At 50.8% G+C, this 140,380-nt stretch overlaps 4 protein-coding genes across 10 annotated transcripts; 1 reads left to right on the top strand and 3 right to left on the bottom strand.

Moving 5' to 3' along the window:
* Positions 1 to 929: 929 nt before the first annotated feature.
* On the bottom strand, positions 930 to 19,277 carry CACNG7 (calcium voltage-gated channel auxiliary subunit gamma 7). 2 transcript variants are annotated; one of them, XM_043600157.1, is made up of 6 exons: positions 19,205 to 19,277; positions 16,321 to 16,545; positions 15,915 to 16,001; positions 15,407 to 15,526; positions 1,605 to 1,750; positions 930 to 1,306 (listed from the first exon to the last, which is right to left on the bottom strand). In XM_043600157.1, exons 2-6 carry the CDS (start codon positions 16,514 to 16,516, stop codon positions 1,049 to 1,051), a joined length of 807 nt encoding a protein of 268 aa, XP_043456092.1. In that variant the 5' UTR covers positions 16,517 to 16,545; positions 19,205 to 19,277; the 3' UTR covers positions 930 to 1,048. The 2 variants fall into 2 exon arrangements, with proteins under 2 accessions (XP_043456092.1, XP_043456091.1); XM_043600156.1 differs by having other exon boundaries at positions 15,386 to 15,526.
* Positions 19,278 to 21,177: 1,900 nt separating this feature from the next.
* PRKCG (protein kinase C gamma) lies at positions 21,178 to 40,046 on the bottom strand. The gene is made up of 18 exons (XM_043600155.1): positions 39,808 to 40,046; positions 39,124 to 39,155; positions 38,079 to 38,161; positions 34,008 to 34,119; positions 33,699 to 33,830; positions 32,548 to 32,704; positions 31,734 to 31,868; positions 31,347 to 31,434; positions 31,017 to 31,046; positions 29,451 to 29,603; positions 28,945 to 29,133; positions 27,745 to 27,836; positions 27,604 to 27,666; positions 27,009 to 27,147; positions 25,655 to 25,735; positions 23,497 to 23,604; positions 22,400 to 22,540; positions 21,178 to 22,169 (listed from the first exon to the last, which is right to left on the bottom strand). The coding sequence occupies exons 1-18, from the start codon at positions 39,975 to 39,977 to the stop codon at positions 21,981 to 21,983; spliced, it is 2,094 nt and encodes a 697-aa protein (XP_043456090.1). The 5' UTR covers positions 39,978 to 40,046; the 3' UTR covers positions 21,178 to 21,980.
* Positions 40,047 to 43,342: 3,296 nt separating this feature from the next.
* MYADM (myeloid associated differentiation marker) lies at positions 43,343 to 51,564 on the bottom strand. Of its 5 annotated transcripts, XM_043600158.1 has the most exons (5): positions 51,460 to 51,564; positions 50,827 to 50,945; positions 49,516 to 50,388; positions 46,923 to 46,988; positions 43,343 to 45,576 (listed from the first exon to the last, which is right to left on the bottom strand). In XM_043600158.1, the coding sequence occupies exon 5, from the start codon at positions 45,572 to 45,574 to the stop codon at positions 44,606 to 44,608; it is 969 nt and encodes a 322-aa protein (XP_043456093.1). In that variant the 5' UTR covers positions 45,575 to 45,576; positions 46,923 to 46,988; positions 49,516 to 50,388; positions 50,827 to 50,945; positions 51,460 to 51,564; the 3' UTR covers positions 43,343 to 44,605. The 5 variants fall into 5 exon arrangements, with proteins under 5 accessions (XP_043456093.1, XP_043456095.1, XP_043456094.1 ...); XM_043600160.1 differs by lacking the exon at positions 49,516 to 50,388; XM_043600159.1 differs by lacking the exon at positions 49,516 to 50,388 and having other exon boundaries at positions 50,827 to 51,478.
* A 42,059-nt stretch (positions 51,565 to 93,623) lies between these two features.
* On the top strand, positions 93,624 to 124,403 carry NLRP12 (NLR family pyrin domain containing 12). 2 transcript variants are annotated; one of them, XM_043600164.1, is made up of 11 exons: positions 93,624 to 93,923; positions 98,683 to 98,763; positions 102,464 to 104,162; positions 106,612 to 106,617; positions 109,360 to 109,530; positions 110,443 to 110,613; positions 112,741 to 112,911; positions 115,342 to 115,512; positions 120,063 to 120,233; positions 121,929 to 122,099; positions 122,525 to 124,403. In XM_043600164.1, the coding sequence occupies exons 1-11, from the start codon at positions 93,635 to 93,637 to the stop codon at positions 122,610 to 122,612; spliced, it is 3,189 nt and encodes a 1,062-aa protein (XP_043456099.1). In that variant the 5' UTR covers positions 93,624 to 93,634; the 3' UTR covers positions 122,613 to 124,403. The 2 variants fall into 2 exon arrangements, with proteins under 2 accessions (XP_043456099.1, XP_043456100.1); XM_043600165.1 differs by lacking the exons at positions 106,612 to 106,617; positions 122,525 to 124,403 and having other exon boundaries at positions 102,464 to 104,165; positions 121,929 to 122,103.
* Positions 124,404 to 140,380: the final 15,977 nt, after the last annotated feature.

Raw genomic sequence — 140,380 nt, forward strand, 5'->3', positions numbered from 1 at the left:
GACTTCAATGAGGGGGGAGTGCCAGAAAATGGAAGACTTCGAGGTTTGGGGGGTTTCGACCCCCGCTACTGCCTCTCCCTCCCCCGACGGGTCCTCGAGGGGGAAGAGGCGGGCACAGGTGTGGAAGTGGCACAGAGGAATTCCCTCGAACCCTAGGGTCTCCATCCCTGTCCTGTGGTGTGCGGGGCTAGATGCACCTAGGGGCTTTGGATGCGCGGGCAGAAAGGAGGGAGACAGAGTGGAGGAAGAGGAAGAAGAGCAGGAAGAAAAAGAAGCCAAGGGCAGCTGAGAAAGCAAGGAGATCCGTTAGACGGCGCCCCCTAAAAGGCAGGCGACCTTCAAGAGGTCAAGAAGAGCCCAGCCGGTGAGGAAGAACGGGGCCTCCCAGGGGAGCGGAGAACGAGGGGGGGGGGCGGGGGGGGGAGGGAACGCCAGGTTAACCACGCCCCGGCGTCCAGCGCCCCGCTCCACCCCTCAGCCGCCGGCGCAGCAGGAAGGCCGCCCACCGCACCCGAGGACCGGGAAGGTCGGGAGATGAGAGTGGGCGGGCGAAGAGAGAAGTCGGGGGCCCAGGGGAGAAGAGAATGGTTGGCATTCCAGGCGGCTGCCGAACCTACTCTCCAGCCCAGCGCCCCTGCGGCGAGGCGGCGGCGGGTTGCGGGGCTCAGGGTGGGTGGGCGCTGGGCACCGCGGGCCCTGCGCGCTGGGTGCGCGCTGGGTGCGCACAGGAGGGAAACCGGTGGGGAGGAGACTGGAGGGGCGGGGCGGGACCCGAGGAAAGGGGCGGGCCCCAGGGAGAGGAGGCGGGGCCGTCTGCCACTGGACGGGACCGATAGGGGGAGGAGCCCTTGGAAAGTGGGAGGGGCTAGGGCGGCGGGGCGGGGCCACCGGGAAGCGGACGCGGCTGTAGCGTGCACGCAGTCCTCCGGGACGCATCCCGAAGCCCGGAGGGAGGGTGCGGAGCTGTGGGGCTGGAGACCCCTGAGAAGGAGGAGGAGGAAGAGGAGGAGGAGGGAGAGGAGGAGAGGGGGGCTCCGAGGGGCAGGCCTCAGCACGGCGAGGTGGAGATGTGCAGGTGGTCCGGGTACTTGATGGCTGGAGGGTAGTTCTGAGTCATCTGGATGGAGACGTCGCTGGAGATGTCGGAGGGGCTGCGGCCGCGGCGCCACGCCTCGGGCTGCAGAAACTGGCCGGAGTAGTCCGAGCAGTCGCTGAGTCGCGGGCGGTAGAAGGCCGGGTGCGGACGGTACATCTCCTCCTCCGCGTAGCGCTTGGTGAACAAGTACACGGACATCACGCCAGCCCCCTGTGGCCAACGCATGATCAGAGTCCCAGAGGCTGGCCCCCCACCCCGAGCTCCCGATGACCCCAAGACTCCAGACCCCCCCACCCCCATCTCGCTCAGACCCAGGAGTCCAGCCTCCCAGCCCCTCCTCCCCCAGGACCCCAGAAGCTCCCAGACCCCTCCTCCAGGACCCAGAGGTTAGGCCCTCAGCTGCCTCTTCAATCCAAAGTCTACACCCCCAGCTTCCTCTCCCTCCTGGACCCAGGAATGAGGGCCCCCAGAGCCCTCTCCATTCAAGTCTGGGGCCCGCAGACATCACCTCTTTCAGTAGGAAGGAGGAAGCGGCGAAGGCAAAAGACCACCCATAGCGATAGTGGAAATACTGCTCAGAGCTGCTGGGCCGGTTCATGACCTCGTCATTGATGCTGGAAATGTAAAGAACCAAGCCCACCACCAAGGAGAGGCCTGGGGGGGAGCAGAGGGGGCCCTTGGGCCGTTAGCAGTGAATCCCTTGCTCCAGCCCCAGCCCCTCCCCCATATCACTGCCGCCCCTTCCTGCCCCCTCCCCTCTCTTCCCTGCTGGGTCCTGAACTAAATTCTTTTTTTTTTTTTTTTTTTTTTTTTCTGAAGCCCCTTGTGCTGGGCCTTGGCTGGGTGCAGGGATCGCAGAGATGAATGAACTTCCTCTCCTCACTCCTCCCCTAGTCTGCTGTCCAGGAGCTCACAGAGCAATTGGGGAAGGCAGATGTGGGCATTGGTCAGTCGTGGCATACGCGGTGATATGCACAGTAAGGGAAGTAGTAACACAGAGTTCTCTAGGTCCAGAAGAGGCACCAGCCCACATAGGTGAGGGGCAGGGACAGAGGCAGGGGCAGGGGAAGCCAAGAAACGCTTCCTGGAAGAATGGTCTTTGTCTGAGTCCTAAAGGATGAGGCCTGGGTTGAGACTATGAATAATAATAACAACAACAAACAACTATGCGCCGTGGGCTAAACCCCACCCACATCCTGTTTTTGTATGGCCCTTCTAGCTAAGCATGGCTTTCATAGAATTAAATTGTTGGGAAAAAAATCAAAAGAAGAATGATATTTTGTGGCATGTAAAAAGTATGCGAATTTCAGTTGGCAGTTCCTAAAAGTGTTAAAGATAGAATTACCACATGACCCAGCGATTCCTCCACTGGGGATCTCCACCCAAGAGAATAGGAAACATATGTTCACACAAAAACTTTGCATGAATGTTTGTAGCAGCATTCTTAATAGCCGAAAAGCGGAAAGAACCCAAATGTCTATCAACTAAGTGGATAAACAAAATGTGGTATAGCCGTATAAAGGAATATTATTCAGCCAAAAAAAGGAACGGCATACTGATATATATGGCCACGTGGATGAACTTAGAAAATAAGCTCAAGAGAAAGAAGACAGATGCGTGCTGTAGGGTTCCATTTATATGTGATGTTGAAAATAGGCAAATCCGTAGACACAGAGAGTAGATTAGCGGCTGCCAAGGAATGGGGTGGAGGGGAGATTCCGACTGTTGTTAAAGGGTAAGAGGTTTCTTTCTGGAGTAATGAAAATGTTGTGAGATCGGGTGATAGGGATGGTTATACCACCTTGCAAATATACGAAAACCACTGAATCATACCAACTTTGTGTTTTGTGAATTAGAATACCTCAGTTCAAAAAGTATATGCATTTCAGGGGCGGCCTGGGGGGCTCAGCCGGTTAAGCTTCTGACTCTCGGTGTCAGTTCAGGTCATGATGTCGCGGTTCTTGAGTTTAAGCCCCGCGTTGGGCTCTGTGCTGACAGCGTGGAGGCCACTTGGGATTCTCTCTCTCTCTCTCTCTCTCTCTCTGCCCCTCCCCAGCTTGTGCTCTCTCTCTCTCTCTCTCAAAATAAATAAGTGAACTTAAGAAAAAAGTATATGAATTTCTAATGTCAGGGACTATAAATAAAATTTTATTGGTGCACAGCCACGCCCCTTTGCTCCTGTGTGGCCCGCACTCACAGTGGCAAATACAGCCTGTATCGCTGAGGATATTCATATCTGGCCTTTTACAGGAAAACTTTCCTGACCCCTGAATTGCAACGCGTACACGATTTGAGTGTCACCAGCCTCATCCCTGGTCAGTTTCTCTGAGCTCCCTCTACTTAGATCGCATGACTGTCTCACCCTGCCTTGAACTTGTCCAGCTTATTTCTGTCTCAGGGCCTTTGCTCTTGCTGTTCCCTCCAACTGCGAGACTCTTCCTCCAGGCTTCTCCAAGTCTCTCTTTCACTTCATTTACATCTCTCTTCCTATGTCCCTTCTTTGAGCTCCTTGTTAAAAAAAAAAAAATGCTCTTGGGGTGCCTGGGTGGCTCATTCGGTTAAGCATCCAACTCTTGGTTTTGGCTCAGGTCATGATCTCATGGGTTCATGAGATGGACCCCTGCATCGGGCTCTGTGCTGACCGTGCAGAGCCTACCTGGGATTCTTTCTCCCTCTCTCTCTGCCCCTCCCCTGCTCTCTCTCTCTGTCTCTCTCTCTCAAAATAAATAAACATTTTTAAAAATGCTCCTTTACTCAGAATAGAAGAAATGGGAACTGTGAAGAGATACTGTTTCTCAACCATCAGGTCACCAAAAGTTAATAACCTTCACAACATGTCCTTTTGGTGAAGCTGGGGAACCGGCAGCTCTTATGTGTTGCTAGTGGGAGTGTAAAATGGCCCAGGCCCTGTGGAGGGGAATCTGGCCAAATCTAACAAAACCACACATGTATCTGTCCTTTAACTCAGCCATCTCACGCATAAGCATTTACCCTGAAGCTATCTGTCCAACCATACGAAAGCACATATGCACATGTTAATTCACCACGTTACTCATAACTGCAAAACAATGGAAATGACCTAGGTGAACTTACAGAGAGGATGAGTGGGATACATTGTAAAACATCCCAGAGCAGACGACTATGCCGCTGTGAAATGAGAATGAGGATGGTCTCTATGAACTGCTGTGCCATTCAGTGAGACTTCCAGACACTGTCACTCAGCTTAACAACAACAACAACAACAAGAAAGAGTAATGCGCAGAAGAATATACGAGTATACGGAATGCTAGCTTTTAAGGGAAAAAAAAAGTACATAAAATGCATATGTGCATCTGTTTATTTTTGCAAAAAGAGGCATGGTAAGGAAAACAAAACACGAGGCTGATCACCTACAGGAGGTAAGTGAGAAGAGGAAGGAAGGAAGGGATGAGAGAAAAGTGGCGTTGCTGATTTTTGCACGATCGGGACCCTTGGAACAATGCTAATGTTTTATATGTTCGAAAGATAAAACCAACAAGGATTGAGAAGAACCTAAAGTTGAATACAGACAAGAATAAATGAAGCTAAGTTTATATCAAACGAGTAGCACAACCACAGGAAGGAGTAAAAGTATTATTCCAAGTGACTTTTGAATACGGTACTTTGATTATGTATTTCACTCTAAAGACGAAAGATCTGCAGAGAAATCTTGAGCCTTAGTGGATTTGGGGGGCGGTGGTCTAGAGGCAGCAGTTCTTAAGCAGTGTAGGGTTGAGCAAATGTTCAAATACACGGATATTTAGGGAGCTGGAATTTTTCATTTGGAAGAAAGGAAGACACAGATAAGAATGGGGTGAGGTAAGGAAGAACCCTAGGGCGTCAGTAGAAAACTCCTGTTTTACAAGCACATGATTCCCCACTTTGTGCCCTGAAGCATCCTAGCAGCAGTGACACCCCAGCAGCAATGAGCACAGCAAGCGCCCAGAGTTTGGTCTCTAATATCATCCCTCACTAAATAAGAAGCTAGGGCTTCCAGAAGAAGTAGCTAATTTGAAGCCTGGGGGAGAGGCAATAAAAGTGTAATTGTGCCATAAAGGAAGGAAATATGCAAAAAAAAAAAAAAAAAAAGATGGGGACATATCAGAAAAGGATGCAGGGACTAGTCTGAAGAGGGTTCCTGGGGCACCTGGGTGGTTACATGTCTGACTTTGGCTCAGGTCATGATCTCATGGCTTGTAAGTTCGAGCCCCACATTGGGCTCTTTGCTGTCAGTGCCAAGATCACTTTGGATCCTCTGTCCCCCCTCTCTCTGCTTCTCTCCCATTAGTGCTCTCTCTCTCTCTCTCTCGAATAAATAATTATTTTTAAAAATGAAGAGGGTTCTTGGGGCATCTGGGTGGCTCAGTCAGTTGAGCATTTGACTTCAGCTCAGGTCATGATCTCACAGTTTATGGGTTTGAGCCCTGTGTCAGGCTCTGTGTTGACAGCTGCTTTGGATTCTATGTCTCCCTCTCTCTCTGCCCCTCCCCTGCTAGCACTCTGTCTCTCTCTCAAAAATAAATTAACATTAAAAAAGTTAATATTATTTTTTTTGGGGGGGGGAGGGTCAGAGAGAGAGGGAGACACAGAATCCAAAGCAAGCTCAAGGCTCTGAGCTGTCAGCATGGAGCCCCACGCAGGGCTTGAACTCATGGACCATGATCTCATGACTGAGGGATTGTGAGATTGGCTCAGGTCATGATCTCAAGGTTTGTGGTTTCGTGTCCCGCATCGGACAGCTCAGAGCCTGGAGCCTGCTTTGGATTCTGTGTCTCCTTCTCTCTCTGCCCCTCTCCCACTCACTCATCTCTCTCTCTCTCTCTCTCTCTCTCTCTCTCTCTCTCTCAAAAATAAATAAATAAATAAATAAATAAATAAATAAAAATAAAAGCTTCCTTTATCATAAAGGAACTCAACATACCATCTCAAGCAAGTGACCAAAACGAACATCACCAATAGGGGAGTCGACTGACACCATTACCTCCTGATGTGAGTGTGCCACAACTCCATTTACGTGGCCTTCCCGCTGGAAATGTGTAACCTGAATCCACTCCTAAGGAAACTGTGGCCATTCCACTAGACAACTGGCTGAGCTCTTCAAAAAAAGTCAACATGAAAGATATTTCTTCTTTAAAAAGGCACAGGAACTATATAAAAGATGAAAGGCAACGAAAGAGACAGGATGGGGATATACAACGTATGCTCCTAGATTGCAAACTGAATTGGGATGAGAGGGGGCAGAAATGACTACAAAAGACAGCATTGGGACCATTGGTGAAATTTGAATATGGATTGTGTTTTAGCTATAATATTGTATAAATGTTCAACTTCCTGAATTTGATTATTGTACTGTGGTTAGAAAAGGGAATGGAGGGGCGCCTGGGTGGCTCGGTCGGTTAAGCGTCCAATTCAGCTCAGGTCATGATCTCACGGTTCGTGGGTTCGAGCCCCGCGTCAGGGTCTGAGCTGACAGCTCAAAGCCTAGAACCTGCTTTGGATTCTGTGACTCCCTCTCCCTCTGCCCCTCCTCTGCTCATGATCTGTCTCTCTCTCTCTCTCTCTCTCTCTCTCTCTTTCAAAAATAAATAAAAATGTTAAAAAAGAAAGAAAAGGGAATGAATACACTTGTTTTTAGGAGATACTTGCTGAAGTATTTAGGGGTGAGGTGTTTGCTACTTATGTTCAAATGTATACATATATTTAGGTTTATATATATGTATCTCAGATACAATATGGATAGAAAGAGAGAGAGAACATGGCAAAACATTAAAATTTGGTCCACCGGAAGGGTATATGTGAGTTCACTGCATTATTTTTGGCTAATTTTTCCGTAGGTTGAAATTTTTTTCCAGAACAACAAAAAGAAACTCAACAAACTAGGTATTCCAAAACAGGATTTTTTCTCCCCAAGGTACCAAAGTATCACCCTAGAAATTACTTATTCATTAGAAAGAGGAAACTCCCTTTTCAATGAACAGCCCTATTGACCATTACCTTCACCAAAGTTTCAAACTTTGTTCCCGTCACGGGGAACGACCTGACATTATTCACCACCCGAAGTGATGGGATATACGAACGCAGCACTCCTCTGTATCTGCTCGCCAAACATTTTTAACCTGGATCTAATAAAGCCTCTAGTGTAGACATGACTCCCAGGTTACAGAGAAAGCAAGCAACAAGGAACAAATCAAACGACGCCATGGAAAAACAATCAAACAGATCTAAGACGGGGACCTTCTATATTGACACCTTGGTCAGCAGTCTTCCAAAGGCCAGTGATATGGGTCAAGCCAGTAACACTGCATCCAGTGATCATTCTTAACACCCCCCAAAGACAGACAACCAGGCATTGTGTCTCTGGATGCAATGCAGTAGGATATAAACAGCACCACCTATCTTTGAAGTATTTTTTTTGCCAAACACACACACACACACACACACACACACACACACCAGAAACCCATAAACCTGGATGGGATCAACAGTTTTATAGGTAAACACAGGGATGAATGAGCATATTACACAACATGAGAGGGCAACGGGAAAAATCCTGGAGGTGGGAAATCTACAAGACAAATGACCAGATTTGACCAACAAATAAGTGGCAAGGAAAAAATAGGAGAGAGACTATTATAGATTAAAAGATGCTTCAGAGATCTATCAGCTAAATGCACAGGTGGAATTTGAATCCTGATTTGCGACAAACTAACTGTAAAAAGGCACTTATTTATGAGACACGTGGGGAAGGAGAACCCTGACTAGATATTAAATGATATTAAGCAGCTATTCTTAATTGTTTGGGCATGATGGCTATGTTAAATAACAAAGTACTTATTTCTCAGAGATATACTGAAATATTTGTGGGTAAAAACGATTTAATGGCAGAGGCTGGCCTTAAAATAACGTAGCGAAGTGCAGAAGGGAGATACGGCCGTGGGACTAAAAAAAGATTCGCCATATGTTGGTAACTTTTTGAGGCTGAGGGAAGGATACACGGGATTTCACTTATTTATACTATTCTTTCTGTATTTTTATAATGAAGTACATTTTAGAAGTCAGTGTTGTAAAAAAAAAAATAGTGGGGGAACTAGTCTAGAGTAAAAGAGACGTGAACTAAATGCTGTGTGTGAACCAAGCTTGAATCCTGGTTTGGGGAGGGGAGCTATAAAAGGCATTCTTGAAACAATGGGACAGTCTGCGAATGGAATAGATTAGATTATGGCATTACTGGAAGATTTCTTGGTATGATAATGGTGGTGTAGTAGAGTGCCCTTCCTCTTAAGAGATGCATCCTACAGTGTTTAGAGATGAACTATTGTGATGTCCATAACTTAATTTTAAATGGTAACGTCCCAGAAAAGCATGGGGAGAGGGGAGAAAAAGAGGAGGGTGGGAAAAAAGAGAAAGAATGTGGCAAAACATCAGAAAAGTGCAGGGTTTGGGTGGAGGAAGGTATACAACGCTCATTGCACTCTTCTATTGATTTCAAAGTTTTCATTAAAAAATTGGACTGATTGGGGCAACTGGGTGGCTCGGTAAGTTAAGCACTGGACTCTTAATTTTGGCTTAGGTCATGATCTGACGGTTGTGGGATTGAGCCCCACATCAGGCTCTGGGCTGACAGTAGGGAGCCTGCCTGGGATTCTCCCTCTCCTTCTCTCTCTGCCCCCGCCCTCTCAAAATAAATGCATAAACTTAAAAAAAAATTGGAGTGAGGCGCCTAGGTGGCTCAGTTGGTTAAGCGTCCAACTTCAGCTCAGGTCATGATCTCATGGCTGGTGGGTTCAAGCCCCTCATTGGGCTTCATTCTGATAGCTCAGAGCCTGGTGCCTGCTTCCGATTCTATGTCTCCCTCTCTGCCTGCACCTCCCCCTTCATTCTCTCTCTCTCTCTCTCTCTCTCAAAAAATAACATCTAAAAAAGATCGGAGTGATTGAGATAATGCCCCCCATTACTCTCCTTCCCCTGTCCTATTTTTTTGTCACTCTGATTACTACCTAACATGTAATTTGTATCTGTAATTGTTTCCACCATACATCTCCCCCACTGGGATGCTTGGAACTAGACTACCTTGTTCCTGTTTGCATCGCTATCATGTAGCACAATAATAAATACCAGTTGAATGGATGGGTATACTTGCCAAGCAACTCGAGCTTCTAGCAAAGCTCATTAGTTGCTTTCTTTTTTTGAATGCATGCTAAATCCCCCCATTTCTCCATTTCCTCTAGGAATTAACTTTTCCTTGCTCTGAACATCCATAGCACTTTCAATTTCTAGGATTCCATAATTTTGGTATTCAAGAAGAGTGGGCCCACAAAGTGTGGTGGAAAAGCATCCGAGGTAGATCCAGAAAGATGACCAGGCTTAAAGACAAGAAATAGCAAAGGAATCCTACAATCCACACTCACTCAAGTACCCATGCCCCTAGTACCCTAGTCAGGTACCAGGGGAGTCATCCTGATTTCTCTCTCTCTCTCTTTCTCTCATCCACCAAAGATTCTCAGTCATCAAGTCATGTCCATTTTACTTCCTGAATCTCTCATAAATCAAAACGCCTTCTTGTGGGGTAACTGGGTGTCTCAGTTGGTTGAGCATCCAATTTTATTTATTTTTAAAAGAGAGAGAGAGCAGCAGAGGGGCAGAGAGAGAGGGAGACACAGAATCCAAAACTGGCTCCAGGCTCTGAGCTGTCAGCACAGAGCCCAATGTGGGGTCCAAACTCACAAACGTGAGATCATGGCCTGAGCTGAAGTCAGATGCTTGACCGACTGAGCCACCCAGGTGCCCCGTATTCTTGATTTCAGCTCAGGTCATAGCCTCGGGGTCATGGGATAGAGCCCTGTGTTGGGCTGTGTGCTTAGTGTGGAACCTGCTTGAGATTCTCTCTCTCTCCCTCTGCCCCTTTCCCCTGCTCGCTCTCTCTCTCTCTCTCTCTCTCTCTCTCAAAACAACAAACAAACAAACAAACAAACAAAAAACCTTCTTGTAACCACAAATCCTCTGGCCCAGTTAAGGTTTATTGTCAATGCTTCTACCATTGCCCTTAAATCCCTATCTCCCTGCTTTAGGTACTGGTTCTTTCTAAAACCCATACAAACTCTAGCCTTCTCTTGTCAAAATTCTTCCTTGGCTCCCTGTTGTGCACAGAAGTTTTTCATTCCTCAGCCTGACATCCCAGATTCTGCGATCTGACTCCTGCTAACCACCTTGATTCCGTTTTAGATTACAGTTCTAAACAACAGACATTCTGCATAAGGCAAGTCAGGAGCAAAGGTTGATAAGGATACAAATAAACAAATATTTCCAAAGAGAGAGATTTTTTGTGTGGCTTTTTTTGCTTTTTTTGTTTTTAGTAATTAAAAATCATGTAAAAACAATAGCAAAAGTTACTCTCATCATTCTTTCTACTTCCTGGATATTTTGTAGTGGCTCTGGTTCTCCAAAAATAATCTTTCCCCCTTTTTTCTCCTTTCTTCTCTTTCCCCCTCCTTCCCCCCCCCCACTTCCTTTCTCTGTGATCCAACTCCCACTACATCCCCCCCCCCCAACCTCGCCCCACATCTGTTTCAGAATATCACCCTAGGCAAGAATCACCTACATTCCAAGCTGAATAGAAACAACCCGGCCTTAGAACAATACGGTTTCAGGACCATGGAGAGCTGCACGTGAGTCTACCTCTGCCTTAGATGCTTTCTAGGGCATTAACACCTGCTGTGAATTCCACCACCGTACAAGGCACTATTCTTTCTTCATTTGAAAAATTCCCCCTCGCCCTTTCAGCTTCATCTACTCAGATGTCACCTCCTCTTGGAAGCCCTCCCAGGTCACTCCACCACCACCCTCCACCACCCTACAGTACCAAGTTAATACATCTTCCCCTTTCCCAGAATGCCTTAAGCTGTCCTTATCATTCATCCTTCATACAAATATTTCAATGTGTAGTTTGTACCAGCAACTCATCTAGGCTTTGCAGACACAAATGAGAGAATGTTTGTAAGTGTCCATGTATTTTGGAGGGTACATTCTGGTAGGAGGCAGGAAGCAAATAAGATGACAATAGCAATAAGTGTGATGAAACAAATATAAAGTTTGCAATGTGGTACATAGTATGGGGGGGGGGGCGAGGCAATATTACATACTGTTGTCAGGGAGACAAACTCTGAAGGGAGAAAGTTCAAGCCCTTTGAGTACCAGGAGGAAGAGACTTCCAAGCATGAAGGGATAATGAGTGCAAAGTCCTCATATGGGACTGAGATGAGCATTTTCAAGGAATAGAAGGAGGCCAGTGTGGCTGAGGTTGTAAGCAATGAAGAGAGTGTTAGTGGGTTAGGAAATGAGGTCAGAGATCTGAGCAGTAGCCAAATCATGGAAAACCTTGTAGGCTAGCATGGGGAGTTTGGATGTATTCTAAGTGCAATGGGAATCCACTGAGCATTGAAGGGATTTAAGCAAGTGTGTAGTTTTGATTTGCTGGGTAATTGGGGCTGTTTTGTAACTGACTGCATGTGAGCTCTCACTTAGGATTCAGCCACATCTTCAGTGCTCTGTTCAGGACCTGGCATGTAGGATGTCTGGGTAAATGTTTGATGAGCAAATGAATGAGTAGATGCATGTTGCGGGTCAGGGGTTAATATGGGCTTTGCATGGGAAGCATGCTTCTTATGACCTGGAAAAAGAAAATCAATGACATTTCATCCTCCTCCCTGCTTTTCTCGCCAACCATATCGAGTCAGTCATCTGGTTCCATTGATTCTTCTGTCGATCTACTTCTCTGTCAAAGTCATCCTGTTGCCTTTAGCTTTCCATCCCTAGCCCAGCTCAGGCCCCAGCTGCTCTTGCCCAAACCACTGCATAAGCTTCCTCCTTGGTTTGCCAATTTCTTTTCTTTTCCCCCCACTAGTCCATCCCCAACATGCTCCCTGAAAGATGCTTAGCACCCAGGTGTGACCCAATCCCTCCCCTGCCCCAAATCTCCCACCACTTTATCCAGAATTGAATGCCAAAGCCACCATTTACCAGCCCTTGGGCAACTAACTCCTGTCTCTCTCTCCAAGTCTTGGTTTCCTCACTGGGAACATGAGGCAGATAGACTAGATTATTCTGTTCTAGGATCTAAGACGCTGGTACTGTTTCCATCCTTTCCTCTACTTTTAAATCTCTTTAATTTTTATGATTTTTTAAAAAGCTTTTTATTTTTTATTTTCTTATTTTTTTGAGTAATCTCTACACCCAACATGGGGCTCAAACTCACCCCAAGATCAAGACTCCCATGCTCTACTGACTGAGCCAACCAGGTGCCCCATTTTTTGTGTGTGATTTTTCATTGTGGTGGGGCAATACAGTGCCATAGTGAAAGCTTGGGTGGGGGATCCTGCTTCCACTATGGAGCAAGGTCACCTGTGAGTGCTTCTGTTTCCTCACCTGGAGAATGAGAATCACAGTGGCATCTGCCTTACAAGGTAAAGAAATGAAATAACCTGCATAAAGCACTTAAGACTTCCCCAAACCATGGCGCTCCATGAAGTGCTTATTATTTTGGCTGTTGCTCTGATTAGTACCATGTATGTATATATGTATGGTTGCCCTTCACATCTATGATCTAGACCAGGGCTCAGCAAACTACCATTTGCTCCAGCACTTGTCTTTGTATGGTTTGTGAGCTAAGCATGGTTTCTCCATTGTTAAATGGTGAGAAAAGCAAAACAAAACAAAACAAGAAGAGTATTTCATGGCTCGTGAAAATTACATGGAACTCAAATGTCAAGATCTATAAATAGTATCGCTGGGACACAGCCATGCCCACCGCTGCACCTCTGGTTGTTGTGACACTACAACCCTATGGCTCACAAAGCCTGAAATAGGTACCATTTGGCCCTACATGGGTTTGCTATCCCGTAAGATTTGTCTTCTCCAGACACCTGGGTGGCTCAGTCGGTTAAGCGTCTGACTCTTGGTTTTAGCTCAGGTCATGATCTCATGGTTTCATGAGTTCGAGCCCCATGGGCTGACAGTGTGGAGCCTGTTTGGGATTCTTTCTCTCTGCCCTTCCCCCACTTGCGTGCTCTCTCTCTCTCAAAATAAATCAACTTAAAAACATTTTTTTAAGGGGTGCCTGGGTGGCTCAGTCAGTTAAGTGTTTGACCTCAGCTCAGGTCATGATCTCACAGCTTGTGGGTTCCAGCCCCATGTCAGGCTCTGTGCTGACAGCTCAGAACCTGGAGCCTGCTTTGGATTCTGTGTCTCCCACTCTCTCTGCCCCTCCCCTGCTCACACTCTGTCTCTTTCTCCTTCAAAAATAAAAATAAAAACATTAAAAAAAAAAAGATATTTCCTCTCAGCAATTCCATGCTGTAGCCCATGAAGTTAAGGGGAAGAATTTGAATGCAGGGTTTTCTAGGTTCACAGCAGTATGAACTGTCGGTCACTACACCCCAAAACCTTGAAAGCACATGACCATAGGCCCTATTTTGTGAAATGAACTCAAGGAAGGGCTTTAGGAAGCAGGCTTCAATCTCCCCAAATTGCTCTGTTGTTACATCAGAGGCCTGACCTCCAGCCATGACAGCACCATCGATCCTCAGCCTGATCTTGGGAAGTCAGGTCCTGGGGCACCACAGGAGCATAAGCCTGGGTTTTGGGAGGAGAATACCCTCTATGCTAACTGACTACTCTGTCACTGGGCTACGCTACCCCTTCTGTGAACAGCAAACAATGGGATTTTCCTTCTAGTGTTTTGGGTAGATTGAATAAAAGCGACTACCCTCGCCCCACTTCCTCTCTCTCTCTAGGACACTATTTTTCCATATGAAAAACGATGAGCCCTTTCGGCTCTGACGCTCTGGGATGGTGATATTCTATGTGCCTTATTTTAGCTCAGTGTCTGGCTCTGCATGCTGCGATTCAAGTTTACAGGCAGGTTGCACCCTGGTTTCTCTGGAAAACGTCTCTTCAGGTTAGGTTGGAGGCAGGGGGGAGGTTTGGCCTGGAGAAAGCTGACTGAGGAGCACGGAGGAGATTGGGGGCACCCAAACATCCATCTTCAACTGTCTGTGGAGCCAACACTAAAGAGGGATCCAAGTGCAGGCCCCAGGGGACAGAATGGAAATGAGACGTATGCAGGCTTTGTTCATAAAATATCAACTGAATTAGAAGGACCCGAATGGAGCGTAACTAAATTATGTTGAATGAATTTGAGCCAAGTTGAAGAACTGAGTCAAAATGCACTGGGGTTAGTTGGACCAGACTGATGAGTTAAATGTGTTAGGGCTGAGTTCACCTGGGCTGAACTGAGCTGAGATGGACTGAAATGGACCATGCAGTGCTGACATTGGAGGAGGGTAACACCTAAGACAGAACTCTGCAGGGGAGCTCAGGACACTCGGTCCCCCAGCACCAGTTTATGCGTCTTGGGCAACTCCCTGCACAACTGTGGGCCTCAGTGCCCCCATTTTATCAAGTGAGTGCTAATAATAACACTCCCTGGCAAAGATGTTATGGAAAAGGTGTGAGATCACTCGTGCAAAAGATCCTCATGTCTCAAAAGAAGAAACAAACAAATATTGAAATGTAGCTAATGATGTGCATGGTGAAATACTTTGGGTGAAATTTATGGACACTTTTCTTTGAACTGCATAAAGAAATAAAGGTGGATTGATGGATGGATAGAAATATAGATAGATGGACAGATACGGGGCAAAGCAAGTCTAGTAATAGGGTAACAGTTGACTCTAAGTGGTGGGTCCGTCCGTGGGTGTTCATTCCAAAATCCTTTCCACTTTTCTATTTGAAAAATTTTCAAATACAATGTTGCACAGAAAATAAAGAGCCTTATGATATGTTAACTGCTAAAATATCAGGAGTGGTTAAAAAACACAGCCTCTGGAGGCGAAAGGTGTGAGGCTGAGTCCCAGCTCTGTGTCACTGGTTGTATGGGCCTGAGCAAATGACTTCATCTCTCTGAGCGTTTGTTTCTGCATCCATAAAATGGGGCTGTTGATAGCATTTACCTCGCAGGGTTGTGGAGAGCATCAGAACAGAGCCCCATACCTAATTAGCACCCCATAAACATTCGCTCTGATTTGGTCCTCCCAACAAGCTGTGAAATGGGTGCTGTGATTTCCATTTCACAGAGAAGGAAAGTGGGGCTCAGAGAGGTTCTGCAACCCCTCCAGATCACACAGCAAGGAAGCGCCTTTCTTGGTGGAAGAGAGACCACAGGTTCCTGGAACCAGCAACAGTCCCCCAGCCCCTAAGTCCTTTCCTTGGGCTCACCCGAGAGGATGAAGAAGATACCAGAAACGAAGGCCAGAATGGTCCTCTGTGGGCGGATGTGGCCGATGTTACTGATGACGAAGGCCGTGAACACTAGGAAGAGACTGACCATGGGGAAGGGGGTGGCTGTGCGCACCGTCTCTGAGAGAGGGGTAAAGGGAGAGACAGGGGGTGAGGGGAGACTCTGAGGGGGGGGGTGACACCTAACCATTCCCCCTAACTCTCCACTCCCACCATCCCCACCCCCTTTGTGGCTCCTCCCCTTTCCCATACCTCCACTGCTGGCCCCATTCCTTAGCCCAGGCCCCACCCCTTTTGGTTTGGCCCCACCCCATTCCTGTTGACTCCACCCACTGCTCAGGCCCCGCCCCATCAACCTGGCCGGGTCTCCTCATCCAGCCTCTGCCTTCTTTCAAGCCTCCACTCCTTCCCTTCCACCCCACCCCTTCCCTGGTGCTGCCCTTTCTCCCAGGACTCTCCCTGTGATCCTGCCCCCCTTTGCCTGCCCCCCGCCCCCGCTTCCCCTCACTCAGAATATTCTCCGTGTTTTCCGTCACCAAGTTGATCTCCGGTTCAAGGAAATACTCCGAGGCCACGCAGCGACCCTTCTCCCGGCCTGGGGGGGAAGACAAGAAGGTAAAGCTGGACGAGAGGCTCCTGAGTTCCGGAGAGGCAGGGTTTTTATTCTGCCCATTCAACACTGGAACTGTCTAGGAGACAAGGACTGATGAACTCTCCAGGGATTAGGGACCCTGGAATTGTGTGAGCATGGGGCTCTCAGATCCAGGACATCAAGGGCTAGAGGTCGGGTCTCCAGGAGAAAAACAGGACCAGTTTCTGGACTTCTGGAACCCAAGGGATAGAAGTACAGGTAAGGGCTCTCGGGTCCCAGGCAAGGCAGGGGCAGTTGAATGGACGGCAGGTGAGGTCCGTACCTGCAAAGAAGCAGACTCGCCAGAGGCCTGCGTGCAGGGCCATCTTGACCTCCGTGGTCTGGTTCTGTGGCAGCACCGTTCCCTCCTCCATGTACAGCCAGTAATCAGTGCTGACCGCGATGCCCACGAGCAGCAGGCCACACGCACCGAACACGCTGCTCAGCAGGGTCAGGGCGCGGCTGCTGCAATGACTCATCGTCAGCGGCGGGGGGCGCCCTGCGGGGCCTGAGTGAGAGACAGAAAGCTGTTGTCCTGGAGAGCCCTGGTGGGGCTAACTGGATTCCCCATCCCCAAGCAAACACCTGGACACTGGACCCAGGCTCTGACCTCTGTGCCCTAACCCATGACCCCATTTCTGGATAGGAACCAGTGACATCAACTGTTGACCTTCAACCCCAGGCCTGGCCTTCCCACACCTGACACCTGTGTTCTGGATCCTGATGAGAGGCCCCACACCAGATCGCCAGCCCCAGAATAAGATTTTCAACTGTAACCCTTCAGCCCAGATCCAGAGATTGGACCTTAGCTCCAACCATGTGTCTGGACCTGGGTCCCAAATATCATGACTCTGACTAGAAACTCAACTCCCATATTCTCAATGCCAGAACCAGGCCCTCCATCCCTAAACTTAGGCCCTTTCCCAAGCCCCCCACCAGAATCCTTAACCTTGAGCCTGGTCCCATGACTCAAACTTACACTGACCAGGCATTTCAACACAAGAACCAGGCGTATCTCCCCAATCCTGACTCGTGATACCTTAACCCTTTTCTCTTGGAGTCTGTTTCTAAACAGTTACCAGAAATCCCCCAAGTGGGTCACTAACAAGAAGAACCCTAAGTAAGGGTCCCTCAAGGGACCTTGAGCAGAGGCTCCTGCCCAAGTTAAAACACTTGGACTCTTCTCTTGACATTTAATACCCAATTCTGACACCAGGACCTTGACCCCATGACCTTCTGACTCTGCTCCTGTGCCTTGACCTCAATTTGATAACTCAATCTGATACCTCAATCTGAGATCGTGGCCCATGACTCAGATGTAAGATTCCAGAACCCTAAACCCCCCATCCCAGATCCAGGCAGGTTCACCTGGGATGCTGGGGCTCCATCTCAAGCTGCTGGATCCCAGAACACTGGGACTCAGAGACCTGGAGCCTGGATTTTGGCTAGAGATTCCAGAATGTCAAAACCATGAGCTGGGACCCGCCCACCCCCTCAATTCAGCACCCTAGCCAGAGTACCCTAGACCATCTTTCAAACTAGGGATCAGTGCTCTGAACCCTAAACCCCCTAATCAGGAAGTCCATGATTCCCCCTTCATGTGCCATCACAAGGTCCCCAAATTCCCTACTAGAGATTCCAGATTCTAACTTCCAATGTTAGGACTTCCAATTACCATCCAACCTGAAATTCTGATCCCTCTAACGCTGGAGCCTCAAAACACGAGAGATCTCCAGTTCATAGCCATGGCCTTCCAAATTCCCGTCGGGGAGCTGGAGTTTCGAGCTAGGGAGCTCATAATCCCATATTCCCACTCCTGTCCCCCATCCCCCAGCCAAGAACTTTCCCCTGCACCACACAATCCCATGATTTGGGGGGACTCAACTTGGGATTCCCTTCCTATTTCATCCAGGGATCTCTACATCCCTGAATACCCGGGATCCCCACCATCTTTTTAAACTAGGAAGGTGAAGGGACGCCTGGGTGGCTCAGTCAGTTAAGCGTCCGACTTCAACTCAGGTCATGATCTCGCGGTCCATGAGTTCGAGCCCTGCGTCGGGCTCTGGGCTGATGGCTCAGAGCTTGGAGCCTGCTTCGGATTCTGTGTCTCCCTCTCTCTCTGCCCACCCCCCCCCCCCCCAGTTCAATGCAGCCAAGACTTGAGACCCCGCTTTCTTTAATCAGAATTCTTGGAGCTTTGAAACTCTGCCCCATGCCAATAAGGATCTTGGAGTCAGACAACTTTCATCACGGCCCACCCCCCATCTCAGCACCCAGAGCCCTCACCCCCCACCAGACCCCACCCCCAGCCTCCTGGGGGAGTCAGGGAAGCAAGTCTGGCAGAGCTGTGTCCAGCTTTTCCTCCCATCCCCCCATCCCAACGCTCCGGGGCTTAACCGCCAGCTACTTGCTCCCCTTCCAGTCCACTCAGCTCAGAAACAAGCATCAAAACCCCAGTCACCCTGACTGCCTGAGTCCCAGGTAGCTGACCTCAGCTCCCCCCACCAGCCATGACTCCTTGGACTCTCAGCTGGGACCTTGCCCACTGACACCCTTCTCACTTCCCCTCAGAAACCCCCTCCTGCTGTGCTCTGATTCCTCCTGACTCCAAGTGGCCTGCCCGGATCTCATTCTCCTCTAGCCCTTTTTCCTTTGGGACCCTCCCCCAGGCCTGGGGCCACCTTCTTATCCTTCTGTATCGCAGCCTCTCCTGGATTCAGGATCCTTCGGATCCCAGGGGTCCCATTCTCCAAGCCCCAAGTCCAAACCCCGTCTCCCTCCAATCTCTTGAGGAACGCATTCTCCGTTCCTGGGGACCCCTTCTCAGACTCACATCCTGCTCTCACCGGGCCCGGGCCCTCCCCGCTCATCCAGGACGGCCTCCCTCAAGGACCTGGCCTGCACCCTCCTCAGGGCCCACGGTCTCTAAGACTCGGACATTAAGAGTACAGTTGCCCCACTCCAGGACCCTCGGACCCTGTCCTCCCGGATTCCCTAGGCCCGATGTCCCCCCACCCCCCATTGCCTCCCGAACTCGGGCGTCCGGACCGCCAGAATCCCACACCCCAGGGCCCTTCAGGGCCCTTTTAGCCCCAACCCCTAGCTTCCAGCCACCTCAAGGGGACCCCCCCCCCCCACTCCTTCCAGGACCCTCCCCTCGCTCTCACCTCGCTCAGGGCTGGGCGGACGCTCCGGGCCGCGGGCCCCGCAGCCGCATGACCGGCCCCGCGGCTTCCCCCGGCCGCCGCCGCCGCCGCCACCGGGGTCGCCGGTGCCCGCGCCCCCCGCCCCCGCCCCGGAGCCCGGCGTCCCGGCCCCCTCCCGGCCTCCCACCCCCCACCCCCCGCGCCCGCGGCCTCACTCGGCGGACGGCGCCGGGAGCTGGGACCGGCGGCCGCTCATTGGCTACTGCGGAGGAGGGGAGGGGCGGGAAGGGAGGGGGAGGCTGCAGGGAGGGAGGGAGCTGGGCCTTGAGAATGGGGGAGGCAGGGAGGGAGAGAGAATAGAAACAGAGGCAGAGAGCCCGAGAGGGGCAGGGGCGCACAGAGAGGCAGAGAGACGGGGCCGAGGGTCCGGGACACACGGAGACCTCGAGGCTGAGAGATGCTGAGACTCGCAGGTCTGGGGACCAGGGGAGACACAGAGACGGCCTAGAAGAGACAGAGAGAGAGAGAGAGAGGAAAGGAGAGACAGAGATCAGCTCTAAGACCCCCTCTGCCCTCAGGCTCAGAGATTCCGGGCCTCTGGAAGTGGAGAGGCCAGAGACACAGACACAGAAAGAGACAGGAAGACGCTCAGAGGCCCTGGGCTGAGAGATGCTGAGACCCAGAGACCTTGAGCTAGGGAAAGAGGCAGAGAGAGAGAGAGAGAGAGACAGGGGGGAGAGAGAGAGAGACCCTGAGAAGGAGAGAGCGCGGGGGCAATCCTGGGGCTCCCCTGAGGAGGACTGGGGCTCTGGCCAGGCCTGGGGCGGAGCCTGGGGTCTGGGCGGCTGCAGGAGGCGGGAGGGGGCGTCCCGGGCCGGGGTCCCCAGAGCAGCAGGCGGGCGCAGAGCGGAGCCGGGTCCTGCAGCCGCCGCGGAGCCGGGAGCCGGGCCAGCCCACCCCCCCCCCCCCCGCCGTGATGTCAGCGGGGCCACTCTTAAAGGGGCAGGCCGCCCGCCGAGGGTCGGAGCGGGGCTGGGGGCCGCGGGCAGAGCATGGGGGTACCCCCACGGTGCTGGGGGAGCCAAGGGGGTCCCCAGCATCCAACTGAACCGAGTCCCCGGAACCCAAGAGCCTGCAGAGACGAGGAGACGCCGGGGCTCCCCGAGGGAGCCTGCGAAGCTCTGGGGCTCAGTCCCCTCCAAACACACAGACACAGGCACACCATTCAACCGGCCTGCCCCGGGTCTGGGACTACATTTTCCATCAGCCCCGGCGGAGAGGGGCCGCACTTGGGGGAAGGGGCCGCCGCGGTGTCTGCTGGGAACTGTAGTCCGCTGGGACTTCTTTCCACCGCCCCCCACCCCCACCCCCCTTCTCCGCAAGTGGGTCAAGGCAAAGAGGCCCGGAGGGCGCGTCCGCCTGTCTTCGGCCTCCGTGGCTGAGTCTTAAGCTCACGGGTTCTGGGTGTCTGCCTGCTCTGTCGTGGGGTCTCCCAGTGATCAAGTCTCCAGACCCCTCAACGGGAGGCTGGCCTGTCATCTCCCCGCTCAGGACTGCTTCCCCCCACCCCCCCACCCCCGTCCCCCGCCCCGCGCCAGACTCTGGGTTTCAGTGTGTCTGTGAGCCTGTGAGCGTATGTGTTGCTCTGGGTGAGTATGTGAATGTTTGTGTCTGTGCTGGGGCGGGGGGCGGGCTCCACCGGGCATCCCCAGTGGTCTGCGTGTCCATTCCTACCTCCTTGTGCATGTGCCCACTTTGGGCCCTCGCGCCCCCAAACCCTCACCCCCGGTCTCTGCTCTTTCCCTCTCCCGCTGTGGGTCTGTTCTGCCCACTTTATGGGTCTCTCTGCTTTCCCTCTGTCTCTCTGCCGCCCCACCCCCAGCCTGTATGTGTGTGTGAGCGCGCGCGCGCGTTTCCGTGTACGTTGTCCCACCTCCACACCCCGCCCCCCTTCCTTCTTCAAGCTTTAGAAGAAAACATCCCAACACCCAGCATCAGCATCCCAAATTTATTCTCCAGCAGCTGTGGCCGGGCGAGAGAGCCAAAGAAGAGGGCAGTGGGCAGGGGGAGGAGGACAGAGCCCCCCCACCCAGAGTGGCAGGCACGGGAAGGGGGGGGAGGGGAAGAGGGAGGGGAGGTGGAGGAGGTTCCGAGCAGGACTGGAGCCATGCACCTGGCAGGCGAGCAGTGACGGGTTCGGGGTAGGGGCGTCTAGAACAAAAGCTGATTGAGAACAGCTGGGGGTAGGGATCCTTCATCCATCCCAGGAATCCCTAGAGTGTGGACGAGGCGCACGGGAGCGTGGGGGCACAGCCTCCCACTCACTCCAGAATGGGGAGGACGTCGTTGGTGGGGGGAGTGGGGGGCAGGTCAGAGGTGAAGGGTTGTTCTAGAATCCAAGTCTAGAACAGCCCACCCCATGAGACTATTTCCCAGAAAGAAAGAAGAAAAAAAAAAAAAAGGAGAGACAGAGATTCTACCAACACGGAGTCTAGAACCCCACGGAGTTGGGACCGTGGTGAAGGTTCTGGTAGCGCAGAGTCCAGAACACCAAGGTGGGTGAGAATCCCGGGCTCAGCACAGCAGAGTCTAGAACACAGTGAGGCTCCAGAGACTGTATGGAGCTTAGAATGCCAGGAACGCTTGGGAGGGGCATCTAGCACCCACGGGGCAGAGGCCAGAATGCTGGGGAGCAAGATCTAAATCGGAAAGGGGGGGGAGGTGGGGGTTGGGGGGGGGAGGTGTAAGACTGGTGCGGGGAGGGAGCAATGGGGACACCTAGTGGTGGCAGGTGAGATTACATGACTGGCACCGGCGGCGGGCTGACGGGGCTGCGGGCGTCGGGGTGCACGAAATCCGGGTTCACGTAGGTGAAGCCTTGGAAATCGGCCTGGTCGATGCTGGCCAGAACCAGGCGGTCTGGGGGGGTCAGCGCTGGCGCCGCCCGCGTAAAGAACTTGTCGAAGTTCTCGCCGCTGCGTCCACACTGTGGGGAGCACGGAGAGGGAAAGATGAAATTCCGTCTGCTCCTTGGTGTCCCTCTGTGTCCCCTGTGACCATGTGCTGTCTCCTCTGGAATCAGCGCATCCTCCGTGGGCTCTGCATCTCCCGTTGGGGCGTCTCCACAGAGGGAGCCCCACCCCACCTCTACATATGGGAATGGGAGCTCCTGGGTCCCCCATCCCCAGGGACCAGGGTTCCCGCAAGGTGGCTAACCGGACGGGGTCTGAACGGAGGCGCGATCTCCAGTCGTTCCAGCCGCTCCCAGTCCATCCAGCGGAAAAAGCCATGAGCACGGATGGCGGGCTCCCCGTCCGGCCCTGAGCCCAGGCGTTTCGCTGGGTGCTTAGTTAGGAACTGTGGAAAACACAGAGACAGACAGACAGACAGGGTCCCGGACAGGGAGGCACAGGGAACGAGAAAGGCAGAAAAGCAAAAACAGCAGAACAGAGACACAGCATAGAGAGAGGGGGGAGAGATAGAGACCCAGGGGGAGTGCAGAGACCCAGAGAAGGTGGGAGATAAAGCAGATGGGGGGGGGGGAGGGGGGGGCAGAGATGCGGAAAGAGAGAAGGGTGGAGATCCACGAGACAAAACCCCAGAGAGGATAAAGACACAATATGAAGGCAGAGACTCAGAGAGGAGGAGAGTTCCAGAGAGAGAAGGACCCAGTGTGTGTGTGTGTGTGTGTGTGTGTGTGTGTGTGTGTGTGGCAGTCGGGGGTAAGTGGGTAACAGATGCCCAGAGAGAGGGGGACACAGATGCAAGGGGTTGACAGAGAGCCCAAGGGACACAGAGAAATGGTAGTGACACAGGAGGCCCCATCAAATGTAGATGGAGGCAGAGATAGGAGACAGAACCCAGAGAGTGAGAGTCAGAGAGAATGGAGACAGGAGCCAGAAACACAAGTGTGCTAATGTTCTTGGAAAAGCTGCCATAGGCTAGGCTCCTTATCCTGCATTAGCTCCATAACCCCAAGAGAGGAGACAGGCTCCCAGAGTGTCGGTGGCTTGCCCAAGATCCCCGGAGGGAAAGTGGCAGGAGTTAGGTTGACCTGATCCACCCCCTTGCAGAGGCAGGCCCTGGCCTTCCAGTACTCCCTGCAGTGAGCTGAGGGGTGGGTGCAGCAGAGAAGGAGACAGAGGCCAGCATGGGACAGGAGGTGACAGCACGGCAGTCAGTAATTAATGTTCTAACAAAGTCTCTGTATTATACTTTTCTAATGTGCACAGGGACACTGCCCGGGCAACCCTGGATGGTGGCGGTGGGGTGAATGGGTTGTGTGGAGAATCTGGGGGTCAGGGGGTTCTTACCCCCTTGCAGATGGCCACAGCTTCCCGGGAAAGCGACTTGGGGTAAGTGACGGTTTGTTCCATGATAGCCTGAAACAGCTCTTCCTCATCCTCCCCATCGAAAGGGGGCTGAGGAAAGAGAGGAGAATGTTTCAGGACTTGACAGACTGCCTTTCCCCACCTTGCAAACCCTCAGCACCCACCGTGAACATGAACATCCCCCTCCAACATCCTGGGGAAAATTTCGACCAAACCACCAAAGCATTCTCTCCCTTCCTCTCAGACTCTTGTTTCTTATCTCAAATGGACCTTGTTTCCTATCTCAGCTCTCTGCACCTCTTTGCTGTTCTGTCTTTCTCTGCTATGCAAAATCAGCAGGGTGTTAATTAGACAATATGTCATTTAAATAGAAGAGAGGAAAAAGTGCAGGAAAACTGTAAAAACATTCTCCTGGTTGGATGAGTGGCCTCCAGTCTTCTGGAATTAGGAGACACAAAAGCAAGGCAAGGAGTCTTAATGTGGGGTCTAGGAAGTCTGTTTGTGCAACTGAAGGGGCCCGTGAGCTTGAGTAGGAAAACAAGCTTATCTTTATTTTTAAAAATCACTAACTGCAATTTCTCATTCCCTTCAGTTATGAATGGTGGGCAAAAACCACCAACAGTTATGAAGTACTTATGACTTCATCACCAACAGGAATCACAGATAATTTCTTATCACATTAGAGTTGCAGTTATCTCAAAATATTAGTCATCTCAACTTCAAGATTACTGGTAGACTTGCCTATTTACTTCCCATCACCATGAGATATCACTATTTAATTCATGAATAGGAAATCACATATACATCCACATCCCTATGTGTAATATTTAGGCAACTGTATACATTTAAATGAAATGTATTTAATTGGCTGAACTAAGTTAAATCAAAATTTTAAAGTTTTGGGGCGCCTGGGTGGCGCAGTCGGTTAAGCGTCCAACTTCAGCCAGGTCACGATCTCGCGGTCCGGGAGTTCGAGCCCCGCGTCAGGCTCTGGGCTGATGGCTCAGAGCCTGGAGCCTGTTTCCGATTCTGTGTCTCCCTCTCTCTCTGCCCCTCCCCGGTTCATACTCTGTCTCTCTCTGTCCCAAAAATAAATAAATGTTGAAAAAAAAATTAAAAAAAAATAAAATAAAAAAAAATAAAGTTTTGATAACCATATTTCAATATGATTGATTTCCTTTGTAATCCTATTATTTTATTTCATAGATTTAAACACATTATTCTGGGGTGCCTGGGTGGCTCAGTCAATTGAGCATCCAACTTTGGCTCAGGTCATAATCTCACGGTTCGTGAGTTCAAAGCCCCTGCTTCAGATTTTATGTCTCCCTTGCTCTCTGCCCCTCCCCCACTCGTGCTCTGTTTCTCTCTCTCAAAAATAAATAAACATTAAAAAAAAAATTAAACACGTTGTTCTGAGATGGGGTCCTTGTCACCAAAAAAACCACAAAAAACAAAAAACGTTTAAAGAACCCCAGGCCTGGGGTGCCTGGGTGGCTTAGTCGGTTAAGCATCCGACTTTGGCTTAGGTCATAATCTCACAGTTTGTGGGTTCGAGCCCCCTGTTGGGCTCTATACTGACAACTCACAGCCTGGAGCCTGCTTTGGATTCTGTGTCTTTCTCTCTGTTCCTCCCCTGCTTGCACTCTGTCTCTCTCTCCCTCAAAAATAAAGATTAAAGGGGCGCCTGGGTGGCGCAGTCGGTTAAGCGTCCGACTTCAGCCAGGTCACGATCTCGCGGTCCGTGAGTTCGAGCCCCGCGTCGGGCTCTGGGCTAATGGCTCGGAGCCTGGAGCCTGTTTCCGATTCTGTGTCTCCCTCTCTCTCTGCCCCTCACCCGTTCATGCTCTGTCTCTCTCTGTCCCAAAAATAAATAAACGTTGAAAAAAAAAATTAAAAAAAAAAAAAGATTAAAAAAAAAACAACAACAACGAATTTAAAGAACCCCAGGCCTATGGGAAAATAATGCTTCAGGACCAAGGACAGCGCTATCCAGGCGTGATATTCCCAACTGCTTAGCACCCCTCCTTAGATGACAGACATCACTTCCTACCCTGCTCCTTTAAGATAAAGGCCTTGTAACAGGTGGCATCCCCCGCTGTGTTGCCTTTAGGCAGGCCAGCCTGTCCCCAGCTTCCCTTACCTGTCCTGCCAACATCTCATACAACAGAACCCCAAAGGACCACCAATCAACAGACTTTCCATAGGGTTGGTAGGCAATGATCTGGTGAGAGAGGATGGAAGGCAAGGTATCATGGTTTGTGCTTTAAGAAGCCTAAGACCCCCTCTAGCCTCACCCCCAGAGAACCCTACCCACACTAAGTGTTGTCAACACAAACTCTTCCCACTCAGAACACTTCAGTTCCATCTTTTTGGAAAATTCAGAAACAAAATTTTCCTACTTAGAATGTTCCTTTGGTCCCAAATATGAAGATTATCTAAGGACCAAGTCAAAAGTTCCACCCAGCCAAAATATTCTGGTAACTAGACCCTCTCCTTACAATAACAGGTGCATGAGGGCTAATTTTCAGACACCAGAGATTCTTAAATCTGGATGCATTTAAGATTCACCTAGGGGGCTGTTCCCTAGCCCTAAAGAATTCCAGCCTCAATAGACCAGAGTGAGAGTCAGTAATATGTGTGTATATTTCAAAATCTCCACGGGTGATTCTGATTCCCAGCCATGTTTTGAAACCATTGACATTATTTGGGCATTAGCATTGAATCACCCAGAAAGATTAAGGATGACACTTCCTCCTTCCACTGAGAAAACTCAGGACACTCTATCTACTTACATACAGTCAGATCATTAGCTCCACCCCTTTAACAAAAAGTTAGAGTATATTCCACCCACCTGAAATATTCAGGAAATGCTTAGGGCTGGGGGTGGTGGTGGTGGTGGAGAGACACAGGCCCCACCCACTCAAGAGTACACCTTCTTAGAATAGTCCTGTAACAGGTGCTATTGTCTGAGAATTGTTACCAGTAGAGAGGGTTCCACTCTTTTAGAACACTCACCCAACTCTCTGCCCACTTAGCCTGTTTAGACACTCAGCTCTGCCCACTTGGAATGCTGACACACAGGCCTTTCTGCTCTGTTTGCTGTTAGATCACCCATGACTCATGCAAAGACCCCAGGGTCAGGGGGCACCTGGGTGGCTCAGTTGGTTAAGCAGCTGATTTCGGCTCAGGTCATGATCTCATGGTTTGTAAGTTAGAGCCCTGAGTCAGGCTCTATGCTGACAGTTCAGAGCCTGGAGCCTACTTCCGATTCTGTGTCTCCCTCTTTCTATGCCCATCCTCCACTCGCCCTCTCTCTCTCTTCTCTCTCTCTCTCTCTCTCTCTCTCTCTCTCTCTCTCTCTCTCTGTCTCTCAAAAATAAACATTAAAAAAAAAAGACCCCAGGGTCAGCCCCCCGACATTCTGAATGTTAGACAACTGGCCATACCCACTCGGCGAACTTGTGCAGCACCAAGGACAGCTAAGGGAGGGTTACCTCAGGGGCTATGTAGTCTGGGGTCCCACAGAAGGTGCGGGTGGTGGTCCCAGGGAAGACGTTCTCCTTACACATGCCAAAGTCAGTGATTTTGATGTGTCCTTCAGCATCCAGCATCACGTTGTCTAATTTCAGGTCCCTGGGGGTAGGGGGTTGGATGGATAGGCATTGAAGGAAGGGTAGAGTTCAATGGGCTGGAGTTACAAGGTTTTGATCTTTGTTTTGTTTTTGTTTATTTTAGAGAGAGAGCACGCACATGCGTGAGCACAGAAGAGAGGCAGAGAGAAAGAAAGAATCCCAAGCAGGCTCCACGATCAACGCAGAGCCCAATTCAGGGCTCAGTCCCACAACCCTGGGATCATGACCTGAGTCGAAATCAAGAGTCAGATGTTCAACAGAGTGAGCCACCCAGGCACCCCTTTGTTTTGTTTTTCAAGTAAGCTCTAGGCCCAATGTGGGACTTGAACTCAGGATGCCGAGATCAAGAGTCGCATGCTCTATGCACTGAGCCAGCCAGGCGCCCCTAGAGCTGTAAGTTTGATCCCTTTCCCTCTAGGGGCCTGACTGCCTCCACTGAAAGGCCCAGACTGCTCACCGGTAGATGATGCCCTGATTGTGAAGGAAGAAGAGGCCGATGGCGATTTCTGCTGCATAGAACCTAGAGAAGGAGGTGGGAGTTAGAAGCTCAAAGGCTGGGGTCCCCCTTGCCCCACCCCTCCTCTCTCAGCTGACTCACGCTGCATGGGGCTCCTTAAACTTGCCCAATTGCTGGATGTGGTACATCAGGTCGCCCCCGGTGACATACTCCATCACAAAATACAGACGGTCCTGCCGGAGAGGCGGGGTACTGGTGCTTAGAGGGGGTAGGACACATCCATTCCTGCCCACTCGAGACAAACTTGGAAGGCTCCAGATCCACCCAATTAGAACTGGGAGGCCCCAATGATTCTAACCCAGCCAGCTCAGAATCTCAACCTGCCATATCCCCTATTACTCCGAACTGGTCCCGCCCTCTTAGAATTGAAGGCTGAGGCCCACCATTCCCTGGAAATCCTAAGGATACCAAAACCTCTTTCCATAGCTACTCACACACAAAAGCAATCCTGATCCCTGACCACCTGCTAGGAACCAAAGATTTTTTTTTCAGGCCTCACTTGCAATGGATACTAATTCCTTCCTTCCTTCCTTCCTTCCTTCCTTCCTCCCTTCCTCCCTTCCTCCCTCCCTCCCTCCCTCCCTTCCTTTCTTTCTTTCTTTCTTCTTCTTTTTTTTTTTATCCAGGAATCTAACTGTGCCCATCCAGAGCTTTTTTGAAGCAGTCATGCCTTCTCAAACCTCTGAAGGTTTCTGGGATGCCTGGGTGACTCAGTCGGTTGGGTGTCTGACTTTGGCTCAGGTCATGATCTCATGGTTTGTGAGTTCGAGCCCTGCATCCGGCTCTGTGCTGACAGCTCAGAGCCTGGAGCTTGCTTTGGATTCTGTGTCTCCCTCTCTCTCTCTGCCCCTCTCCCACTCATGCTCTGTCTCTGTCTCAGAAATAAATAAGCATAAAAAATTAAAAACAAACAAACAAACAAAAACCTCTGAAGGTTCTGACTTGTCCCATTCCTCAATCTTCAGGACGCGCACCATTTCTGATGAGACATTTGCTCAGAATCCAAGAATGACGACCACATTACTTAGCGCGCAGCTATAGGCACACCACTCACGCACTCCTTTACTCAAAAATCCTTCACTCAAAAAAAAAAAAAAGAAAGAAAAAAAAAACCCACCCACTCAAGACCAAGCTGGCTCAGGTCCCGCCTAGTCAGGATCCCACCTTTCTGGCCACGCCCAATCAGAGTGGGCGGGGCGGGGAAGGTTCTTTTTGCCTGTAAACTCAGAATCCCAGAGCAGACGCTCGACCTGAGCCGGACTCTGCCCCCTCCTTCCTCACCGGGGTCTGGAAGGTGGAGTGCAGCTGGGTGAGAAAGTGGGGCCGGCCTCCCGGGCCTCGGCCCCCCAGGGCCAGCACGCGCTTCTCCACCAGGGTGCAGTCCACATCATCATCCTGGACAATCACGTCTTTCTTCAGGATCTTGATGGCGTAGAGCTCATCAGAGCCCCTGCGCTCAGCCAGCATCACCTAGCGACAGAGGCCCCAAAAGGCCCAGTCCATCATGGGGTCGCTGCCCTCCCCCTTCAGAGACACAAAGAAATGAAATCCCAGGTCCTCCCCCTCTCTCTCAGGGACTGGGCACCCTGGTTTTGCTGACCACTCCCTCAGGGAAAGCATCAGAATCTTTATGCCTGTCCTCTCAGAGGCACTCAGGTGTCCCACTGACCCCCCTCTGGGGGGCTCAGTAGTCTAGTGTCCCTCCCCATGTACCTCCTTCCTAAGGACCAGAAATCTGATCTTTCCCCAGACATCTTCCCCTTCCCCCAGAGCCCCAGGAATCCAACCTTCCCAAAGCTGCCTTTTCCTAGAACCATGAGGAAGCTGAAGTCGGAGATGTGCAGACGTCCAGGGCTTGTCCCAAAGAAACAGCGTTTGGAGTCCGTGGGACTAGGGGACGGGGAGGGGATGGGAGAGGAAGAGGGACCCATCCGCACCCGCTGTGAGAAAGGAGAGAGATCCGAAGGTAGTCAGACCCCAGATGGGGACAAGGAGATGTCTCTAAGAGAGACAGCCGCCAAGAACGAAAGGGATGAGAAGAGAGGGAGAGAAAAGGGAAAACTGTCTCTGCTCCCCCCCTCCTTGGCTTTAGAACTTGTGCTGATTTTCCATAACCTGGAGGGTTTATCATTTAACTGACAGACAGATCACTCTATGCTGTTAGATAACCCTGTTATCACCACCATGCGCCATTTTAGAGAAGAGAAAGTTGGCACAGAGACACTAAATAACTTGCCCAAAGTCACACAGCAAATAAGCAGCAGAGCCAGACATCAAAATCCATTAAAGCCGGAGACTGTGTCTCCCCCCTTTTTGCATCTTCAGCATCACCCAGCACCTGAACACCTTTACCGCTCCTCCCACCTGAGTCTCCACAGAGCCTCCTCCCTCTTCCCCCCTTTGCCTCCACCATCTATTCTCTACAAACAGCATTTGTCTTGTTCCGACCTAAACCATCCTAGGCCACCTTCGATGCTCCCACGGCCCACCGCTTTAAGATAAAATCCTTCCAGGGAAGGACAAGGCACACTCCTTCCCTCTCTGCCTTAATGTCCTACTTGTTCCCACTCTCTCCCCCCTTCAGCCCCACTGTCCTCGCGGTGCTACAGACACGCCTCACCCGCTCCCACCACAGGCCTGCTCTTCCTGCTGCCTGGAAGGATTTCTAGCCTTCAGCCTGGAAATATGGTCTCCCTCTCCGTGCACTTCCTCTGGGGCTCCCCTCCCTAGGAAGCTTTCTCTGGCGCTCCCAGGCTGAGCCAGGTGCTTCCAATTCTCCCTACTGCCTGAGGCTACTACCTCTATTACCAAACATCTTCCTTCCAGGAGAATGTCTCCATCTGTCACTTTCTCCTACTTTGAAATCGGAGCTCCCCAGGGAATGGACTGAGTCTATGCCCAGAACAGGGTTTGGCTAACAGGGAATAGGTGTTGAGAGAGTGAGAAAATGAATGGAGGAGAGAAAGGCCACAGTGAGAAATAGATAAACTCAAAGTTCAGTTCAGCAGTCACCTCCTCAGGGATTCACCCTCCCCCAGCACCTTCCCCCCAGGCTGGGTGAGTGTCTCCTCCAGGCTCCTGGGGGAGGGGGGGTGCTCTACCTCTAATGCACTACATCATCCTGGAATTTAAGTATCTGTGACTGTGTCTCCACCTTGGGGACTTGGTTAAGGGTCAGATTCACCTCTGGAATGCTAGGTTTACTCAACAAGCACAAGACCACCTCCAAACCTGTGCTCATCCCCCGTGTGTGGGCGTGAAAACTGATACCAGGGGAGGGAGAAGACATGGGGAGACAGACGTAGACCACAAGGGATGAAAATGTCTCCATTCCAGGCCTGAGCTCCACGCACCTCGTACAGTTCCAGGGGGTAGTTACAGGCCTGCGGGGAGAGGGGGTGGAGGAGAAAGCCAGAGTCAGAGCCCCGAGAGAGGTAGGAGGATGCCCTAGAGCAGGGGGTGGGGACTCCAACCCCCCAAGCCAAGGGGATGGATAGGAACTCTAATTCCCATCATACCCTGGGGCAGGAGTCCCCTAGAAAAGCAGGGGGAAGGGAGCGCCAGGGTCTTCTGGGAATTGTAGTCCCAGGACCAGTGGGCAACCAGTGGGTGCAGGGAGGGGGCAGCTCTGAACTGTGGGCGGCAGGGCTGGGCTCCCCCTGGGAGAAGTGGGGCCTGAGTACCTCAAACTTCTGGAGGAGGCTGCAGTTGTCAGCATCGGCCACTGGCACATTGTAATATTCGCCCTCCTCCTGGTTCAGTAACTTGTACCTGACATACAGAAGGAGACCAGAGTGGGGCAGGAGTCGGGCAGAAGGGGGGCACCCGCGGGAGAGGCAGAGGTATCAGAGGGGGGAAAGAGACACAGAGAGAAAGACACGGAGATGGACAGAGTGGGACAGGCGAGAGAGACACGGAGTGGGGGGCACAGGAAGGGAGGAGGAGGGGAGAGGGACGGGGACAAGGGAGGGAGAAGTGCAGGGAGGCAGAATGAGGGTGGCCCGAGGAGACAGACTGTACACAGAGATGGACAGGCCAAGGCACAGCCTCCGCCCCCGCCCTGCCCTCACCAGCCGTCCACCGGCGCCTTGAGCAGCTCCGAGACCCCGAAGGACATGGCGCCCATGAAATCGTTGCGGGAAGTCCGGTCCCAGTCCCACACCTCCACGCTAAGCCTGCGCTCCACGTCTCCTGGCTTCAGGTTGCTGCGGGAAGGGGGCGGCGGAGTGAGGGTCCAGCTCCCCGCTGCCTCTGCTCCCCATCCCTGGTGCTGGTGGAGCAGGCAAGCCCTTCTGGGGCGAGCTGGGGTCTGTTCCTGCTCTCTAAAGTGTCCTGTCGTCTCTGATCCTCCACGAAGGGGGTCTCCCCCAATATCAGGACCTCGAGTACATGTAGACAGCTCTCAGTCTCTCTCCGGTCCTCCCACATTCTTGGCTCCTTCCCATCCCTGTGTCCTGCCTTTTCTCTCCAGATCTCTCTCCTGAGTCTCTGTGCCCCCCTCCTTCCTCTAGGTCTCTGTCCTTCTGTCTTTCTGTTGATTGGCTTCCCTTTCTATTCCTGCCACCCTCCCCTGCTCACACCCACTCCCCATTCTGTCTCTTTGGGTTTGTGCCTTCTTCTGAGCATCCCCCCCGCCCCTCCGATCTCTGTTTCACTCTAAAGTAGTGGGCTTTGATGGAGATTAAATGCACAGATATCTGTCTCTCTGCTTCTCTAACTCCAGCCCTCTCCCTCAGCCACTCTCTTCCCTCTCCCACCGCCTTTTTTTGGGATCCCCCTATCCTAACACCTCCCACACTTTGCTCTCTGGGGTCTTGTGGGCCACCAGGACCCTCCGATCATTCTCTGTCAGTCATCACAGCATCCCCTGCACCCGAAGCTCACAACACAAAGGTCTCGTTCCACACAGGGTTTAGCGTGGCTTTCACGGTCCGGGTCTTTTGCTTCGTCAAGTTCCGAGGGTCTGGGATGAGCTTCAGCTTCACGTAGGGGTCAGACAGACCATTGGGGTCCATTGGGATAAGGTTACGGGCCTCGCCAACTGAGAGAGGAAGTGAAGGGGTGTAGGCTGGGTTAGAGATCCAGGAAGAGGCCCCAGAGTTTTCCCCAGTGGCAATCCCAAATCCAAGCGCTCAGCCTTTCTCCTGACCCAGGTATCCAGAAGATGAGGCATAAAGCCCTTTCCCCAGCCAGGGACCCAGAAATCGGACCCAAAGCCCCCTCCTCCCTTAGGACCCCAGAGTGAGGACCCTGGCCACATCACCCATAGTAATCCCAAGCCTCCCTCGGAACCAGGTTTTCTCTCATCCCCCACTCCCAAGGACCTTGATCTAAAATGGCCATTAAGAGGCCCTGAAAGGGGCACCTGGGTGGCTCAGTTGGTTAAGCATCCAACTTCCGCTCAGGTCATGATCATGGGGTTTGTGGGTTCGAGCCTCACATCAGGATCTGTGCTGACGGCTCAGAGCCTGGAGCCTGCTTCGGATTCTGTGTCTCCCTCTCTCTGTCTCTCCCCCGCTTGCCCTTTCTCTCTCTCTCTCTCTGTCTCTCAAAAATAAACATTTAAAAATTTTTTAAAAAGGGGCACCTGGGTGGCTCAGTCCGTTGGACATCCGATTTTGGGTCAGGTCATGATCTCACAGTTGGTGAATTTGAGCCCCGTGTAGGGCCCTGTGCTGACAGCTCAGAGCCTGGAGCCTGCTTCAGGTTCTGTGTCTCCCTCTCTCTCTTCCCCTCCCCCTCCGCTCATGCTCTGTCTCTCTCTCTCTCAAAAATAAATAAACATTAAAAAAATTTAAAAATAAAATAAAATTAATTAATTAATTTTAAAAAGTGGCCCTGAAAGTCACAAGTCAAGGCTAGAGTCCAGGCTACAGGTTGGAAGGGGCGTGGCTGGGTGGCGCTCAGCCTTTGCAGACGGGGGGTCAGGATTGCGGGCGGGACCTTCCGGTTCGGCTGGGTGGGCCGCTCAGGTGCACCCTGCCCTTCCGGCGGGGGTAGAAGGGGAGGGACCGGACAGAGGGGCGGGGCCTCACCTGTGACGTGGATCTCATCCGCCGTGGGTGCTCGGATCTCCAGCTGCAGGCGCCCTCGGCGCTCCGTGTGGTCCACCCCGCACAGAGAGGGCACGCTGCGCACACAGCGGCGGTGCACGTTCATTTCGCAGCCTGGGGGAGGGGAGGGGGGGACAAAACGGGAGGTGGCACTTCTGGCCGCCCCCCAACTCCAGACTGCGTCCCCCGGCCCTACCCGGAACCCAGACACTGTGCTTTGACCCCCCCCCCCCCCCCCCCCCGCCCCGGAGCGCTAGGTTCGGCCAGGAGCAGCGAGCGTGGACTACTCACAGGAGCATTTCATGCCCTGGTGCACCAGCCCATAAAGAAGGGAGCCACAGTGGTCGCAGAAGGTGGGGCTGCTGTAGCTGTGCAGACGGAACTTGTGCTTGTTCCGGGGGTCCTGGGGGCCGAGGGGAGACATCAGAGGGGGTAAGGACAGAGAGAGAGAGAGAGAGAAGCCCTTTGAACGCTTCCTCCTTCCGCCTTGCTCTCCCAGTCCCGCTCCTCCTCACTCATTCACGCTACAGTATTTATTGAGTGCCTGCTGTGTGCCAGGCACTGTTCTTGGTGCCAGGACCAGCCGTGAACAAAGAAAAACTGCTGTCCACATGGAGTTTACTTTCTAGGGAAGGGAGACAGAAAATAAACACTGTGAATAAATGAAAGAGTATGATGCATGGTAACAGGTGCTCTGGAGAAAAACGAAGCAGGCGAGGGTCAGCCAGGGGTGGGGGCGTTTAAATTTGCATAGAGTGATCAGGGTGGGCTTCGCTAACCAGGTGGGATTTGAACAGAACCTGAAGGTGGTGGCGGCTCCTATCTTCCCATAGTCCCTATGCTCCACCCCCCCCCCCCCAAAGCTATTTTCGAGCACTTGTGGGCCACAATGAACGCCAGATCCCTCACTGTCAGCCTCTGTCAATGTCTGCCCACTCTTGATCTGCCTTCTCTGAGCCCCTTGTGAAATGGGAAATAGAACCTCTCCATTAAAAGGACCCCTCAGTTAATGAAAGACCAAGTGTCGGGGCGCCTGCCTGGCTCGGTAGACATGTGACTCTTGATCTCAGGAGTTGTGAGTCTGGGTCCCACATTGGGTGTAGAGATTACTTTAAAAAATAATAAATTTGGGGGCTCCTGGGTGGTTCAGTCAGTGAAGCATCTGACCTTGTCTCAGGTTGTGATCTCACAGTTTGTGTGTTCGAGCACCTCGTTAGGCTCTCTGCTGTTAGCATGGGACCCTTTTGGGATCCTCTGTCTCCCTCTCTCCTCTGCTCCTCCCCCACTCATTCTCTCTCCCTCTTTGATAAATAGAACTTTAAAAATTAAAATAATAATAATGATTAAAAAAGAAGAAAGATTAAATGTAAACTGCATAGCAGGGCCTGGCATGTTAAATGTGCTAAGTACGGTTATTACTGCTGTGGTTACTATTAGTGATTTTATTGTGGTCCTCACATAGCCCTGGGTTTAAATAAGGGCGAGGCCATTTACCAGCTGTGTGATTTGGGGCAAGTTAGTGCCCAATTTTGAGCCTCAGTGTCCTCCTCTACCCAGCGGAAATAATCTAAATCTTGAAGCAATGCTAAATGTCCGGAGTGCAATTAAGCATGAATTTAGGACACCAGTAAGTCATTCCTTCCCCACCCCTGGCCATGTCTGAATGTTAAATAAGTTGGTATTTGTCTTTTTCTAGGAATGCATTGCAAAAGTTATCATAGGTGATGGGGCACCTCGGTGGCTAGGTCGGTTAAGCATCTGATTTCGGCTCAGGACATGATCTCATGGCTCATGGGTTTGAGCTCCGCGTCGGGCTCTGTACTGACAGCTCAGAGCCTGGAGTCTGCTTCAGATTCTGTGTCTCCCTCTCTCTCTGCCCCTCCCCTGCTCACCTCTCTCTCTCTCTCTCTCTCTCTCTCTCTCTTAAAAATAAATAAAAAAAGAAGAGTTATCCGAGGTGAAAATTCAGGATATTCTTGGGCTTTTATTTTACAGGTTTTTTTTAAGTTTATTTAAGAGAAAGTGTGCAAGCAGGGGAGGGGCAGAGGAGAGGGTGGAGAGAGAATCCCAAGCAGGCACCACACTGTCAGTACAGAGGCTAACGTGGGGCTCGAACTTGCAAACTGTGAGATCATGACCTGAGCCGAGATCAGGAGTCAGATGCTCAACTGACTGAGCCACTCAGGTGTCCCCTACTTTGCAGCTTAGTGGGGACTCTAATTTGAATGACACTCAGGTGCGGTGATCTCTTTCAATGCTCCCGGCCTCTAAAGATCTTCAGCTGACCCTAACTCAGCTGCACTAAGTGATGGTCAACATAACAGCCCTCAGCAGGACACCGGACAGGGACACACAGGCTCCACCACTCCACAGAGAGAAGCCCTTATTATTCTCAAGGTGAAATCACTACTAAAAAGGAGACAGGACCACAGCTCCAATTAGATAGATTAGCGTCCACATTTTGACTCTGCCCACCATCCAGCTCTGTGGCTCCCCCCCCCCCCGCCCCCTGCCACCGCCGCTTTGCAGAGACCCAGCCATCCTCCCTATAAGATGGGTCCATGAGGCCTCCCTGAAAGGGGTCTAAAGGAAATCATGCTTGCCAAGCCTTCACCATTTCCTTAGCCCTTGATCCACGTTACTTACAACAAGATCAAAAGCATTAAGAAGAAGAAGAAGGGAAAAAAAGCTGGAGTGATATAGAGGAAGACCCCTCCTCAGTTTTTGCCTCTATTTCTTCATGGGAAATAGTCTTAATTCTACAAGGATGATAATGGATATATTGTCTCTTGTCATATATCAGGTACCGTCCCAAATACTCGACTCATTTAGTCCTCAAAGCAATCCTGTAAGGCAGGCACGATCATCAGCCCCTTCTATAGATGAGGAACTGAAGGGGTGCTCAATATATGTTCTGTAAAATCACATTCTCTATGCAAACTTCAATTTTCTTCACCTAACCAGCTGGCAAAATGTCCCATGGACTTCCATAGATCTCTCTCTCCCTTTCTCTATCTCCATTTTTCATTCCATCTCTTTCTCCATCTGCTAATCATAAAACTATCTCCACCCCTCTGTCAAAAGCTGGGCTAGACTCTGAAGTCACTCGGCTTCGTTGAACTATCAAAACAAGCCTGGGGAGGTGGGGGACGGTGCCTGGGTGGCTCAGTCAGGTGAGTACCTGACTTCTGTTCAGGTCATGATCTTGGTCATGATCTCCAGGTTTGTGGGTTTGAGCCCCATGTTGGGCTCTATGCTGACAGCTCAGAATCTGGAGGCTGCTTTGGATTCTCTCTCTCCCTCTCTCTGTCCCTCCCCCACTCGTTTTCTCTGTCTCTCTCAAAAATAAATGAGCATTAAAAACAAAAAAACTAAAAACCAAAAAACACAAGCTTGGGTATGTCTAGATTAATGCTGTCCCACCCAATAGCCACTAACCACAAGTGGCTATTTAAATTTAAATCAATCCGGGCGCCAGGATGGCTCAGTTGGTTAGGTTAAGGTCTGACTCTTGATTTCCGCTCAGGTTATGGTCTCAGTTCATGGGTTCAGGGCCTCATGTCGGGCTCTGCACTAAGAGTGCAGGCCTGCTTGGGATTCTCTCTCCCCTCCTCTCTCTTCCCCTCCTTTCCTCACATGTGCATGTGTTCTCGCTCTCTTTCAAAATAAATAAACATGAAAAAAAATTTAAAAATAAATGCACATGTGTGCGTGTGTGCGCATGAGGGATCTGTACGTGCACATGTGTGTGAATGTGCATTGCAGGGTCTCCCTGGGCCTCCCTCTTGGCAACTTCTAAGCGATTCTCCATATCTACCATTTTCTATTGTAGCTTCTCTCTCTGGGTATCTGCAGCCCTGTCTCTCTGAGTTTCTTGTCTCTGTCTGTCTCTCTCAGTCCCTGTGGCTCGCCTTTTCCTTCCGCCTGCGTTGCTGTCTCTGTTCCAATCCTCTGTCTGTCTGTCTCAGTCTCTCTGTCTGGGTCTCTATCATTATCTTTTTCTGCATTTCTGTGATTCTGTCTTATCTGTATCTGCATCAATAGTTGTCTGTCCCTCAACTCTCTGTCTTTTTAAATCTCTTGACCCCTGGATGACAGCCCACCCTCTCCAATGTTGGTCTTTGGTCCCCTCACACCTGCCTCCTCTCTGTCCCCCACCTATGTCCCCAGCCTGTCTCAGCCCCTCTCATTTCCCCTTTCCAGGCCAAGGGCAGGGAATCTGGGCCAGACTAGCTCCCCCTATCTCTCCAGCCCCCCTCCCCTCCCAGCCTTAAAAATAGCAGGAGAAATTGGGACGGACGCCGAGGGGGTGAGGGCGGGGGTGCGGCCCAAGGAGGAAGAATCAGGTGTCCGGGCACTCACATCCGTCTGGGGGCCCTTCCCAGCGCCTGGACACTCGAAGGTCACAAATTCGTGGCATCGTCGATGAACCACAAAGCTGCAAACTGAAGGTGAGAATCATAAAGACACAGAGACAGAGAGTGAGCCTAATGGACAGAAAATCAGAGAGAAGGAGACTCCAACAGAAAGAAAACCAGAGAGGGGGGGCCCCAAAATAGAGTTCAATAGAGAGCAAATCAAAGGAGAGACCCCAGCATGGAATGGGGGAGAAAAACCAGGAGACAGAAATTCAAGAGATGGACCCCCAAACAGGCAAGAGAGAATCACAGAGCAGAGAGAACCCAGTGCCTACACAGAGCCAAAGGGAGACACAGAGACGCAGAGACGGAGTGAGGACGACAGAGAGACAGGGACACAGAGAAAATAGGATCCCGTCGACAGAGACAAGAAAGCAAGAAAAGAGGCAGGCCAAGGAGGAGGGAGAAACAGAGAGATGTCCTCTGATAGAACGGAGAGAGCAGCAACTTGGGCAGAAGTGAGTCTGGGGGCGCCATTGCAGGCCTCCCCCTCCCTGACTCACTCTGTTCTCAGCAGTGGCAGCTGGTGCTTTAGGACTCGCCCCCCTCTCCCGCCCCCCAGAACTGCCAGCCCCGCCCGGCCCCCACCCGCCCATTGGTGACCCCGCCCGGGCCTGCCCCTGCCTAGGACTGTTGGTGTTGTCATGGCGACAGCAGCTTGAAGGGGGGGGGGGCTCTGACTTCGCATCTCCAGCCCCCCCTTTCAGCTCCCCTTTTCCAAATCTCTCTGTTCCCATGGCAACAGATTCTCCAAATATCTGTCCCCACCTGGAGCCGGCCGAGGGAGGGGCCCCCGGCACCACCTCCGCGGTGGCCCCGCCGTCAGAGCTCCCTCCCCACCGCAGGCTGTGTCTTTGCCACACCCCCCGCCCCGGGCTCCCCCGCGCCTCTCTAGGGACCAAAGAACACGTGTGTCAAGCCTCCCGGGCCGTGGGTCCCCAGCCTCCACCCTCCTGAGGGTCCCAGGAGTCCGAATCCCCAGCTCTTACCTTGACATTGCAGGCCCTGTTTCCCAATGCCCCTGCAAGATCAAGGATCAGAGGTCAGTGCAGATAAGGGTACCTGGGCCTCCCACCTCTGCCGGCCACACTGCGTCTGACTCCCTCCTGTAGCAAGACCCCGGAGTCGAGCCCCAGCTGCCTCGTTTACTAGAACCCAGAAATTCTGACCCCCAGCCTTTCTTCTCTCAGACCCAGGAGCCCAGGCCTCCAGCTCCTCCTCCCTCAGAACCAGGAATCCGGGGCCCCAGCCCCTCCTCAGTCAGACCCAGGGGTCGGGGTCCCCAGCCCCTCCTCCCTCAGACCCAGGGATCGGGGTCCCCAGCCCCTCCTCCCTCAGACCCAGGGGTCCAGGGCCCCAGCCCCTCCTCCCTCAGACCCAGGGGTCGGGGTCCCCAGCCCCTCCTCCCTCAGACCCAGGGGTCCAGTGCCCCAGCCCCTCCTCCCTCAGACCCAGGGGTCCAGGGCCCCAGCCCCTCCTCCCTCAGACCCAGGGGTCCAGGGCCCCAGCCCCTCCTCCCTCAGACCCAGGGGTCCGGGGCCCCAGCTCCCTCCTCCCCTAGGACCAGGCGCCAGGGTTGCAGCCCTCTCCTTCCCGAGCACTCCGGGTCTGGGGTGACAGGAGTCTCTATCCCTCGTTGCCTCCTCCCTCAGACCCCCAGCCCCTTCCCTCACCAGATGAAGTCGGTGCAGTGGCTGCAGAAGGTTGGCTGCTTGAAGAAGCGGGCGGTGAACTTGTGGCTCTTGACTTCGTGGACCACCTTCTGCCTCAGAGCCCCCTTTCTGCAAAACAGGGGCCGGGGTCCCCCCTCTGAATCGCCTCCGCCGGGGCCCAGGCCTGCCATGGCCCCAGGAACGTAGCAGGGACCAGGATCCCGCCTTGCAGGGGCAGACAGGTAGAAGGGCGAGGAGCCGGAGACTCGGGAGAGCACTGAGCCACGGGGAGACTGCGAGGAGGGAAGGAGAGGGGCGAGGCACCTCCAGGCGCGGAGCGCAGGGCAGGGAGCGGCACCCCGGGGCGCGCCCGCTCCGCCAGGGGGAGCGGGCGGGCAGGGCGGAGAGCCGAGGGCAGGGGCGCCGAGGAGCCCGAGGCAAGGGCGGCGGCGGCGGCGGCGGCGGCGGCGGGAGCTCCAAGCTCAAGCACCTGCTGAAATGTGGGAGCCCCGGCTGGGGGGAGGCGTTGCCATGACGACCGAGGGGCGGGGTTTCAGCTTAAAGGCGTCCCTCCGCCCCCCACCCCCCCCACCCCACTCCCGGAGGCTCGGGACAAATGCCCTCCCCGCTCCCAACACACGTGCGCACACCCGCTCCGGGGGCTGGCTGGAGGGAGGGGGGCATCCTCTGAGAGGCGCCCTCCCCGCCCCCCACCCCCTCCTCCTGTTGCCTGGCCGGGTCCTCCTCCCCACGGGGGGGGGGGGGGCGGTGGGGGGGCCTCGGTGGGCCCGGTTAGCCCGATGAGACGCCACCCGGATCTCGGGGTTTCTGACTGTGTCACTCGGCTTCATGACACGAACTTTGCCGTCAGTGCTGGGGACCCAGTGCTGAACGGGGAGGCCTGGTGTCTCGCTTTCTCGTCTGCTGCTCAGGCCTTGATTTCTGTCTCCCGGCCTGGGTCTACGTCTCCCTCTGGAACGATCTCTTGTTCTTGGTCTCTCTGTCTCTGCTGCGCGTCTCCTTTATGCCTGTCGCTCATCCTGTGACCCTCGCTGGGTCTCGGGGTCTCCCTGTTTCTCAGAGGTGCCCGTCTCACTGTGAATCAGTGTCCCTCGGCCTCTCCCTGCAGGTCTCCTAAATTCCTGCTTCTCTCTCTCCCAGAAGCTCTCCCTCTTCCTGACTCTGTATGTCTTTCTGGCCCTGTGACTCTCTCTCTCTCTCTCAATCGGGGACTCAGTCTGTGATTCTGTGGGCCTCTGTGTCTCCCTCCCTCTGCGTCTTTCTCTTTTGGGAGTCCACCTGTGTCTCCCCCACCCTTCAGTCCTTGCTGTCTCTCCCGCTCTCCCACTGGGTCCCTGTCTCTGTAAGTACTTTTGTCTCTGTCTCTGCAAACCTCTCTGACCCACTCGTGGGCTGTCAGTCCCATCCTCTGTCGCTGGGGGTCTCTCTCTCTGAATGAGTTCATTTGTCTCTCTCCTTCTCCCTCCCCCCCCCCCAAGCGCCCCCCACCTTTCTCACCCTCTCTGGCTATGAACCTCTCTCTTCGTCTCTGGGGGTCTCCCCCTCCCTGCACGTCTCTCCCCCTCCCTCCACGTCTCTCCCCCTCCCTCCACGTCTCTCCCCCTCTCTGGCTCTGGAAAACCCTGTGCCGCTCTGTCCGTCTCCTCCTGTCTCCCGTCCGTCGCTCTGCCCGCGTCTTTGCCTCGCTCAGGTCGCGCTCCGGCCCCGCCACCCCCACCCCTACCCCCAACTCCCGTGCGCGTCCGGGTCCCGGCTCCCGGAGACCCGCTCTGTTGCCAAGGGCAACCACGGCCCTCCTCGGGCTGCGGAGCGCAGTGCATCCTGGGACCTGTAGTCGGAGCCTGCGGACCGCCTGTTGCGGCGACGCGGCCGAGAACTTCGTTTCCCGGCGTGCCCCGCAATAGGGGGCGGGGCGCCACGGGGACCCGGGGAGCCCACCACACCTTCTCTGGGAATTTTGGGGGTTCGGGTCGGGCTTCCCGAAGCCGAAGAGGAGGTGAGGGAATCCGACTCTCCTCCTAACCCCCCCCCCCCCAGATATGGGGCGTTCTGGCCTTGCCAGCCACCTCCAGGCGTGCGCCCTGCCCAAGGGCAAGTGTAGGGGTGGGAGTGGTCCTGGAAGCTGACCTGAGAATTCCCACCTTGGTCTGCTTGGCTGCTTTCCTCCATCACCAGCACACCACCCCCGGGGTCTGGAGCTGCTCTCTCTGGTGCCTTCCAGAGTGGGTTCCAGCATGGGATGGGGTGGGGAGGGGGCGAGACGCCCTTGCAGGAGGCAGGCATCGGTGCAGGTCGGAATTCTGGGGTGCACACTGAACAGATCAAAAGGAGGCTTCTCCTCGCTGGAAATCGGTGCGTCTGTTCCAATTAGCCCTTCCCGCCCTTCCGGGGCGGGGGGACCCCCTCCCTCCCTCCTTTGAGATAGCTCTCCCCAGTTGCTTTTGCTGGGGTCCAAGTGCATAAAATAGGTTGCATGATCCTGGGATTTTTGCAGACTTCTGTTTAGATATTTGCGGTTCTCCTCCGGCTGGAGAATCCGACAACAGGAATTTCTGTGGGACAGAATCATTGTAGGAGTAATTCGTTTGCTCTTTATCGAGGTCTTCTGTGGACCGGTTGTCAGGGAGCTTAGAACTAAGGGAAAGAAGGAGCTGATGATGATGGGAACGCAGGCAGGGTCAGATCCTGAAGGCCCAGACTGGAGCTTTGGTATTACCTGTAGGCAGTGGATAGTAGGATGTGGAAGGACTTGAGCAGGGGAGGGCAGTATCAGACCTGGATGCTAGAAGCATCCCTCTGGGGCCAAGGTGGGCTAGGGGTGGGCTAGTCAAGGGGGAGGCTGAGATGCTAGTTCAGGAGAAACAAAATACCTGAGCTAGGTCAGGAGCCTGGAGAAGGGGACAGTTGAAGGAAGGACAGACAGTGTCTGGTGAGCCACTGACAGAAGTCGGGGAAGAGCCAGTGCCTGGATTCTCAGCCGTGAGAGCCTGTTCCTGAGATTGGAAACCTGAAGAGTTGATTTTGGAAGAAACATTGCACTCAGATGGAGACAGTATTTCTGAGGTGCTCCTGGACTCTGAGGAAGGATAAATCTTGTCCGTTTCGATCCTAACTAGTTCTGGTTGGAGAGGGTAAATTGGGAGATTCAAAGGATAAAGTTGTCCCCTTCTGGGGTGCCTGGGTGGGTCAGTCGGTTAAGCTCGGGTCATGATCTCACGGTTTGTGGGTTTGAGGCCCGCGTCGGGCTCTGTGCTGACAGCTTGGAGCCTGGAGCCCACTTTGGACTCCGTGCCTTCCTCTCTTTCTGCCTTTCTCCTGCTCCCCCCCCCCCCACTCTCTCTCAAAACAAAACAAAACAAAAAGAATAAACATTAAAGTTGTCCCCTTTTCCCACCAGTCCTAAGAATCTAGTCCTTGCCCTCTCTCCTGGAGCCCTCCCCAGTAATAAAGCAAGCACAATTTTTTTCTTTTATCTTTATATTGATGTAAAAAAAAAAATTATGGATGTGGGAATAGGGCAACGGACAAGTCTTCCCTCTGTGGTTGACAGAAGGGACCCATGGGGACCAGAAGCTCCAGGGAATTAAAAAAAAAATAAAATATATATTTATACATTTATATATATGACGTTATGCATGTGAGTCCCAGAGAAGCAAGGAAGCAGCTACAGGAAGCGACTAACACACAGAAACACACCTGTGTGTGTGTGTATGTGTGTGTGCACCACACTCCAAGTAATGCAATCCCTCTAAGGCAACAGCAACCCCGCCCCCCCAAGAAAAAGAAATTGAAAAGCAACTTCCCCTTTTAGAATAGGGCCACTCAATGTAAGTTTTGCCCCCATAACCAGGAAGAGGAAAAGAAAAAAAACAAATCCAGGCTAGCATTGCCGTTAAGGCAGGCAGTGGCCATTTTTTTTCTCCCAGCAAAGGCAGGACGGGCTATTTTTAACACTAAGGCTGGAGGGCCACATCGCTGCCCCTCACAAATACTTCGGACGGGTTTTCGATAATGCAGAGAGCAGTCGGGCTGGAAAACGTTCACCCTTGACTTCCTTTAAGATGGCCTCTAGGCAGTGGATTCTTAGTAAGCCTGGCAAAAATTCTGGAGGCAGTCTCAGGCGAGGCTGGGTGCCGAGCAGGACCCAGGGACCCGGGGTCTGTCTGTGGGTTAAGTGTCATACCCACTGGAAAATCTTTGGCCTCCAGAGATTTTTTTTTTTTTTAACTTAAAGGGGACCTGTACGGTACACCCCCCTCCCCTGGGAGAAAGGGAGCCCAATCCCTAGCTACCCTCCCCCCCCCACCCCAAACACACACGTACACACCAACAAGGCACAGCCAGGGCGGGCAGGCATGCTTTGGCAATGAGGCCCCTCGGGGAGGCCAGGGGTATTAACAGCTGCAGAGAGAGGTGTGGGACAGGTGGAGCTCAGCACCTTTGGAGGTGGGGGTAGAGAAGAAGGAGTCTTGGAGCTCCCAAGGAAATTGGAAGAAAGAAAACGGGAAGGGGTGGCTAAGACACAGGCAGATGAGAAAATGAGAGGACCAGAAAAGAGCCGAGAGAGGCAGAACAGGTCAGAAAAGAAGACCATGAAAACAGAAGGGCAAATGGGCCAAACAGGATACGGGCAACCAAACAAAACAGGAAGGGAAGGAGAGAGGAGCCCAGAAGCGAAAGAAACGGAAAAGAGCAAGGGGAATTGGGAAGGACAGGAGAAAGGTGGAAGAGAGGGAGCCCGGAAGAGGAAATGAGAACCTGGGCACAAGGGGGGAGCCAAGAGCCCCCGGCCGGAGCCTCACACCCGAACAAAAACCAGGCGGGCCGAGTACACGAGGTCAGCCACGTAAGCCAGCAGGTTGATGGCCGTCAGGATGGCCACGGCCAGCCGGCGGTCCCAGTTGCACACGTAGAAGGTGTGCCTGTCGCCGCAGTTCACATCCCTTGAGCGCCGCGGTTGGCCGCCGTACTTCTCGTCGAACTGGTAGAGCGGCCAGAGAACCAGGGCAGTGGCATACAGGAGGACCGACAGCAGGGCCAGCCCGGACAGGAAGCTGGGGAAGGAGATGGGCAGCACGTTGGTGCAGTCACCCAGGTTCAGCAGGATGGCCACGGCCGCCAGGATGAAGCAGATCGAGTACACGGCCACGCACCACTCCAGCGCCGGCTGGTGCTGGTATAGGTACGGGCTGCTGATGAAGGCAAAGATGACACAGGCCACGAAGGTCTCCAGCACCTTGAGCAGGCCTGGCACGGTGGCCATGTATCCGGTGATCTCCCCGGGCCGGGCCCGGGTCCAGGCCACTTCGGTGGCATAAGCCACGCAGGCGATGCAGGAGAAGGCGGTGGCGGCGATGGCGTGGTCCCGGGAGCGGCCGTGAGACAAGAACTGGACGTAGGTGGTGGGGTAGATGATGGAGGCCGACAGGCAGAAGAGGGCGGCGTAGCAGGCGTAGGTGATGGGGAAGTTTCGCCAGGACAGGGGGAAGCGGGCCTGGAGCCCGCCCAACTCGACTATGAGGATGATGAGGGTCACGGAGAAGCAGAAGCACCACGTGAACATGGACCAGTTACCCATGGACCCCGTCCAAGCACCCACACTGGCCACCAGTGAGAAGGCCACGCAGGTGGACACCAGCTGCAGCAGGCGGAGGAGGCCCAGGGGCTGGGTCAGCGCCCTAGGGGACCCAACGATGGTTGGGGAGCCCAGGCCTGAGGAGGACGACATGGTGGTGGTGACGGTCGTGCGGGTCACGGTCACTGGCATGGCTGGGAAGAGGGCAAAGGAAGAGTCCTAAGAAGGTTCCAGATGTGGGAACCCAGGCCCTCAGCCCTTCCACCCCTGGGGACAAAGGACTCAAGCTGGCGGAGGGGGGAGACGCGGCAGGCCTAAGGGGCTGAGTTGGTCACCCAAGTGCCAGCCCCCTCCTCCGTCCTGACTGGGGTTTCCCACGTCCTGTGGCAGAACCCAGGAGTCTGGGCCGCTGTCTCTGCTTCCCTCTCTGCAACCCAGCTACCGTGAAACCACCCCAGACTCTCAAAACTGCCCTCCTTCCCCCAGGGACTCAGCCTCCCAGCCACTCAAAAACCTCCCCGACCGCACGTCAGAACAAGAGGTTCCGACCTCTTCACTGGGCTCCACCTCCTCCCTCTGGGTACCCAGGGCTCCACTCCCCCGGCTCCAGTGCCCACCTTCCTTCTATCACCCTGCAGGCATTTCCAGCCTCCCCGGGTGAGATCGTTCTCTGGGACTCACAGGTGATCACAGGTGATCAGAGCCTCTGCCCTCCCGACCTGTCTCTGGAACTGGACCTGAGCTCTCCACAGCACGCACGCCCTCTCACCTCGGAGATCAAGGGTCTGGGCCCTCAGTCTGAATCCCACCTGGGATTTGGGTGTGGAGTACTTCACCCAGGGACGCCGAGCTTCCGCCTGCCTCGGCCCCTCCCGCACGTGGAGTCCAACCTCCAAATTCCCCAGGGCGCCCAAGAAGCTTGGCTCTCGGCGACCCAGCCCCTTCCACGGAAACCTCCAGGCCTCTCAAGTCCTGTTACACAGCTTCAGACCCCAGGACTCTGGGCCCTCAGCCTTGGGCACACCAGACACCTGTGGTTTGGGAAATCCACTTCCTTCTTCTGTCCCTCCAGAACCTTCTGTCTCCTTGTCCTACAGACCCTCAGGAATAGAGAGGGTCCAGCCTACTGGGGACCAGGTGTCCAAATCCTCCCCCAGGTCCTAAAACCTCTAATCTCTCAGGTTCCACCCTACAATTTCAGAAGGCCTCTCTCAGCCACAGGGAAATAAAACTTCCTCCTTCCAGGGTCAGGCAGTAGAACAGGCTTTAACCTTACCTAACTGTCCCTAGGAGAGGCCCCGAGGGCGCAGGAGCCCAGCTCCTGGGCACACTTCTCGCTTGGGTACACAGGTGTCTGGGTCTCGTTCCTTGGAAACCAAGCTCCCAGGTCCTTCTCTCGGACCCAGGAGTCCAGGCCCCCAGATGCTCCTCCCTCCGACACAAAAGTCTGGGCGGGAAGCCCCCTCTGCCCTCAGACCCAAGGAGGCCGGGCCCCCAGCCCCTCCTCCCTCAGACACGGGGCGTCCCGGCTCCCACTCACCAGCAGTCTTTGCGGAGGACCCAGACGCAGAAATATCCGGCTCTGGAGGTGGATTAGGTCAGACACCTGGAAAAGGCCAGTCAGAGCACTGGAGGGAGGGAGGGAGAGTCCGCGCCCAACCCAGCCCCCGCTCCGCCCCTCCCGGGACCCAGGCGACCAGCTCGCCCAGAACGCGCCGCCAGCCTCCGCAGCCTCGGCGCCCTCCCAGCCAGGGCGGGGATGAGGTCCCGGCGGTGAACCCAGGGAAGCCCCGCCCCTGCCCCGTCCCCAAGTGCCCAAACTGCAGAAGCGGAGTGGAAGGAACCCGGTGAAAGTGCACGCCCCGCGCGCGGGCCGGCGTGGGTGTGAGTGATCTTAACCTCGCCCCAGCCCAAGAAAGCCGCGGGCCCGGCGGGCGGGAGGGCCCTGGGCGGTGGCTGCGGGGGCGGGCGGCCTGGCCAGGCGCAGCGTCTCCGTGCCTTATAAGGGCTTCAAGTCAGCCCAGCCATCTGGAATGTGCCGGGGACCAGGGGGCGGTGCTGGCCCCTCCGCCCCGCGCCGGCCTCCGGGATCGCCGCCCCACTTGTGGATTCCGGGGAGGGGGGTGGGGCGCGAGTCCAAACTCCAGGTCCCAGGAAGGGAGGCCCGAAGCCTGAATTTCTGGGGCCTCCAAAATGTGAGTCCTGGGTCCCTAGAGCATGGACTGGGAGCCTGGACCCCAAGAAGAGACCCCCGGGTTTGCCTAGGGGAACCCCACTCCCCACCCCACCCCACCCTCGAAGCTGGAAACCACACTGTTGGAATCCAGTCCAGAGATTAGTAGCCACACCTCCCACCGACCCTCGGAAGTCAGGTCTCCCTGCGGGGGCTGGGCCTCCGGGGCCACCTGGGAGGTGCTAGAAGGGAGGCGGCCGCCTCCAGCTCCCCGCCACGCCCTCCGAGAACCCGTTAGGAGGAAGTCAGGGCTGGCCTGCGCTGGGGCGCCCTGGAAAGTGGGTACTGCCGGGTCCCGAGCGGGGAAGGAGAAACAGGGCGGGCCACAAATCCAGAAGTGCCCCAAGGAAGGAGGGGGGTGGTGCAGGGACCACCCGGAGGGGAGGGGGGGTCCTTCTCCACCCTCCGCGCCTCCAGCCGCCGCCTGAGGTCAGAACTCAGGAATGCATCTCCGAAGACAGGCGGAGGGAGAGGAAACACCCCTTCGCCTTCACGGCGCAATTTAGAACTCCCCCGGCCACGCCCCACGCTTTCTCCACCTCCACGCCAAACACCACACCCCATCACCCGCACAGAATCGCGTCCCTGAACCCCAGCCTCCACTCTCAGCAACCCAAGGCCTCCGGCCTCAGCCTTGGCTTCTCCCAGCCTAGGACACCAGCTTCCCAGCTTCGTCTTCGCCTTTGCGAGCACGGTGCTGGACCTCAGCCCACCGCCTGTCTGGCCCGAAGTTCGAATTCTGTCTTCGGAATGGAGGGGTGGGGAGCAGGGAAGACCCCTCTCTTTCTCAAACCCAAGCTCCCAGCTCCAAGCGCCTCCTCTCGTGAGGACCTCCTCTTGCTAGATTTTAGCCCCCTTCAACCAGGGCACTTAGGAGTCCCCATCCCTCCTCCTCAGACCCAGGATTTCAGACCCCCAGCCCCTCCTCCCTCAGACCCAGGAGTCCTGCCCCCAGCCCCTCCTCCCTCAGACCCAGGATTTCAGACCCCAGCCCCTCCCCGCTCAGACCCAGGAGTCCAGGCCCCAGGCCCCTCCTCCCTCAGACCCAGGAGTCCAGACCCTCAGCCCCCTCCTCCCTCAGACCCTGGAGTCCTGACCCCCAGCCCCTCCTCCCTCAGACCCAGGAGTCCTTCCCCCAGTCCCTCCTCCCTCAGACCCAGGAGTCCTGCCCCCAGTCCCTCCTCCCTCAGACCCAGGAGTCCTGCCCCAGCCCCCTCCTCCCTCAGACCCAGGAATCTAGGCCCCCAGCCCTTCATCCCTCAGACCCAGGAGTCCAGGCCCTCAGCCCCCTCCTCCCTCAGACCCAGGAGTCTAGGCCCCCAGCCCCCTCCTCCCTCAGACCCAGGAGTCCAGGCCCCCAGCCCCCTCCTCCCTCAGACCCAGGAGTCCTGGCCCCCAGCCCCCTCCTCCCTCAGACCCAGGAGTCCAGGCCCCCAGCCCCCTCCTCCCTCAGACCCAGGAGTCCAGGCCCCCAGCCCCCTCCTCCCTCAGACCCAGGAGTCCAGGCCCCCAGCCCCCTCCTCCCTCAGACCCAGGAGTCCAGGCCCCCAGCCCCCTCCTCCCTCAGACCCAGGAGTCCTGGCCCCCAGCCCCTCCTCCCTCAGACCCAGGAGTCCAGGCCCCCAGCCCCCTCCTCTCTCAGACCCAGGAGTCTAGGCCCCCAGCCCTTCATCCCTCAGACCCGGGAGTCCTGCCCCCAGCCCCTCCTCCCTCAGATAGATGACATGTGAGTGCAGGTCTGAAGCCCTGTCCCCTCCAGAATCTGAGTCCTGATCCATGACCCAGTCTTTCTAGACACTCAGACACTCGGAACCCCAGCCCTTCCCTCCCTCTGCACCCAGGAATCCTGACCGCAGCGTCCGCGCCGGGGGGGGGGGGGGGGGGGTCCCCGCAGCCTCACCTCTCGGGCTGTGGCGGCTGCTGCTGAGACAGAGGCGACAGCTGCAGACTGGAAGCGTTTGCTAACTGGGTGGGGTTGGTGGGCGGGGGCGGGGCCGGGGCGGGGGCGGGGTCCCCGGCGCGAGCGCGGGGCCAGGGCTGAGAAAGGGACTCCCTGAGCCAGGGGTATCCCGGGCCCGCCCTTGAGGCGGAGCCGAGAAAAGACCACGCCCCTCCCCGGGAGAAATGGACCTGGGCTCTCCGGCCCCGCCAGTGCGGAGGGGGTGGGGGGGCGGAGTGGAGGGCTGAGGTCACTGTTGCCGTGGTGACAAAACAGGAAGATACAACAGCTGGCGGTGTGGGGGCTCCTGGGGGCTGCCCTCCCCGACTCGGCCCTAGCGCAGTCTCCAGGGGAGGCCCGGGAAGGCCGTTGCCATGGCAACCCGTCTGTTTGGCGTCTGTTTTGGACGGAGCCCCCAGCCCAGGTCCCCACCCCGGTATCACCTCCCTCAATTCTCCCTCTCCCTTCCGGCCCCCTCCCCTCGTCGCCTGCTGCAGTCTGGCTCTTCCAGGCCGGATGCAATCTTGGACATCTGGGTCGCGGTGGGTGGGGGCACCGGGCCTGTCAGTTTGATGGGGTCTGTGGGCCAGGGTCCCTGAAAGGGCCGATCCCTAGGCTTTAAGAGCTGGGCTGAGGTCCCCGACTCCTGGGTCCCCAAATCCTCATTTACGCTGGGACTCGCCCATTGGTGGACGGGACTCCTGGGTCCCAGCTCACAGTCGATGGGGGCGGGGGGAGGGATGTTGACAGCAAAATGTCTGGATCTCGGGCGGTGGGAGTCGGAGCACGGGACTCCCAGGTTCCAAACGACGCCTAGGCTGGAGGCCCAGATTCCTGACGCAAAAAGCAATCAAAGCTCACACTCCTGGGTTTTCATCCGCTCAGATGTGCTCGCAAGCCGAGCCTCCCAGGTCTGGAGCTGAGAGATATTTTTGGCCTGCATTCCTGGCTCCCGGAGAGAGGGAGGGGCAGGGAAGCTCGAGGAGGACCGGGCCGGGGGCTGGGGGGGGGGGCAGGGAGGGAGAGGGATGCTGCTGGGGGCGTCCGATTCATGATTCCCGCAGGAAGGGAGGGGTCCGAGGAGCTGGTGTGCCCGAGGCCCGGCGCAAGGAAGGGGCCCGGGGTCCTTTCTCAGGGAGGCTCTGGGGCCCTGAAACTGAGCCACAGAGTCCAGAAGCAAGCAGGAGCTGAAGGTCGGGGTGCCCGCCCGGGGTAGGGGCGGGGCGGGGCCCGGGACGCCTGGGACCCTCCCTACTGGCCCGGCTCACTCACCGCGCTCCGCAGTTGTCCCTGGCGCGGCCTTGCTCGCGGCTGCCTCTGGGCGGGGCCTGGGTGGCGGCTGCGGTTGGTGCGCGACTCCGAGCTAACCGGGCGCTGCTGCCGCTGGGTGCCTTCCAGGCGGACAACCAAGGAGGCTTTGAGACCCAGCCCGCGCGAGTCGCGACCGGGTGGGGTGGTCGGGAGGGGTCCGGGAGCCCTGTCTAGCAGGCTGCGTGCCCTACGGAGGTGGGAGGGACTGGGGGGGGGTGCGCTGGACGCCGTGAGCGCGGCAGAAGTGGGGGGGGGGGGGCGCATGGGATGGTGGGGGAGGGATGTGGAGCTTGCATGCCCGCCTTTGTGCCCCTGCGGAGGGGATAGGCACAGACCCTCTCTGTCCTTCTGTGGTCTGCATAGGGGAAGGGGTCTCTGTGAGCCTGGCATCAGGCCCTGCCTAAGGAGTCAGGACACGGTGCCATTTGGAGGTCCTCCAGGGTGGTCCCCAGGCTCCACTCACACACCTCCTTGGCCCCCGGTGCAGAGGCAGCTCTTTCCTGCTCCCTGCCCCAATCTTTGCCTGACCCCACTGTGGCGCTCCTGAGATCCCTCCCCCCCCCCCCCAATAGTTCAGGAGAGGCCTCCACTCACACAATTCACCACGTTGTCCTCTCTGGTGGAAACAGAAAGTTCCCCCAAACAGCAGAGTTCAGCCGGACAGGAAGAGGAAGCCAACGTTTAAAGAATGAGTCACTGGGTGTGATCTTGAGAAGTGATACCTTAGGGCTCCTGGGTGTGTGTCATCTGGCATCATGGAGGCGCCCCTGGTTCAGAGTGTTTACCCATCCTGTAGGACAGCCCCCCTCCACCTGGAGGATGTTGTCTCCAACCTGGCGCTGTATTCCAGCCCCAAACAGGCCGTACCTCTGTTCTGTGAAGCTAGCTGGGTAGGGGTGATGGGGTGCACGGACCCACCCACCGACTTCCTAATAAACGGAGCTCCTTGATCAGAAGCAATATTGTGTGACAGTGAACATGATGGTGAATAGGGCCATTCAGTGGGTACATAGATGCGGCTGTTGGCAGGAGTGGATAAGGCAAGGCAACCAAATAGCAACCCGGATTTAAATATTCCAGGCAGGAAGGAGTCATCGCTCCATTCATGATGGAAGGAATCCAAGGTGATTCTCAGGCCACCAGGTATTTGGGTGGTCTTCCTAGGAAGCGTGCAACGTTGGTGGGGGAGGGTTACCAGTGTCACAGCTGGCTGAGCTTTGCTGGGGCAAGTCCATGCCTAGCCCTCCATGGCCACTTTGTTCATGACTCCATTGTGCCAGGACCAGGGAGGCTGATGCTGAGCTCTGTGAGGTCATCTGATCTGCCAGATGGCTTAATAGCCTTCTCTGCGATAGAGGTTTTTTGGGAAGAGTTCACCTGGATACGGATTATGTGCTGCTTTTCACTCCTGATGCATCTGACACCAAATATATGGGTTTTTTTTTTTCATACCGATGACCAATCTCTAACCCTTCTGAAACCAAGTGTCCAATGATTTGTTTTAAAGATTTTATCTTTTTTTTAATTAAAAAAATATTGATTTATTTTGAGAGAGAGACAGAATGCGAGCGGGGGGGGGTGGGGCGTTGCAGAGAGAGGGAGACACAGAGTCCAAAGCAAAGCAAGCTTTAGGCTCTGAGCTGTCAGCACAGATCCCCATGCAGGGCTCGAACCTACGAACCAGGAGATCATGACCTGAGCAAAAGTCAGACGTTTAACCGACTGAGCCACTCAGGCACCCCTAAAGATTTTATCTTTAAGTAATCTCTACACCCAGCACGTGACTCAAACTCATGAGTTGTACACTTTACCGACTGAGCCAGCCAGGTGCCCCTGTGGGGTCAAGGAATTAATTCCATTTGATTCCAGGTACCTCATGACCTGGAAGTAATACAGAACCCACAGGTACTGGCTCAGTCCCACAAGACCCCCCCCATACCCGCCTCCCTTCCAATTCCAGTCCAAGTCCCAGGCATGCCATACTTGTGACTGACTGACTATAAATCAAGGGTTCCTACGACCCCTTTTTGGGGGCCCATAATTTGCTACAATGGCTCACAGAACTCAAGAAAGCTCTTTACTTAGTATTACTGATTTATTACAAAGGACGGATCTCGGGGAGCCTGGGTGGCTGAGTTGGTAAGCGTCTGGGTCTTGATCTTGGCTCAGGTCATAATCTCAAGGTTCCTGGGGTGGGATCTCGAGCCCCTGCATCGGGCTCTGTGCTGACATTAAGGAGCCTGCTTAGGATTCTTTCTCCACCCCCACTCTGCCCCTCCCCCACTTGTGCATGGGCTCTTGCATGCACACATGGGCCCTCTCTCTCTCAAAATAAATAAATAAGCTTTAGGGGCACCTGGGTGGCTTGGTCGGTTAAGTGTCAGACTTCGGCTCAGGTCATGATCTCACGGTCCGTGAGTTCGAGCCCCGCATCAGGCTCTGTGCTGACAGCTCAGAGCCTGGAGCCTGTTTCAGATTCTGTGTCTCCCTCTCTCTCTGCCCCTCCCCTGTTCATGCTCTGTCTCAAAAATAAATAAACATTAAAAAAAATTTAATTTGTTAAAATAAATAAATAAGCTTTAAAACAAAACAAAACAAAAAACAAAGGATACAACTCGAGGACAGCCAAATAGGAGAGACACATAGGGCAAAATATGGCGGGCATGCCACTTCCCATACTCTGCTGCGTTTACTAACCAGGAAGCTAAGAAACCGGTTGTTGAGGAATTTTATGTGTGTGTGGGGGGGGGTGCACCTGGGTGGCCTAGTCAATTAAGTGTCTGACTCTTGATTTCAGCTCAGGTCATGATCTCACCATTCATCAGTCAGAGCCCCACATTGGGCTCTGCTCTGATAGCACGGAGCCTGCTTGGGATTCTCTCTCTCTCTCTCTCTCTCTCTCTCTCTCTCTCCCCCTCCCCTGCTCGCATTCACTCTCTCTCTCTCTTTCAAAATAAATAAATAAACTTAAAAAATAACAAATAAAAATTAAAATCCCATCTCTTAAAAAAAAATAAAAAGGAGGCGTGCCTGGGTGTCTCAGTCAGTTAAGCGTCTGACATCAGCTCACGTCATGATCTCACAGTTCATGGGTTCAAGCCCCAAGTGCTGACAACTCAGAGCCTGGAGCCTGCTTTGGATTCTGTGTCTCCGTCTCTCTCTGCCCCTCCCCCACTCACACTCTGTCTCTCTCAAAAAAAAACAACAACATTAAAAAATTAAAAAAAAAAGAATTTTATGGACGTTCCATATTATAGGATGGTCGCTGAAAATTTCAACCGTCCAATCCCAGGATTGGTTTCTCAGGCATCCAGCCCCCATCCTGAGCCACCCACCTGGGGGTTCACCAAGACTCATCTCATTAGCATAAACTCAGGTGTGGTTGAAAGGGGTTTATATTGAATAAAAAAGATCCTCCTCTCATCTCCTACCACTCAGGAATTACAAAGATTTTAAGGGGCTTTGTTATATCGACATCACACAGATATTTCTATACGTCCATTGGAAACTCACTCATTCATGAACAAAGATTTATGAGTGCCTCCTATGTGAGCACATATGCCCTCCTCCAATGGGGATTTTTCTCTAGATGTAGTGACTTCACTACATGGGATATTCCCACTGTCCTCAGACTACCGGATTCTCAGCAACTTCCTTGAGGTGACAGGCTGCCCAGTTTTCATGGGGTTTATCTCCCATGCTCTGGCATGTGTGTGTCTTAATGAGACATACAGTGTATGTACCTTCTCCTTCCCACTTTTTACACATTATCACCATTATGTCATACATGCAGTTGGCCACGGTGGAATCCATGGGGTATTGAATGATGATCTTGGTCTGAAACTGAGTCATCAGCGGGCCTCACTCACTCTGAAAGCTCTACGGGAAAATGGGTGCCTCGCCTCTTCCAGCTTCTTAGAACTGTGGTTTCCTTGTCCTGTGGCCTCATCACTCCAATATCTATCCTCTGTTTTTTTTTTTTAATGTTTATATCTTTATTTTGAGAGAGATATAGAGACCAAGGAGCAGCAAGGTAGGAGCAGAGAGAGAGGGAGGGAGAAAAAATCCCAAGCAGGCTCTGTGCCATCAGCACAGAGCCCGATGAGGGGCTCGAACTCATGAACCATCATAGCCTGAGCAGAAACCAAGAGTTGGCGGCTTAACTGACTGAGCCACCCAGGTACCCCCTACCGCCTGTTTTTATGTCACCTTGTCTTCTGTGTGTGTGTGTGTCTTCTCCTCTTTGGTCTGTCTCAAATATCTGCCCCCCCGTCTTCTCAGGATATTAGGACATTTACCATTGGTTTTAGGGCCCACCTGGATACATGGATTGGTCATTCTAGATGCCAAGGGCTGGGTTGATTTCATCCATCAAGGAGACCAGCTGAAATTGGAGTTGCCCTGCTGGTGTCCTGTCTTTCCAGCAGTGAGCCTTGTGGACATGGGGACAAACGTGATGCAGTAGATCTCAGTTTTCCCCAGGGAGGTGGGGTTTCTTGAGATGATGGAAACCCATGACCAGGACCCTACAGGAGGGAATCTTAGATCCTGGCTCTCTCAGTCACCACCACCCTACTCCAGCTCCTCCCTGCTCAAGTCCTCAGAAACCCTTGATTTAGGGGCAGCTGGGTGGCTCAGTTGGTTAAGCATCCAACTCTTGGTTTCAGCTCAGGTCATGAGCTCACGGTTCATGAGTTCAAGCCCCACGTCTGACTCTGTGCTAACAGCGTTGAACCTGCTTGGGATTCTGTTTCCTTCTCCTTCTCTTTCCTTGTCTCTTCCTCTTAAGTAGGCACAATGCCCAACATGGGGCTTGAACCCACAACCCTGAGATTAAGAGTTGCATGCTCTTGGGGGTGCCTGGGTGGCTCAATCAGTTAAGCGTCTGACTTCGGCTCAGGTCATGATCTCACAGCTTGTGAGTTCGAGTCCCTCGTTGGGCTCTGAGCTGAGAGCTCAGAGCCTGGAGCCTGCTTTGGATTCTGTGTCTTCCTCTCTGTCTCTGACTCTCCCCTGTTCACACTCTGTCTCTCTCTCTCTCAAAAGTAAATAAACATTAAAAAAAAAATGTTAAAAAGGGGCGCCTGGGTGGCTCAGTCAGTTAAGCGCCTGACATCAGCTCAGGTCATGATCTCACAGTCTGTGAGTTCAAGCCCTACATTGGGCTCTGGGCTGACAGCTTAGAGTCTGGAGCCTGCTTTGGACATGTGTCTCCCTTTCTTCTCTGCATCTCCCCTGCTCATGCTCTGTCTCTGGCTCTCGAAAATAAATAAACATTAAAAAAAATAAAAAGAGTTGTATGCTCTTCCAACTGAGCCAGCCAGGCTCCCCAAAGCCACTTCTTTAAGTATTCTTTCTTCTCTCACCTTCCCTGAAGTAAATTGCCCACCCTCCCCCCGCCATGCCCCCCAGGCTGTTCTCTGGCCTTATCACCTTTTTGTCATCTACTGACCTCCTAGTCACAGATGTACCACGAACAGGTCATAGATGGGCTAGAGGTATTGATTCCCTTGACTCTCAGAGTGGCCTGGATGGCTCTGTTTGTGGCAGGCTTATCTAATTAGCTCCGTGAGCTGCAAAAAATATCAGCATGTTTCTATTTGCTCCATGATGAGAAACCATCTGGGAGACACTAAGAGCTGCAACGTTGATGGTGCCCTCCACCCCAACCATCCTCTCACTTTCCCACATCCCTCTGACATCAACCACCTTCCACCTTACTTTCTCAGCAACCCCACCATCACCTTTTCTGAACTTGATAGGAACCCCCAACTGCACACCCTCTCTTTCCTTTGGATACGACTCCACAGTCCATCATTTCAATAATACTCTTGCCATGTTGCCTGCCTCACACTCTTCTGTCTTTGTAAGGCCCCAGTCTTGGAGAAGAAAAAGCCCACCTGTCAGGTTCTGTTTTGTTTTCCTGAGCTTGTCTCTAAAGCAAGTGAGCATTACTGGAGAAAGTCTCGTTACAGGGCAGAGTGGTTCCACCCTGAATACGTGATGGCCCAACTCCACGTGCTCTGGGCATTGCCCACAGTCCCGCCTCTATCACCTGGTCAACTCATTGTCATTTCCGTGGTGACAAGTGCAATATTTTTACCCTCTTCAATCTCTGACACCCTTTATGCCTCCAGCCATGCATTCTCAGCCTATGATCTGCCCCCGTTGAGAGATAATAAAAGCCATCCTCTGGAAAGCCCCTCAATGTCCTCTACTAAAACCACAGACTTGGCTCTCTTTCCGGGACTACCTTTCTGTAACAATTGCAAAGGTGTTCTTCTCAACTCATGCCAAGCTTTCATGGCTTTTTGATTTTTAAATACGTCTTTCTCATACCTTGGCTGTTGTGATTACTATTCTTCCTCTTTTTAGGTGGTCAGCATCTCCCACTCAAAGAATCTTTCACTGACTTAAATTTTTTTTTTAATTTTTAATAATTTATTTATTTTTAACTTACATCCAAGTTAGCATTATAGTGCAACAATGGTTTCGGGAGTAGATTCTTTCACTGACTTTTTCAGAAATAATAGTTATTTTTAATTGTGGTAAAAATACATATAACATAACATTTACCTCTTCAACCATCTTTAAGTGTACAGTTAGTGGAATTAAGTGCATTCACACTGTGACCATGTGAAGACACAGGGAAAAGATGGCAGTCTACAAGCCAAGGGGAGGGACCTCAGAAAAAAGCCAACCCTGATGATACTTTGATCTGGGGTTTCTAACTTGCACAACTATGAGAAAGTTAATTTCTGCTTATTTCTGTAACTTCCATAAATTCCTGGATCACCCAGTCCACAGTACTGTCTTGTGGTGGCCTAGCAAACAAATATAGTTTCCTATCACTCTGAACTTTTTCTTCTTTTCAGTTTTTAACTTTTTTTTAATGTTTATTTATTTTTGAGAGAGAGAGAGAGAGAGAGAGAGAGAGAGAGAGAGAGAGAGAGAGAGAGAGACACTGTGACTGGGGGAGGGGCAGAGAGAGACAGAGACATAGAATCCAAAGCAGGCTCCAGGCTCTGAGCTGTAAGCACAGAGCCCAAGGTGGGGCTCGAACTCACGAACTGTGAGATCATGACCTGAGCTGATGTTGGACACTCAACTGACTGAGCCACCCAGGTCCCCCAGTTTTTATCTTTCTGACCTCTCAAGTAACCGATGCACTTGGTACCTCCTTCCAACCTGAAACGCTGCTCTCTAAGATTGTAAGGCACATCATTCTCCTGGTTTTCCTATTGCTTCTCTGGGCTCGTTCTCTGACTCTTGCAAGCTCATACTCCTTTGAATACTAGAGTCCCTCAAAACTCTTCCAGAGCCCCTGCTCGTCTCATGACCTACTCTTGCTAGGGGGCCCCCTACACGTGACTTCAAGTGGCACCAATGACTACATGACCCGTTACTAGTGACATTCAGCTGCTATAACAAAGGCAAAATATCAATGGCCTAAACCAGCGTTGACCAATAAAAAATTAATGTGAGCTACATGTGCAATTTTAAATTTTCTAGTAGCCACATTACAATGAAGTCAAAGGGAAGGGTTCCTTTTAACAGCATATTTTATTCAATCCAATATATCAAAACTTTCAGTGTGTGACACCAGCCACACTTTCACTGTCCAATAGCCCCATGTGGCTGATGGCTACCATATTAGACGATGCAGGCCTAGACAAGATGACGGTTTATTTTTCTCCAAGGTTGACATGATGTTCACAATCCAAGGTTGACATGATGCCTCCACGGTCTCAAGGAGTCATTCTCTATTGTTGCTCAGTCATCTTCAACAAGCGCTTCTATCTGGGATCTAACACGTGATCCAGACCATACCATTACATCGGCATTACAGCTAGCAGGAAGAGGGGAGGGGGGACAGGTTCGCATGCTTCCTTCTTTTTGAAGGTATAATTCTGAAACTGCACACATCCCACTGTACGGAGTTTAGGTGCCTGGCCATGCAGAGCTGTAAGGGAGACCGGGAGGACCTAGTCTTCGGTTGGGGAAACATATATGCAGATAAATCTTTTTAAAATAATTTAAAAAATTTTTTTAACGTTTATTTATTTTTGAGACAGAGAGAGACAGAGCATGAATGCGAGAGGGTCACAGAGAGGAGACACAGAATCCGAAACAGGCTCCAGGCTCTGAGCAGTCAGCATAGAGCCCGAGGCGGGGCTCGAACTCACGGACCGCGAGATCATGACCTGAGCTGAAGTCGGACGCTTAACCGACTGAGCCACCCAGGCGCCCCTTAAAATAATTTTTTAAGTGTATTTATTTATTTTGACAGAGAGACAGGGAGAGAGCATGGGGGAGGGGCAGAGAGAGATGGGGCAGGGGGAGAGAGAGAGAGAATCCCAAGCAGGCTCTGAGATGCCAGCACAGAACCCAACACAGGGCTCAAACTCACGAACCATGAGATCATGACCTGAGCCGAAGTCAGACGCTTAACTAACTGAGCCACCCAGGCACCTCCTTTTTTTTTCTTTCCCCAAACTGAACACATCTAAAATGAACAGACGACCTTTCCTCCAAAATTTTGTCCTTCCCAGCAACACCAGTAGTGAATGTCACCAGCCTTCATCCAGTTGCACAATATTCCTCAGGCTCTCCTGACTGCCCAAGGACAAAGGAAAGGAAAGGAAACCAAGTGGTAACTGATAGAGATCACAGTCCTTCAGGACAGGAATCTCCATCAGTTTATAAATACCTTAGTGAATTACAAGAAAAAGGCAACCTTATCAATAGCCTCATGTCCAGGAACTACCTACTGTCTTAAAGTTAATGCTTTGCTAGAGGGAAAAACAACATTACCTTGATAATTGCTAGACTCACCATCTGTGAATTTTCTTCAGCATATGGAAATCCCTTCAAGAAACTTCCTCGTGGGGTGCCTGGGTGCATTAGTCAGTTAAGCATCCAATTCTTGGTTTCAGATCAGGTGATGATCTCACGGTTTCCTGAGTTCATGCCCTGCATTGGGTTCTGCCCTGGCAGTGTAGAGCCTGAGGATTCTCTCTCTCCTTCTCTCCCTGCCCCCTCCCCCACTCATGCTGTCTGTCTCAAAATAAAGAAATAAACTTAAAAAACTAAAAAAAAAACCAAACAAACCCAGAAACTTCCTCTTGACTCTACCTCCCCCAACTCCATAGTATATAACCAGTCATTCCGCACAACCCCGGTGTGGCTCTTTCTGCCCACAGGTCCTGTCTCCGTGCTTTAATAACATCACCATTTTTGCACGGAAGACATCTTCAAGAATTCTTTCTGGGCTCTGGGCTCCGAACCCGCAACACTCCAAAACCCCATCACTGTCACTTTGCCTTCTGTATTCCCTCTCAAATTCATCTATTTTTTTTTAATTTTTTTAACGTTTATTTATTTTTGAGACAGAGAGAGACAGAGCATGAACGGGGGAGGGTCAGAGAGAGGGAGACACAGACTCTGAAGCAGGCTCCAGGCCCTGAGCTGTCAGCACAGAGCCCGACGCGGGGCTCGAACTCATGGACCATGAGATCATGACCTAAGCCGAATTCGGCCGCTTAACCATCTGAGCCACCCAGGAGCCCCAAATTCATCTATTTCTATACATCTCTGTATTAGTCACATACTGCTGGGTAATAAATTGCCCCAAAACTTAGTGTTTAAAGATTTTTCTTATTTAGAAAAAAAATTTACTAAAAATTTTGTAATAAGTTTTTTTTTTTATGTTTTATTTATTTTGAGAGCAAGCGGGGGAGGGTCAGAGAGAGAGAGGGAGACAGAGGATCCAAAGGGGGTTCTGTGCTGACAACAGTGAGCCTGATGAGGGGCTCAAACTCACAAACTGTGAGATTGTGACCTGAGCCGGAGTCAGACGCTGAACTGACTAAGCCACTCGGGTGCCCCTAAATATTTTTTTTAATGCTTATTCATATTTTGAGAGACAGAAGGCAGACAGACAGAGCATGAGCAGGGGAGGGGCAGAGAGAGAAAGACACACACACATTATCAGAATCAGAAGCAGGCTCCAGGCTCTGAGTTGTCAGCACAGAGCCCGACATGGGGCTTGAACCCATGAATTGTGAGATCATGACCTGAGCTGAAGTCGGATGCTTACCTGACCGAGCCACCCAGGGGCCCCAAAACTTAGTGTTTTAAAGGACAGAACACCAGGGGCTAGAGGCAGGGAGAAATGGGAGTTAGTGTTTAAGGGATACAGAGTTTTAGTTTGGGCTGTTGAAAGGTTCTGGAGATGTGTCTGGAAATCTGGTGATGTTGTAGGACGATGGGAATACAGGGGTACCTGTCAGGCTCAGTGGCTAGAACATGGGACTTTTTTTTTTTTTTAAGAAGTTCTTCCTTTTTTTGAGAGACAGCACGAGCGGGGTTGGAGCAGAGAGAGAGAGGGAGACATAGGATCTGGAGTGGGCTCTGTGTTGACAGCAGTAAGCCCGACGTGGGGCTTGAACCTGCAAACTGTGAGTTCATGACCTGAGCTGAAGTTGGATGCTCAACTGACTGAGCCACCCAGGCGCCTTGAGAATGTGACTCTTGATCTCAGGGTCCTAAGTTCGAGCCCATGTTGGGTGTAGATACTACTTAAAAAAATAAACTTAAAAAAAAAAAAAAGACTTACTTACGAAGCCAAGTAATTGAGTGAGTGTGGTTTTGGCACAAAGCCAGACAAATAGAATAATGAAACACCCTGGAACATTCAGAATGGAACAGAAAAAAAAAAAAAAAAAATAGAAGAGTAAGTACCCTGACTTTTTGTTTTATTTTATTTTTTTACCATTTATTTATTTTTGAGAGACAGAGCATGAGCAGGAGAGGTGCAGAGAGAGAGGGAGACACAGACTCCGAAGCAGGCTCCAGGCTCCGAGCTGTCAGCACAGAGCCCGACGCGGGGCTCGAAGTCACGGAGGGTGAGATCATGACTTGAGCTGCAGTTGGGCGCTTAACCGACTGGGCCCCCCAGGTGCCCCTCCTGACATTTTTTTTTTTTTTAAGGAATGTTTGAGTATTGCGGTGGGATCTATAAATCTGTACTTGGTCCTTCAGATGACCAAATATATATATATATTTCTCATGACTCATGGGTTCTGGTTCACAGCTCTTGAAACCCGCACCCGCGGGATTTCCTGTGAGAAGGATGATAAATGTGTCTTTTGTTAAGGAGTCACGTTAAGGAGGTGACTTTTTGGACTCCACCCAAGGGTGGGGGCTGGCTTCTGGGAGGATCAACTAAGTGGTCAGGGAGTTGGAACTTTCACTCTCCCTGGCTTCTGGGGAGGGGAGACATAGAGGTGGAATCAGCCAATGGCCAGGACTTAGCCAACCAGGACTGTGTCATGAAACCTCCATAAAACCCGAAGGAGAACTGGCTAGATTCAGAGAGCTTCTTTCTGGGTTGGTGAACACGAGGTCCTGGGAGAGAGTAGCCTGGAAGCCTTTCCCCACACCTGGTCCTAGCCATCTCTCCTATCTAGCTGTGGATTCATATCCCTTATCATATCATTAAAATTTTTTTTAACTTTTGAGAGAGCACGCAAGTGGGGGAAGGGCAGAGAGAGAGGGACCTAGGATCTGAAGCAGGTTCTGTGCTGACAGCACAGACCCGATGTGGGGCTCAAACTCATGAACCATGAGATCACGACCTGAGCCGAAGTCAGACACTCAACCAACTGAGCCAGGCGCCCCTCATAGCATTTAAACCTAAGTATTCCCCTGAGTTCTGTGAGATCCTCTAGCAATTTATTTATTTAAAAAAAAATTTAAGCTCTGTCCTGACAGTGCAAAGCCTACTTGGGATTTTTTTCTTTCTCCCTGTCTCTCTGCCCCTCCCCTGCTGTCTCTCTGTCTCTCTGTCTCTCAAAATAAATACACTTTTAAACAAATTCTGACTTCAAAAAAATAAAAAATAAAAAAATACATTTATTTTTGTAATGTTTATTTATTTTCTGAGAGAGAGAGAGACAGCACGAGTGGGGCAGGAGCAGAGAGAGAAGGAGACCGAGAATCCGAAGCAGGCTCCAGGCTCTGAGCTGTCAGCACAGAGCCCAGTGTGGGGCTGGAACTCATAAAACTTTTTCATGAAGCTTTTTTTTTTTTTTTTCTTGGAATGTGCCAGCCTGAACCAGCAAACGGATTACAGCAGTATATAAGAAAAAGATACATTGTGGGGCGCTTGGGTGGCTCAGTTGGTTAAGTGTCTGACTTCAGCTCAGGTCATGATCTTGTGGCTTGTGGGTTCGAGCCCCACATCAGGCTCTGTACTGACAGCTCAGAGCCTGGAGGCTGCTTCAGATTCCATGTCTCCCTCTCTTTCTGCCCCTCCCCTGCTCATGCTCTGTCTGTCTAAAAAATAAATAAACATTAAAAAAAAATTTAGGGGAGCCTGGGTGGCTCAGTTGGTTCAGTGTCTGACTCTTGATTTTGGCCCAGGTCATGATCTCACAGTTTGTGAGTTGGAGCCCTGCGTTGGGTTGGTGACAACTCAGAGTCTGGAGTCTGCTTCCCATTCTATGTCTCCCTTTCTCTCTCTGCTCTTTCCCTGCTCACGCTCTGTCTCCCTGTCTCTCAAAAATAAATAAAGATTAAAAAAAAAAAAAAGATACATTGTGACCAAATGGAGTTTACCGGAGAAAAAGAAGAATGGCTAATATTCACAAAACTGTTAATGAGATTTATCATATTAGCAGAGCCAAGTAGGAAAAAAAAAATCATCTGACAATCCCATATATGCGAAAAAGAGTGTTTGGCAAAATGGAATATCTATTGCTGTTTTGTTTCGTTTTATTTTTATTTATTTATTTATTTTTAATGTTTATTTCTTTTTGAGAGAGAGAGACAGAGCGTGAGCAGGAGAGGGGCAGACACAGAATTTGAAGCAGGCTCCAGGCTCCGAGCTGTCAGCACAGAGCCGGATGCGAGGTTCGAACTCACAGACCACGAGATCATGACCTGAGCCGAAGTCGGACGCTCAACTGACTGAGCCACCCAGGCGCCCCCTGTTTCATTTTAAAAACAACCCTGAATAAGAAGGAAGTTAGACATCTGTGGCTCTCCAAGCCTCCTGCTCTGTGAAGGGATATCCCTGGTCTCCCATCTCAGGGCACGTGTCTACTGCCCCTGCATCCCAGAATGCTCTTTGTGGAACTTCAGCATCTATAAACACTATAGACAATGCCTGATATTTGGGGATCTCCCAGTATCTGAACCCCCACCTTATTCTGGCGGCAGTGCCCCACGGTGGGTGCAGCGGTGGGAGCTGACTTTTTAGAAGACTAGGGGGGCCAGACCTTCACAGAGCAGGAGCCTTGGAGAGCCACAGATGTCTAATGGAAGTCTCTGGAAGGTATGGGATGGGTAATTGAATGCTTCCTCCTGGGACTTTGATTAGGCAGGAAAGAGGCGAGGACAGAGGGAAGTGTAGAGTTCAGCGGGAAGGGTGAGGTCATCAGTCACTGGTCCGGCATGAGAGAAGGGAGTGTCCAGCCGGGATCGTGGTAGACCAGCTTCCCGGCCAGGCTGCGGTCACACATGTGACTTTAAGAACACTGTCTGCTGTCTGTTCTTGGCTTCCCACCAAATTCCCAAGCCCGATTGTCTAGCCTTCCCATGCATAATGTGATTTAGGCAGGGTCCTTCCTATAAATTCCGCCTCTGCTTCTTAGGTCCAGAAGAAACGTCATGTGCAAACCAGAACCTCGATTCCCTATTGAGGTCACGGGGCCACCCCGCAGGAGACCCTCAGGAATTAGCCTCAGTGGGGTCCGGAGAGGAAGAGTCAAGCCCATGAGACGATTTTCCTTTCCTCCGTAATGCAGATTGGATTAACAGATGGTGACTTTCAGCCTCCTTCAGCAAAATAGACTGAAGGCTTCTGTTTTGAAGACGTAGGCTGCATTTTGGGGGGGAGTGAGGAAGGAAATCTATTCGATTTGTAAAACTCCCCTGCTAAATGTTCTTATCAGATGGGAAATAAGTCAAGTCCCCATCTCCAGGGGACCAGGTAAACAAACAATGGCACCTCCAGATAGTGCCACAGGGTGCATATCTTAAAAAAAAAAAAAAAAAAAAAAGAGGGGCTCCTGGGTGGCTCAGTCGGCTTAGTGTCCGACTTTGTCTCAGGTCATGATCTCCGGGTCTGTGGGTTTGAGTTCCAAGTAGTGCTCTGTGTTGACAGCTGAGAGCTTGGAGGCTGCTTCAAATTCTGTCTCCCTCTCTCTCTGCTCCTCTCCTGCTCACACTCTCTCTCTCTCTCAAAAACTAAACATTAAAAAAAAAAAAAAATAGAATAGGGGCACCTGGGTGGTTCAGTGGATTAAGCGTCCAACTTCGCTCAGGTCACGATCCCATGGTTCGTGGGTTCGAGCTCCGCATTGGGCTCTCTGCTGTGACTTCAGATCTCTGTGCTCTCTCCCTCTCTGCCCCTCCCCTTCTCACACTCTTTCAAAAATAAATAAACATTAAAAAAAATAAAAATAGGGGCGCCTGGGTGGCTTGGTCGGTTAAGCGTCTGACTTTGGCTCAGGTCATGATCTCACGGTCCGGGAGTTCGAGCCCCGCGTCGAGCTCTGTGCTGACAGCTCAGAGCCTGGAGCCTGTTTCAGATTCTGTGTCTCCCTCTCTCTCTGCTCCTCCCCTGTTCACGCTCTGTCTCTCTCTGTCTCAAAAATAAATAAATGTTAAAAAAAATTTTTTTAAATAAAATAAAATAAAATAAAATAAAATAAAATAAAAATAAGAATAGGTATGTCCATGTGGTTATGTTTGTTTCAACCCTGCAAGGATACAGAAGAGATTCCTAAACGTGGAGACCTGTAAGGGTGGGCAGAGAATGAAATGTAGGGTCCAGGTGTGGAAATGAAGCTTCTCCGTGTGTATTTTAAACATATCAACTGATCGTTTTAATTACATCTGTATGTAGATTATACGACTCAATGCACGTAAAAACGCTTAGCATGATGTCTCCGCACCAGCACATGTTAATTATGATACAATACGGAATATGTGCTAATTTGTATAAAATAAGCTACAGAAAGTTCTAGAAAGATACAAAAGAAACTGGGTTTGACCAGAGGGAAAGCAGAATGGGACACCTGGCACACAGGCACGTGTGAGAGACTTAATTCACTATCTACCCCCCCCCCTTTCTTTTTTTTTTGTATTTTCTGAATCCTCTGCCGTGGCAAATACATTACCAAGTCAGAACACGTAAGTACGCATGCATTTCAACGGGCTATTTTTAATCTGCCAGGCAAGGAGCCTTGTGATGATAAATGAATACAGATGCCTTTTTCCTATTGAGCTCCTTTTCTCAGATTAAAATAGTGGGGATCAAACACACAGTTTGAAGCTGATTTATCCCTCTGTCCGTGATCTGCACGGGATGCTGTGGGGTACCAGATGGCTACCCAGCCCAGTTCACCTCTGCACGCCCTCGCTAACCTAGAGCGGGGCCTGGAGTCAATAAAAATACCTCATTTGGGGTCATCTAGGGCTGAACCTAGGCTCCCACCATTTGCGGTCTCTCTAAATTTGTAGTGAAAAGGCGTAGTTCAGTCAAAACTCACAAAAACACCTCCAGATGGCCTGCGGGACTGGGCCGCCCTCTAGGGGACCGTGAAGGGTGCAAGGCACTCGTCCTGCGTCCAGAAGAGGCACCTTTTTCTTCTCATCCATTCCAAGTGAATGCACGACCCTGTTGAGCACAGGGGACACGCGAGTGAACGAGACAGTGAATATGCAAATACAGACACAAGTTGTTCTGTGTGATGGAATAAAATATGTGGAGGACAGTGGGGGTCTGTTCTAGACGGAGTGGTCAGGGGGCTCCTGGGTGGCTCAGTCGGTTAAGCATCTGACTTCGGCTCAGGTCATGATCTCACAGTTCATGAGTTCGAGCCCTGTGTCGGGCTCTGTGCTGACAGCTGAGAGCCTGGAGCCTACTTCAGATTCTGTGTCTGCCTGCCTCTCTCTCTCTCTCTCTCTCTCTCTCTCTCTCTCTCTCTCTCTCATGAATATATAAATAAACATTAAAAAAAATATAGATGGAGTGGCCAGAGAAGGGCCCCTTTGGGGGAGGGGTAACATTTGAGCTCAGAGCTGAAGGGTGAGGAGATATTATCTCAGAAAGAGTGTGAGGAAAGCACATTCCAGCAGGTGCAAATGCCCCGAGGGAGAGGGCAGAGCCGGAAGCAAGTACCAGAGGTCTCACAAAGACAGATACAGATTCAGAAACAGATAGACACACAAAAAGTCCCTTGACTTAAGGACTAACATATGCCACGTTGTGGTGGAGAAAGGGATGGGCTTTTTTTTTTTTTTGACTCCCCCTGAACCCATGTCCCTGAACGGGTTCAGATCAAGACTCCTCAAACAAGGTGCCACTTTGGCATGTGGACTCTTTTCAAGACCCTGCAGGCTCGAGAAAAAGTTTATGCCTCTCCCTTAACTGCCTAGAAGAATCTAAACTGGGGGTGTTTTCCAGAATTAGAGCCATTACCAGTGATTAGTTTTATCTGAGTGACCCATCTGTATGGCAGGGCAAACAGCTACTTCCCAAACATCCCGCTCCTTAGCTCAGGACGATGTGGACCCCTCATCTCGCCTTTCTAAATTTTTATTTTATTATGTTTATTTATTTATTTTGAGAGTATGAGAGAGCGTGTGCAAGCAGGGGAGAGAGAGAGAGAGTCCCAAGCAGGCTCCGTGCTGTCCAGCTCTGCACTGAGCTGTTACATGGGGCTTGTAAACCACAACCGTGGGATCATGACCTGAGCCGAAATCAAGAGTCAGATGCTTAACCAATTGAGCCACCCAGGCGCCCCCTTATCTTACCTTTCTGTCTTGGAACCTCTCAGGTATGTGCAATCCCTGTGTGTACAAGTGAAGTTTGATTTTCTCCTGTTAATCTGTCTCATGTGGGTTTAATTCTTAGACCAGCCGGGAAAACCTTTGAAGAAGGTAGAGGAGGAAGAATTTACCCTTCCAAACAACCCCCACCCCGTACCATCCCCTCAAATACATTTCCAGATGATTCTGAGGTCTGTGAAATATAAAACAACACATATTCAGGGTGCCTGGGTGGCTCAGTCTATTAAGCGTCTCTCTCTTTTTTTTTTAATTTCTTTTTTTTTAACGTTTATTTATTTTTGAGACAGAGAGAGACAGAGCATGAACAGGGGAGGGTCAGAGAGAGAGGGAGACACAGAACCTGAAACAGGCTCCGGGCTCTGAGCTGTCAGCACAGAGCCCGACGCAGGGCTTGAACCCACGGACCGCGGGATCACGACCTGAGCTGAAGTCTGACGCTTAACCGACTGAGCCACCCAGGCGCCCCTAAGTGTCTGACTCTTGATCTCAGCTCAGGTCTTGATTTCAGGGTCATGAATGAGACCCTGTGTGGCTCTGTGCTGGGTGTGAAGGCTACTTAAAACAAAACAGAACAAAATGAAGCAAAACAAAACACCTAAACAATAAATGTTCAAGAATAAGACGTTGGAGGTAGGCCTGCCTGGGTCAGTCAGAGGAACATGGGACTCTTGATCTCCAGGTCACGAGTTCATGAGTTTGAGCCCCTAGTTGGCTGTGGAGAGTACATAAACAAAGAAATACACAAACTTAAAAGAAAGCATCTTTGGCATTTGGGATTGACAGAGATTTCTTAAACAGGACACAGAGGGTAAGTTGGGCTATGTTAAAATAGAGAAACTTGTGTTGCTATAGACTGAATGTCCACCCCCACCCCCACCCCCATATATTGAAATCCCCAGTGTGATTGTTTGGCGAGGTGATTATATCATGAGGGTAGAGCCCTCGAGAATCTGATTGATGCCCTTTTATAAGACAGACCCCAGCGGTCGCCTTGCCCCTTCCTCTGTGTGAGGACACAGGGAAAACACAGCCCTCCATGAGCCAGGAAGTGAATCCTCGCCAGACAGAATTGGGTCGGCACCTTGATCTTAAACTTCCAGCCTCCAAAACTGTGAGAAGTGAATTCAGGTTGGGGAGCCTGGGTGGCTCAGTCGGTTAGGCGTCCGAATTAGGCTCGGGTCATGATCTCACAGTTTGTGAGTTCGAGCCCTGCATCAGGCTCTGTGCTGACAGCTCGGAGCCTGCTTCAAAGTCTGTGTCTCCCTCTCTCTCTGCCTCTCTGCTGCTTGTGTTCTGTCTCTCTCTCTCTCTCTCTCTCTCTCTCTCTCTCTCTCTCAAAAATAAACATTAAAAAAATTTTTTTTTAATTAAAAAAAGAAAAGAAAAGAAACCGAGTCTCTCCCAACAAGAGAAAAAGCCAAGAGTCAACAGTCTGTTGTAGTGACTCCAGGCACCTGGGCAGATTCAGAGGATCATAGAGAACAGTGGATACGGTTGATGAGAATGTGTGATGGTAACTGGATTATAGATGACTGCTCACGTCCAAATCCTCTGTATAGATGTTCCCAGGCCTCCCCATTCCCCGAGTGAACGTCTGTTTTGCCTGCATGGGTCTGGCCTCCAGAGTAGCCATACCCCACATCGGCCTTCTACCCACCGTGTGGCTTTCAGATATGTCCATGTGCGTGCGGGGCACCTTTGGGGCCAGGAACCACGAGACTCAAAGGGGTCACTGGAGGAGAATTTAACTATTTGCAAAGTCATAGCGTGGTACCAAGGCAAACAGCAGGCCCAAAATGGAGTCACTTGTGCCAAAACCCCACATCAGGAAACCAAGACTTAAGATCTAACCTAAATGCAGTGCCAGCCCCCAAGAATGTGACCTTCAGGGGGCGCCTGGGTGGCGCAGTCGGTTGGGCGTCCGACTTCAGCCAGGTCATGATCTCACAGCTCATGAGTTCGAGCCCTGTGTCTGGCTCTGTGCTGACAGCTCAGAGCCTGGAGCCTGCTTCAGATTCTGTGTCTCCCTCTCTCCCTGCCCCTCCTCCACTCATGCTCTCTCCCTCTCTCTCAAAAATAAACATTAAAAAAATTAAAAATAGGGGTGCCTGGGTGGCGCAGTCGGTTGAGCGTCCGACTTCAGCCAGGTCACGATCTCGCGGTCCGTGAGTTCGAGCCCCGCGTCGGGCTCTGGGCTGATGGCTCGGAGCCTGGAGCCTGTTTCCGATTCTGTGTCTCCCTCTCTCTCTGCCCCTCCCCCGTTCATGCTCTGTCTCTCTCTGTCCCAAAAATAAATATACATTGAAAAAAAAAATTAAAAAAAAAAAAAAAAAAAGAATGTGACCTTCAGTCGGTCAACTTGGAATTATCTGGTAAACACCAGTGTGGATGGGCCCCTCAGTCTCCCTAGGAGGAGACCTGGCCTGAAATGATGCGTTTTTTTGCTAATGATTTCCATTTTCTACCGCTTTTCTGCCTTCATTTATTAAAAAAAAAATTTTTTTTTAATCTTTGATTTTCAGGGACCGAATGTGAACGAGGGAGGGGCAGAAAGAGAAGGAGACCCAGAATCTCTGGGCTTCAAGCTGTCAGCACAGAGCCCGATGTGGGGCTTGAACTCACAAACTGCAAGATCATGTCCTGAGCTTAACCAACTGAGCCACCCAGGCACCCCCTTTTTTTTCCCTTTAAAAAACTATCTTTCCTGTAACTTTTTTCTGTTTGCTGCATGGGATGCTGCCTGATTCATGAGTTGTTGAATAAAGCCAGTTTGATCTTTAAATGTACTCAGCGGAACGTTTGTTTCTATTTTCTTTTTTTAAGATCCTTTTTAAAGTAATCTTTACACCCACCACGGGGTTTGAACTCACAACCCTGAGATCAAGAGTCCTATGTTCTACCAATGGAGCCAGCCAGGCGGCCCTACTCAGTTGAACTTTTGTTATTTAACTGAACAGAACCTAGGAAAATCCCCAGGAGCTATTTTCTAGTAAGATAAGCAAGGACAGATGAGGATTACGTCATCATTTGTGTGAGGAAAGGTTTAAAAATGGGAATATGTTTTCCTGTCTTCTGTGTTGTGCATAAACCCTGGAGGCAAATATAAGAAGCCCATCAAAGTGATGGCCTATAAAGGAAGGAAATTAAGTATGGCAGGAGGGATAAGACGTTTTAAAGTGTAACTTTTTATGGTAGTGGGGTTTCTTTTTTTTTTTTTTTTTAAGTTTATTTACTTATTTTGGGAGAGAGAGTGAGTTGGGGAAGGACAGAGAGAGAGGGAGGGAAAGAGAGAGAATCCCAAGCAGGCTCCACACTCTCAGTCCAGAGCCCAATGCAGGGCTCAATCTCACAAACCTTGAGATCAGGACCTGAGCTGAAGTTGGACACTTAATGGACTGGGCCATCCAGGTGCCCCGGGATTTCTTAAACCCATAAATGTGTTACCCATTTAACAGTTATGTATTAATTATGAAGCTCAAATCAAATAGAATATTTAGAAAAGAGCCTCAATATTGCAACATCCTGTTGCTTGCTAATGATTAAATATGACCTTGTATATACAGTGAATTCCTGGAGAAGATAATGGAGAGGAAGAGGGGAGAGGGATTGAGACTGGAAAACTGGGATGGGTGGGAGACTTATTTGACTTTGAAAAATTTATTTTCATTGGGGCATGTAGGTTAAGCGTCTGACTTCGGCTCAGGTCATGATCTCATGGTTCGTGGGTTCAAGCCCCATGTCGGGCTCTGTGCTGACAGCTCAGAGCCTGGAGCCTGCTTCAGATTCTGTTTCCCTCTCTCTGGCCCTCACCCCCTAGTTCTCTCTGTCTCTCCCTCTCTTTCTGTCTCTAATAAACTTAAACATTTTTATTTTTGTTGAGATATAACTGACATGTAATATTGTGTGAGTTTAAGTTGTACACCATGTTGATTTGATATTTTTTAAATTAATTTTTTTAATGTTTATTTTTGAGACAGAGAGACAGAGCATGAGTGAGGAGAGGCACAGAGAGAGGGAGACACAGAATCCAAAGCCGGCTTCAGGCTCTGAGCTGTCAGCACAGAGCCCAACGTGGGGCTCGAACCCATGAATGGTGAGATCATGACGAGCCGAAGTCGGGCGCCCAACCGACTGAGCCACCCCGGTGCCCCTTGATATATTTATATATTGCAAAACTGTCACCTGATTTGATACATTTATATATTGCAAAACTGTCACCAAAGCATTAGCTAACATCTCCACCATGTCATACACTTACCATTTCACTGCTGTGAGAATAGTTAAAATCTAGACTCTTAGCAGCTCTGAAACTGATGATACAGTGTTGCAAACTATACTCCGAATTCTGTGCGGCCCATCTCCACCACCTATTTATCTCCTAGTCCCAAATTTGCACCCTTTGACCAACATCTCCCTAATCCCCCCGCCTCCTGGTAACCACCATTCTACTGAGTTTCTAGGAAGTTCAGCTTTTTTAGGTTCCACACCATAGCCTACCTACGCTATGTGTCTTTCTGTGGTTTAGCTCACCTTGCATAATGCCCTCCAGGTCCACAGGCATTGATTGTTGCAATCTTGCGTTCTTAAGTGTTCACCATCGTCTCCTTTGTACAAAAGTACTTTATACTTTGCAGTTTACCATGTAAGTGATGCCGGAGTCGAGGCTGGGTATGGAATTTAATCCGGCCAACAGGGAGCCATATAATGGAGACTAAATGCTTCTGGAAGGAGACTCGAGTGAGCTTGCCCCTGGGGAGCAGACACCTGGCTCCCGGCGAAGGTGAAGAGACTGATAAACAGTAGCAGTTGATCTGTCCCCAAACAGGCAGCTGGAAGGAAGGCCAGAATTTGACCCCAAGGGTTCATGATCTGCAGACTTGGGCTCAACCCTGGCATCTGTCGCCGGGACCCAGTGTTCTGTGCGTCAGGCTGTGGCCACCCTGGCAGACTGGGAGCTGCTCCAGGGCTGGCACCACATCTCTCCCTCTCCTGGCACGAGGGTCCTAGGAGGTTTCCAAAACCATGTGTCATTTCCCAGATAAACTCAGGCCTGGAGAGTGAGAGACGGGGTTGGCCCCGGGGGGTTCTCACCCCTCGTGATGTCTCTCCGTGTGTTCTTAGACCCGAGTCTGCAGTGGGGCATTTCAGGAAAGAGGCTGGGTGAAGGTTTTGTGAGACCCTGGGCCCTGGGGGGGCTCTTGCCTGTGCTGAGATCATGCTCTAGGAGCTGTGATGAGAAAATGCATTTATCCTAGATATTGATAAAGATGCCAAAGATTCTTTTACTCTCTCCTTCGGCAACAATTTGCTGGCTGCACAGGATGGTTGCAGGCAGGGGGCATGTGGCGAGGAGAAGACAGATGCGGCCCATCAGGGGCACACGCATTCTGGCAACAGAGACAGACAACACAGGGGCAGAGATACAATGCATGGGAGGGTGTACAGGGGTCCCTGGAGAGAGGGGTCCCCCGTTAGACTGACCTGGTGGGAAGGGCCACATCTGAGCTGGTTAACCTTTGAGCTGGAACTGAGGGATTAGGAGAAGCCAGCCAGGTAGAGAGTGGAAGAGACTGAGTCTGGACATCTCAGGCACAGGGAGGAATCACCTCAAGGGCCCTGCAAAGGAGGGGTGCGGTTGCAGTGTGCCGAAACAAGGTCCCAGGCCAGTGCAGCGTGGGACAGAGATGGCCGACCAGGGGGCAGGAAGTAAAGCCACTGACGTGACTGGGAGCTGGATTGTGGGAGGTGTTTTGGGGCACGATAAAGCCTGGCTTTTCTTCAAAATGGAAAAGGAAGCAATGAGCGGCTCTGAAAACTGCACATGACATAACCTGATGTCTGTGCTTAAAATAATCCTGCTGGGTGGACAAAAGCCAGGTAGGGAAGTGAGGAGGCCAGGGGAGGCAGGGGCGGGGGGGGGGGGGAGACGCAGGTGTCCCCACTGGGTGGCTGCAGGGGCATGGAGGTCAGTGTGCTGGGCGGGGTGGGGGGGGGGCGAGGGGAGACACCCACCTAGCAGCATGAACAGATGAACAGAGTGCACTGTGCCCGTGAGGTCCTCACTCGCTTGCTGTTCCACAGGGGAGACTGACCTTCCCCGCAGGAGCACGCAGACATGCGGCTGGACGTCGGAACCGTTTGGAGGAAATCAAAACAGCGGACGGTAGGGATTCCAGGTTAGGTGATCAGAAAACGCCTCTCTGCCTGGGGCCTGAATGCCTCAGAGCAGAGAGCGTTCTTGGGAGCAGGAATCACAAGCTAAAGCGTGTGGGGGTGGGAGCGTGTTTGCTTGTTCTAAAATAAGTAAAACAGGGGGGCCTGGCGGTTAAGCATCTGACTCTTGGTTTCAGCTCAGGTCCTGGTCGCCGGGGGTTGTGGGATCGAGCCCCACGTTGGGCTGTGCGCTCACGGGCACGGGGCCCGCTAGGAATTCTGTCTCTCCTTCTCTCTCTAAGTAAACAAATACACTTAAAATAAAATAAGTTAAATAGGGGCACCTGGCCGGTTCAGTCCAAGGAGGTTGTGACTCTTGATCTTGGGGTTGTGAGTTCCAGCTCCACATTACGAGTGGAGCTTCCTGAAGAAACTAAAATCTTTATTTATTTTAATGTTTATTTATCTACTTTTGACACAGAGAGAGCACAAGCAGGGGATGGGGCAGAGGGAGAGGGAGACACAGAATCCGAAGCAGGCTCCAGGCTCCGAGCTGTCAGCACAGAGCCCGACGTGGGGCTCGAACTCACGGACCATGAGATCATGACCTGAGCCGAAGTCAGACGCTTAACCGACCAAGCCACCCAGGCACCCCCTTTTAAGTTTATTTTTGAGAGAGAGAGAGATGAAGCAGGTGAGGGGCAGAGAGAGAGAGAGAGAGAGACAGAGAGAGAGAGAGACAGAGAGAGAAACAGAGTACAAAGCAGGCTCCAGGCTCCGAGCTGTCAGCACAGAGCCTGACGCGGGGCTCGAACTCACGGACCGTGAGATCATGACCTAAGCCAAAGTCAGGCACTTAACCGACTGAGCCACCCAGGCCCCCCTAGGCTCACTCTGCTAAGGATACATGCATCCAGCGATTGTGGGTAAGATCACCTGAGTAGTTTCAGGTAAGGAGAGGCATCTAACTGTTCACGGCAAGGTAGCATAGACATCCAGCAGGTAAATAAGGCACTGTTGTTGGAGGAGGCTGTCCTTTGTGGACCGTGGGCCCCCTGCCTGCTGCTGGGTAGGCCATGAGGCACGGCCCTCCACGGAGTATCTGGCCATCTCTCAGGGCTGAGTCTGAGGGGTGAGGGGCTGTCTCCTTCCGGGTCAAAGAGCAAGGTTGCTCTACAAGATGTGGACCCCTGAGCTAGTGTTCGTCAGCTTCAATGCAAACCACTGCCCGTGCAGAGCCCATCCGAGCCCCTCCGGGTTGCCCGGGTAGGACATGGGGGGCCAGGGGAGCTGGCACAGACATGGTCCTCCTGCTTTGAGGAACAGATCCTTTGTGACTCTGGAGTACGAGTCTTCCGCCCGCATCCACGAAACAGGGACAAGATTACTCATGCGTTGGCAAGAATTCTGAAATCCCAGACTTTGGCAAACAGGCCCGTGAGGCATGAACTGCCGATCCCTCTAATCTCTGGGGCTCACCGGTGGATGTGGGCTCAGACTGGGCTGTGGTCATGTTTCCCGTGCAAGTTAGGAGCTTGGTCTCCCAAAAGCATGTGGAAGAATGCCCGGAACGTAGTAAAAAGGTTAAAAGAAAGGAGCTCTCTTGGAATTATTAAATGGTTGCTGCGGAGGTAGATGCACACTTGAGGAGGAAGAAGGGCTCCTGTGGGGATATTCTGGGAAGGAAATGAATGCATCCAGGGGATCTGGGCTACGGTTTTCTGGGAAACAGATGAATCCCCTTGGGAGTCTGGCCTCCCACACTTGGAAGACTTGCTCATCCAGTGGTCATAGCTGATAGGATGATGATAAGGATGATTTTACACACACACACACACACACCCTAAGATCTACATTCAGCAAACTGGAGACCCAGGAGACCTGATGGTGTACATCTGGTCTGAAGCCTGACAGGTTCAGGGTCCAGAAAAGGACAAAGGCAGGAAAAAGAAATGCATTTCCCAGCTCAAAGGCAGTCAGCCAAAAAAGAATTTTTTGTTCTAGTCAGGTCTTCAACTGATTAGACGCGGCCCACCCACATCATACAAGGTGATGGGCTTGACCCAAATGTTAATCTCATCCAGAAACACCCTCACAGGGGCGCCTGGGTGGCGCAGTCGGTTGAGCGTCCGACTTCAGCCAGGTCACGATCTTGCGGTCCGTGAGTTCGAGCCCCGTGTCAGGCTCTGGGCTGATGGCTCAGAGCCTGGAGCCTGTTTCCGATTCTGTGTCTCCCTCTCTCTCTGCCCCTCCCCCGTTCATGCTCTGTCTCTCTCTGTCCCAAAAATAAATAAAAACGTTGAAAAAAAAATTAAAAAAAACAAAAAACAAAACAGAAACACCCTCACAGACATTCCTGCAATAACGTTTGACCAAATATCTGGATGCCTCCCTCTCTCTGACCCTTCCTTCGATTGCACTCTATCCCATGGACGCTGTCTCTCTCTCTCTCTTTCTCTCTCTCTCAAAAATACAAAATAAACATTAAAAAAAAAAAGTGGTTGACACCAGTGAGTTGATTTAACTGGATTAGTCATTAACCTTTGTGTAAATGGCTTACAAAAAAAGTTAGCAAACAGCTACATTCCAAGGTCTTTAACATTAAAGTCAAAAGCATTTACTTGCCATCAGAAAAGACAATACTTTCAGAGCACCTATAGATTTTTAAAAATCGTTCCTAAGACTATCGACTTGAAACCTTGAAACCGTGGCTGTTAGGAATAGACAGTTATGTTTGTTGTGAAACATTCTGAGGATCCAAGTTTACAAAAAGAAGTGAATTTGCTGAACAGACCTGTGATAATTACGGACGGCAAGGGCACGTGTGTGAACAGCACAGCATCGCGTATAAACTTGCAGAATCACTGTCTTGTGTGCCTGAAACCGGTGTGATATATTGTGTGCAATTATACTGCCGTTTTACTTTTTTTTAATGTTTATTTTTGAGAGAAAGAGAGACAGAGCATGAACGGGGGAGGGTCAGAGAGAGAGAGGGAGACACAGAATCTGAAACAGGCTCCAGGCTCTGAGCTGTCAGCACAGAGCCTGACGCGGGGCTGGAACTCATGGACCGTGAGATTATGACCTGAGCCGAAGTCGGACGCTCAGCTGACTGAGCCACCCACGGGCCCCCTGACCTGCAACTTTTATAATAAACTAGTTCTCAAGTAAAGCACCTTCCAGAGTTCTATGAACCATTCCGGCAAATTCTCAACCCCGAGGAAGGGGTGGTGGGAACCCCTCTGGTTTACAGCCATTCGGTCAGAAACAAGGTGGCAAATTGGAACTTGCACCTGGCATCTGAAGTGGGGGGCAGTTTTGTGAGACTGAGCCTTAACTCTCAGCGTCCAACACTATCTCCAGGTAGATGGTGTCAGGACCAACCTGAATCACGGGACACTCGGTGTCCAGGAAGGTGGAGAACTGGTTGGGGGTTTGGGGATGCCCCATGCATTTGGGGTCCCAAGTGTCAGCAGTAGAAACAGCACAGCTACATTCCCACATCCCAAAAGGAGGGGGCAGGCCATGCTGTGGGGGTGGGGGAGGCGCACCAGGGTGAGGCAAGAGGCAGAGGGAGGGAAAAACGGGGGCGGAGCCTGATTGTGGGTGTCTGTGGGAAGGAACACGTGAGGCCAAATGAAGAGATTTGTGTTGGGCTCTTGGCCATTAGGGAAGGTCCCTGGTTGTCTGGTACCTGGCCCTGGCGATTAGGGCAGAGAATAGAGGCCCGGAGTGTGATAAAGGGGTGGTCGGAGGGGGGACCTGGCTGGCTCTCTCAGAGGAGTGGGAGGCTCCTGATCTCGGGGTTGTGAGTTCAAGCCCCACGCCGGGTGGAGAGACTACTTAAAAATAAAAACAGTCTAGTTTCCGATTCTGTGTCTCCCTCTCTCTCTGCCCCTCCCCCGTTCATGCTCTCTCTCTGTCCCAAAAATAAATAAAAAATGTTGAAAAAAAATTAAAAAAAAAAAATAAAAACAGTCTAGGGGCGCCTGGGTGGCTCAGTCGGTTGAGCGTCCGACTTCAGCCAGGTCACGATCTCGCGGTCCGTGAGTTCGAGCCCCGCGTCAGGCTCTGGGCTGATGGCTCAGAGCCTGGAGCCTGTTTCCGATTCTGTGTCTCCCTCTCTCTCTGCCCCTCGCCCGTTCATGCTCTGTCTCTCTCTGTCCCAAAAATAAATAAACGTTAATAAACAAATAAATAAATAAATAAGTCTTTAAAAAAATAAAATAAGGGGCTCCCAGGTGGCTCGGTTAGTTAAGCCTTCAACTCTTGCTTTTGGTTCAGGTCACGATCTCGTGGTTTGTGAGATTGAGCCCCACGTCGGCCCTGTGCCAACAGCTCAGATCCTGCTTGGGATTCTCTCTCTGCCTGTCTCTCCACTGCTCCCCTGCTGATGCCGTCTCTCCTCTCTCTCCTCAAATTAACCAACTTAAAAAAATAAAAAATAGGGGTGCCTGGGTGGCTCAGTCAGTTTAGTGTCTGACTTTGGCTCAGGTCATGATCTCACAGTTCATGACTTCAAACCCCGCATTGGGCTCTATGCTGACAGCTCAGAGCTTGGAGCATGCCTTAGATTCTGTATCTCCCTCTCTCTCTGCCCCTTGCTTGCTCACACTCTTGTCTCTCTCTCTCAAAAATAAGTAAACATTAAAAAAAAAAAAAAAAAAAAAAAGAGGGGCACCTGGGTGGCTCAGTCAGTTAAGCGTCTGACTTCAGCTCAGGTCATGATATCACAGTTTGTGAGTTCGAGCCCCGCGTCGGGCTCTGTGCTGACAGCTCAGAGCCCGGAGCCTGCTTCGGATTCTGTGTGTCCCTCTCTCTCTGACCCTCCCCTCCCCATACTGTGTCTCCCTCTGTCTCAAAAATAAATAAAACATTAAAAAAAATAATAAAATAAAATAATAAAATAAAAATAAAGGGGCGATCTGCATAGGAAGAGGCACACTCAAAGGCCAGCTGTTTGATGTTTCTAGGAATCAGCGAGCCCCGACCAGGGCTGTCCCTCCAGAGTCAGCCAGACCCCAACACGTCAGAGCATCAGAAAGAGTAAGAGATGACTAAGACACGCCTCCCCACCCGCGCCCAGCGGCTTCAACGTCTTGAGACAGTTTTGGGCCCAGCTGCTGCACGCGCACAGAACAGCTACCCCCCCCTCCCCCCCGCAACCCGCTGAAGAATGACTCAGCTCCAAACTCCAGTTCTGCTGAGGCGCAGAAACCGTGCTTCAGGACGCAAGGAAAACCGTGACTGACTCGGCAGACCTCCCCCGAGGTCTCCCCCTGTGCCCTGCACCTCGTGCTGGCGCATGGGGACAGGTCCGCCGGGTCCTGCCTTGGCGACAGCCCTAACCCGCTATCTATCACCCACCGCCTCAAAGACCCGGAGGTGCAGAAGGCCCTCGACGGAAGCCCGAGGAAGAGCGGAACGGAGAGTTCTCTGTTCCAACTGTTCCTACTCCTCTTCCTGAGTGTTCGGTTTGAGGCAGAGACATGAGTAATTGTGTTGTTCCGCAACGCGCAGTGACATCTGGTGCGTATGGAGAGCTCCCTCCTGCGTCTAGGCTTCCGATTCGTGGCTGTCCGTGGAATCGTTAGGTGCGCACCTGCGGACAGCTGGGAAGGGTGGGTGTAGGAGTCCTCTGGCTGGGTGGCGGGACGAGCGAATGAATGCATGGGAGCCACGGAACGATGGATGCACGTAGAGAGAGGCAAGGAGGATCCGGTTTTCCATCTCGCGGATTCCTTGGCGAACAACAAACAGAACGCAACACCAGGAGAACAGGCACAGCAGAGAAAAATACCCACGGACAGCATCCTCAGTAAAAAGTAGGCGGGCGAGGCTCCCGATGAAGTCTACCATGCAAGCACATGGGCCCAACCCAATGCAGACTTCTTGTTCTGAATCACAACATCCCGGCACGGAGACAATAGCAATTATGTCGAGAGGCTCTGTCAACTCAGGAAATCTCAGAAAGGAGCTGGGGGGCGGGACGCCCGGAAAGAGGCAGTGACAAGGTCCAGGAAGGGACCAGGCATGAACAGGCCCACAGAAAACGTGGTGGGCCAAACTGAGGAACAGAACAAAACAACCCAGATATAAATGAAGAGGTTAGAAACCGTTCACGAGACAGTGGGAGGAAAAAGGAGAGACAAGGAAACAGCTAAAGAGGAAAACAAGGAAGGGAAACCAGAAATAAAAGCCAGGATCTAGAAAAAAAAAAAAAAACCTGTCCCCAAATACGAGATTTGGGCCTTCAAATTGAAGGGGCCAGGATGAAACTAGGAAAACCAACCACAGGCCTCAGCATGAGGCATTCTAGAAAAAGTACCAGTTGGTTTTTCAAATTTTAATTTTAATTTTATTCAAATTTTAATTTTTTTCAAATTTATTTATTTTGAGAGAGAGAGTGACTATGGAGAAGAGGCAGAGAGAGAGAGAGAGAGAGAGAGAGAGAGAGAGAGGAAATCCCAAGCAGACTCTAAGCTGTCACAGATCCCGGGATGGGGCTCACACTTACAAACTAAGAGGTTACAACCTGAGCCGAAATCAAGAATCAGATACACAACAGACTGAGGCACCCAGGCGCCTCCGTGTTTTTTTAAGAGGAAAACAATTATTTCGACAATTGAGCAATAGATCAAATTAACTTAGAAGGGAAAGAAAATTGAATTAGCATCAAATTTTTTGACCACAGGGCTGTGTTCCAGGACAGACTGGTACTCAGCAGCATGTTAAAAAAAAAAAAGCAAAAAAACATTTTGACTGAGTGGGGTTTCTTCTGGGGATGCAAGGATGGCCCAAATTAGGAAATCATTAATTTATCATCTTAACAGAGATTAAGTAGAAAAAAATCCTATGATCATCTCCAGATATGCGAAAGGGGCATTTGACAACATTTAATATCTATTCATGTTGACACACAGTTAAATAGAATGTGATGGTTCTTTAAAATATTAGCTAGAGGGGCGCCTGGGTGGCTCGGTCGGTTAAGCGTCTGACTTCGACTTGGGTCGTGATCTCGAAGTTCATGGGTTCGAGCCCCGCGTCCAGCTCTGTGCTGACAGCTCGGAGCCTGGAGCCTGCTTTGGATTCTGTGTCTCCCTCTCTCTCAGCCCCTTCCCCACTCACGCTCTCTGTCTCAAAAATAAATAAACCTTAAAAAAATAAACAAATATATTAGATATCTTAGCCTAAAGTTTGGGATCTCAGTGAGTAAATATTACAGGCTGTAATAAAAAATACCACCCGACGCTAACCCTAAGTCAGGGACAAGATGACAGTGCCCACCCCACTGTCTCTGTGACTACTGAATAGTGAAGAACATATCTTCCTTGGAGTCCTGGCAAGGACTTCCTTATCTGCCTGTCAGCATTTGGGAAAATCCATGGAGATCCCAGTGATGTGCTTCAGGTTTGCCTATGCTTCATGGAACCGACAGGTGAGAGGAATCCAGTTACAAATGACCCAGCAGGACCAGTTGCCAACCATTCTATGCCCTCCTGCACTTGTCAGGCACTGGGCTAGGGTGAGCCCGGACAGATTGGGACCCTGGGGGTCCTGGTGACAGTCAGCCACACGTTTTATCTTGGTTCCTTGAGGGGTTTTATCGGCACACACAGCTGCTACTTTCTTCCCAAGGGACTCCAGATGGGATTGTGTGTATCTGGGGAAGCCGTCCAGGGGACTGCCCCCACTAACTCCTGGTGATTTGTCTCAGGGTGGCATTATGTGCTGTTTGGGACTGCCCCCAACTAGTGGACAGAAGGGACACTTGCTTAGCTGGTGTTTTCTTCCTCTCTCTTTCTCCTTCCCTCCTTTGGACTGTCTCCCTCCTTCCTCCCTTCCTCCCTCCCTTGCTTTTTTTTTTTTTTTTGGAAAGTTTTTCTTGATGTTTATTTTTATGTTTAAGAGAGAGGGAGACTGGATTTGAAGCAGGCTCTGTGTTACAGAGCCCAACACAGGCCCAAACTCATGAACCATGAGATCGCAACCTGAGCTGAAGTCAGAGGCTTTAGGGATTGGAGCCACCCAGGCGGTCCTCCCTTGCTTGCTTTTAAGGAAGTTAATTGCTTGTCCTGCCTTTAAACAACCATGTTGTCAGGACATCTGGGTGGCTCAGTCGGTTAAGCATCCGAGGCTCAGGTGAAGATCTCACAGATCGTGGGTTTGAACCCCAGGTCAGGCTCTTCGCTGACAGCTCAGAGCCTGGAGCCTGCTTCGGATTCTGTGTCTCCCTCTCTCTCTGCAACACCCCCCTTCTCTGCACCTCTCCCAGCCTCCCCCCCCCCCCCCGCCTCTTTCTCTCTCAAAAATAAACAAACATTTTAAAACTTAAAAAAAACAAAAACAAAAAAAAACCAGTTACCTTACCCAGAGTTGAATCACTGATGGCAATCACTTCTACAAATGGTTCCCTGAAGAAAGGTGTCTCCTCACCGCCCAAGATCCTTAGACATGTGACCACCCAGGTTTTTTCCAACGAGAACAATGGCATCTTTCAACGCATTCCTTACGGTTTGATCCTGTTACAGGAACTTTGCCGCCTTGAGCACCGAGATCACTTCCCGAAGCGCTGCCTTCGGTTAGAGGCGGGGACTCACTAGCAAAGTGCACGGGCCGGGCTCACCTGGCTGGCGCTCCTTCCGCGAGGCCGGCCGGGCTGGCACCTGCTGGGTCGGAGCGCCCTCTGCTGGCGGCGCGGGCCCTCTGCAGCCGCGGGCGGCCCCCAGGCCGAGGTCAGAGGTCAGCCTGCAAAACTGAGCAAGGGCGTGCTTCCTCGTCCCCTTAGGGAAATAATCCCCAATTTGATGGCCACTATCCTCCGGAGCTCCGGTTTTGTTTGTTTGTTTGTTTTTTAACATTTATTTTTGAGACAGAGAGAGACAGAGCATGTAAGGGGGAGGGTCAGAGAGAGAGAGGGAAACACAGAATCTGAAACAGGCTCCAGGCTCCGAGCTGTCAGCACAGAGCCCGACGCGGGGCTTGAACTCATGAACCCCGAGATCATGACCTGAGCCGAAGTCGGATGCTTAACCGACTGAGCCACCCAGGTGCCTTCCGGTTTTGTTTTTTTATAAGTGTAGTTTTTTTTTTTTCATGTATATTTATTTTTGAGAGAGAGACAGAGACAGAGAGACAGAGAGAGACAGAGCGAGAGCAGGGGAGGGACAGAGAGGGAGGGAAACACAGAATCCGAAGCGGGCTCCCAGCTGCAAGCTGTCAGCACAGAGCCTGACATGGGGCTCAAACTCACAAACCACGAGATCATGACCTGAGCATTAGTCAATTGACTGAGCCACCAAGGTGCCCAGATGGTTTTTGGGTTTTTTTTTAACTTTTTGGGGGGGCGGGGGTCCAGATTGATTGCTGGGCAATTTGTCTTAAGATAACATTATGTGTGGGGCTCCTGGGTGGCTCAGTCCAAAGGGCATGTGATTCTCCAACTCAGGGTCATGAGTTCCAGCCCCACCTGGGCCTAGCGATCACATGAATGAATGAATGAATGGATGGATGGATGAATAAATAAATAAATAAAATATGTGACGTTGTTTATGATTTTCAGTGACCATTAACTATGTAACTCGTGCCTCCTGTGCTCATCTGTAAGGAATGACTCCCACCTGCCCTGGGTTGTGTCCGCTGATTTCCTTGAGTTCCTTCAGATTCGCGTGGCCCGGGACGGCTATCAGTACAAGTCAGCACGGGTCCTAGTAGTTTTCCATACTAACTTTGACCGGGACAATTGCTCCCACAACTCGCTGGATCTATCCAGCGTTCATTCTGGGTAGAGTTAATTCTGTGGAAACGGGATCTCCAATCGGCCCGTCAAATGAGTGTGCTTTGTATCCAGGGCCTGAGTCAAGAGCACACTACACTTTGGATAAGATTGTTTGATGCTTTTTAAAAGGCCTGGCATAGGGGCACCTGCGAGGCTCAGATGGTTCAGCATCCAACTCTTGATTTTTGCTTAGGCCATGATCTCACAGTTCATGAGATCAAGCCCCTAGTAGTATTCTGCACTGAAAGTGTGGAGCCTGCTTGGGATTCTCTCTTTACCTCTGTCTCTCTGCCCCTCCTCTGCGTGCTCTCTCTCCCTCTCTCTCCTAAAATAAACAGACTTAAAAAAACAAATAAAAGGTCTGAAATATACATTTGTAGAATCAACTAATTTTTTTCCTATGTGTTGGGCTCCACTGATAGGGACCTTCATGTTTTTGTTGTTAAGCCACTTTGAGGGAGTTAGTGTGTGCCTTTTTTTCTTTTTTTTCTTCTTTTTTCATTAATTAATTTATTTTAGGGCACCTGGGTGGCTCAGTCGGTCAAGTGTCCGACTTCGGCTCAGGTCATGATCTCACGGTTCGCAAGTTAGAGTGACTGGGCTCTGTGCTGACAGCTCAGAGCCTGGAGCCTGCTTCACATTCTGTGTCTCCTCTCTCTCTGCCCCTCCCCTGCTCGTGCTCTGTCTCTCTCTCTCAAAAATAAAATAAACATGAAAAAAATAAAAATAAATAAATTTGTTTGTTTATTTTGAGAGACAGCACCAGTGGGTGAGGGGCAGACAGAGGGGGAGACAGAGAATCCCAAGCAGGTTCCACACTGTCAGCACAGGGCCCAACATGGAGCTCAAACCCACAAACCGTGAGATCATGACCTGAGCCGAAATCAAGAGTTGGACACCCAACCGACTGAGCCACCCAGGTGCCCCTGAGTGTCAGCTCTTTCTTATAAATCACAATATCACAGACTTCTCGATTCACAGCTTCCCCAGACGCTGGGCCATCAATATATGTTTACCTGCACATCCTCACCCTGCTAAGAAGGGCCGTATCACAGCAGTTATGTCCTCTGAGCAACCCTGAGAACAAAGGTACCTTTCTTTCAAGGCTTCTCATCAGGCTGGAGCCCTTCCTGGGGGTTTGTACAACCTTGTCAGGTGCACCAGGTGGCCGTGGCCAGCCTGTCCTCCAGCGGCGTCCTGAGTACTGTCCTGCACCTGCCTTCATCAGGGGGCCACTGAAAGTCCTCCTAGACCCACCTCTCCCACACCCAGCAGTCTCCCTCAGCTACCGGAGCTGCCTCATTGCCTACCTGAACCCCACACAGACCAGGAGGCTGGACCTCAACAGCGGGGCCGCCTTCTCCAACACCACAATGTCACCCCTGTGAGCCCCTTTGGTCTGCTGCCTTAGTACTGAGCTGGTGCAGAGATTTGCTGATCAAGAAACTTTTCTTCTAAGAAGCTCGGGGCATCAGCTTTGCCGATGACTGCTTGTTACTTGCTTTGCGTTTGTTTGGGTTTTTTTTTGTTGTTGTTGTTTCCAGCGAAGGCAATTTTTTCCTCCACATGAGTAGGGAGGAAAAAAAAAAATGCTAGTTCAAGAGCTGACTGTGGTTATAGTCGTGCATTCCAGGGGAATGGAAGATGGAAAAAAAATTGCTTGCTAGCTTTATTTATTTATTTATTTATTTATTTAGAAAAACACAACCTTCTGGCAGTAATGCTGGAGGCTGTTCGTCATTCGGCTTCCCCAATCTCTACTTGGGTAATGGGACACTTTGAAGTTTATCTGGGCACAGGATGGCCCAGTTTGGGGAGGCTTAGGGTAGACGGCGGACGAACTGTGTAATTTATGGATCGTGGTTTCCTCAGAAAAGTGCTTGCTCTTCTTTTTTTTTTTTTTTTTTCCCCCTCCCATCTTCCTGCTGCCTGGGTATGGTGACAACAGTCGCGGAGGTGTGGAAGCAATCTGTTGAGTAGAGTGGAGGCACCCATCCACCAGCCTGGTCCGCGATGAGTCTGGAACAGAGCCACCTGCTGGCCGTGCACCAACCTCATACTCCTCCCTCACGAGAACTAAAGGCCCGTCTTACGGAGCCATATGCATTCTGGGAGTCTCTGTTACATCAGCTTGGCGTGGCTTTCTTCTACTCCTTCGGCCATAAAAGAATGGGGTAGTCCAGGGGCAGGACTGCTGTACGTTGTGAAGTCAAAATGTGTCCACTGCAGAGTGGAGGGGGTGTTCCGGAGATTGTCACTGTTTGGGGATCCAGGACCGTGGGGAGAGGAGACAGGAGGTATCCATTCTCCATTTCCAGAGTTCGAGCCTCACCCCAGTTCTTCTGGAGCAAACCTGCTTTGGTCAGCCCACCGGTTGGCTCCTGGTGGTCATAGGCTAACTACGCGAGGACGGTGTCTAACCCCAAACCATGCTAAGTTCCGTGGCGGACATGTCTGGCGTTCTAAGGGAGCTCGTAACGGCAAGACATGACCTGGTTTGAGATGTTAGGAGCATAGGAGATTTCTTTAGGTGCCTCGTGCTATGAAGTTTCCGTGTCATGAGCAAGTGGCCCTCTCTTCCTGGTCGGTCAGGGCAGGCACGGTGGGGTCCTGGAGGGCGAGGCTCAAGGTGACTGTCCCCAGCCCCGTGGGGGAGGGGCCAGCTGGGCTGGGCACTTCCTGCCAGGGTCTGCGGTCAGAGACAGTGAGGACACAGCTCTGCAGGAAGTTTCACAACCCCTGTGCTTGGCCCCCCACGAAGCTGTGACTGGGCGGTGGGGGCGGTGACCAGCTGAAGCTGACAGCTTCGGGGATGCTAAGTGATGGTCTGCAGGGGACTTCACTTCTCTGGGCGTCAGTATCCCCCAAATTGGAGGAGTCGCCTGGTGGGTAAGTGTCAGTAAGGGTGTAAAAGCTGGAACTTGGAGCCAGACAGATCTGAGTTTGAAACGCATGTCCCTCACTGTCTCGCTCTGCAATGGAGGTGCACACTCCTCCGGGCCCCGGTTTCCCAATCTGGAGGCTGGAAGGGTGATTTCCATCTTATGGCCAGTTGTCTGTGAGCTGGTGATGCTGGGGGTGCCGACAGCAGCCGTGGCACTCGACGTCCTCTCTCTCTCTGACAACAAGGGTAAATGTAAACCTCTGCTGTGACACCCCCCACCCCGGGGCAGCTCCTGGTCTCGTCCAGTGCTACCTAAGGACTCAGCACTTTGTCACATTTCTTGTAAAAGCAAATCCATTTCTGTCTCTCTCTCAAAAATTAATAAACATTAAAAAAAAAAAAAGATAAATAGAACTACCCTATGGCCCAGCAAGGGCACTACTAGGTATTTATCCAAGGGATACAGGGGTGGTGTTTCGAAGGGACACATGCACCCCAATGTTTACAGCAGCACTATCAACAATAGCCAAAGTATGGAAAGAGCCCCAATGTCCATCGATGGATGAATGGATAAAGAAGATGTGGTGTCTATATACAATGGATTATTACTCGGCGATCAAAAAGAATGAAGTCTTGCCATTTGCAACTACGTGGATGGAACTGGAGGGTATTATGCTAAGCGAAATTAGTCAGCAGAGAAAGAGAAACATCATATGACTTCACTCATAAGTGAGATTTAAGAAACAAAACAGATGAACATAAGGGAAGGGAAGCAAAAGTATAAAAACAGTGAGGGAGACAAACCATAAGAGTCTCTCTCTTTTTTTTAACATTCATTTATTTTTGAAAGAGAGGTGGGGAGAGACAGGGAGAGAGGGAGACACAGAATCCCAAGCAGGCTCCAGACTCTGAGGGGTCAGCACAGAGCCGGATGTGGGGCTCGAACTCAGGAACCGTGAGATCATGACCTGAACTGAAGTTGGATGCTTAACTGACTGAGCCACCCAGGTGCCCCCTGGAGACTCTTAAATACAGAAAACAGGGGCGCCTGGGTGGCGCAGTCGGTTAAGCGTCCGACTTCAGCCAGGTCACGATCTCACGGTCCGTGAGTTTGAGCCCCGCGTCGGGCTCTGGGCTGATGGCTCAGAGCCTGGAGCCTGTTTCCGATTCTGTGTCTCCCTCTCTCTGCCCCTCCCCCGTTCATGCTCTGTCTCTCTCTGTCCCAAAAATAAATAAATGTTGAAAAAAAAAAAAATTAAAAAAAAAAAATACAGAAAACAAACTGAGGGTTGATGGAGGGAGGTGGGTGGGGGGGATGGGCTAGATGTGTGATGGGTATTAGGGAGGGCACTTGTTGGGACGAGCACTGGGTATTATATGTAATGACGAATAACTCAATTCTATTCCTGAAATCATTATTAACTATATGTTAACTAACTTGGATTTAAATTAAAATTAACAAATAAATAAATAAACTAAAAATAAATAAAATACAGAATAATAAAAATGTTTTTTTTATGTTTTATTTATTTTTGAGAGAGAGGGAGAGGGACACACAGAATCCAAAGCAGGCTCCAGGCTCTGAGCTGTCAGCACAGAACCTGAAGCGGGGCTCAAACTCAGGAGCTGTGAAATCATGACCTGAGCCAAAGTCAGACACTTAACCCACTGAGCCACACAGATGCCCCAAAAGGGGACAATTTAATATACATATTATGTTCACATATTTATAAGTTATGATTTGTATGTAATTACAATTTCGTATATAGATATGAAATATTAACATTATGTATATTTGAAAACTTTGTGTGTGTGCATATATATATATACATACACACATACGCATATATCTTATATATAATTTTTAAAAGTTCTCCGGGAGATCACAATGTTCACCTCCAGCTGAGAACCAAGGTGGGGACTATCACCCCAGCTTTGATTGGGTTTAGACTTGATTCTGCCTTTAACTCTATTGGTCATGTGACATTGATCAAGTTACCTCTATGGATTTATTGTCTGCTACATACTATGGGTACGACAGTCCCTGCTTAAGGGTGGTGCAGATTCAGTGAGATAATATTAATGCGCTCCATGGTTGGAACAAACTCATTCATTCATTCACTTCCTCATCTATTTTCATAATTAATTTATTCAAACATTAAGAGCATCTCTTTTTTTTTTTAGTATTTATTTATTTATTTATTTATTTATTATTTTCAGAGAGAGAGAGCATGCACATGGGGGAGGGACAGAGGAAGAGAGAGAGAAACTTTTTTTTAAATTTTTTTTAATGTTTGAGACAGAGAAAGACAGAGCACGAGCAGGGGAGGGTCAGAGAGAGAGGGAGACACAGAATCCAAAGCAGGCTCCAGGCTCCGAGCTGTCAGCGCAGAGCCCGATGCGGGGCTCAAACCCACAAACCGTGAGAACATTACCTGAGCCGCGGTTGGATGCTTAGCCGACTGAGCCACCCAGGTGCCCCTGTTTCTTTCCCCTTACTAAGACACTAGAATCTTGTATATTAAAGACATGACATTTTTGTAATCAGAGCAATCACATTTTCTTGGTGGGGGAAAAAAAAAGTCTGAGGAAACGTTTTCAGTGTTTCCTAAATTGACCGTCATAAAAAATCGTCTTTCCTTGTCTTTAGACCCTGAGGCCCTTGGACTCAGAGGCTGGGATGGATTGATTCCTGTGTTTGTAAAAATAGTGCTGAGCTACCCAAGTCCCCAGATATTGCCAATTGTCTTCCTTCCCAAGAGAAGAAAGGACTTATTTGAAAGGAGATGTACGAAGTAGTTATAGATTCAGCTTTCCTCCGCCCTCCTCTCTGCATTCTTAGAAATCTTTTTCTTCCTGCGACAGTGGTGGGGAAGGAGGTCAGAGAGTGAGTCATTCAGGGAAGCTCATATCTAACTTGTAAAGAACCCAGGTTAGGGGTGCCTGGGTGGCTCAGTTGGTTAAGCATCTGACTTTGGCTCAGGTCATGATCTCATAGTTTATGAGTTCAAGCCCCCTGTGACAGGTGAACCTTCAAACATTTTACTAAGTGAAATAAGCCTGACCTAGAAGGTCACATATTATATGGTTTCATTTTTTTTAGTTTATTTTTTTATTAAAAAATTTTTAATGTTTTTATTTATTTTTGAGAGAGAGACAGTCAGACAGAGTGCAAGCAGGGGAGGGGGAGAGAGAGAGGGAGACACAGAATCTGAAGCAGGCTCCAGGCTCTGAGCTGTCAGCACAGAGCCTGATGCAGGGCTTGAACACATGAACCGTGAGATCATGACCTGAGTGGAAGTCAGATGCTTAACTGACTGAGGCACCTAGGTGCCACTAAAAGAATTTTTTTTTTAGGATTTTATTTATTTTTGAGAGAGAGAGAGAGAGAGAGAGAGAGAGAGACAGAGCATGAGCAGGGGAGGGGCAGAGGGAGAGGGAGACACAGAATCGGAAGCAGGCTCCAGGCTCCGAGCTGTCAGCACAGAGCCCGACATGAGGCTCAAACTCATGATTCAAGAGATCACCTGAGCCAAAGTCGGATGCTGAACCAACTGAGCCACCCAGGTGCCCCTGAACTGTACGTTTTAAAATAGGTAAAGTGGTAAATGTTGTGCAGTGTGTATTTTTACCTCAATAAAAAAAAAAAATGCTCCATGGCTCCCCATTGCCCTCGGGATTGAGTCCAAGCATCACTCAAGGTGTTTCTGACCTGTCTTGGTACTCTCACCTACTTCATCTCCTGATGTTGTCCTGCTCTCCCTTCTACCTGCCAGACCCCCCTGGCCCCTCAGCGTCCCCCCCCCCACAACCTGCCCAGCTGTGGTTCCCTCCCCTGCTAAACCCTGCTCACCCTTCAAGACTCACTTCACACACCATGTCCTGCAGAAGGCTTCCTGAACTCTCCAGTCTGCATTTTGTCCCCTTCGTAGCATCTTCCACACTCTGAACTCCACACGCTTGTGTATCTGTTTATTTGTGTTCCTTTATTTTGTCTCCATTAGACAGGAAGTCCCACAGAGGCAGAGAATTTGCTCGTCTGTCGGGGAGACTTCTGGCGGCCGCAGTACTTAGTGAAGGTAGGAAGATCAAAGTAGGTCACGTTTGAGGGTCAGAGCCCAATACCTCACCTCTGAGACTCCCATTTTACCAAAGTGACGTAAGGACTTGTCCTGCGGCCTATTTCTCCATCCTTTGCTGGGCCTTTAGAGGTTTGGAGTCAAGGTAAGGTGACTCTCCCAGGGTCACTCTGCTGGTGCGGTGGAGAGGTGCGGGGCCCGGGAGAGGGGCCCCTGTGGGATCTCCATGTGGCACCACTGACCCTGGAAAGTCCACAAGAACTCTCCCCAGCATGCAAGTCAGGTGGTTGCTGGCTTGCACAGAAACACTCACGGACTCTCTGCTCCCTGTGGGGGCCGCTCATCTCTCTGAGTCCTGGCGGAATAACGTTCCTGACTCCCTGTCTCCTGCCTCGTGTCCACTGTCTTATCCTCCTGATAAATCCAGACCAGTAATAATAGTTGAAAAATTCCTGCCCAACATTCCATGAAATTCCCCACCCTTCATCAAGCACTTCACCATTTCCATATGAAAGTGAGGCAAGGGGGGCACCCGGGTGACTTCGGCTCAGGTCACGATCTCACGGTCCGTGAACTCGAGCCCCGCGTCGGGCCCCGCGCTGACGGCTCAGAGCCTGGAGCTGCTTCGGATTCTGTGTCTCCCTCTCTCTCCGCCCCTGCCCCACTCGCATTCTGTGTCTTTCTCTCTCAAAAATAAATTAACATTAAAAAGATTAAAGTCTTACTTTCCATTCCAAGTAGTTTAACAAAATATATTTATTTATCTATTTTCTCCAAACTGTGCCCTCCCTTAGGTAATGTCTCCATCTTGGGTCACATAAAATGCTATATACATGTGTGATTCATTCATTATACGGCTCATCAAATATAAGAGGGGCATTTACTGTATTCCAGGTGCTGTTCTAGTTGCTGGCAAGAAAACGGTGATCAAAATAGTTTGGGCTATGGGGCGGCTAGTCAGTTAAGTCATGATTGCACGGTTTATGGGTTCAAGCCCTACATCAGAGTCTCGGCTGTCAGCAGAGCCATGTAGGATCCTCTGTCTCCTCTTTCTCTGCCCCTTCCCCATTTGTGCTCTCTCTCTCTCAAAAATAAATACAATATTCAAAAAACAACAACAACAAAACCCTATTTGGGGTTCAGTTGAACCCCATTCCCAGGGTAACCGATATCTTTTTTTTTTTTTTTTTTAAGGTTTATTCAGTTTTCAGAAACAGAGAGAGACAGAGCACGGGCAGGGGAGGGGCAGAGAGAGAGGGAGACACAGAATCTGAAGCAGCTCCAGGCTCCGAGCTATCAGCACAGAGCCTGACACGGGGCTCGAACTCGCAAACCACGAAGTCATGATCTGAGCCAAAGTTGGATGCTTAACCAATTGAGCCACCCATGCACCCTTTTTTTTTATATCTGGCTTCCCTTGCTTAACATTATGCCCACAGGCTTTATCCATATTATTTCTTGCAGCTGTGGTTTGTTTCTCCTCCTTGTTTAAGGCATTGGAATTGGGAATCCTGGTTCCAGCCCACCGCATCCTAAGTGAAACAATGCTGGTTTGACTGTCTCCTAAAGTAATTATGTCCCTCTGCCAGTCAGTCTGGGCTACAGTACTGGCAGTAACCAATGAGCCCTCCACCTTCCTGACTTATGGCAACGTTGTTCACATGCACGGCCCCTATAGCAACATTGTTCACATACACAGGACCCATAGCAACATTGTTCACATACATGGTCCCCGGGAGCCTGTTAGCTGTGGCTTCATCTGTATCTTTTTCATTCCTGGCCCAAGGCAGAAAAAAGAGTCTGTATCAGTCCCTTGTGCTGCTATAACAAATCACATGTCCACTCTACATGTGGACTATCTTACAGTTTGGGAGGTCAGAAGTTTGAAACAGGGCTAAAATCGGGGTGTCAGCAGGCTGTGCCGTCGGAGGCTCTGGGTGAGAATCCGTTTCGTCGCCTTTTCCAGCCATCATCACATCACTCCTCCTTCTGCTCCCATCGCCCTTGCCCTCCGACCCTGGTCCTCCTTGTGACTTTCCTGAGCCCATCTGAACCATCCGGGGTAATGTCCCCATCTCATGAGCCTGACTTTTTTTTTTTTTTAATTTTTTTTTTCAACGTTTATTTATTTTTGGGACAGAGAGAGACAGAGCATGAACGGGGGAGGGGCAGAGAGAGAGGGAGACACAGAATCGGAAACAGGCTCCAGGCTCTGAGCCGTCAGCACAGAGCCCGACGCGGGGCTCGAACTCCCGGACCGCGAGATCGTGACCTGGCTGAAGTCGGACGCCTAACCGACTGCGCCACCCAGGCGCCCCTCATGAGCCTGACATTTAATTGCATCTGCAAAGTCTTTTTTGCTCTGTAAGGTAGCACATCACAGGCTCCCGGGATTGGGACACAGACACCTTTGGGGGACCATTGCTCTGCCTACTTACCACACAGTCCCCCTCTGGGATATGGCAGTCTTGTGGCTGAGAAAAGAGAAAATAGCAGACTCCTGCGGTCACGTTTGTAACGTTTCCACCTAGAAGAGAAGTTTGCCCACACGGGTTGACGTTTCACACTCACGCTTGCTCACGGACCATCTGCTCATGCAGGTGGCCTGTCCAAGCCTGATACCAGCAGAATGGGGGGGGGGGGGGGTCTAACCACCAGGAGGGCAGTGACTAGCTTGAGGATACTGCAAAGGCCCACGGGCAGGGAGAGATAGGAAGGAGTGTGGGGAGCCGGGAAGAGGGAGCAGAAGTGAAATTCTTTCTCGCGGTGGACAACTCCTGGGATTTCCTAATCTGCCCAGCTTCCTCTTCTTGGAAGGGAACACCCACCGGTGCGTGGGGCCCAGGCGTCACCTGCAGGGTGAGGAAGCTCTATTTCATCACAAGGACTGTCCTCTCTCGCTCCTCCAGTCTCGCCTGCGGCGGATCAGACGGTGGGCATGTTGGAATCGCACACCTCGTGTGGACACACTCCAGGCTCCGGCTGCTGTCCCTTGGGGTTCACGACGCCCCCATGCCCCGAGCCCCGCTTAGCGACAGCCTCTGTCGCCTCTCGGCCTACCTGGAAGAGCTGGAGGCCGTGGAGCTGAAGAAGTTCAAGCTGTACCTGGGCGCGTTGCCGGAGGCTGAGGGGGGCAGGATCCCCTGGGGGAAGCTGGAGCCAGCGGGGCCCCTGGACACCGCACAGCTGCTGGTGGCTCACTGCGGGCCGGGCGCGGCCTGGCCACTGGCGCTGGGCCTCTTCCAGCGCATCAACCGGCGGGACCTGTGGGAGAGAGGACAGAGAGAGGACCCGGTGAGGGGTAAGGAGGCGCTGGGCGGTCAGGCCACACCCCGACAGCTCCCTTCCTTGGCTTCTCGCCTCTGCCCTTGGCCTTGCTGGGGCCGCGTTGGGTGCGCAATGCCCAGGCTCCAAGGTCTTTGCCGGGGAAAGTTCCTACTTATCCGTAGAGCCCTGGAGTCAATACCCTCTTTGTGAGTTCTTTCCTCTGCCCTGTCCCACCCCTCGTCCTCGAGGGGCGTGTCTTCTGTCCTAAGAGATAGTTGGGCTGCTGATCAGACGCTTCTGATTTCCTCCTATAACAAGGCATGCACGTTGCGTAATGATGCGTGCTGTGTTGTGAATGTTGTGTGATAGATATGATTATTATTACACCTATCATAGAGGTGAGAAAACTGAGGCTCAGAAAACCACCAGTTGCCTCCAGACAAGAGCTGCCAAGATAAAACATGGAATGCTTTTTTTTTTTAATTAATATTTATTCATTTTTAAGACAGAAAGAGAGGGGCGCCTGTGTGGCTCAGTCAGTTAAGCATCTGACTTCGGCTCAGGTCATGATCTCGTGGTCCATGAGTTCGAGCCCCGCGTCGGGCTCTGTGCTGACAGCTCAGAGCCTGGAGCTTGTTTCTGTGTCTCCCTCTCTCTCTGACCCTCCCCCATTCATGCCCTGTCTCTCTCTGTCTCAAAAATAAATAAACGTTAAAAAAATTTTTTTAAAAAAGACAGAAAGAGACAGGGAGAGAGCATGAGTGGAGGAAGGGCAGAGAGAGAGGGAGACACAGAATCTGAAGCAGGCTCCAGGCTCTGAGCTGTCAGCACAGAGCCCGACATGGGGCTTGAATTCATGAACAGTGAGATCATGACCTGAACCGAAGTCGGACGCTCAGCCGAATGAGTCATCCAGGTGCCCCAATTTTTAAATTTTTTAAAATGTTTATTTATTTTTGAGAGAGTGCAAGTGGGGGAGGAGCAGAGAAAGAGGGAGTCAGAATCTGAAGCATTCTCCAGGATCTGAGCTGTCAGCACAGAGCCCAACATGGGGCTCAAATCCATGGACCACAAGATCATGACCTGAGCTGAAGTCAGTCACTTAACCAACTGAGCCATCCAGGCGCCCCTCTTTTTTTCTTTGAAGTAATCCCTAGAGGGGCCCCTGGGTGGCTCAGTTGGTTGAGCATCCGACTTCAGCTCAGGTCATGATCTCACAGTCTGTGAGTTCAAGCCCTGTGTCGGGCTCTGTGCTGACAGCTCAGAGCCTGGAACCTGCTTCAGATTCTGAAGCAGAGTCTCCCTCTCTCTCTGCCCCTCCCCTGCTCATGCTCTGTTTCTCTCTCTGTCAAAAATAAATAAACATTAAAAAAAATTAAAGTAATCCCTAGAGATGCCCAATGTTGGGCTCAAGTTCATCACCCTGAGATGAAGAGTCGCATACTCTACAGACTGAGCCAGCCCGGTGCTTCCTTTGTTTCTAGCTTTTTTGTTTTGTTTTGTTTTGTTTTTGATGTTCATTTGTTTATTTTGAGAGAGAGAGAGAGAAAGTGAGCACATGCAAATTGGGGAGGGGCACACAGAGAGAGAAACCAAAGCAGGCTCCACACTGTCAGCCCAGAACCCGATGTGGGGCTCACACCCATGAACCGTGAGATCATGACCTGGGCCAAAACCAAGAGTCAGATGCTTACCTGACTGAGCCACCCAGGCGCCCCTGTTTTGCTTCTTTAAAGTTGCCATCCGAATAAGTGTGAAGTCTGATCCTTATCACTTTTGATTGGTTTTACTGGGGCATCATATCGGAGTCCTTGTTTCCCCAAACCTCACACATCCAGGCTTTGTCAAATCCCAGCACTTACAGCTCTAAGCATTTCCCCCCACTTCTGCGCCCAGCGCCCAGAGGGTGACCCACCTTGCACGTGGCTGACTGCCACCTGCTATGCTTGCCCCTCACCCCTCACCTCTCCTTACAGGCTTTCCCCACTCAGCAGGCACAATAATCTTTACAACCATGGATTAAATCACCCCCTCCCTTGCTTTCAAGCCTCCAGTAGCCTCCTGCTGTGAGTAGATTGTAATCCAAATTGCTCAAGGTGTTCCTACAAGGCCCGCTGAGCCAGTCTCTCCAAACCCACCCAGCACTTACCCCGAAGCTCGTTGCTGTTGTGCCATTGTTCTTCCCCAGGACCTTTACACTTGCTGCCTTAGGTTGTTTTTATTTTGTTTTGTTTTGTTTTGTTTCTGCTTAGAATGGCCCTGCTCACATATCTGGCCCTTTGCCATTCAGATCTCAGATTAAGTACCTTATCCTCTGTTCTGATCACCCCCTATTCACCCCACTGGTGAAGGAGACATATCCCACCCTAAGTGGTTTCAGATGGCTGAACACAGACACCAAACACAGGATGGATGAGACTAACATTTGTCGCATACACTCACAGCTCAGAAGAGGAGACCCCATGCACCATGGGAGTCTCACTGGGTTGATTTCAGAAAGGTAGTGAACCTCAAGGGGCTGCAGGAGGCAGCCTTTGTAGACAGAGGAGTGTGGGAGCTTTGGGATTGTTGGAAGAGGACAATGTTGGCTTGTCTGGATAATTTCACGGGCCAGCAGGGAACTGGAACTCGGGAGAATGCGGACCAGTGAGGTGCAGTCGGTCTAGGAGGTGGGGATGAGGCAGCTGGTCCAATTCTAGTAGGAACACTAGCCAAAGGGGCAGGCTGTGTCACTAGGTGGGGACACACCTGGCCAGAGCACGGGAACTCACACTGAGGCTTACACTCTGGGGTCCTGTGAGATCAAAGATGTCCAGGAAGCACTTGGAATATTTGATCTTACAATACACCCACAGAAAAGCCATTCTTGCACCCAAACTAAAATACTACTCTTAATTACTCTGTCATGTATTCTTATTTCATTGTAAAGACAATTTCCATCATTATCTGAAGTTTTGTGAAGTGTTTCCTTTTTTTTCTTTTTTTTGAAAGAGAGAAAGAGAGAGAGAGGGAGAGAAGAATCTTAAGCAGGCTCCACACTCAGCACAGAGCCCGATGCATGGCTCAATCCCAGGATCCTGGGATCACAACCTGAGCCAAAATTAACAGATGCTCAACTGACTGAGCGACCCAGGCTCTCCTGAAAAGTTTGTTTTTTATGTGCTCAACTCTCCACACCATAGAGAGTAAGGTCCACGGGGTAGAGACCTCGTGTCTTGTTTATTGCTATGTATCCAATGCTAGGAAAATGCATGGATAACACTGGTGCCCAAAATAGGTATATTTTTTGGATGGCTGGATGAATGGATGGATGGGGTAGGTGGGTGGGTGGATGGATGGAATGGGAGGATGGGTAGGTGGATGGATGGGTGGATGGGTGAATGGATGGGTGGGTGGGTGGAGGGATGGATGGAGGGATGGGTGGATGTATGTATGTATGGGTGGGTGGGTGGATGGATGGGTGGATGGAGGGATGGAGGGATGGGTAGAGGGATGGATGGATGGATGGGTGGGTGGATGGATAGATGGATGGGTCGCTGGATGGATGGAGATGGATGGATGGATGGGTGATGGGTAGATGGATAGGTGGATGTGTGGATGGATGGGTGGAGATGAAAACATGGGTGGGTGGATGGGTGGATGGATGGGTAGATGGGTGGATGGAGATGGATGGATGAGTGGATGAATGGATAGATGGATGGGTGGGTGGATGGGTGGATGGATGGATGGATAGATGGGTGGATGGATGGATGGATAGAGGGATGGATGGATGGGTGGATGGGTGGTTGGATGGAAGGATGGATGGATGGGTGGATGGATGGATGGGTGGATGGGCAGATCGATGGATGGATGGATGGGTGGGTGGATGGATGGGTGGGTGGATGGGTAGATGGATGGATGGAGATGGACGGATGGGTGGATGGGTGGATGGATGGGTGTATGTATGGATGGGTGGATGGATGGGTAGATGGATGGATGGAGATGGGTGGATGGATGGATGGATGGAGGGATGGATGGATGGGTGGATGGGTGGTTGGATGGAAGGATGGATGGATGGGTGGGTGGATGGATAGATGGATGGGTGGATGGATGGATGGATGGAGGGATGGGTGGATGGATGGATGGAGGGATGGATGGGTGGATGGATGGATGGATGGATGGATGGGTGGATGGGCAGATCGATGGATGGATGGATGGGTGGGTGGATGGATGGGTGGGTGGATGGGTAGATGGATGGATGGAGATGGACGGATGGTTGGATGGATGGGTGGGTGGATGGATGAATGGATTGATGGGTGGGTGGTGGATGGAGGGATGGAGGGATGGATGGGTGGATGGGTGGATGTATGGGTAGATGGAGGATGGAGATGGATGGATGAATGGATGGATGGATGCATGCATGGATGCATGGATGGGTGGATGAATGGATGGATAGATGGATGAGATGTGGGCAAGGACTGAAGGAGAGGGAGGAAATCCAAGCTGACTCACAACTTCCTGCCTGAAAGGATTTGTTGGATCGATGGAGGTGCTGATCCCCACAATGTGTACCCAGGAAGGAGAGTGGCTTATGGAGAGCAAGTGTTTTCAACAGTAATGCATGTGAGGTGAATGCCAAACATTCTGGGGTGTGGGTGGACAGAGAATTATCATGTAGACAGTCTGATGTAATAGTAACTAGTATTTTTTTAATTGACATATAAGTTATATTAGCTTCAGGTGTTCAAAGTAGCTAATATTATTGAGAGCTAGCCAGATATATGCTAGCTGATCTTCCAAAATTTCTCTTCCAGATACTCCACCTGATGGCTCATCCTCACTGGAGAGCCAGTCAGTATGTTGTCTGGAAGTCTTTCCTGGAACTCCAAGGAAAGGTGAGTCATGAGCCATGTATCTGGTAGAATACACAAGGCTACACGTATCAGACTGTCCAATGGACTAGATCAAGCAAAAAAAAAAAAAATATTTAATGTTTGCATTAAAGAAAAGCATAACAAGACATCTTGACATGGGTGGTTGGTTTCTGCACATAAACTCTGCCTTATGTGGCCAGTTAGCAACACGATCAAATCCCTAACTTCCTGCTGTTACACTTGTCCTAAGATTTGTCACCTCATGGTTGCAAGATGGCAACCAAACCATTTCATGCAAGTGAATTCCAAGCAGGGAAAAAAAAAAAGAGAGAGACAAAAGATTTTCTTCTTCATGAGAGTATCATTTTTTTAAATTTATTTTATTTTGAGAGAGAGAGAGAGACAGACAGACAGACAGACAGCAGGGGAGGGGCAGAGAGAGAAGGAAGGAGGGAGAATCCCAAGCAGGCTCCACACTGTCAGCACAGAGCCCAATGCAGGGCTCGAACTCATGAACTGTGAGATCGTGACCTGAGCCAAGATCAAGAGTCAGTTGCTCAACTGACTGAGCCACCCATTCACCCATCCATCCACCCATAAAATCTTTTCAACAAGCTTCCCCCTTCCCGGTGGTCATCCCTTTGCACCTCATTGGTTGGAACTGGGGCACATTCCCAGACCAGCCACTGGCAACAGGGAATGAGATTGTTCATGACTGGTTTAGCCAAACTGTGATTCATCCTCTGGGGCTTGTGAAGGGACAGCATATGGCTGGTATCAGGCATCAGCTCCCGGGGCATCTGGCTGGCTCAGTAGTGGAGCAAGTGACTCTTGATCTCTGGGTGGTGAGATAGAGCCCCACTTTCAGTGTAGAGATTGCTTTAAAATAAAATCTAAAAAGGGGCTCCTGGGTGGCTCAGTCGGTTAAGCGGCCGACTTCAGCTCAGGTCATGATCTCACAGTTAGTGAGTTCAAGTCCCACATCAGGCTCTGTGCTGACAGCTCAGAGCCTGGAGCCTGCTTCAGATTCTGTGTCTCTGTCTCTCTCTGTTCCTCCCCCACTCACACTATGTCTCTCTCTCTCAAAAATAAAAAGAGATTAAAAATTTTTTTTTAAAAACCTAAAAAAAAAAAAAAAAAAAAAGAACAGCATCCATCACCTTAATAAAATTGGGACTGTTGGTGAAGAAGAAATGAGTATGGGCTGCTGGACAGAGAGTATCATTGTCAACAAGAACACAAATGATTCTGGACATCTTTCAAAGGTGTCTTTATGCACTGGGCATAGCACATGGCCAATATGTGGTAACTCCATTTTCGTTCTCATCATTATTTTAAACTTTTCTATTTTCCTGATATTCCCCATGTCTGAAAATAAGAGCCCTTTCTCTACAGGAAAACACTAGGACTTCTACAAAATCCAAGCATTACTGTCACAATTATCTTTGTTCAATTAAAAAAAAATGTAGGGGTGCCTGGGTGGCTTAGTCGGTTAAGGGTCCGACTTCAGCTCAGGTCATGATCTCACGGTTCGTGGGTTCGAGCTCTGCATCATGATCTATGCTGATGGTTCAGAGCCTGGAGCCTGTTTCGGATTCTGTGTCTCCTTCTCTCTCTGTCTCTCCCCACTAGTGCTCTCTCTCTCTCTCTCTCTCAAAAATAAAATATTAAAAAAAATAAATACAATAAATTAAAAAAAAACCTTTCTACATGAAATAGAATCACCATTGATGAAAGGGAAGTGCAAATTGTATATTTATAAACTCAGAAGTATTGATATTTATCAATACACATTAAGGGAGGAATAAGATAACTTTATCAGCGGATGAATGGATCAACAAAATATGGTATATATACATACAATGGAATATTATTCAGACTTAAAATGGAATGAAATTTTGTCTTTTTTTAAAAAATTTTTTTAACGTTTATTTATTTTTGAGACAGAGAGAGACAGAGCATGAATGGGGGAGGGACAGAGAGAGAGGGAGACACAGAATCGGAAGCAGGCTCCAGGCTCCGAGCCATCAGCCCAGAGCCTGACGCGGGGCTCGAACCCACAGACCGAGAGATCGTGACCTGAGCCGAAGTCGGACACTTAACCGACTGAGCCACCCAGGCGCCCCAAAATGGAATGAAATTTTGATACTTGCTACAGCATAGATGTACTTCAAAAACATTATGCTAAGTCAGGGGCACCTGGGTGGCTCAGCTGGTTAAGCATCCATCCATCCACCCATAAAATCTTTTCAATAAGCTTCCCCCTTCCCAGTGGTCTCTTGGTCTCAGCTTGAGACTCTCCACCTTGAGACTCTTGGTCTCAGCTCAGGTCTTGATCTCAGGATTCAAGCCCTGCATTGGATTGTAAGAAAAAAGAAAACATTATGTTAAGTCAAATGAGCCAATACAATTCCACTTATATGAGGTACTTAAATAAGTCACACTGGAGACAGAGAGTGGACCAGGGGCTGGGGGTGGGGGAGGAATGGGGAGTTAGTGTTTAATAGGCACAGAGTTTCTGTTGAGGACGAACGAAAATTTCTGGAAATGGACCGTGCTGATGATTGCACAACGTTGTGAATGTGCTTAATATCATTGAGTCAGTCTTACCCTTAAAAACAGTTAAAATGCTACATTTTATGTGTATTTTCCTAGAATTCAAAATAAAAGAGTGCATGCATTCCTTGTGAGAGAGTCCCAGGATCAAATTTAGATCTCTTTTTTAGCCTTCCTTTAGGTCCAATATTATGGACCTCTGGGGACATTCAACTACAAAAGGATGATCTCTTTTTTTTTTTTTTTTTTTTTTTATGAGAGGGAGAGATAGCAGGGGAGGGGCAGAGAGAGAGAATCCCAAACAGGTTCTGCACTGTCACTGCAGAGCCCAATGTGGGGCTCAAACTCACAAACTGTGAGTGAGACACGACCTGAGCCAAAATCAAGAGTCAGATGCTTAACTGACTTAGCCACCCAGCCACCCTGGCCTCCACCCACAGGATGGTCGTAGCTGGTGCCCCACCCCTCAGTTGCTAGGGCCCAAAATATCTCCAGACCTTGCTAGAAACCCCCTAGGGGAGGACACAATCATCCTGGTGAGCACCACTGTTCTAGATTGTGCATTCACATCTCTACCAAGTAGATTTCCCCAAAGAGACATTTAGCAAAGGGCTTAGAGAGCAGACAAGTTCTCCAGTGCCCATGCACAGCGGCCTTTTTTCAAAGGCAGAAACCTTGGGAGCGCTGCCTTCTCAAACTTCAGCGTGCAGGCAAATCAGACAGCAGTCCCGGTAGGGATGCAGTTCGGGGTTCTGTAGCTGGGGAGTGGGGCTCACTTTCCCATTTGCGACCAGCTCCTTGTGGGCCCATGTGGGATTTCAGTATCTTCCCCGGGAGGACCCGAGTGAACCCGTGGCTGAGGCTGACAGCCTCCTCTAGGTGCCCTTGCTGTGTTCCATCAGCAGGTGCTGGAGGTGCTCCAGGACGTGGACACCCCGTTTGAGTCGCCAGGATAGACTCCTGTGCCCGAGGACAGTTTCCCTGTTAGTGCCTTTGCTTCCCATGAGAACAGTACCAAGCCCCCCAGGCTCCATCCAGAAAAGCATCCCGAGGATATTGCAGAACAAATAGGCACCAAGAGACCGTGGTTTGCTTTCGCCCTCCGATCCACGAACAGTGGCTGATGAGTCTCCCATGGACCCCCCTCCTCACTCCCCTCCCTTAGATCCCCGGGAAACCTACAAGGACTACGTCCGCAGGAAGTTTCGGCTGATGCAAGACCGAAATGCGCGCCTGGGGGAGTGCGTCAACCTCAGCCGCAGGTACACCCGCCTCCTCCTGGTGAAGGAGCACTCAACTCCCATGTGGGCCCAGCAGAAGCTTTTGGACACAGGCTGGGGACAGGCAAGAGCCGTGGGGCACCAGGCCAGCCTCATCCAGATGGAGACCCTCTTTGAGCCGGACGAGGAGCGCCCCGAGCCCCCGCGCACTGTGGTCCTGCAGGGAGCGGCCGGGATGGGCAAGTCCATGCTGGCCCACAAGGTGATGCTCGACTGGGCCGACGGGAAGCTCTTCCAAGGCAGGTTTGATTATCTCTTCTACATCAACTGCAGGGAGATGAACCAGAGCACCTCGGAGCAGAGCGCCCGGGACCTCATCTCCAGCTGCTGGCCGGAGCCCAGCGTGCCCCTCCAGGAGCTTGTCCGAGTCCCCGAGCGCCTCTTGTTCATCGTCGATGGCTTCGACGAGCTAAAACCCTCTTTCCACCACCCTCAGGGCCCCTGGTGCCTCTGCTGGGAGGAGAAACGGCCCACTGAGCTTCTCCTCCGCAGCCTGCTTGGGAAGAAGCTGCTGCCTGAGCTGTCCATGATCATCACCACCAGGCCCACGGCTCTGGACAAGCTCCAGCGCTTGCTGGAGCATCCCAGGCACGTGGAGATCCTGGGCTTCTCGGAGGCCGAGAGGCGGGAGTACTGCTACAAGTATTTCCACAATGCAGAGCAGGCCGCTCAAGTCTTCAGCTTCATGAGGGACAACGAGCCCCTGTTCACTCTGTGCTTTGTCCCCATGGTGTGCTGGGTCGTGTGCACCTGCCTCAAGCAGCAGCTGGAGGACGGGGGGCTCCTACGACAGACGTCCAGGACCACCACGGCCGTGTACCTGCTCTACCTCCTGAGTCTGATGCAGCCCAAGCCGGGGAGCCCCACCCTGCACCCCCCGGCCAACCAGAGGGCGCTGTGCTCTCTGGCGGCGGACGGCGTCTGGAATCAGAAGATCCTCTTTGAGGAGCAGGACCTCCGGAAGCATGGCCTCGATGGGGCAGATGTCTCCTCCTTCCTCAACATGAACATCTTCCAGAAGGACATCAACTGTGAAAAGTTCTACAGCTTCATCCACCTCAGCTTCCAGGAATTCTTTGCCGCCATGTACTACATCCTGGGCGCCGGGGAGACCGGGTCCAGCCCAGAGCAGAGCGTGACGAGGCTGTTGGCGGAGTACGGGTTTTCGGGAAGGAGCTTCTTGGGGCTCACCGTGCGCTTCCTGTTTGGCCTCCTGAACGAGGAGACCAGGAGCTACCTGGAGAAGAGTCTCTGCTGGGAGGTCTCGCCTCACGTCAAGCTGGAGCTGCTGGCCTGGATCCAAAGCAAAGCTCGGAGCGAGGGCTCCACCCTCCAGCAGGGCTCCCTGGAGCTCTTCAGCTGCCTGTACGAGATCCAGGAGGAGGAGTTTATCCAACAAGCCCTGAGCCACTTTCGAGTGCTTGTCGTCGGCAACATCACCACCAAGATGGAGCACGTGATTGCCTCCCTGTGCGTGAAAAACTGCAGGAACGCCCTGACCGTGCGGCTGCACGGGGCTGCCTACAGCCCGGAAGAGCACGGTGGCGGGAAATGGACTTCCGGGCCCCAGGCGCTACCCGCACCGTCGTAAGTACCCGGTGGGGCTCGCTCTCCAGGTTCATGATCTCAGCTGGGGATGATTTTTGCCCCCACCCCAGGAGACACTTGGCAATATCCGGGGAAGGGTTGGGTGGTCACCACTAGAGGAGGTGGGGGGAGGGGAGGTTGCTGTGGTATCTGGAGGGAAGAGGCCAGGGATGCTACAAAGATATCCCACCGGGGGGCGCCTGGGTGGCTCAGTTGGTTAAACGTCTGACTTCGGCTCAGGTCACGATCTCACGGTTTGTGGGTTGGAGCCCCATGTAGGGCTCCGTGCTGACAGCTCGGAGCCTGGAGCCTGCTTCACATTCTGTGTCTCCCTCTCTCTCTGCCCCTCCCCCGCTCATGCTCTCTCTCTGTCTCTGTCTCTCAAAAATAAATAAACATTAAAAAAAAAAAAAAAAAAGACATCCCACCGTGCCCAGGACGGCCCCCCAAAACACAGGATGGTGTGGTCCTCACGTTGTCAACAGTGTCCAGGTTAGTGTCCTGCTCCTAATCAGGACTCGTTAGGAGTAAATTGGGGCCCCTGTCAAGGACAGTGTTTCCAGCCAACAAATGTTATCACGGGCACTTTCCTACAGAGTCCAGACAGCGGTGAACACGCCAGTGGTGCCCCCTGCCAGGACTAACATCCTCATGGGAAGGGAGAGAGCCAAGGGCAGTAAATAAGTCAACAGGCAAACGAGCAAACAAGACTCGATCATTAGGGTAGTTTCATATAGAGAGAACTGCTATGAGGAAAATAAAACAGGGTGGGGTGATAGGCGGCGACAGGGAGGGCTGGGCGGTGTGAAGGGGGTGGATGAAGGAAGGAAGATCTCAGGAAGTGACTCTTTGAGCTTTTTGGCTAAGATTTTTTTTTTTAATTACAATTTTTTTTAATGTTTATTTTTGAGAGAGACAGAGTGTGAACGGGGGAGGGGCAGGGAGGGAGGGAGACAGAATCTGAAGCAGGCTCCAGGCTCTGACTTGTCAGCACAGAGCCTGAGGCAGGGCTTGAACCCACGGACCGTGAGATTGTGACCTGAGCCGAAGTCGGATGCTTAAGGAAGTGAGCCACCCGGGTGCCCCACTAAGACTTTGTTTTGGTTTGGGTTCCCCAAGGAGTAACCCTTAGACAAAAGGATTTGAATGTAAGTAGAATAAGAGAGGAAAGTCATCCTTTTTCCTTCCTTCCACCCTCTTAGGTGCAGAACAGAGGCCTGTAAATTAAACTCACAAAAGACAGATTCACAGAGAAAAACAAAGAGAAGTTCATTAGGTGTTTACTAATTCCGGGGCACCTGGCTAGCTCAGTTGGTAGAACATGTGACTTCTGATCTTGGGGTCATGAGTTCAAGCCCCAGGTTGGGCACACACACAAAAAAAAGGTTTATTAGTTCATCTGCACTTACACGGGGGAGTACCCAGAGATGAGTAACTCAAAGGGCTGGCTAGAACCTGGGCTTTTATAGCGTCCTAACACAAGAACAATACATTTTTAGAGATATGGCAAGACAAAGGAAAAGGACAGTGAGCTTCTCTGGAGGTTAACTGTGGGAAGGCAAAAATACGGGGGAAACAGATGGGGTAAGGTGTATTTGTACAGGTCCTTCCTGGAGCTGTAGGGGAGGAAAATTCTCCTCCTCCCTCTTTGGGTCTCTGGCTGGGCCTGAGAATTAAACTGACATATGACAGATTCACAGGAGGAAAGCAGACACGTTTTAATGAATTTTTACATGTGCTTGAAAGCCTGCATCAGAGCCGGAAGCTCTCATACATTCAGATAAAAAAAACAATCAACTTGCAAAGAATTGACAAGCCATCTGAGGACATGTCAAGCTGAATTTTGAATCAGCTTTATAAATGTCATTACATAGAGAGAGCTACCTTAAAAGATCTCTGGGGGAGCCTGGGTGGCTCAGTCGGTTAAGCATCTAACTTTGGCTCAGGTCTTGATCTCGCGGTTCGTGAGTTCAAGCCCCACTTCAGGCTCTGTGCTGACAGCACTCCAGATTCTCTGTCTCCTTATCTCTCTGCCCCTCCCCTACTCACGCTCTCTGTGTGTCTCAAAATAAGTCAATAAAAACTTCAACAACAAAAAAAAAACCTGTGAAATTAGGGGCGCCCAGCTGGCTCAGTCAGTGAGTGTGTGACTGTTGATCTTGGGGTTGTGAGTTTGAGCCCCACATTGGGCGTAGAGTTTACTTAAAAAAAAAAAAAAAGAATTGATAAGACAAAGCACTCTGGGCTGGGGGCAGTCAATAGTGAAGAAGTAATAAGGTTTGTTTATTTAGGCTTCTTGGTCCTGAATTCACTCTCTGGTGATCAGGATCCCTCCCTTCATTCTGGTGGAGGGAGGAGATTCTTCACACGGGAGACTGATCTGTTCTCAGAGAAGAGCCAGATGGTGGTGGGGTAGGCATCAGGGACCCTTCTCAGACTCGTTCAGCTTGAGGTTTTTCCATCTTCGTGGCCATAAAACTTCCCCAGGAGAGGGGCCCTATGGGAGTCGTCACTTTCACAAGTGGTCGGGATGGGAAGATTTCTTTCTGCACCTTGTTTGCCTCAAACTCAAAATAATCCTTATGCCAAAGTGGCATATTTGGGGGTGGCATATTCTGGTCCCCTAGAGGACTTTCTTTGGGAAGTGGTCCCAGCAAGTCGAGAAGACAAGGAAGGGAGGCAGCCAACAAAGGGAACCCCATCCAGCTCGTCACCAATGGGACTCAGACGTACCTCCCACCCCTCCTCGAGGCAGGGGGGCAGGGGTCTTGAGCTGTGCATGAATCACGTGTAAGTGGGTGGGGGTCGGCTCACAGGGTCTCCCAGTCGGCTTGACAGACATCTGCTTCTGACTTAAGCCGTGTGACAATCCAGGAAGGAGAGGTGTCTAGGACCAGGGGATACAGATAATAGGGTCGATGTGCTGACGTCTCACTCCGACTGGACGCTTACTTCCAGTGACCGTGCTGCCTGGCTCTTCACAAATCTTCATCCCATGTGGAATCACAGCTCTGCTAACCAGCTTCCGCACTGACCTAGATGCCATAAATGCACACTAAATGCTTTTCTGTAGGGCCGTGTGCCCAGGACTTTACGTTATTGTGCTCCGGGACGCAAGAAGGTCATGGTGGCCAATAGCCCGGGGTCTGGAGTCACGCACACGTGGCTTAGAATCCCAGCTCCACTGCTCCCTAGCTGTGCGGCTTTGCGCAAGTCCCTTCTGCTTGTCAAGCCTCAGTCTTTCTATGCGGAAAATGGGATTTCAATGCCGGCCTTTTTGGGTTCGTGTAAAGGGTCAACAGTGGGTTGGTTGCGTACAGGGTCAGAAATCAACAGGTGCTGATGTCACTTTTACACCGTGATGTTTTCGTAACAGTGTGGACACTCTGTGTGCAATGATTTGTTAAACCCACCGGTACGTATAACTCTGTCATAGTTAAGGCCTCTAGGGTTTGGGGGGGTCACACAATTTTACATATTTATTTATATTATATATTTACATTATGTATGTATTTATATATATTTACATGAAATATATAAATATATATATAATTGCATATGAGTATAACCTTATATGTAATAATTATAAATATATTATAAACATAGGTTTTAAAAAAAAATTTTTTTAACATTTATTTATTTTTGAGAGACAGAGAGAGACAGAGCATGAGCGGGGGAGGGACAGAGAGAGAGGGAGACCCAGAATCCGAAGCTGGCTCCAGGCTCTGAGCCATCAGCGCAGAGCCCAACGTGGGGCTCGAACTCACGAGCTGTGAGATCGTGACCTGAGCCGAAGTCGGACGCTTAACCGACTGGGCCACCCAGGTGCCCCTAAACATAGGTTTTTGTTTTTGTTTTTTTTCCTCAACGTTTTTTATTTATTTTTGGGACAGAGCGAGACAGAGCATGAACGGGGGAGGGGCAGAGAGAGAGGGAGACACAGAATTGGAAACAGGCTCCAGGCTCCGAGCCATCAGCCCAGAGCCCGACGCGGGGCTCGAACTCACGGACCGCGAGATCGTGACCTGGCTGAAGTCGGTCGCTTAACCGACTGCGCCACCCAGGCGCCCCTATTTTTATTTATTTTTGAGACAGAGACAGAGCATGAGCAGGGGAGGGGCAGAGAGAGAGGGAGACACAGAATCCGAAGCAGGCTCCAGGCTCTGAGCTGTCAGCCCAGAGCCCGACGTGGGGCTCGAACTCACGGACCGCGGCGAGATCGTGACCTGAGCCGAAGTCGGCCGCCTAACCGACTGAGCCACCCAGGTGCCCCAGAGCGGAATATTTTAAATGCAAATGTAGGGGGCGCCTGGCTGACTCAGTCGAAGGGGGCGAGACTAATGATCATAGCGTTGGAAGTTCAAAAGCCACGTTGGGCACAGAGCGTACCTTTAAAAAGTAAAACATTGGGGCGCCTGGGTGGCTCAGTCGGTTAAGCGTCCGACTTCAGCCAAGTCACGATCTCGCGGTCCGTGAGTTCGAGCCCCACGTCGGGCTCTGGGCTGATGGCTCAGAGCCTGGAACCTGTTTCCGATTCTGTGTCTCCCTCTCTCTCTGTCCCTCCCCGTTCATGCTCTGTCTCTCTCCCAAAAATAAATAAACGTTGAAAAAAAAAGAAATAAAATAAAAAGTGAAACATAAAGAGGGGTGCCTGGGTGGGTCAGTCAGTGAAGCGTCTGACTTTGGCTCAGGTCATGATCTCAGGGTTCATGAGTTTGAGCCCCGCGTCGGGCTCTGTGCTGACAACTCAGAGCCTGGAGCCTGCTTTGGATTCTGTGTCTCCGTCTCTCTCTGCCCCTTTCTCTCTTGCTCTCTTTCTCTCTCTCTCAAAAATAAACTCTAAAGGGGCACCTGGGTGGCTCAGTCAGTTGAGCGTCCAACTTCGGCTCAGGTCAGATCTCATGGCTCATTGAGTTCAAGCCCCGCCTCGGGCTCTGTGCCGACAGTTCAGAGCCTGGAGCCTGCTTCAGATTCTGTCTCCCTCTCTCTGTCTCTGTCCTTCCCCCACTTGCCCTCTGTCTCTTTCTCTCAAACATAAATAAACATTTAAAAAAATAAATAAACACACAAATTTTTTTTAACATAAAACAGAAAGATGACACTTTGTAAATTGTGAAAGGGACACACGCATGTGGCATAATCGTTGCACGGAGTCTGGCCCAGCTCCACTCTGTCCTGTCTTTCCTTCACGCAGACCCGAGACGAACGTGTTGCCAGATGCCTACAGCAAGCAGCTCGCTGCGGCTCTGAGCACGAATCCACATCTGCGGGAGCTGCTCTTGGACCGCAACGCCCTGGGCAGCCGGGGCGTGAGGCTGCTGTGTGAAGGGCTCAGACACCCCAGCTGCAAACTTCAGAACCTGAGGTGAGTCCAGGCGGGTCTGCGGGCTTCTGATGGACCCCCACACACACCCCGTCTTCACGGGGCTCAGTCAGAAAGAGTATGTGGTGGTATTTGCTTCCGCTGGCCTAGCAAAGCCCCACAGCCTAGGGGATCTGGAGGACAGGAGTCCCAGGCCCAGGTGTGGGCACGGTCGGTCTCCTCCGAGGCCTCACTCCTTGGCTTGCACATGGCTGTCTTTGCCCCGTGTCCTGACATGTGCGAGTCTGTGTCCAGTTTCCCCTTTTTTTTCCCCCGCTTAAGTTTATTTATTTATTTTGAAACAGGAGAGATCATGAATGGGGGGAGAGAGAGAGCGAGAGAGAGAGAGAGAGAGAGAGAGAGAATCCCAAGCAGGCTCCATGCCGTCAGCACAGAGCCTAATGCGGGGCTTGAACTCATGAACTGTGAGGTCACGACCTGAGCCAAAAATCAAGAGTTGCTTGCTTCACTGACTGAGCCACGCAGGTGCCCCCAGATTCCTCTTTTTATAGGGACACCAGTCACAGTGGGCTAGGGCTCACTCTAGTGACCTCATTTTTTTTAAGTTTATTTATTGGGGCTCCTGGGTGGCTCAGTCAGTGAAGCATCCAACTTCAGCTCAGGTTATTTGTGGGTTCAAGCCCCGCGTCGGGCTCTGTGCTGACAGCTCAGAGCCGGGAGCCTGCTTCAGATTCTGTGTCTCCCTCTCTCTCTGCCCCTCCCCCGTTCATGCTCTGTCTCTCTCTGTCTCAAAAATAAATAAATGTTAAAAAAAAATAAAATAAAAAAATAAAAAATAAAGGAAGGGGGAAATAGGTCTAGACCAAAAGAAGGAGGGAGAGAAAGGACGAGGGGCAGAACCCACCCTCTGACCACAGGAAGTGACCTGGTTCTTGTCCCCTCCCTCGTGCCCAGGCTCAAGAGATGCTGTGTGGCTCCCTCTGCCTGCCAGGACCTTGCGGCCGCCCTGATGGCCAATCAGAATCTAAGAAGGATGGACCTGAGCGGCAATGGGCTCGGGCTGCCGGGTGTGAAGATGCTGTGTCAGGGGCTCCGGCATCCCAGATGCAGGCTGCAGGCGATTCAGTGAGTCTGCACCCCGGACCGGTCCTTGGTCTGTGCCGTAGGGCTGCCCGGAGACCGTAGACTCCTGCCCCGGACCCTTTGAGCTTTAGGGAACCCCTCCCTGGCCTCCTTGTACCCCACCCACCTCACGACCACGGTGGGGAGTGCCCAGGCCACTCACCCTCGCAGACCCCACACCTTACTGGTCAGCGACACCCCGAGGGGTCTGCACGCCGAGCTCCTGTGAGTTCGTGACGTTTAGCCATGCCGTCCCTTCTCGCCGCAAGGCCACGGTTGTGGACAAGCCACCTAGCGTCCCCTGGGGGTCTGCCCCACTCCCACAGAGGACACTGCTTCTGATATTTCTGGTCACCAATGTGTGGGATTTCCCACAGCAAGCAACTCTGCAACACCAGTGGGGTGTCCTATAAACCACTCTGCCTCCGTCTGCCTGGAGGTGCTGTCAGGCCCCACAGGTGAGGGCTCCCCACCACGAGACTGCCCCCCCACCCCCACCACGTCCCCACCCCAGCCTCAGATGCCAGTTACAAATCCAAGTTGTCACCTGGCTTCTATCCCACCCCCTGCCCCAGGTTTGATTAATTTCCCAGAGTGGCTCATAGAACTCCCGAGAAACACTTAGGTTTCTCAGTTTATTAGGTTGATGATAACTAATGATCCTGTATGATACAGGATACAGTTGAAAGCCAGGGGGAGAGGTGCATGGGAGGAGGTCTGGGAGGGTCCCGAGAGCAGGAGTTTCTGTCCTCACCGGGCTGGGTGCACCGCCCTCCCGGTGAGGATGGGGTGGACGTGTTCACCAGCCTGGAATCTCCCAACCATGTTTGTTGTTGCTTGTTTGTTTTTTGCGAGACAGACAGAGAGAGAGAGCACAAGTGAGTGAGGGGCAGGGAGAGAGAGAGGGAGAAGTGGGGCTCATCCAAAGTGGGACTCGAACCCACGAACTGTGAGATCATGACCTGAGCTGAAGTCTGTTTGCTTCACCAACTAAGCCACCCAGGTGCCCCGCTATTGGGGTTTTAGGGAGCCTTCCTCCTGTGGTGAATGGATCATTACTCCATTTCCAGCCCCTCCCTTCTGGAGGAAGCAGGCGGGGGGGGGGGGGGGGGGGGGCAGGGCTGAACGTTCTAAGCTTCTCATCAGGGCTTGGCCTCTCTGGTGCCCAGGCCCATCCAGGAGCCCACCCATCCCAAGACACAATCCTGGTGTTCTTACCACTTAGGAATTACAGGGATTCAGGAGCTCTGTGCTGGGAACAGGGGCAGAGATCAGTATATATATTTTCTATGATCTCTTACCACGTCCCTTCTTATTCCTCTGAGGGAACTCCTACTTAGCCTTTGAGAACCATCCCAACCCCCCAGAGAGTCTTCCCTAACTATGCACAGGTTGCCAAACATGAGTTAGGTTTTATTGTATTTTAATGTATTGTATCTTATTTTATTTTTAATGTTTATTTATTTATTTTGAGAGAGAGAGAGAGGAGAAAGAGAGACAGGCAGAGAGAATCCCAAGCAGGCTCCACACTGTCAGCACAGAGCCTGACTTGAGGCTCAAACTCACGAACCCTTGAGATCATGACCTGAGCTGAAACCAAGAGTCGGACGCTTAACCCACTGAGCCACCCGGGCGCCCCACCACGATGGTTTTAATAGACAGTAGCTCACCGTCCCAGCACCTATTGTGTGTCAGGTGTGGTTCTGCATCCTGTCCCCTTAGCAAATTTTGTGCTCCTCTCGAGAAACTTAGGAAGCAGGTGCGACCATCATCCTTATATTACAGGCAGCGAACCTAAGGCAGCACGTGAAACAGGAAACCGACTTGTAGACACTTTGCCTGAGGGTGCAGAGCTAGCGAGTGCCAGAGATAGACCCACCCTGACCTTGAGCTCTGGAGATCCTGCCGTGAGCTATGGCTCACTCCTGCCTCAATGGCACTGCCTTCCCTGGAGTATAATTGCTTAGCCCTTTGCCTCGTTAGACAGGATGCTCCTGCTGGAGACGATGGCCTCTTGTTCATCTCTGAGCTGTGGTGACATGTGTAGGTTCGTGTTGGGTGACTGGACGGGCCAGGGGAGGAGCCAGGAAAGCAAGATGGCAGCCTCTTCAACGTCTCTTCCCTCCCGAGGTTGAGGAAGTGTGAGCTGGAGGCCGGCGCTTGCCAGGAGATCGCCTCTGTGCTCAGCACCAATCAGCATCTAGTGGAGTTGGACCTGGCGGGGAATTCGCTGGAGGATTTGGGTCTGAGGCTGTTATGCCAAGGCTTGAGGCATCCAGTGTGTAGACTGCGGATCCTGTGGTGAGTTCTTCACGGGGCCAAAAAAAGAAAAGGTTAGGATGGTAAATTTGATGTCACTTATACATACATATATATATATATATATATATATATATATATATATATATATTTTTTTTTTTTTTTTTTTTGACAGAGAGAGACAGAGACAGAGCATGAATGAGCAGGGGAGGGGCAGAGAGAGAGGGAGACAGAGAATCCGAAGCAGGCTCCAGGCTCCAAGCTGTCAGCACAGAGCCCGATGCGGGGCTCGAACTCATGAACCGTGGGATCATGACCTGAGCCGAAGTCGGACGCTTAACCGACTGAGTTAGGTTTTACTCAGGCGCCCCGTGTCACATATATTTTACCACAATAAATCATAAATAAATAAGCATCAGGGCAATACTAACATCAGTGTCAAATGCCACAGAGCTCCCTACAATAAAGGCATCCACAAAAATTCCTGTGGTTGTCCGGACAGACACCTCATCTCAGTGTGGCTGGAGACGAGAGTGAGTTTGTTGGTTTCTGTCACCGAGAAGTCCAGAGGGAAATACTGGTTTCAGGCACAGCTGGGTCCGGGGTCTCACGTGGTAAATCCAGGACTCTGTCTCTGTCTTCTCTTTCTATATATAGGAAGACGCTGTGCTAAATGTCAACGGGGGACACCTTTGAGGAGTGGGTTTTGGGGCAATAGTGTTTTCCTGCTCTGCACTTCTATCAGTTCAGGTGCATCCCAAACACATTACTGCTAATTTATGGCGGAGCATCAAAGACAGGTTGAGGAATCACACACGATGAGCACAGAAATGCTGTTCTGTGTTTTCTGGATTACTTTAGCCAAGAAAATGCATCACACTAAAAAAAGAAAATAAAATACATGTATCATAAAATTTACCATCTTATCATTTTTTAGGTAATTTCAGGGCGCCCGGATGGCTCAGTCGCTTGAACGTCCGACTCTTGATTTCAGCTCAGGTCACGATCTCACAGTTCGTGGGTTCGAGCCCCACGTCGGGCTCTGTGCTGACACCGCAGAGCCTGCTTGATTCTCTCTCCCCCTCTCACTGCCCCTCCACCTCTCAAAATAAATAAATAAAAAGTAATCTCTACACTCAACGTGAGGCTCAAACTGACGACCCAGAGATCAAGAGCCGTGTGCTCTACCAGCTGAGCCAGCCAGGCATGCCTTCTATTTTGCCATTCTGAAGCATACAGCTTCATGGTCTTAAGCTATGAAGACTATTCACTATTCACTATTCACTTAAAGACTATTAAGCTATTCACACTGTTGTGCAAAGCATCACCACCATCCATCGCCTGAACTTTTTCATCTTGCAAAACTGAGACTGTCCATTAAACACCGCCTCCCCATCTGCCTGCCCCGGCCACTGATAACGTCCATTCTACTTTCTGTCTTTATGGTATTTGACCACTGTAGGTACCTGATGTAACTAGAATCACAAAATATTTGTGTGCTCTGTGTGTGTGTGTGTGTGTGTGTGTGTGTGTGTGTGACTGGCTTCTTTTACTTAGTATCTTTTCAACTTTCATTCACATCGCTGCGTTAAAAGTTCCTTCTTAAGGCGGAATAACATCACATTACGTGGATATACCACAGTTGAATCCATTCAGTTCATCCCTTGGTGGACACTTGGAGTGCTTCTGCCTTTTGGCTATTTTGAAAAATGCTGTAAACATTGAGCCACAAATATTATTTTGAGTGCTTACTTTCAATTCTTTGGGCTATGTAACCAGAAGCGGAATGGATGGAGCATAGGGTTGTGTTTAATTTTTTGTGGAGCTGCCATATTGTTTCCCACACTCACTTCACCATTATTCCTTCCTACCAACAGTGCATAAAGTTAATTCCTTCACACCCTTGCCAACATTCGTGGTGTTCAGGGGCCTTTTGAAATTCGTAAAAAACGTTATTATTATTTTTTACAATAGCTGTCCTAATGGATGTGATGTGGTACGTCCTGGTGGTTTTGATTCGCGTTTTCCTAATGATTACGATGCTGAGCATCTTTTCGTGTGATTTTGGACCGTTTGTTTATTTTCTGCAAAGAAATGTCTACTCACACTTTTGCCTGTTTTTAAACAATGAATTGTTCCTTTGAAAATGCATTACTTTTGGGGCGCCTGGGTGGCTCAGTTGGCTAAGCGTCCGACTTTGGCTCAGGTCATGATCTCACGGTTCGTGGGTTCGAGCCCCACATCTGGCTCTGTGCAGACACGCTCAGTGTCTGGAGCCTGCTTCTGATTCTGTGTCTTTCTCTCTCTCTGCCCTCCCCTGCTCACTCTGTCTCTCTCGAAAATAAAATGAAATGAAACATTAAAAAAAATATGTTGAAAAAAGAAAATGCATTAAAGATTGGGGGTAGGGGAGATAAAATTAGCATTGTATAGAAAACACTCATAATACGTGTTGGATTGGGTTTCCTACAGGTTGAAGATTTGCGACCTTACTGCTGCTGCCTGTGAGGACCTTACGTCCATCCTCAGTGTGAACTGCAGCCTGAGGGAGCTGGACCTAAGCCTGAATGACCTGGGGGACCCCGGGGTGCTGCTGCTGTGTGAGGGCCTCAGGCATCCCCAGTGTAGACTCCAGACCCTCCGGTGAGTCCTGTGTTCCTCACCATCATCTGAGTCTGCTCTTCTATCTGGGCTCACTGGGGTCACTCCCTCTTCTCCTAACCTCTAGCTACATCTGCCTCAAAGATTTTTCTGCCACAGGGCCTTTGCACAAACAGTTCTTTCTTCCTGGGATGCCCTCCTACTTTGCTATTCCTCCTGTTTCCTGGATAACATCTGTTTGATCTGTTAGGACTCCAAACAAATGCTTCATCCCCATGGATTCCTTCCTTAATCCCTAAATAAGGTCTGGGTTCTCAGTTTGGAGATTTAATTTGAGCTTATGCTCAATTAAATTTATTTTATTTATTTAAAAAAAAATTTTTTTTAAGTTCATTTATTTTGAGACTGACAGAGAGAGGCAGAGAGAGAATCTCAAGCAGGCTGTGTTGTCAGTACAGAGCCTGACGCAGGGCTTGATCTCATGAACCATGAGATCATGACCTGAGCCAAAATCAAGGATCAGTGTTTAAATTTTAATTCTAGTAAAGTTAATATATTTTTATTTTTTTAAAGCTTCTATTTATTTTTGAGACAGAGACCAGGCGCTAGTTGGGGAGGGGCAGAGAGAGACGGATACACAGAATCCAAAGCAGGTTCCAGGCTCCAAGCTGTCAGCACAGAACCTGACTCGGGGCTCAAACAGGTGAACCATGAGATCGTGACCTGAGCCAAAGTCAGATGCCCATCCGACTGATCCATCCAGGTGCCCCTAGTTAATATATTTTTACAAGAAGGAATGGATGAATAAACCGAGGAACAAAAAGAAAATGCAGAAGGCTGTCAATTTCCAAAACAAAGTCATTTTTCTCTATAGTCCCAAAGGAGACTCTGTCTGCCCTACAAAAGTCTCATGTATTATCTGATGTCGTTCACGCTAGAAGTTTTGTTTTGCTTTTTTCTTTCAAGACGTTGTGCACAGCCTGGCTTCTATTGCTTTCGTTACATTTGGACAAATGCCCCATTTCTTCATTCTTTTCTCTACTGCATCCGGTCCACACTATCACTGTGGAACCACACACACCTCTGTGTGTGTTTTATATATATATACTTTTTAAAAATTTTTAAATGTTTATTTTTGAGAGAGAATGCATGGGGTGGGGGAGGAGAGAGAAGGGGGACAGAGGATCCTAGGTGGGCCCTGTGCTGACAGGCCCATGTGGGGCTTGAACTCACAAACTTTGAGATCGTGACCTGAGCCAAAGTCAGATGTTTAACCAACTGAGCCACCCAGGCGCCCCCCACAGGCCCCTGTTTTAATTTAGTCTCCTTCCTTCGCTCCCCAAAGCTCGTCTGTAGGCACTCCTGTCTTTATGTAAATGATACAGCTCACCAACCTCTCCCCCTCCCCCACTCATCTTTATAACTGAGGATGTGCTTGGTGCAGACATATCTAAGGCGTCCCTTTGAGCTCACCTGCGTTCAGTTATTTGCACGCACCGGATATTATGGAGCCGTGCTCCCGTCCCCAGCTCTGCTGTGATGTTCATTCTTGTGTGTCCTTTCCTGAATGCCCCCCCCCAGCACCTCCCCCCAACCCGGAGTCAAGTCACACACTCAGACTGAATTTGACATCTCCACCTGATCTGAATAGCTCTCTAGAAAGATGAGGTTTACACTTCCGACCGCTATTTAGGAAAAGCTACTTTGCTGGTATCTTGATGGTTATTCAACTTTCTATCTTTAACACCCTGGTGGGTGTAAAATGTTCTTAAACGGCATTTCAGTGTTGAGTATCTCTTCGTGTGCTTATCGGCTTTTTTGGTTTCCCCGTTCTGTGAATTTCCTAATTGCATAATTTATTTGTGTCTTTGGTATGTGTTCTATATTTGCCTTGCTCTGCGAATGTTCCCCGCTTTAGATATTAATCTTCCGTTGAGTGCGTATCTTGGAAACGTCTGCTTGGTAGGTCCTCAGCCTGTCAAATTGTCTGTGGATGCTTTCCTCAGGCACAAATCTGTATGTTTTGAGGTCAGATCCGTGTGCATTTCTATGATTTATGTCCTTGTGAGGTGTCCAAGAATTCCTTTGCCATGTGCCTGGCTAGCTCAGAAGAACGTACTTACAGTTCTGGATCTCGGGGTGAGTTCAAGCCCCACGGTGGGTGTAGAGACTACTAAAAAAATAAAGAAAAAAGAAGAGAGAAAAGAAAATCTTTTGCCAGTACAAGGTCAAGGGTGTTCTCAGTTTTTTCTTTGTGTTTACCTGTGTGGTTAGGTGGGGTTCAGTTTTTTTCTTTAATTTTTGCAAAGCCATTTAATAAAGTAAGGAAATCCTGTCCTTCGCGTTTTCTTTTTCTTTTTATGTTTACTTATTTATTTTTGAGAGAGAGAGACTGACCAGGGGAGGGGCCAGGGTGGGGGTGGGGTGGGAGACGGAATCCCAAGCAGGCTCTGCACTGTCAGCACAGAGCCTCACGTGGGGCTTGAACCCACAAACCATGAGATCATGACCTGAGCCTAAACCAAGAGTCGGACGCTTAAACGACTGAGCCACCCAGGCGCCCTTTTTGCGTTTTCTTCTTGCAAATTTTCAGCTATTCATACACATTTATTCTGCCATTACATTTTAGAATGCATAAAAAGGTTGCTTTTTTTTTAGTTTATTTATTTTTTACTCCTGTCTTTTCCCAATGTGGGGCTCAAACTCCCCACCCCGAGATCAAGAGTCGCATGCTCTTCTGACTGAGCCGGCCAGGTGTCCCTATAAAAAAATGTTTTAGAAGGCATTTCTCCACTTACCCCAATGTGGCTCTTATTGGCTGAGGCTGGGTTCTTTCCCTTGTCCACACACAGCAGGTCAACCAGATGTTTATATGTCTATAGGTCTACATGTTGCCTGAGGGAAACACTGACACCCTCAAAGGAAAAGAGAGTTCAGGTTTTCGCCCCATGGGAGCCATATCTAAGGACAGGCAGGAATGTCTGAAAATCTGGAAAAAAAAATACTATACAGTGAAATAGCACTTTTTAGAAATGTTGATTTACTTTTGAGAGAGAGAATGCATGCATGCTTGAGAGGGGAGGGGCACAGAGAGAGGGAGGGAGGGAGGGAGAGAGAGAGAGAGAGAGCGCGCGCAAGTGAGGGAGGGGCAGAGAGAGGAGACACAGAATCTGAAGCAGGTTCCGGGTTCTGAGCTGTCAGCACAGAGCCCAACGCGGAGCTCGAACTCACAAACCTTGAGATCATGACCTGAGCTGAAGTTGGACCCTTAACTGACTGAGCCACGCAGGTGCCTCTGAAATAGCATTTTTGACTCTCTTAAGTACCCCCAAATAGTCTTTCGATTGCAACAGTATGCATGGACAGTGGCTAAGTGAACCCCAGCTCCGTGACCTTGAGCAGTGCATGGCACCCCACGTGTCCTAACAACAGATGGTAATAGCATTTTCCTTCCAGTGGCTATCATGAGAAACAGACGAAGTTATGCTTAAATTACTTGCTGTTGGGGCACCTGGCTGGCTCAGTCAGAAGAGCATGTGACTTTTGATCTCAGGGTCGTGAGTTTGAGCATCACGTTGGGTGTAAGAGAATGTATATTTTAATTTACTTAAACTAAATAAAATTAAAAAAAAAAGAAAGACCCTTATAAACCACTTACTGCTATGGGCTCATCTGTATAAAAAAAATTCCCATGTTGGGGCACCTGGGGGGCTCAGTCGGTTGAGCGTCCGACTTTGACTCAGGTCATGATGTCGTGTTTCGTGGGTTCGAGCCCTGCATGGGGCTCAGAGTCTGCTTCAGATTCTGTGTCTCCCTCTCTCTCTGACCCTCCCTTGCTTGTGCTCTGTTTCTGTCTCTCTCTCAAAAAAATTAAAACATTAAAAAAAAATTAAAAATCAATTAAAAAAGAAAAAGAAAGAAACTGGGTAAGGATATAGCTCCACCCCCCCCCCCCCCCATTCCAGGGTCTTTGTAGATAAAGTGCTGGAGCAGGGAGGGGCCCCTAATTAGGTGTCCTCATGAAGAAGGGAAATTTGGACACAGACACATGTGGAGGAAGACGCGGTGTGAACATGGAGGCAGAGACGGGGTGATGTTTGTGCAGGACAGATGTACCCCAAAGATGGCTGGTGAACACCAGAAGCCTGGGGAGAGGCTGGACCAGGTTCTCAGCTGCCAGGGGTGGGGGGGGGGGGGGGCAGGGCCAGGCTTCCCTCTAGAGCTGTGAGACAGTCAGTGTCTACCTTGTGAGCCTCCGGTGTGGGAACTTGTTACAGCAGCTGGAGGAACCTGATACACGAGCACTCATTGGATGGATACCCAACCCATACTGAATATCATCTTTCCTTTGGACCATCTCCCTGTGTTCCTTCCTTCCTCTTTCCCTCTTTCTTTGTTATTTCTCTCTGCCTCCCGTCTTCCCACCCACCTGCCCCTTGCTTCTCCCTTTTTCTGCCTCGGGTGGTGGTTGGGGGGGGGGGGCGGGGATGGTGTCTGGTCACCTCTCTGCACGGGCACCTGGACAGAAAGAAACCCTCCCCGGGGACGCCTTTGGGGTGACTCAGCTCGCCTCTGCGCGTCCTGTCTTCCAGGTTGGGCATTTGCAGGCTGGGCTCGGCCGCCTGTGAGGGTCTCGGTGCTGTGCTCCAAGTCAACCCCCACCTACGGGAGCTGGATCTGAGTTTCAATGACCTGGGCGACAGGGGCATGTGGCCACTGTGTGAGGGGCTGGGACACCCCACCTGCAGACTCCAGAAACTGTGGTGAGCTGAGCCCTGGGCATCGGGACTGGTGGCCTGGTGGGGGCGGTCTCCGGCTGGGGGCGCATCTCTGCCCTGTGCTTCTATCGGAGGGACATCCCTCCCCCGCTCTGGAAGAGGGCCAGCGGGAGCCCCGAGGTGGAGAGAAAACCCGCAGAGAGCTCAGGCGGTAATTTATTCTCTGCAGGAGGCAAACATAAAAATGCCTCACTTTACCTTCCATCGTTGCCTGTAAACATTTTCTGTAAACTTTCCTCTTCTCCGCTGACATTTACTTGGGCAGATTCTTGGCTTCTCAGTGACCTTTATATAATAAAAAGTCAATCTGTTCCAGTGTGAATTTCAGTCAAATGTGAATTATCACTCCTCCTCCTTCTTTGTCCCCAAAACCCGCCTGGCTCCCACCCCGAGGGACTGTTTCTATTGTCATTTCTGAGGCTCTGGCTTATGTGCTGGTCTGGGTAGGTGGGCATCAGGATGGGGGCGGGGGGATGGGGCTCAGGGACAGCACTTTCCCCACCCCCCATCTGGCAGGCACCTCTCCCGGGGATCATATGCGCATTCTTACAGGGACCCTCCACCCCCACCCCCACCTCGGGGAGGCGCCTGCCGGGGGCGACCGACCTCCTTGCACACCCGTCTACAGGTTGCACCCTCATCTTCCTCTCCTGACCCCCCTGCACCTGTGACGTGGGTGGTTCTTCGTCAGCAAGCTGGTTTTTTCTCTTCCTCTGCGAGTCCCGAGCTGTTGTCTTGTACCTCGTTTTGGGAGCTGGCATCTCTCGCCTCACAGCCTCAGCCAAACTAAGATTAAAATATTTCCACTTAACATCCCTGCTGTGATACTACTTCTTTCAAAAGTTGCTGTGAGGAACAAATGAAGTAAACGCAAAGCCCTTAGCAAGGTGCTCGGCACACCGTTGTTCCTCAGTAGGTGCTACCCATTCCTATTGTTACCGGAAAGGCAGAGAATGCAGGAAAGAAACACAGTGGGAGGCAGATTGGAAATTAGAGAGAATCAGATGGCATATTGTTTGGGCAGGTGGCAGCCCAATTCATACTGGCTCCTAAAAGAGAGAGAGAGAGATTGACTTATGTAACTGAAAATTGGCTTCAGGTATGGCTTGATCTAGGCATTTGGGATTCTTGATCTCCATTATCTTCCCCCCTCGTCGCTGTATTGGCTCCTTTTATCAAATAAGCTTTGCCTTGATCCTGCTTGTTGACAAAACACAACTTCTTACCAGGTCTAAGTTCTGAAAGAAAAAGCTCGGGAAATCAAGTATGGGTCTGATGCACTGGTTTTGGGTGGGCCCTGTGTCCAACTGAAACCATTCATGGTGACTTGGAGACAGGGGAACCAATCGACTTAGGCCTGGATCCTGAGCTCAAGGACAGTGTGAACCCAAGATGGACTGAGAACGGGGTTTCAATGACAGACGGGGATCGAATTACCATAAAGGGGAATGGATAGGACTGCAAAATCAGTGGGTAACCTATGGAGATGAAGTTGTGAATTGAGAAGCATCCTTAAATGCTTCCCTTAAATGTTTTCCAGCACATTGGCCTTAACCTGGACTGGCTGGGCACCACCCTGCTTTCTCTGAAATCGGTCTCCTAAAACCATCACCCTGAATCCCCTTGAAGACACTGCCCCAAAGTAGCTCCTTATATTGCTTCAACCACTGTCTTCCACAGGCTGGATAGCTGTGGCCTCACAGCCAAAGCTTGTGAGCATCTTGCTTCCGCCCTGGGCGTCAGCCAGACCCTGACGGAGCTTTATCTGACCAACAACGCCCTGGGGGATACGGGGGTCAGGCTGCTGTGCAAAGGGCTGAGTCATCCTGGCTGCAAACTTCGAGTGCTCTGGTGAGAGACGGGTTTCTGGTTCTGAAGGAGGCGGGGCCTGGGGCTTGGAGTTGGGAGTGAGGGTCAACAATCGAGACGCCCATCGGAGATGGGCGAGATTCTCCTTCATGCACTAATGTATGCAAGCAGTGTGGGAGGGGGAGGCCTTCCGGCCTCTTCGCTCCTCAGTATCCCCGTCTATAAAAGGGGGGAAACCTGGCTGCTGCTTCTTAAAGATGGCCACAAATTAAACCAGTGAAGAGGTTAGAGACTTGGGATAGTGTGGTAGCTCAGAGTCCAGCCTACCTCCCCAAGGGACTCGGTTTCCAACCAAGTACCGGATGATGGGATTATGTTAACAAGGCAGGACATGTGAGAGATTTGAGGTTTACCTTGGAATGCCGCAGCCTGGGCCTGGGATGACCTTTCCCGCTGTGTGTCCTCAGGTTATTTGGGATGGACCTGAACAAAATGACGCACAGAAGGCTGGATGCGCTTCGGGGAACAAGACCTCACCTGGACATTGGCTGCTGAATGGCTCTAGCTCTCCTCCTGAAGGCAGGGCAGAGGAAGAGCATCCCAGGACCCCGCTGGTCAACGGTGATGAGCAGGCTCTCCTGTGCACTCCCATGCAGGATGGATCCTTTCTGCTTGGGGACTGGGTCAAGGCATCGTGGAGCCTGGAGCCTGAACAGCTTTAGTTTGGGGGATGCTACGGTCATTGACAGGACCTGAGGATTGAGCAGGGGCTCTAAGCTGAGGGTAATTCTTGCAACCCCCCCACCCCCGGACACTTGGCAATGCCAGGATTCTCTAATGCTAACGATCCATCCTGTAACACACAGGACAGCCCCCTACAGCCAGGCCTGCAGACGAAATGGCACTTGTGGCAAAGTTGAGGATTAGCGGTGCCGTGAGGGTGCTAGACAGTCTCGAAGGTCAGGCCAGGTGCCAGAGAATACTGGTCAGGCCAGCAGCCCCGCCACCCACTCCCTTGCAGCCCTGCTTTGCACACGGTCCTGCCCGATGGCTGGATCCCTCACCGGGATTAGCCCACTGTAGGCTGGCCTGTGACCTGTCCCATGCTGCGGAGGACACGGGCGAAACCAGACTTTCCCTGTTGGGGACTGGAGATAGGGAGACTCAGTCCAAGCCAGTTGATTGATCCCAGGAACGCCCAAGGACACCATGAGTGTGCTGAAATGAAGCCATTAGCCTAAGGCTGGAATTTAGTAGGAAGCACCTGGAGCTTAGGGAGGAAACAGTGACCCTGGAGCCCATGAAAGCCTGGAAAAGGAAGCTAACTCAGACCCGCAGACATTCCTGTGGACATCAGGGTCTCATTGACACTTGACTCTTGAAACCAAGGCCTTTCCTTCCTGGGCGCCCTTGACTTGTCTGTCCTCCAGACCCTTACAACCCCACAAACCATGCCACAGACCCTTTGCTGAAGCTGAACAAGGAGAAACCTGGCCCACTCACCACCCAGGCCCTTAGGTGGCCTCCAGGAAGATCTATGCACATGTCTGGGGGTGTAGGAATATGTTAACATGCCTTGGAAGAGGAACGGTGGGGGGGGATCCTGGTCTGACAAGGTCTAGAATGCTGGGGCAAGACTGCTCCTTCGGTGTGAGCCAATTTCAGGCACAGCCCTCTAGGAGGCAAGTGTTGAAATGGAAGCCGCCCTGACATCCTCAAGATCTTAGGAGCAACCAAGCTAGTGTTCGTTTGGTACCATTAACCCACTCACTGAGGAACCCGCAATTAGGCGTTTAGCTCTAAGATACATCCCCTTTCCTTGTGATTCTTTCCCAATGTGCAATCAACTTTGGCTTTGCCTGTAGCCTATCTGAATGGAGGATGCATCACCCATGTCCCTATACTAGGTGGGGAAGCCCAGGACTTTTCAGGGCTCAATTGGTTTCTCATGTTCTACAAAACCTGTTTTAAGGTCAAAGATTTCCTTTACTGAAGGTGTAAGGGGGGGGGAGCAGAGATGATCCAGCCCTTCCCTCCCACATTGCTGAAAAGCCAAGGGCCCATTTTTAAACAAAGCCACAAACCCACACAAAATCATGGTTATTTTATTGAAGTGTTCCACCATTTGGAGATGTTAAGGCTAAAATAGGACCGGAGTGCCTGGGTGGCTGAGTCGGTTAAGCATGTGGACTCGGTTCCAGCTCAGGTCCTAATCCTCACGTTGCCTCGCATCGGGCTGAGCTGCCAAAGCAGACCACGCTTGGGATTCTCTGCCCCTCCTCTGCTCGTTCAAAGAACCTGAACTAGGACTCAATGTAGAATAAAGGGATTAAGGCATTCAGAGGGTAAAGGCATTCACAGGCATTCAGAGGGAAAACCGGTCCTTGGCTTCTTACTACCCGTGGGCCAAAGGTTGTACACAACACTCCATTAGAACAAATGGCTGTGGGGGGAGCCAGCCTGCTGGAGGGATGGGTGGGCTGGAAGCCGCAGCTCGGGTCCAGGACAGCAGGCTGGGAAGTTAAGCTTTCCAAGCTCTAGGGCGTTGAGGATTTCCTCAGACAAGGACACACAAAAATGGGAGCACTTTCCAGACAGAGAACGGGAAGCGCCCCCATTTTGTGTATCCCAGTCTGAGCACTGCTAAGGATTTGCCTCCTAGCTGGAGGCACCACCGGGACATCTAGGTACAGAAAAAAGCCTCAGGTTATGAACGCATTAGGGGCGCACTGAACGGCCAGGTCATAGGTGTTGACCTCGCAAAACCAAAGGGTAGATCTCCAGCCCATTCCCTGTGCCCCACAAGTGGGGTTTGGCCCCACTTGCCTTGGAGAGCTCAGCAGTTGATACATAAGCTGTGACAGTCTGACGAGAGCAAAATGGACTCCGCTGATGGTGCCCACCAGTGACACCCAAATATAGTAGCACTTTTCACTGATTTGTCTGAAGAGTGCTTCCACATTTGAGTACCACGGGAGAGCAGAGCATTGCCCAGAGGGACCCCGGACTGGGCTCGGAAGAACCCGACGGGCTTTTAAGGACCCATCCCACGGTTCTGAGTGGATCTTCCCAATCGGTGACACTCAAAAAATGGCGGCACTTTCCTACTTAGAACAGAAAGTGCCCCCACAGTTTGAGTGCCACAGACTGTGCTTAAGGAACGCCAACCATCCCACCTGCCAGGCAAAAATCGCTTGCAGGATTGGATTAAACCCACCTTGACCCTAGAAGTCCGGGAAGCGGTACACAAAAGTGAAGATTTATTAGAGTCAAAGTACGCGCAAACCGGCCGATTAGCACAGAAATAGCTCAGCTAAGGAGAACACCGCCCATGTATGTATCCGTCACCCCAGGCCCAAAGAATTTAACCACGGTGCTGGGTAACTTAGGAACTAACTTGAGGGCGGTTGTAGTTAGGCCTTCATGTGGATGATTGGAACAGCCTTACTACCCTGAAGGCCACTCCTACCCTAAACACCCTTGAAAAATGAACCCCAGTCACACCCACGGGGCACCTGTAGGCAAGAACCCCAGAAAGATGGTGAACACACCACATGGGGAGTCGTTGAGAAAGCTCGGGAGCTGGGGAGCTGGGGAAACAGGGACCAAGGGGCAGGGGAAAAGCCGTCAGTGCACGATCAGAATGCAGGAAGTAAGGGAAACATCTTCAAGATGGGAGACGGGGGAAGGAAGGGGGGAAAAAAAAGGAGACAGCTGATACTCACAAAGAAGAAAGCAGGAAGGCCGCGACCAGTCTCAGGCAGGGAGGTCTGGGCTGCTGGGCTCTTATATAAACCGAAAGCTCACTCCCTTCTCTCCTTCTCCGCCCAGACCCACCCTAGCCCCTCTGATTGGAGCTGGTCCGGGTCAGACACACCCTCACCTGTTTTCTGAAACTACTTTTTTGTTTGGTCCGTCACCAGGACTAGGGAAATGCCAAATCCTCAAAGGAAAGTAATTTCACCTCCTGGGAATTCCTGGGAATCAGTCATTCCTTCAGCAAATATTTAAGCATAATATGTATTATGTTTATTGAACTTCTGGGACGTACCAGGAAGGGTAAAAGGGATACATAAAGAAGACCCTGGGTTTTTAATCGCCTAGAACAGTGGTTTCCAATCAGGGGTGTTTTTTTTTTTTTCTCCCCAGGGGATAATTGGTGAGGTCTGGAGACATTTCTGGGGTCGGCAGGGGTTGGGCAGAGTGTTCTCAGCATTTAGTGCTTGGGGGCCAGGTGAGTCTCCTCTCCAGGAAGAATGGTCCCTGGCCCAAAACCTAACACCTATAGCAATAGAGTGATCAATCGGCAGAAAAAAAAAAAAAAGCCTTCCTCCCCAAAACGAGCAAACAGAATTGCTGTTCCTATTACGTCATCTCAATATTGCTGCACATTCCTATAAACGTGGATGTTGGGAGCTTCCATGTTTTTTAAATTCAATACAAAGTTTTTAAAAAGTATTTTAAGGACGCCTGGCGGGCTCAGTCGGTGGAGCCTTGATCTCGGGGTTGTGAGTTTAAGCCCCCACGTTCGGTATGAAGATTGCTTACAAATAAAAATTTTTAATTAAAAAAAAAAAAGCTCTGTTTTAACCACAAATGTTAGAGCACGACTTCTCAACATGTTCTGATACCTTTTAAAAGTGTGCACCGTTTTGACTTAATTCATGCATCTGCCTGAGCTCTGAGGCCTTCTTGGAATTCTCCCCTTGGCAAATCTTGGAGGTGTGCCTGAGGCCCCTGGGGTTTGCAAAGGGAGATTGGGGGCATTAAAATACATAAATAGTGGAAAAATCGATAAAATGTGCTTTAATGGCTGAAGGGCAATACAGAGTACGCGTTTATCATAATTTCATTCGTGAACCCCCTACTGTTAGACATTTTCCATTTTTCAAATTTTGGGATTTTTTTTTTTAAAGTAGCCTCCATGCCCAATGCGGGGCTTGAACTCACAACCCCCAGATCAAAAGTCGCACACTCTACCGACTGAGCCAGCCAGGCGCCCCCAAAACTTAGCATAATTTCTTAAATGACCCTAGGCATTCATGACAGCAGCTCTAACAAGAGCCCAGCCATTTCTAAAATCTTCTGTGAATGGCGGTTAACCCCTCAAGAGCTGTGGGCACTTCACAGGCAAGGCCAATAAAGGTGCAGCGACAGACGAAGGAACACAGGGTCAGAAAGAAGGAACAGTACCACGGGGCCCGAGTTGAGAAGCCCGGGCTCCAAAGTCTTGCTTTGGTCCTTGTCAGCTTGCTGGAGGGCAGTGCATGGGACCAGGCACGTGTTCCAGATCAGCTCTAAACCGGGATCCCCTCCTCTGCCGCCACACCTGGGCGCCTGGACCTTCAGGTGTCTCCCCAAATTCGCCCAGCTCCTCCCCATCGCCTCCCCTTGTCTTGGCAATTTTCTGGGCTTTCTCCTCCCGCCCTGGACCCCCCCCCCCCCGCCCCATGCAGCCCATTCATCCTTGACCCCATACTAAAACCCTCTTCTCTAGGGGGCTCCCCCAGTGCTGTCATCTAGGGGGCTCCCCCAGTGAAGTCATCCCTTTGCTAACTTCACGCCCCAAGTGCCTACATTTCTGATGATGTCTCTGATAACAGGCTTACCCCTTCTCAGGTATTTGTCACAGTTTTTTATTTGCCTCTGGTGCTTAGGTCCTGGGGAACAGCGGCTATTCTGTCTTATTCACCTGTGCCCCCCCCCCAGCCCCACCTCCACAATCCCAAAATCAGTCCTGGATTTGTCACAAAGATGCCGTGAACACTCCCCCTCCCCCCACCCAGGGTGATAAACGTTGTTAATGCAACTGAATTTAAGGAACATTAAACAAAGACTACATTGCAAAGATGATTTTCAGTCCACTGATAGTAAAAGGCCCATTTTTGATAGTTTTCCCAGTGACTTGGTGACACTTGTGGTGAGACAGTGCCGGACAAGGAGCTCCTAATACCTCCCTCCGATTTGCAAATTCCATGCTGGGTCTAACCTTGGCTGTTTTCGCCACTTAACCTGCCTGCTTAAAGTCTTATCAAGTTTACATCGTTAGCTATTTTCTCCCCCAACGTATTGCTTTCTTTTTTTTCCCCCTCCAGCTTTATTGACTTAAAGTCTGAAATTAATATTTTAAAGGGTGTTTTTTTTTTTTAATGTGTGTGTGGGTTTTTTTTTTTTTTTGGATTCCTGATGGTAAGAAATTCCAAAGATTTCAGACAGGAGATCTGATAGCCCGAGGTGGTTGGGGGAGGTGGGGAATCGGTGGAAGGGATTTTTGCCTAATCAGGAACTCTTCCGGCAGAATCCCAAGATCTTCATTTGCAAATCACTAACCTTGTTCTCATTACAATGGCGCCCTGGCCGCTCTACACTCCCCACCCAGTCCTTGGCATAATTGGGCTGGTTTCCATACCAATGAGAAAAGATTCTTTTGTGAAGATCCCAACAGTTTTGGAAATCCTTTTATGTAGTTATTGTTTCCTCTAATCCCATATTCTATCAGTCCACGGTTACCTGCAGCCTGGGGGTGGAGAAGGTTGATAATCCTCTTTATGACATTAAAAGAATCTAGCCATTTTATCTAAATTTGCTGCTTTGGGGCTGGGTTTGGGAGAAAACCTTGTGGGGAAGGATTCTTACCTGACTAGCTGAGATGCTTCTCAAGGGCACACTAAGGGCGTCTCTGGTGTCTATTCTGTTCACCCGAGCGCCTGCTACTTCCAAGGCTCCGCACTCATCACTTAATATGTACCGAGACTTTAAGGTGGGCTGGCGATAAAATGGTAAGTAGGAAACACAAAAAGAAAGGCCTGAGCCGCCCGGAGTTTACATCTTTGCTGAGAAGAGTGTTGGCAGAAAAGCATCGTAAACCAGCTAAGCCCGCAGTTATGTTGGGGCGTCACACGCTATGGAAAAGAAACCCAGAGGTCCGCAACGATGCATTCACAAACACGTAAGGGTCTGTGTGTCTGGACTTTTCTAAATGGCTTGACCTCCCTGGCTTCACGCAAGGCTGTGGATCGAATCGTGCCTCCTTCTGGAAGCTTCTGCGGGTCGGCTTTTCTAGAACCACATTTCCTGACTCTCCACCCTGCGTCTATAATACGTATCATTATCATCCTGGCATCATAAACCCAATTGTTCCTTTGTTGTCTGTCTGCACAACTGGGACGCAGGCCTGTTGAGGGTGTTCTTCTGTTTTGCTCGGGGCTGTATTCCCCAGTGCCTAGATGCTCAAAAATACTTCCTGAATAAATGAATCTGTCAACTGAAAAAGAAAAAAAAAAAAAATCAGGTCCGGGAAAACACTTTAGAAACCCAAGGTATCCTGGTGAACGTGTTATCTGTGTTAGGATAATTCTGTATTCGGAAAATACAAAAGCAACCTCTCCTTTTAGGAACACCAACCGAGCACCTGTAGCAGAGGTCTTTGGGAGAGGGATATTGATCAGGGTTTAGGGTGTAGCTGGCATTGAGCCAAACAGCCCCAGTTTGGAATGTTTATTTTTTAATTTACACCCAAGTTAGCATATACTGCAACAACCATTTCAGGAGTAGATTCCTTAGTGCCCCTTACCCATTAAGCCCATCCCCCCTCCCACAACCCCTCCAGTGACTCTCAATTTGTTCTCCATATTTAAGAGTCTCTTCTGTTTTGTCCCCCTTCCTGTTTATATTTTATTTTTTTGCTTCCCCTCTCTTATGTTCATCTGTTTTGTCTCTTAAAGTCCTCATAGGATATTTGTCTTTCTCTAATTTTGATTAGCATGGAATATTTTCTGAGCCATCTTTTTTTGTTAAGTTTTTTAAGTAGGCTCTGTGCCCAACAACGTGGGGCGGTGCGGGGCGGGGGGGGGGGGTGGTCTTGAACTCATGACGCCAAGATCAAGAGTCACATACTCCACCGGCTGAGCCAGCCAGGTGCCCCTCTGAGGCATCTTTGTGAGTTCTGTGCTGGTTTTCACCTGGATATGTAGTATTTCCTTCAGGAAATCCAGGAAGGAGGGTGGGTTTCTGTCTCACCCAGATGTGCTTAAGTACACTCAGCACGTGTAGAGTTAAGCCTGCGTGATGTGCACCTCGCGACCCCAATGTCGCTATCAAAGACTAAAAGACACCCGAGATGAAGAAGGGACAGAATCCCCCCAACTTAGTAAGTCTGTTGCGTTCCCAGTTGGGTGCAGGTATGCCCACAAAGAGTTTACTCGGTAGGAAATCAGGGTTTCTGGTGTTAGACTGGGGAATGGCGGGTGGGGGGGAGGGGATGGTTCCTGGCCGTCCTGCCCTCTGGATTGAATGAGTTGGGTAAAGTGAATCCCCTTTGGTCACTGGCCAAAAGTCTTCAGTTTGGGGTCCATCCTCCAAGGTCACTCAAGGCTCTGGACCTCTCAGATTGATCAGAGGAAGCTGGTAACAACACTCTGCATGTGTTTTGGGGTCTCCTAGGCAGTGCCTGCCGCAGGGCCCCTCGGTTCCCTCACTGGGCTGCAGCATCCCCTATTCTTCAGACGCCCCCCCCTGAAATATCCCTTTGTTAGCTCCTAGCCTGCCACCCCCACCCCATCGCCTCACACTGCTTTATTTCTCCTAAATTCCCTCGGGACGGTCCGACACACTGGGTTTCTGGTTTTATCTGCCCGTGTTGGGCTTTACCAGTGTCCTAAAAGCACAGATGGATGGTTCCCTTTGGTTCCCAGGAAAAGGCTTCCTGTAAACAACCACCCTTCTCCATATGCCCAGGGGACTCCCCTGTCCTATGACAAGGCCAGACCCAGACCCCCGACCCCCCGTAATCGTGGCCTCCACAATTTTAGCTGAAAGACGACCCTGGAACTGAAGACAACAATGTTTCCTGCTCAGTTGGCCGAGGCCTCCAGCAAGGATGACAAAAGCCATCCCCATAGGTGGTCACTCTGTCCTGTCCGTTTCTCCCTAAAATCTTCCACGGCAAAGCCACTCTGCCCAGATGCTCCATCAATGCTTAGACCTGGGGTGTGCTCCCAGTCTGGCTTTTGTCTTTGACCATTCCTTGGTTGCCTTTCTTTCCAACCAACAACCAACACTGGCTCTTCCGTTTGCCCTGCGTCCTCAGCACCTAGAAATAGTAGTAGCTCCAAGTATTCATGAATTTGGTGACCGACCAAATGAATGAAGGAGGATGGGCTAGAAGCTTCTAAGACTATGGGGCTTGGGTGGATCTTAAATCCTGTCTCTGCTAGAGATGTTGTGAATGAGGGGTAAGGGGAGACAGGCCAGATCACGCAGGCCTTGGAGGTCTTGTGAAGTAATTAAAAAATTTTTCTTTAATGTTTATTATTTTTGAGAGACAGAGAGAGGGCACCAGTGGGGGAGGGGCAGAGAGAGAGGAAGACACAGAATCCAAAGCAGGCTCCAGGCTCTGAGCTGTCAGCACAGAGCCCGACGCGGGGCTCGAACTCACAGACTGTGAGATCAAGAATGTGACTCTTGGGGCGGCTGGGTGGCTCAGTCGGTTGGGCAGCCGACTTCGGCTCAGGTCATGATCTCGCGGTCCGTGAGGGCTGTGAGTTCGAGCCCCGCGTCGGGCTCTGTGCTGACAGCTCAGAGCCTGGAGCCTGTTTCGGATTCTGTGTCTCCCTCTCTCTGACCCTCCCCACTTCATGCTCTGTCTCTCTCTGTCTCAAAAATAAATGAACATTAAAAAAAAAAAATTAAAAAAAAAAAAAGAAGAAGAATGTGACTCTTGATCTCATGGTTGTGAGTTTGAGCCCCACGTTGGGCGTGGAGGTTACTTGTGCACGCACACACACAACACCCGACTTTTGAGAAGTGCCCATACACTGCAATTTCTGTAACTGTGTTTGTCTGTGACCCTTGTTTCTGAGTGTAAAACTGGAGACTTCTGGCCCCGGCTTGTTATTACAAAACTGTTGGTTCAGAGTTGATCAGACAACCCACATATGTTCCACCTTAAGTAAAGATTAAAATCCAATTCCGTTTGGAATGGAGATGAATAGAGTTTCTCTCCCATACAGATTATGCATCTAGGATACGAGAGTTCCGTATTTCATTCTTATTTTTCATGTTCGTGATGCCAGTTCTCAAAAATTTTGTTCACGTAGATACATGAGAACAGAAGAATATTGGCACAGTGAAATGTTCCTCAATATTTTTAATTCTTTCTCAATGATGTGATTTAATATACCACATTTACAATAATAAAAAAACCCATAATCCTTACTCAAGCTGTCAACTTGAGTTGTTTTAAAATCCCTTTGAAGTTATATATCAAAAATTACACAATATATCTTCAAAAATTATTATTCTTTGGGCGCCCGGTGGCTCAGTCGGTTAAGGGTCTGACTTCGACTCAGGTCATGATCTCACGGTTCATGGGTTCGAGCCCTGTGTCAGGCTCTGTGCTGACAGCTCAGAGCCTGGAGCCTGCTTCAGATTCTGTGTCTCCCTCTCTCTCTGCCCTTCCTCTGCTCATGCTCTGTCTCTCTCTGTCTCTCAACAATAAATAAACGTTAATTTTTTTTTTTAAAGGAAAGAATAGGAAAAACACACTTTCTCCACTGATTCCCTTCAATCTCCCAGTGTCTGCCAATCCCTAGACATGGGCTGGTTCAGACCCGAGGGTACTCCAAGGGCCCAATTCACACAGGATTTCAAAGACTTAGTAAAAACACACAGAAATGAGTATACACGGTCTCAATCAGTTCAGTTTGTCATATTGATCTCGATTAGAACAGAAGAAGATCCTGTTTTGGACTTACTGGGCTATAGAAAGTATATTCGTAAAATCAACCTATGATGTTTCTTTTGTTTTAATGTGGCTATGAACATTTTTCACTTTTTAGGGGGCACCTGGCTGGCTCAGTTGGTGGAGTGTGTGACTCTTGATCTCAGGGTTGTGAGTTCGAGGTCCATGTTGGGTATAGAGATTACTTTTAAAAAAATCTTTACTGGGTGCCTGGGTGGCTCAGTTTGTTAAGCATCCACCTTGGGCTCAGGTCACGATCTCTTGGCTCGCGGGTTTGAGCCCCATGTCGGGCTCTGTGCTGACAGCTCAGAGCCTAGAGCCTGCTCCAGATTCTGTCTCCCTCTCTGCCCCTCCCCCAGTCACACTTGAGCCCAGCTACGGTTCGGTCAGGAACACAGTCTTATGCTCAAAATGTATCAATCACACGAGAGGAAAAGATCCCAGAACCTGGGTTGGAAAGGTTGGAAAGAAAATGGGTGAAAACACCTGTGTGACAAGCCTTAAGCACTGCCCCTGACCGGCCATTTCCTCACCTACAAAGCCCCATCTGTGGGAGTCAGGGACAGACCAGACAGGGGCGGGAGGGGGGTGGCGGGTGCGGAGGAAGGGGGATCTAAAAGGGACTTGGGAATAAGAGGCAGGAATTCCCTCCTTCCACAGGATTCAGGAAAGATTGTCAGACCCTCATTCAAATGAGATTTGATGAACTCTTTAGAGAATGCTTTGAACATGAGAGAGGGAAAAAAACAGAATTTGTTTCTGCCAGAGCAGGCTCCAGGCTCTGAACTGTCAGCACAGAGCCCGACGCGGGGCTCAAACTCACGAACCGTGAGATCATGACCTGAGCCGAAGTCGGACGCTTAACCGACTGAGCCACCCAGGCGCCCCAAGTTTCTGTTAATCTTTTCATCATGAGAGGGGAGCGTCAGGGTGTCTCAGCCAGGAACTTAGTAGGGTTCTAGAGAATTATTTTTCCTTCCTTAAAATCCCTAGTCATTTCTCCTGAATAAAGTCTTGCCTAACATTATTGTTTTAAACAAGCTCTACACCTGGCGTGGGGCTCAAATTCATGACCCTGAGATAGGAGCCACAGGCTCTGCTGACTGAGCCAGCCAGGCACTCCCGGTGTGAGTGTTTAGGACAGCGATGTTCCAGTGGGTGCGAGTCTATCTAAGGTGCCCATTTATGAGGGTCTCTTGCACTAAATCTGACAGTCCCCCCTCAGACACAGCAGCCACATTTATGTTCGATGGGCACGGGGGGCTCATGCTCCCCAACAGGACAGCGGTGACGCAGACTTGGCTCGGCAGGGATGATGAAAGCAGTCTGGCGTGGAGATGTCAAGGGACAGGGCCGACGGGACTGGAGACAGAAGCGGGGGGGGGGGGGGCAGTTGTGGGGACCGGTCTGGAAATGAGACCATTTGCACCTTGTGCAAAAGAGATTTCAGAAGCTGGTCCGTTCAAGGAATAGCTTCTGATGAGTTTGATGCAAAAAGGTGGTCGTTTTTGTTTTGTTTTGTTTTTTAGTGCCATAGATCAGCGATAGCTCCCTTCCCCGTGGGGGATTACTGGCAGAATGGGAGGGCGCCGTGAGATGGGGCAGAAATCTCCTGTCTCTTGAGGATTCGTCAGGCGGGGCTGCGTGTAGGTTTCCAGAGCGTGCTCTTACTGGATATTCCTTTTCTTTTTTTGAATTTTATTTAAATCCAAGATAGCTAACATATAGTGTAATAATAATTACAGGAATAGAATTTAGTGATTCATCGCTTACATATAACACCCAGGGCTCATCCCAACAGGTGCCCTCCTTAATGCCCATCAAACATTTAGCCCATCCCCCCACCTCCCCTCCAGCAACCCTCAGTTGATTCTCTATTTAAGAGTCTCTTGGGTGGGGCGCCTGGGTGGTGCAGTCAGTTAAGCGTCCGACTTCAGCTCAGGTCACGATCTCGCGGTCCGTGAGTTCGAGCCCCGCGTCAGGCTCTGGTCTGATGGCTCAGAGCCTGGAGCCTGTTTCCGATTCTGTGTCTCCCTCTCTCTCTGCCCCTCCCCCGTTCATGCTCTGTCTCTCTCTGTCCCAAAAATAAATAAACGTTGAAAAAAAAAAAAGAGTCTCTTGGGGCACCTGGGTGGCTCAGTCGGTTACACGTCAGATTTCAGCTCAGGTCACGATCGCAGAGTTTGTGAGTTCAAGCCCTGCATCGGGCTCTGCTTGCTTCAGATTCTGTGTCTCCCTCCCTCTCTCTCTCTCTCTCTCTCTCTCTGCCCCTCCCCCACTTGGGTTCGCTCTTTCAAAAATGAGTAAACATTAAAAAAATTAACACAAAAGAGTCTCGTATGGTTTGCTGGATATTCCTCAAGGTTCTTGTGATGACAAACTTTGTCGTTCAACACGTATCCCTTGACATCTACACTCTCCAGGTCCTAATTCAACAGCAACCAAGGGAGATAAAATTTCTTCGTGCTTGGAGCCCGTCCTCAAGGGGCTCAGAACTTCAGAACTTGCAAAATCTGGGAACTGAGGCGGGGGGGGGGGGGGGGTGGGCAGTGGTCCAGCCTGGGGGCAACTTCCTTCCGTTTGGAGAAATCGCCCGGAGGAAAAACTTTCCTCTTCCAGCCTGAGTCCTGGGGCTGGGGGCCTGGAAATTAACTGACAATGGTCAGATTAACAGGAGAAAAGACAGGTTTATTTACACGTGCATGAGGGACCTCCCAGTAAAGGGGAGGAAGGGCCTGGAGAAAAGTTTATATATATCAACTTAACAAAAGGAGGGGGTGTGAGGGCTTTCTGATGCTAAGGAAAATGGACCCACTCACTGGGAGGGAGTTAAGTGCGGCTGTTTTCATTTTTCGGGAGGGAAGTTGGACCAAGATTTCTTGCTGCGTCTTGTAGCTCAGCTGTTTTCACTTTGGGATAAAGATAGAATAATCTTCATGCCAGCTCTGGGGTTCCACGTGGGTCCCCGCTTCAAAGCCCTGGAAAGACAAGCCAGCAGTATGTGCGTGGGCAGGACGCGGGAGAGGCTTCCTCTAGCATTTGCAAGAGCGGGATAAAGGGCTGGTTCTGAAAGACGCAGGGCATCATGCTAAGTAAAATAAGACAGAGAAAGACAAGTATCGTATGATGTCGCTTATATGTGGAATCTGAAAAAAAAAAAAAAGAAAGAACAAAAAACCCCAAACTTGTCAATTCAGAGAACAGACTTGTGGTCGGGGTGCGGGGTCGGGACGGGAGAAGGCGGTTACGAGGTACAAACTCCCAGCGATGGGATGAGCCAGTCCTGGGGATGTGGTTTACAGCCCGGAGTCGACAGTTAACGGTGTTCTGTTGTATATTTGGAAGTTGCTAAGAGAGGAGACCTTACAAGTTTTCATCACTATTACAGCGATGGGTGGTGAAGGATGCTAATTATCCCGGAGACCTTCCTGAGGCTGAGGCTGAAGTGGCGGGGGCCGGGAGGAGGGCTGTCCGAGCCCCGCGTCGGGGGCGCGTCGGGCTCTGTGCTGACAGCTCGGAGCCTGAAGCCTGCTTCGGATTCTGTTGTCTCCCTCTTTCTCTCTCTAATAAATATTAAAAATTTTTAAAGAAATAAATAAGAACCTGATCTCCAAAAGAGAAGCTCCCTGAGAGCAGAGCCACTGCATCTGTGGTCAATATTCGATGAGTCACTTGGGAACATTATCCTAAGGGTTAATTATTATTTTTTTTTTATTGAATCATGAGTCCATTGAAATTCCATAAATGACTTTCCTGTCTACGGTGTCTTTGTAGTAGTAATGAGTTTGCAGATGGGCACAAGGAGATCCCGGCAGGGAGGCTGTGAGGTCCCAGCCGTCAGCTGAGCTAAGGCACAGGGCAGCCTCTCTGGGTGCACAGGGGGGAGGGGAGAGGGCCTCGAAGACTTAGAAATTACCCGAGAGGGAGACGCACACCTGCAAGGATCGTTCCGTTTTGTAGTGAGACCTCTGACTCCCCATCCACTCCCTGGGCTGTGGCTGCCTTCCACTCAGACTGAGAGCTTCTCGGGGCCAAGTGTGACTCAGACCCACCCCTGGGGTCATTTAGCTTAGGCGCTGGCCTGCAGAAAGCTGGACGCGCAGAGAGAAGGGCCAGTGAGTCAAGGGGCCGGGATACAGCAGGTGCAGGGGAGAAGCTATGGGCCACAAGGACACTGCCAGGTAGTGGTGCCTGAGGCACATTCTTTCCTGTGTTCCTCTCGAGCTCGGTGGGATACTTGAGAACCCAGAGAAGTCAAGCCATGTGCTCAAGGTCGCGGCGGATGGAGGCCCTCCTACAATTCTTGGTCAAGGAACCGCACACCTTGTATCTTAGAGTGCAGTCCAAGAAATCTAGGAAAACCTCTGTTCTTGCCAAGCTTAAAGTCTGCGGAGGGCTGTGGATTCTCCTTCAGCCAGAGAAGGCAGGCAGGGCAGAGGTGGTCCTCAAAGGTCCATGAGCCTGGAAGTCAGAAAATGCTAGTAATACTTATCATTCTAAATGATAATAAAGGCACTGGTGATAATAGTAATCTATGTTTACTAGAAAAATAGCAACACTTAGAAGAAATAACAATCATCCTTATTTTAAGTGCTCACAGGAACAGTGACAATGGTAATACTTATTACTATAATGGTAACACTTACAGTGATAATATAGTAATATTGTATCATCTCCCAAAGAGAACTTATTACAAGTAACACAAGATGCCCATCACGCCACACAGAGATGCGTTCCTCACTTTGTACATCTCCTAAATGGGGATCCTAAAAATTTTGAATTTCATGGTGTTACGGTGACAGTGAGCATGTGTGGAATAAAACAAGGAGATGTCAGCCTTTAAAAAATCTTTTTAAAATGTTTTTATTTATTTTTTAGACAGAGAGAGAGAGAGAGCATGAGCAGGGGCAGAGAGAGAGGGAGACACAGAATCCGAAGCAGGCTACAGGCTCCCAGCTGTCAGCACAGAGCCCAAAGCAGGGCTTGAACCCACAAACTGTGAGATCATGACCTGAGCCAAAGTCAAGTGCTTATCCAGCTGAGCCACCCAGGTGCCCTGAGATGTCAGCCTTTTAAATCGGTGTCCTGTGAACAGAGATGATGTCACCCCAAAACAGATGGCTAAATATTTGGAAGTCTGTGTTCCCAGTGGGCCAAGGATATGAACAAACAGTTCATGAACATAAACCCATTCTGGAATTGGAAAACCAGTGGAGAAACAGAACTGTTCAGACAGACGTCCTATAGCGCAACATGGCAAGACTCTGTGGTGGCCAGTTGGCAATTAAAATTAGAAAGACATTTGCCCTTTTACCATTTCTTGCTAATCACCCAGCAGGTGTAACAGCACATGTACAGAATTGAGTACAAAGTTGCTAACTGCAGCATCGTGGGAGGCAGCAAAACAGAAGAAACAACCTGTTGGGGCGCCTGGCTGGCTCAGTTGGTGAAGCATGACAATTCTTGATCTTAGAGTTGTAAGTATGAGCCCCGCATTGGGTATAGAGATTTCTTTTTTCAACATTTTTATTTATTTTTGGGACAGAGAGAGACAGAGCATGAACGGGGGAGGGGCAGAGAGAGAGGGAGACACAGAATCGGAAACAGGCTCCAGGCTCCGAGCCATCAGCCCAGAGCCTGACGCGGGGCTCGAACTCATGGACCGCGAGATCGTGACCTGGCTGAAGTCGGACGCTTAACCGACTGCGCCACCCAGGCGCCCCATTTAATTTTTTTTTTTAACGTTTATTTATTTTTGAGACAGAGAGAGACACAGCATGAATGGGGGCGGGGCAGAGAGAGAGGGAGACACAGAATAGGAAGCAGGCTCCAGGCTCCGAGCCATCAGCCCAGAGCCCGACGCGGGGCTCGAACTCACGGACCGCGAGATCGTGACCTAGCTGAAGTCGGACGCTTAACCGACTGCGCCACCCAGGCGCCCCGAGATTTTTTTTTTTTTAATGTTTATTTATTTTGGGAGAGAGAGAGAGAGAGTGAGTCCAAGCAGGGGAGGGGCAGAGGGAGACACAGAATCTAAAGCAGGCTCCAGGTTCTGAGTCAGCACTGAGCCTGATGTGGGGTTCAAACTCTGGAACCGTGAGATCATGACCTGAGCGGAAGTCGAACCCCCAACTGACAGAGCCACCCAGGTACCCCAGGTGTAGAGATTTCTTAAACAAAAAAAATCTTAGAAACAATCTGTCACTAAGGGACTAAATTAAAAAATTCTGATCCATGCACACACGTTGCAATGGTATGGAGGTGCTTGCAAAGAAGCCAGGATTCTCTTTTTGCTTGGGGCAGACGAGCAGGACATACTGCTGAATTAAACAAGAAAACAACAAACAGTAATTTAAAAGGTGTAGGCTAACGCATATAGTAATGGGAGAAAACCATGCCCCAGATCCCAGCGCCAGGAGACACATTAAGTGGCATCTGCAGGGCTGACATTTGTAGAGGAGGGCGGGGCCTGGCTGGGAGCAAAGAGATGAATGGGTGGGAGAGACCCCTGTCAATTTTCATCTATTACAAACCATTTTATTTTTAATTTTTTTTTTTTTAATTTTAGAGAGAGAGAGAGAGTATGCAAGCAGCAGGGAGGGGCAGAGAGAGAGAGAGATAGAGAGAGAGAGAGACAAAACAGAGAGAGCGAGAATCCCAAGCAGGTTCTGCACTTAGCATGGAGCCTGATGTGGGGTCTCAGTCCCACGACCTTGGGATCATGATCTGAGCCAAAATCAAGAGTCGGACACTCAACCAACTGAGCCACCCAGCCACCCCTACAAACCATGTAAAAAACCGTGGAACTATGCAAATGTAATCAAAGATATACTCTTATTAAAACATAGAGAACAACGGGGCATCTGGGTGGCTAAGTTTGTTAAGTGTCTGGCCCTCGATTTCGGCTCAGGTGACGATCTCACGGTTTGTGAGTTCGAGCCCCATAGCACTCTGTGCTGTTGTGCTCTGAGCCTGCTTGGGATTCTCTCTCTTTCTTTCTCTGGTCCTTCCCCATGCACACTCTCTGTCTCTGTCTCTGTCTCTCTCAAAATAAAAAAAATAAACTTTAAAAAACAACCAAACAAAACAACCAAACCAAAAAAAAAAAAAAAAAAAAAAAAAACCAAAAAAACAAAAAACGCAGAGAACAAGAAAACAGATTGGGTAAATGCTAGAACATACATTCTCCCTTTTGGAAAGTCCCAGCTACAGGAGCTGAGGACAAAAGACAAAACAAATCAAACCGGAGTGCCTGTTCCTTTCCCGAATTATTTGCAGGAATACTTCGGGTTGTGTCTTCCTCCCCGGGGCCACTCTGTATCCTAAAGGCATCAGTCTGGGGACAGGAGGTCATGTGCCAGGGGCCAGGGGGCTAACATGTATCCATCACTTAACAGTGTTTGGTCGGCTTTATAAAAGGAGAAAATGAAGCCCAGAGGTAGACATTAGAGGTGCTCAGTGGCTGGCCTGGGATGCAGGGGGTTTTGAACCCAGGACCCTGCGCTAAAGGTAGGGTCATGCGCAGCCCGGACACGCTGGTCTGGCTCGTGCTCTCCCCCTGCTGGCCGGAGAAGGAAGTGCT

This window comes from Prionailurus bengalensis, chromosome E2 (assembly GCF_016509475.1).
Source record: "Prionailurus bengalensis isolate Pbe53 chromosome E2, Fcat_Pben_1.1_paternal_pri, whole genome shotgun sequence".
NCBI classification, from domain to species: domain Eukaryota; kingdom Metazoa; phylum Chordata; class Mammalia; order Carnivora; family Felidae; genus Prionailurus; species Prionailurus bengalensis.

Coding starts and splice junctions, on each gene's coding strand:
- CACNG7 (XM_043600156.1), bottom strand. CDS start 16,516: ATGAGTCATTGCAGCAGCCGCGCCCTGACCCTGCTGAGCAGCGTGTTC. Junction 16,002..16,320: donor GCGAGTCTGCTTCTTTGCAG/GTACGGACCTCA, acceptor CTTCCCCCCCAG/GCCGGGAGAAGGGTCGCTGC. Junction 1,307..1,604: donor CCTCCTTCCTACTGAAAGAG/GTGATGTCTGCG, acceptor CGTTGGCCACAG/GGGGCTGGCGTGATGTCCGT.
- PRKCG (XM_043600155.1), bottom strand. CDS start 39,977: ATGGCAGGCCTGGGCCCCGGCGGAGGCGATTCAGAGGGGGGACCCCGG. Junction 31,869..32,547: donor TGGAACGAGACCTTTGTGTT/GTGAGCTTCGGG, acceptor CCCTTCCCGCAG/CAACCTGAAGCCAGGAGACG. Junction 25,736..27,008: donor CAGACTACATAGCCCCTGAG/GTAACCCTCCCT, acceptor CTCTCTCACCAG/ATCATTGCCTACCAACCCTA.
- MYADM (XM_043600160.1), bottom strand. CDS start 45,574: ATGCCAGTGACCGTGACCCGCACGACCGTCACCACCACCATGTCGTCC.
- NLRP12 (XM_043600164.1), top strand. CDS start 93,635: ATGCCCCGAGCCCCGCTTAGCGACAGCCTCTGTCGCCTCTCGGCCTAC. Junction 109,531..110,442: donor TGCAAACTTCAGAACCTGAG/GTGAGTCCAGGC, acceptor CCTCGTGCCCAG/GCTCAAGAGATGCTGTGTGG. Junction 120,234..121,928: donor TGCAGACTCCAGAAACTGTG/GTGAGCTGAGCC, acceptor TGTCTTCCACAG/GCTGGATAGCTGTGGCCTCA.